We start from the raw sequence: 144179 nt of genomic DNA, 5'->3' as shown, positions 1-144179 counted from the left end.
CCGCTATCTGTATGAACATGGAAATAGCTACACCGCTATCTGTATGAACATGGAAATATCTACACCAGTACCTGTATGAACATGGAAATATCTACACCGCTATCTGTATGAACATGGATATATCTACACAGCCATCTGGATGAACATGGAAATATCTACACCGCTATCTGTATGAACATGGAAATATCTACACCGCTATCAGTGTAAATATGCATACATCTTCACCGCAATCTGTATAAACATGGAAATATCTTCACCGCTATCTGAATGAACATGGAAATGTCTACACCGCTATCTGTTTGAACATGGAAATATCTACACCGCTATCTGCATGAAAATGGAAATATCTACAGAGCTATCTGCATATACATGGAAATATCTACACAGCTATCTCCTTACACATGGAAATAACTACACTGCTATCTGTATGAACATGGAAATATCTACACCGCCATCTGTATGAACATGGAAATATCTGCACCGCCATCTGTATGAACATATAAATATCTACACTGCCATCTGTATTAAGATGGAGATATCTACACCGCTATCAGTATAAACATGGAAATATCTACACCGCTATCTGTATAAACATGGAAATATCAGCACCGCTATCTGTATGAACATGGAAATATCAGCCCCTCTATCTGTATGAACATGGAAATACCTACACCGCTATCTGTATGAACATGGAAATATCTACACCGCTAGATGTATAAACATGGAATTATCTTCACTGCCATCTGTATGAACATGGATATGTCTACACAGCCATCTGGATGAACATGGAAATATCTACACCGCTATCTGTATGAACATGGAAATAGCTACACCGCTATCTGTATGAATATGGAAATATCTGCACCGCCATCTGTATGAACATATAAATATCTACACCGCCATCTGTATTAACATGGAGATATGTACACCGCTATCTGTATAAACATGGAAATATCTACACCGCTATTTGTATAAACATGGAAATATCTACACCGCTATCTGTATAAACATGGAAATATCTACACCGCTACCTGTATAAACATGGAAATAACAGCACCGCTATCTGAATGAACATGGAAATATCTACACCGCTTTCTGTATGAACATGGAAATATCTACACCGCTATCTGTATGAACATGGAAATATCTACACCACTATATGTATGAACATGGAAAAATCTACACCGCTATCTGTTTGAACATAGAAATATCTACACCGCTGTCTGCATGAAAATGGAAATATCTACACAGCTATCTGCATATACATGGAAATATCTACACAGCTATCTCTCTACACATGGAAATAACTACACCGCTATCTCTAAAAACATGGAAATATCTACATCGCCATCTGTATGAACATGGAAATATCTTCAATGACATCTGTATGAACATATAAATATCTACACCGCCATCTGTATTAAGGAGATATCTACACCGCTATCTGTATAAACATGGAAATATCTACACCGCTATCTGTATAAACATGGAAATATCTACACCGCTATCTGTATAAAAATGGAAATATCAGCACCGCTATCAGTATGAACATGGAAATATCTGCACCGCCATCTGTATGAACATGGAAATATCTACACCGCTATCTGTGTGAACATGGAGATATCTACACGGCTATCTGTATGAACATGGAAATATCTACACCGCCATCTGTATGAACATGGAAATATCTGCCCCGCCATGTGTATGAACATATAAATATCTGCACCGCCATCGGTATTAAGAAGGAGATATCTACACCGCTATCTGTATAAACATCGAAATATCTACACCGCTATCTGTATAAACATGGAAATATCTACACCGCTACCTGTATAAACATGGAAATATCAGCACAGCTATCTGTATGAACATGGAAATATCTACACCGCTATTTGTACAAACATGGAAATATCTACACCGCTATCTGTATGAACATGGAAATAGCTACACCGCTATCTGTATGAACATGGAAATATCTACACCACTATCTGTATGAATATGGAAATAACTACACCGCTATCTGTATGAACATGGATATATCTACACAGCCATCTGGATGAACATGGAAATACTTACACCGCTATCTGTATGAACATGGATATATCTACACCGCTATCTGTGTAAACATGCATACATCTTCAGCGCTACCTGTATAAACATGGAAATATCTAAACCGCTATCTGTATGAACATGGAAATATCTACACCGATATCTGTTTGAACATGGAAATATGTAAACCGCTATCCGCATGAAAATGGAAATATCTACACAGCTATCTGCATATACATGGAAATATCTACACAGCTATCTCTTTACACATGGAAATAACTACACCGCTATCTGTATGAACATGGAAATATCTGCACCGCCATCTGCATGTACATAGAAATATCTACTCCGCCATCTGTATTAAGATGGAGATATCTACACCGCTATCTGTATAAACATGGAAATATCTACACCGCTATTTGTATAAACATGGAAATATCTACACCGCTACCTGTATAAACTTGGAAATATCAGCACCGCTATCTGTATGAACATGGAAATATCTACACCGCAATCTGTATGAACATGGAAATATCTACACCGCTATCTGTATGAACATGGTTATATATACACCGCTATCTGTATGAACATGGAAATATCTACACCGCTATCTGTTTGAACATGGAAATATCTACACCGCTGTCTGCATGAAAATGGAAATATCTACACAGCTATCTGCATATACATGGAAATATCTACAAAGCTATCTCTTTACACATGGAAATAACTACACCGCTATCTCTATAAACATGGAAATATCTACACCGCCATCTGTATGAACATGGAAATATCTTCACAGCCATCTGTATGAACATATAAATATGTACACCGCCATCTGTGTTAAGAAGGAGATATCTACACCGCTATCTGTATAAACATGGAAATATCTACAACGCTATCTGTATAAACATGGAAATATCAGCACCGCTATCTGTATGAACATGGAAATATCTGCACCGCTATCTGTATGAACATGGAAATATCTACACCGCTATCTGTATGAACATGGAAATATATTCACCGCCATCTGTATGAACATGGATATATCTACACAGCCAACTGTATGAACATGGAAATATCTACACCGCTATCTGTATGAACATGGAAATATCTACACCGCTATCTGTATTAACATGGAAATATCTTCACTGCCATCTTTATGAACATGGATATGTCTACACAGCCATCTGGATGAACATGGAAATATCTACACCGCTATCTGTATGAATATGGAAATATCTACACCGCTATCTGTGTAATCTTGCATACGTTTCACCGCTATCTGTATAAACATGGAAATATCTACACCGCTATCTGTATGAACATGGAAATATCTACACCGCTATCTGTTTGAACATGGAAATATCTAAACCGCTATCTGCATGAAAATAGAAATATCTACACAGCTATCTGCATATACATGGAAATATCTACAAACCTATCTCTTTACACATGGAAATAACTAAACCGCTATCTCTATAAACATGGAAATATCTACACCTCCATCTGTATGAACAAGGAAATATCTGCACTGCCATCTGTATGAACATATAAATATCTACACCGCCATCTGTATTAAGATGGAGATATCTTCACCGTTATCTGTATAAACTTGGAAATATCTACACCGCTATCTTTGTAAACCTGGAAATATCTACACCGCTATCTGTATAAACATGGAAATATCTACACCGCTACCTGTATAAACATGGAAATATCAGCACCGCTATCTGTATGAACATGGAAATATCTACACCGCTATCTCTATGAACATGGAAGTATCTACACCGCTATCTGCATGAACATGGAAATAGCTACACCGCTATCTGTACGAACATGGAAATATCTACACTTCTATCTGTATGAACATGGAAATATCTACACCGCTATCTGTATGAACATGGATATATCTACACAGCCATCTGGATGAACATGGAAATATCTACACCGCTATCTGCATGAACATGGAAATATCTACACCGCTATCTGTGTAAACATGCATATATCTTCACTGCAATCTGTATAAGCATGGAAATATCTACAACGCTATCTGTATGAACATGGAAATATCTACACCGCTATCTGTTTGACGATGGAAATATCTAAACCGCTATCAGCATGAAAATAGAAATATCTACACAGCTATCTGCATATACATGGAAATATCTACACAGCTATCTCTTTACACATGGAAATAACTACACCGTTATCTGTATGAACATGGAAATATCTACACCGCCATCTGTATGAACATGGAAATATCTGCACCGCCATCTGAATAAACATATAAAAATCTACCACGCCATCTGTATTAAGATGGAGATATCTACACCGCTATCTGTATAAACATGGAAATATCCACACCGCTATCTGTATAAACATGGAAATATCTACCATGCTACCAGTATAAACATGGAAATATATACACCACTACCTGTATAAACATGGAAATATCAGCGCCGCTATCTGTATGAACATGGAAATATCAGCCCCTCTATCTGTATGAACATGGAAATATCTACACCGCTATCTCTATGAACATGGAAATATCTACACCGCCATCTATATGAACATGGATATATCTACACAGCCATCTGGATGAACATGGAAATATCTACACCGCTATCTGTATGAACATGGAAATATCTACACCGCTATCTGTATGAACATGGAAATACATACACCGCTATGTGTATGAACATGGAAATAGCTACACCGCTATCTGTATGCACATGGAAATTTCTTCACCGCCATCTGTATGAACATGGATATATCTACACAGCCATCTGGATGAACATGGAAATATCTACACCGCTATCTGTATGAACATTGAAATATCTACACCGCTATCTGTATGAACATGGAAATATCTACACCGCTATCTGTATGGACATGGAAATATCTACACCGCTATCTGTATGAACATGGAAATAACTTCACCGCCATCAGTATGAACATGGATATATCTACACAGCCATCTGTATGATCATGGAAATATCTACACCGCTATCTGTTTGAACATGGAAATATCTACACCGCTGTCTGCATGAAAATGGAAATATCTACACAGCTATCTGCATATACATGGAAATATCAACACAGCTATCTCTTTACACATGGAAATAACTACACCCCTATATAAACATGGAAATATCTACACCGCCATCTGTATGAACATGGAAATATCTGCACCGCCATCTGTATGAACATATAAACATCTACATCACCATCTGTATTAAGAAGGAGATATCTACAATGCTATCTGTATAAACATGGAAATATCTACACCGCTATCTGTATAAACATGGGAACATCTACACCGCTATCTGTATAAACATGGAAATATCTACACCGCTACCTGTATAAACATGGAATTATCAGCACCGCTATCAGTATGAACATGGAAATATCTACACCGCTATCTGTATGAACTTGGAAATATCTACACCGCTATCTGTGTAAACATGGAAATATCTTCACCGCCATCTGTTTGAACATGGATATGTCTACACAGCCATCTGGATGAACATGGAAATATCTACACCGCGATCTGTATGAACATGGAAATATCTACACCGCTATCTGTGTAAACATGCATACATCTTCACCGCTATCTGTATAAACATGGAAATATCTACACCGCTATCTGTATGAACATGGAAATATCTACACCACTATCTGTTTGAACATCTAAATATCTAAACCGCTATCTGCATGAAAATAGAAATGTCTACACAGCTATCTGCATATACATGGAAATATCCACAAAGCTATCTCTCTACACATGGAAAAAACTACACCGCTATCTCTATAAACATGGAAATATCTACAGTGCCATCTGTATGAACATGGAAATATCTGCACCGCCATCTGTATGAAGATATAAATATCTACACCCCCATCTATATTAAGATGGAGATATCTACACCGCTATCTGTATAAACTTGGAAATATCTACACCGCTATATGTATAAACATGGAAATATCTACACCGCTATCTGTATAAACATGGAAATATCTACACCGCTATCTGTATGAACATGGATATATCTACACAGCCATCTGGATGAACATGGAAATATCTACACCGCAATCTGTATGAACATGGAAATATCTACACCGCTATCTGTGTAAATATGCATACATCTTCACCGCAATCTGTATAAACATGGAAATATCTACACCGCTATCTGTGTGAACATGGAAATATCTACACCGCTATCTGTTTGAACATGGAAATATCTACACCGGTATCTGCATGAAAATGGAAATATCTACAGAGCTATCTGCATATACATAGAAATATCTACACAGCTATCTCTTTACACATGGAAATATCTACACCGCTATCTGTATGAACATGGAAATATCTACACCGCCATCTGTATGAACATGGAAATATCTGCACCGCCATCTGTATGAACATATACATATCTACACGGCCATCTGTATTAAGATGGAGATATCTACACCGCTATTTGTATAAACATGGAAATATCTACACCGCTATCTGTATAAACATGGAAATATCTACCCCGCTACCTGTATAAACATGGAAATATCAGCACCGCTATCTGTATGAACATGGAAATATCTACACCACTATCTGAATGAACATGGAAATATCTACACCGCTATCTGTATGAACATGGAATTATCTTCACCGCCATCTGTATGAACATGGATATATCTACACAGCCATCTGGATGAACATGGAAATATCTACACCGCTATCTGTATGAACATGGAAATAGCTACACAGCTATCTGGATGAACATGGAAATATCTACACCGCTATCTGTATGAACGTGGAAATATCTACACCGCTATCTGTTTGAACATGGAAATATCTAAACCGCTATCTGCATGAAAATGGAAATATCTACACAGCTATCTGCATATACCTGGAAATATCTGCACAGCTATCTCTTTACACATGGAAATAACTACACCGCTATCTGTATGAACATGGAAATATCTGCACAGCCATCTGTATGAACATATAAACATCTACACCGCCATCTGTATTAAGATGGAGATATCTACACCGCTATCTGTATAAACATGGAAATGTCTACAACGCTATCTGTATAAACATGGAAATATCAGCACCGCTATCTGTATGAACATGGAAATATCAGCCCCTCTATCTGTATGAACATGGAAATATCTACACCGCTATCTGTTTGAACATGGAAATATCTACACCGCTGTCTGCATGAAAATGTAAATATCTACAGAGAAATCTGTATATACATGGAAATATCTACACAGCTATCTCTTTACACATCGAAATAACTACACCGCTATCTCTAAAAACATGGAAATATCTACACTGCCATCTGTATGAACATGGAAATATCTGCACCGCCATCTGTATGAACATATAAATATCTACACCGCAATCTGTATTAAGAAGGAGATATCTGCACCGCTATCTGTATAAACCTGGAAATATCTACACCGCTATCTGTATAAACATGGAAATATCTACCCCGCTATCTGTATAAACATGGAAATATCTACACCGCTACCTGAATAAACATGGAAACAGCACAGCTATCTGTATGAACATGGAAATATCTACACCACTATCTGTACGAACATGGAAATATATACACCGCTGTCTGTATGAACATGGAAATAGCTACACCGCTATCTGAACATGGAAATATCTACACCACTATCTGTATGAACATGGAAATAACTACACAGCTATCTGTATGAACATGGATATATCTACACAGCCATCTGGATGGACATGGAAATATCTACACCGCTATCTGTATGAACATGGAAATATCTACACCGCTATCTGTGTAAACATGCATACATCTTCACCGCTATCTGTATAAACATGGAAATATCTACAACGCTATCTGTATGAACATGGAAATATCTACACCTCTGTTTGAAATTGGAAATATCTAAACCGCTATCTGCATGAAAATGGAAATATCTACAGAGCTATCTGCATATACATGGAAATATCTACACAGCTATCTCTTTACCAATGGCAATAACTACACCGCTATCTGTATGAACATGGAAATATCTGCACCGCCATCTGTATGAACATATAAATATCTACACCGCCATCTGTATTAAGATGGAGATATCTACACCGCTATCTGTATGAACATGGATATGTCTACACAGCCATCTGGATGAACATGGAAATATCTACACCGCTATCTGTATGAACATGGAAATATATACACCGCTATCTGTATGAACATGGAAATATCTACACCGCTATCTGTATGAACATGGAAACATCTACACCGCTATCTGTATGAACATGGAAATATATACACCGCTATCTGTATGAACATGGAAATATCTACACTGCTATCTGTTTGAACATGGAAATATCTACACCGCTGTCTGCATGAAAATGGAAATATCTACACAGCTATCTGCATATACATGGAAATATCTACACAGCTATCTCTCTACACATGGGAATAACTACACCGCTATCTCTAAAAACATGGAAATATCTACACCGCCATCTGTATGAACATGGAAATATCTTCACTGCCATCTGTATGAACATATAAATATCAACACTGCCATCTGTATTAAGGAGATATATACACCGCTATCTGTATAAACATGGAAATATCTACACCGCTATCTGTATAAACATGGAAATATCTACACCGCTATCTGTATAAAAATGGAAATATCAGCACCGCTATCAGTATGAACATGGAAATATCTGCACCGCCATCTGTATGAACATGGAAATATCTACACCGCTATCTGTGTGAACATGGAGATATCTACACAGCTATCTGTATGAACATGGAAATATCTACACCGCCATCTGTATGAACATGGAAATATCTGCCCCGCCATGTGTATGAACATATAAATATCTGCACCGCCATCTGTATTAAGAAGGAGATATCTACACCGCTATCTGTATAAACATCGAAATATCTACACTGCTATCTGTATAAACATGGATATATCTACACCGCTATCTGTATAAACATGGAAATATCTACAACGCTATCTGTTTGAACATGGAAATATCTAAACCGCTATCTGCATGAAAATAGAAATATCTACACAGCTATCTGCATATACATGGAAATATCTACAAACCTATCTCTTTACACATGGAAATAACTAAACCGCTATCTCTATAAACATGGAAATATCTACACCGCCATCTGTATGAACAAGGAAATATCTGCACTGCCATCTGTATGAACATATAAATATCTACACCGCCATCTGTATTAAGATGGAGATATCTTCACCGTTATCTGTATAAACTTGGAAATATCTACACCGCTATCTTTGTAAACCTGGAAATATCTACACCGCTATCTGTATAAACATGGAAATATCTACACCGCTACCTGTATAAACATGGAAATATCAGCACCGCTATCTGTATGAACATGGAAATATCTACACCGCTATCTCTATGAACATGGAAGTATCTACACCGCTATCTGCATGAACATGGAAATAGCTACACCGCTATCTGTACGAACATGGAAATATCTACACTTCTATCTGTATGAACATGGAAATATCTACACCGCTATCTGTATGAACATGGATATATCTACACAGCCATCTGGATGAACATGGAAATATCTACACCGCTATCTGCATGAACATGGAAATATCTACACCGCTATCTGTGTAAACATGCATACATCTTCACTGCAATCTGTATAAGCATGGAAATATCTACAACGCTATCTGTATGAACATGGAAATATCTACACCGCTATCTGTTTGAAGATGGAAATATCTAAACCGCTATCAGCATGAAAATAGAAATATCTACACAGCTATCTGCATATACATGGAAATATCTACACAGCTATCTCTTTACACATGGAAATAACTACACCGTTATCTGTATGAACATGGAAATATCTACACCGCCATCTGTATGAACATGGAAATATCTGCACCGCCATCTGAATAAACATATAAAAATCTACCACGCCATCTGTATTAAGATGGAGATATCTACACCGCTATCTGTATAAACATGGAAATATCCACACCGCTATCTGTATAAACATGGAAATATCTACCATGCTACCAGTATAAACATGGAAATATCTACACCACTACCTGTATAAACATGGAAATATCAGCGCCGCTATCTGTATGAACATGGAAATATCAGCCCCTCTATCTGTATGAACATGGAAATATCTACACCGCTATCTCTATGAACATGGAAATATCTACACCGCCATCTGTATGAACATGGATATATCTACACAGCCATCTGGATGAACATGGAAATATCTACAACGCTATCTGTATGAACATGGAAATATCTACACCGCTATCTGTATGAACATGGAAATACATACACCGCTATGTGTATGAACATGGAAATAGCTACACCGCTATCTGTATGCACATGGAAATTTCTTCACCGCCATCTGTATGAACATGGATATATCTACACAGCCATCTGGATGAACATGGAAATATCTACACCGCTATCTGTATGAACATTGAAATATCTACACCGCTATCTGTATGAACATGGAAATATCTACACCGCTATCTGTATGGACATGGAAATATCTACACCGCTATCTGTACGAACATGGAAATAACTTCACCGCCATCAGTATGAACATGGATATATCTACACAGCCATCAGTATGATCATGGAAATATCTACACCGCTATCTGTTTGAACATGGAAATATCTACACCGCTGTCTGCATGAAAATGGAAATATCTACACAGCTATCTGCATATACATGGAAATATCAACACAGCTATCTCTTTACACATGGAAATAACTACACCCCTATATAAACATGGAAATATCTACACCGCCATCTGTATGAACATGGAAATATCTGCACCGCCATCTGTATGAACATATAAACATCTACATCACCATCTGTATTAAGAAGGAGATATCTACAATGCTATCTGTATAAACATGGAAATATCTACACCGCTATCTGTATAAACATGGGAACATCTACACCGCTATCTGTATAAACATGGAAATATCTACACCGCTACCTGTATAAACATGGAATTATCAGCACTGCTATCGGTATGAACATGGAAATATCTACACCGCTATCTGTATGAACTTGGAAATATCTACACCGCTATCTGTGTAAACATGGAAATATCTTCACCGCCATCTGTTTGAACATGGATATGTCTACACAGCCATCTGGATGAACATGGAAATATCTACACCGCGATCTGTATGAACATGGAAATATCTACACCGCTATCTGTGTAAACATGCATACATCTTCACCGCTATCTGTATAAACATGGAAATATCTACACCGCTATCTGTATGAACATGGAAATATCTACACCACTATCTGTTTGAACATCTAAATATCTAAACCGCTATCTGCATGAAAATAGAAATGTCTACACAGCTATCTGCATATACATGGAAATATCCACAAAGCTATCTCTCTACACATGGAAAAAACTACACCGCTATCTCTATAAACATGGAAATATTTACAGTGCCATCTGTATGAACATGGAAATATCTGCACCGCCATCTGAATGAAGATATAAATATCTACACCCCCATCTACATTAAGATGGAGATATCTACACCGCTATCTGTATAAACTTGGAAATATCTACACCGCTATATGTATAAACATGGAAATATCTACACCGCTATCTGTATAAACATGGAAATATCTACACCGCTATCTGTATGAACATGGATATATCTACACAGCCATCTGGATGAACATGGAAATATCTACACCGCAATCTGTATGAACATGGAAATATCTACACCGCTATCTGTGTAAATATGCATACATCTTCACCGCAATCTGTATAAACATGGAAATATCTACACCGCTATCTGTGTGAACATGGAAATATCTACACCGCTATCTGTTTGAACATGGAAATATCTACACCGGTATCTGCATGAAAATGGAAGTATCTACAGAGCTATCTGCATATACATAGAAATATCTACACAGCTATCTCTTTACACATGGAAATAACTACACCGCTATCTGTATGAACATGGAAATATCTACACCGCCATCTGTATGAACATGGAAATATCTGCACCGCCATCTGTATGAACATATAAATATCTACACGGCCATCTGTATTAAGATGGAGATATCTACACCGCTATTTGTATAAACATGGAAATATCTACACCGCTATCTGTATAAACATGGAAATATCTACCCTGCTACCTGTATAAACATGGAAATATCAGCACCGCTATCTGTATGAACATGGAAATATCTACACCACTATCTGAATGAACATGGAAATATCTACACCGCTATCTGTATGAACATGGAATTATCTTCACCGCCATCTGTATGAACATGGATATATCTACACAGCCATCTGGATGAACATGGAAATATCTACACCGCTATCTGTATGAACATGGAAATAGCTACACAGCTATCTGGATGAACATGGAAATATCTACACCGCTATCTGTATGAACGTGGAAATAGCTACACCGCTATCTGTTTGAACATGGAAATATCTAAACCGCTATCTGCATGAAAATGGAAATATCTACACAGCTATCTGCATATACCTGGAAATATCTGCACAGCTATCTCTTTACACATGGAAATAACTACACCGCTATCTGTATGAACATGGAAATATCTGCACAGCCATCTGTATGAACATATAAACATCTACACCGCCATCTGTATTAAGATGGAGATATCTACACCGCTATCTGTATAAACATGGAAATGTCTACAATGCTATCTGTATAAACATGGAAATATCAGCACCGCTATCTGTATGAACATGGAAATATCAGCCCCTCTATCTGTATGAACATGGAAATATCTACACCGCTATCTGTTTGAACATGGAAATATCTACACCACTGTCTGCATGAAAATGTAAATATCTACAGAGAAATCTGTATATACATGGAAATATCTACACAGCTATCTCTTTACACATGGAAATAACTACACCGCTATCTCTAAAAACATGGAAATATCTACACTGCCATCTGTATGAACATGGAAATATCTGCACCGCCATCTGTATGAACATATAAATATCTACACCGCAATCTGTATTAAGAAGGAGATATCTGCACCGCTATCTGTATAAACCTGGAAATATCTACACCGCTATCTGTATAAACATGGAAATATCTACCCCGCTATCTGTATAAACATGGAAATATCTACACCGCTACCTGAATAAACATGGAAACAGCACAGCTATCTGTATGAACATGGAAATATCTACACCACTATCTGTACGAACATGGAAATATATACACCGCTGTCTGTATGAACATGGAAATAACTACACAGCTATCTGTATGAACATGGATATATCTACACAGCCATCTGGATGGACATGGAAATATCTACACCGCTATCTGTATGAACATGGAAATATCTACACCGCTATCTGTGTAAACATGCATACATCTTCACCGCTATCTGTATAAACATGGAAATATCTACAACGCTATCTGTATGAACATGGAAATATCTACACCTCTGTTTGAAATTGGAAATATCTAAACCGCTATCTGCATGAAAATGGAAATATCTACAGAGCTATCTGCATATACATGGAAATATCTACACAGCTATCTCTTTACCAATGGCAATAACTACACCGCTATCTGTATGAACATGGAAATATCTGCACCGCCATCTGTATGAACATATAAATATCTACAACGCCATCTGTATTAAGATGGAGATATCTACACCGCTATCTGTATGAACATGGATATGTCTACACAGCCATCTGGATGAACATGGAAATATATACACCGCTATCTGTGTGAACATGGAAATATCTACACCGCTATCTGTATGAACATGGAAACATCTACACCGCTATCTGTATGAACATGGAAATATCTACACCGCTATCTGTATGAACATGGAAATATCTACACTGCTATCTGTTTGAACATGGAAATATCTACACCGCTGTCTGCATGAAAATGGAAATATCTACACAGCTATCTGCATATACATGGAAATATCTACACAGCTATCTCTCTACACATGGGAATAACTACACCGCTATCTCTAAAAACATGGAAATATCTACACCGCCATCTGTATGAACATGGAAATATCTTCACTGCCATCTGTATGAACATATAAATATCAACACTGCCATCTGTATTAAGGAGATATATACACCGCTATCTGTATAAACATGGAAATATCTACACCGCTATCTGTATAAACATGGAAATATCTACACCGCTATCTGTATAAAAATGGAAATATCAGCACCGCTATCAGTATGAACATGGAAATTTCTGCACCGCCATCTGTATGAACATGGAAATATCTACACCGCTATCTGTGTGAACATGGAGATATCTACACCGCTATCTGTATGAACATGGAAATATCAACACCGCCATCTGTATGAACATGGAAATATCTGCACCACCATGTGTATGAACATATAAATATCTGCACCGCCATCTGTATTAAGAAGGAGATATCTACACCGCTATCTGTATAAACAAGGAAATATCTACACTGCTATCTGTATAAACATGGAAATATCTACACCGGTACCTGTATAAACATGGAAATATCAGCACCGTTATCAGTATGAACATGGAAATATCTACACCGCTATCTGTATGAACATGGAAATATCTACACCGCTATCTGTATGAACATGGAAATATCTTCACCGCCATCTGAATGAACATGGATATGTCTACACAGCCATCTGGATGAACATGGAAATATCTACACCGCGATCTGTATGAACATGGAAATAGCTACACCGCTATCTGTGTAAACTTGCATACGTTTCACCGCTATCTGTATAAACATGGAAATATCTACACCGCTATCTGTATGAACATGGAAATATCTACACCGCTATCTGTTTGAAAATGTTAATATCTAAACCGCTATCTGCATGAAAATAGAAATATCTACACAGCTATCTGCATATACATGGAAATATCTACAAACCTAAATCTTTACACATGGAAATAACTAAACCGCTATCTCTATAAACACGGAAATATCTACACCGCCATCTGTATGAACATGGAAATATCTGCACTGCCATCTGTATGAACATATAAATATCTACACCGCCATCTGTATTAAGATGGAGATACATTCACCGCTATCTGTATAAACTTGGAAATATCTACACCGCTATCTTTATAAACCTGGAAATATCTACACCGCTATCTGTATAAACATGGAAATATCTACACCGCTACCTGTATAAATATGGAAATACCAGCACCGCTATCTGTATGAACATGGAAATATCTACACCGCTATCTCTATGAACATGGAAGTATCTACACCGCTATCTGCATGAACATGGAAATAGCTACACCAGTATCTGTACGAACATGGAAATATCTACACTTCTATCTGTATGAACATGGAAATATCTACACCGCTATCTGTATGAACATGGATATATCTACACAGCCATCTGGATGAACATGGAAATATCTACAACGCTATCTGTATGAACATGGATATATCTACACAGCCCTCTGTATGAACATGGAAATCTCCACACCGCTATCTGTGTAAACATGCATACATCTTCACCGCTGTCTGTAAAAACTTGGAAATATCTACACCGCTATCTGTATGAACATGGAAATATGTACACCGCTATCTGTTTGAACATGGAAATATATACACCACTATCTGCATGAAAATGGAACTATCTACACAGCTATCTGCATATACATGGAAATATCTACACATCTATCTCTTTACACATGGAAATAACTGCACCGCTATCTGTATGAACATGGAAATATCTACACTGCCATCTGTATGAACATGGAAATATCTGCACCGCCATCTGTATGAACATATAAATATCTACACCGCCATCTGTATTAAGATGGAGATATCTACACTGCTATCTGAATAAACATGGAAATATCTACACTGCTACCTGTATAAACATGGAAACATCAGCACCGCTATCTGCATAAACATGGAAATATCAGCACCGCTATCTGTATGAACATGGAAATATCTACACCGCTATATGTATGAACATGGAAATATCTACACCGCTATCTGTATGAACATGGAAATATCTACACCGCTATCTGTATGAACATGGAAATACCTACACCGCTATCTGTTTGAACATGTAAATATCTACACCGCTATCTGTATGAAAATGGAAATATCTACAAAGCTATCTGCATATACATGGAAATATCTACACAGCTATCTCTTTACACATGGAAATAACTACACCGCTATATCTATAAAGATGGAAATATCTACACCGCCATCTGTATGAACATAGAAATATCTTCACTGCCATCTGTATGAACATATAAATATCAACACTGCCATCTGTATTAAGGAGATATATACACCGCTATCTGTATAAACATGGAAATATCTACACCGCTATCTGTATAAACATGGAAATATCTACACCGCTATCTGTATAAAAATGGAAATATCAGCACCGCTATCAGTATGAACATGGAAATTTCTGCACCGCCATCTGTATGAACATGGAAATATCTACACCGCTATCTGTGTGAACATGGAGATATCTACACCGCTATCTGTATGAACATGGAAATATCAACACCGCCATTTGTATGAACATGGAAATATCTGCACCGCCATGTGTATGAACATATAAATATCTGCACCGCCATCTGTATTAAGAAGGAGATATCTACACCGCTATCTGTATAAACAAGGAAATATCTACACTGCTATCTGTATAAACATGGAAATATCTACACCGCTACCTGTATAAACATGGAAATATCAGCACCGTTATCAGTATGAACATGGAAATATCTACACCGCTATCTGTATGAACATGGAAATATCTACACCGCTATCTGTATGAACATGGAAATATCTTCACCGCCATCTGTATGAACATGGATATGTCTACAAAGCCATCTGGATGAACATGGAAATATCTACACCGCCATCTGTATGAACATGGAAATATCTGCACTGCCGTCTGTATGAACATATAAATATCTACACCGCCATCTGTATTAAGATGGAGATATCTTCACCGCTATCTGTATAAACTTGGAAATATCTACACCGCTATCTGTATAAACATGGAAATATCTACACTGCAATCTCAATGAACATGGAAATATCTACACCGCTATCTGTATGAACATGGATATATCTACACAGCCATCTGGATGAACATGGAAATATCTACACCGCTATCTGTATGAACATGGAAATATCTTCACCGCCATCTGTATGAACATGGATATGATTACACAGCCATCTGGATGAACATGGAAATATCAGCACCGCTATCTGTATGAACATGGAAATATCAGCCCCTCTACCTGTATGAATATGGAAATATCTACACCGCTATCTCTATGAACATGGAAATATCTACACCGCCATCTGTATGAACATGGATATATCTACACAGCCATCTGGATGAACATGGAAATATCTACACCGCTATCTGTATGAACAAGGAAATATCTACACCGCTATCTGTATGAACATGGAAATACATACACCGCTATCTGTATGAACATGGAAATAGCTACACCGCTATCTGTATGGACATGGAAATTTCTTCACCGCCATCTGTATGAACATGGATATATCTACACAGCCATCTGGATGAACATGGAAATATCTACACCGCTATCTGTATGAACATGGAAATATCTACACCGCTATCTGCATGAACATGGAAATATCTACACCGCTATCTGTATGAACATGGAAATATCCACACCGCTATCTGTATGAACATGGAAATATCTACACCGCTATCTGTTTGAACATGGAAATATCTACACCGCTGTCAGCATGAAAATGGAAATATCTACACAGCTATCTGCATATATATGGAAATATCTACACAGCTATCTCTTTACACATGGAAATAACTACACCGCTATCTCTATAAAGATGGAAATATCTACTCCGCCATCTGTATGAACATGGAAATATCTGCACCGGCATGTGTATGAGCATATAAATATCTGCACCGCCATCTGTATTAAGAAGGAGATATCTACACCGCTATCTGTATAAACATGGAAATATCTACACCGCTATCTGTATAAACATGGAAATATCTACTCCGCTATCTGTATAAACATGGAAATATCAGCACCGCTATCAGTATGAACATGGAAATATCTACACCGCTATCTGTATGAACATGGAAATATCTACACCGCTGTCTGTATGAACATGGAAATATCTTCACCGCAATCTGTATGAACATGGATACTTCTACACAGCCCTCTGTATGAACATGGAAATATCTACACCGCGATCTGTATGAACATGGAAATATCTACACCGCTTTCTTTGTAAACATGCATACATCTTCACCGCTATCTATATAAACATGGAAATATCTACACCGCTATCTGTATGAACATGGAAATATCTACACCGCAATGTGTTTGAACATGGAAATATCTAAACTGCTATCTGCATGAAAATAGAAATATATACACAGCTATCTGCATATACATGGAAATATCTACAAAGCTATCTCTTTACACATGGAAATAACTACACCACTATCTCTATAAACATGGAAATATCTACACCGCCATCTGAATGAACATGGAAATATCTGCACCGCCATCTGTATGAACATATAAATATCTACAATGCCATCTGTATTAAGATGGAGATATCTTCATCGCTATCTGTAGAAACTTGGAAATATCTACACAGCTATCTGTATAAACATGGACATATCTTCACCGCTATCTGTATAAACATGGAAATATCTACACCGCTACCTGTATAAACATGGAAATATCAGCACCGCTATCTGTATGAACATGGAAATATCTACCCAGCTATCTCTATGAACATGGAAATATCTACACCGCTATCTGTATGAACATGGAAATAGCTACACCGCTATCTGTATGAACATGGAAATATCTACACCACTATCTGAATGAACATGGAAATATCTACACCGCTATCTGTGTGAACATGGATATTTCTACACCGCTATCTGTTTGAACATGGAAATATGTACACCGCTATCTGCATGAAAATGGAAATATCTACACAGCTATCTGCATAAACATGGAAATATTTACACAGCAATCTCTTTACACATGGAAATATCTACACCGCTATCTGTATGAACATAGAAATATTTACACCGCCATCTGTATGAACATGGAAATATCTGCACTGACGTCTGTATGAACATATACATATCTACACGGCCATCTGTATTAAGATGGAGATATCTACACCGCTATCTCTATAAACATGGAAATATCTACACCGCTATCTGTATAAACATGGAAATATCTACACCGCTATCTGTATATACATGGAAATATCTACAACGCTACCTGTATAAACATGGAAATATCAGCACCGCTATCTGCATGAACATGGAAATAGCCCCTCTATCTGTATGAACATGGAGATATCTACACCGTTATCTGTATGAACGTGGAAATATCTACACCGCTATCTGTATGAACATGGAAATATCTTCACCGCCATCTGTATGAACATGGATACATCTACAAAGCCATCTGGATGAACATGGAAATATCTGCACCGCTATCTGTATGAACATGGAAATATCTACACCGCTATCTGTTTGAACATGGAAATATCTAAACCGCTATCAGCATGAAAATAGAAATATCTACACACCTATCTGCATATACATGGAAATATCTACACAGCTATCTCTTTACGCATGGAAATAACTACACCGCTATCTGTATGAACATGGAAATATCTACACCGCCATCTGTATGAACATGGAAATATCTGCACCGCCATCTGAATGAACATATAAATATCTACAGCGCCATCTGAATTAAGATGGAAATATCTACACCGCTATCTGTACAAACGTGGAAATATCCACATCGCTATCTGTATAAACATGGAAATATCTACACTGCTACCTGTATAAACATGGAAATATCTACACCACTACCTGTATAAACATGGAAATATCAGCACCGCTATCTGTATGAACATGGAAATATCAGCCCCTCTACCTGTATGAATATGGAAATATCTACACCGCTATCTCTATGAACATGGAAATATCTACACCGCCATCTGTATGAACATGGATATATCTACACAGCCATCTGGATGAACATGGAAATATCTACACCGCTATCTGTATGAACAAGGAAATATCTACACCGCTATCTGTATGAACATGGAAATACATACACCGCTATCTGTATGAACATGGAAATAGCTACACCGCTATCTGTATGGACATGGAAATTTCTTCACCACCATCTGTATGAACATGGATATATCTACACAGCCATCTGGATGAACATGGAAATATCTACACCGCTATCCGTATGAACATGGAAATATCTACACCGCTATCTGTATGAACATGGAAATATCTTCACCGCCATCTGTATGATCATCGATATGTCTACACAGCCATCTGGATGAACATGGAAATATCTACACCTCGATCTGTATGAACATGGAAATATCTACAGCACTATCTGCGTAAACATGCATACATTTCACCGCTATCTGTATAAACATGGAAATATCTACACCGCTATCTGTATGAACATGGAAATATCTATACCGCTATCTGTATAAACATGGAAATATCTACTCCGCTATCTGTATAAACCTGGAAATATCTACACCGCTATCTGTATAAACATGGAAATACCTACACCGCTATCTGTATAAACATGGAAATATCTTCACCGCTACCTGTATAAACATGGAAATATCAGCACCACTATCTGCATGAACATGGCAGTAACAGCCCCTCTATCTGTATGAACATGGAGATATCTACACCGCTATCTGTAAGAACATGGAAATATCTACACCGCTATCTCTATGAACATGGAAATATCTACACCACTATCTGTTTGAACATATAAATATCTAAACCGCTATCTGCATGAAAATGGAAATATCTACACAGCTATCTGCATATACATGGAAATATCTACACAGCTATCTCTTTACACATGGAAATAACTACACCGCTATCTGTATGAACATGGAAATATCTTCACCGCCATCTGTATGAACATGGATATATCTACACAGCCATCTGGATGAACATGGAAATATCTACACCGCTATCTGTATGAACATGGAAATATCTACTCCGCTATCTGTGTAAACATGCATACATCTTCACCGCCATCTGTATAAACATGGAAATATCTACACAGCTATCTGCATATACATGGAAATATCTACACAGCTATCTCTCTACACATGGGAATAACTACACCGATATCTCTAAAAACATGGAAATATCTACACCGCCATCTGTATGAACATGGAAATATCTTCACTGCCATCTGTATGAACATATAAATATCAACACTGCCATCTGTATTAAGGAGATATATACACCGCTATCTGTATAAACATGGAAATATCTACACCGCTATCTGTATAAACATGGAAATATCTACACCGCTATCTGTATAAAAATGGAAATATCAGCACCGCTATCAGTATGAACATGGAAATTTCTGCACCGCCATCTGTATGAACATGGAAATATCTACACCGCTATCTGTGTGAACATGGAGATATCTACACCGCTATCTGTATGAACATGGAAATATCAACACCGCCATCTGTATGAACATGGAAATATCTGCACCGCCATGTGTATGAACATATAAATATCTGCACCGCCATCTGTATTAAGAAGGAGATATCTACACCGCTATCTGTATAAACAAGGAAATATCTACACTGCTATCTGTATAAACATGGAAATATCTACACCGGTACCTGTATAAACATGGAAATATCAGCACCGTTATCAGTATGAACATGGAAATATCTACACCGCTATCTGTATGAACATGGAAATATCTACACCGCTATCTGTATGAACATGGAAATATCTTCACCGCCATCTGAATGAACATGGATATGTCTACACAGCCATCTGGATGAACATGGAAATATCTACACCGCGATCTGTATGAACATGGAAATAGCTACACCGCTATCTGTGTAAACTTGCATACGTTTCACCGCTATCTGTATAAACATGGAAATATCTACACCGCTATCTGTATGAACATGGAAATATCTACACCGCTATCTGTTTGAAAATGTTAATATCTAAACCGCTATCTGCATGAAAATAGAAATATCTACACAGCTATCTGCATATACATGGAAATATCTACAAACCTAAATCTTTACACATGGAAATAACTAAACCGCTATCTCTATAAACACGGAAATATCTACACCGCCATCTGTATGAACATGGAAATATCTGCACTGCCATCTGTATGAACATATAAATATCTACACCGCCATCTGTATTAAGATGGAGATACATTCACCGCTATCTGTATAAACTTGGAAATATCTACACCGCTATCTTTATAAACCTGGAAATATCTACACCGCTATCTGTATAAACATGGAAATATCTACACCGCTACCTGTATAAATATGGAAATACCAGCACCGCTATCTGTATGAACATGGAAATATCTACACCGCTATCTCTATGAACATGGAAGTATCTACACCGCTATCTGCATGAACATGGAAATAGCTACACCAGTATCTGTACGAACATGGAAATATCTACACTTCTATCTGTATGAACATGGAAATATCTACACCGCTATCTGTATGAACATGGATATATCTACACAGCCATCTGGATGAACATGGAAATATCTACAACGCTATCTGTATGAACATGGATATATCTACACAGCCCTCTGTATGAACATGGAAATCTCCACACCGCTATCTGTGTAAACATGCATACATCTTCACCGCTGTCTGTAAAAACTTGGAAATATCTACACCGCTATCTGTATGAACATGGAAATATGTACACCGCTATCTGTTTGAACATGGAAATATATACACCACTATCTGCATGAAAATGGAACTATCTACACAGCTATCTGCATATACATGGAAATATCTACACATCTATCTCTTTACACATGGAAATAACTGCACCGCTATCTGTATGAACATGGAAATATCTACACTGCCATCTGTATGAACATGGAAATATCTGCACCGCCATCTGTATGAACATATAAATATCTACACCGCCATCTGTATTAAGATGGAGATATCTACACTGCTATCTGAATAAACATGGAAATATCTACACTGCTACCTGTATAAACATGGAAACATCAGCACCGCTATCTGCATAAACATGGAAATATCAGCACCGCTATCTGTATGAACATGGAAATATCTACACCGCTATATGTATGAACATGGAAATATCTACACCGCTATCTGTATGAACATGGAAATATCTACACCGCTATCTGTATGAACATGGAAATACCTACACCGCTATCTGTTTGAACATGTAAATATCTACACCGCTATCTGTATGAAAATGGAAATATCTACAAAGCTATCTGCATATACATGGAAATATCTACACAGCTATCTCTTTACACATGGAAATAACTACACCGCTATATCTATAAAGATGGAAATATCTACACCGCCATCTGTATGAACATAGAAATATCTTCACTGCCATCTGTATGAACATATAAATATCAACACTGCCATCTGTATTAAGGAGATATATACACCGCTATCTGTATAAACATGGAAATATCTACACCGCTATCTGTATAAACATGGAAATATCTACACCGCTATCTGTATAAAAATGGAAATATCAGCACCGCTATCAGTATGAACATGGAAATTTCTGCACCGCCATCTGTATGAACATGGAAATATCTACACCGCTATCTGTGTGAACATGGAGATATCTACACCGCTATCTGTATGAACATGGAAATATCAACACCGCCATCTGTATGAACATGGAAATATCTGCACCGCCATGTGTATGAACATATAAATATCTGCACCGCCATCTGTATTAAGAAGGAGATATCTACACCGCTATCTGTATAAACAAGGAAATATCTACACTGCTATCTGTATAAACATGGAAATATCTACACCGCTACCTGTATAAACATGGAAATATCAGCACCGTTATCAGTATGAACATGGAAATATCTACACCGCTATCTGTATGAACATGGAAATATCTACACCGCTATCTGTATGAACATGGAAATATCTTCACCGCCATCTGTATGAACATGGATATGTCTACAAAGCCATCTGGATGAACATGGAAATATCTACACCGCCATCTGTATGAACATGGAAATATCTGCACTGCCGTCTGTATGAACATATAAATATCTACACCGCCATCTGTATTAAGATGGAGATATCTTCACCGCTATCTGTATAAACTTGGAAATATCTACACCGCTATCTGTATAAACATGGAAATATCTACACTGCAATCTCAATGAACATGGAAATATCTACACCGCTATCTGTATGAACATGGATATATCTACACAGCCATCTGGATGAACATGGAAATATCTACACCGCTATCTGTATGAACATGGAAATATCTTCACCGCCATCTGTATGAACATGGATATGATTACACAGCCATCTGGATGAACATGGAAATATCAGCACCGCTATCTGTATGAACATGGAAATATCAGCCCCTCTACCTGTATGAATATGGAAATATCTACACCGCTATCTCTATGAACATGGAAATATCTACACCGCCATCTGTATGAACATGGATATATCTACACAGCCATCTGGATGAACATGGAAATATCTACACCGCTATCTGTATGAACAAGGAAATATCTACACCGCTATCTGTATGAACATGGAAATACATACACCGCTATCTGTATGAACATGGAAATAGCTACACCGCTATCTGTATGGACATGGAAATTTCTTCACCGCCATCTGTATGAACATGGATATATCTACACAGCCATCTGGATGAACATGGAAATATCTACACCGCTATCTGTATGAACATGGAAATATCTACACCGCTATCTGCATGAACATGGAAATATCTACACCGCTATCTGTATGAACATGGAAATATCCACACCGCTATCTGTATGAACATGGAAATATCTACACCGCTATCTGTTTGAACATGGAAATATCTACACCGCTGTCAGCATGAAAATGGAAATATCTACACAGCTATCTGCATATATATGGAAATATCTACACAGCTATCTCTTTACACATGGAAATAACTACACCGCTATCTCTATAAAGATGGAAATATCTACTCCGCCATCTGTATGAACATGGAAATATCTGCACCGGCATGTGTATGAGCATATAAATATCTGCACCGCCATCTGTATTAAGAAGGAGATATCTACACCGCTATCTGTATAAACATGGAAATATCTACACCGCTATCTGTATAAACATGGAAATATCTACTCCGCTATCTGTATAAACATGGAAATATCTTCACCGCTATCAGTATGAACATGGAAATATCTACACCGCTATCTGTATGAACATGGAAATATCTACACCGCTGTCTGTATGAACATGGAAATATCTTCACCGCAATCTGTATGAACATGGATACTTCTACACAGCCCTCTGTATGAACATGGAAATATCTACACCGCGATCTGTATGAACATGGAAATATCTACACCGCTTTCTTTGTAAACATGCATACATCTTCACCGCTATCTATATAAACATGGAAATATCTACACCGCTATCTGTATGAACATGGAAATATCTACACCGCAATGTGTTTGAACATGGAAATATCTAAACTGCTATCTGCATGAAAATAGAAATATATACACAGCTATCTGCATATACATGGAAATATCTACAAAGCTATCTCTTTACACATGGAAATAACTACACCACTATCTCTATAAACATGGAAATATCTACACCGCCATCTGAATGAACATGGAAATATCTGCACCGCCATCTGTATGAACATATAAATATCTACAATGCCATCTGTATTAAGATGGAGATATCTTCATCGCTATCTGTAGAAACTTGGAAATATCTACACAGCTATCTGTATAAACATGGACATATCTTCACCGCTATCTGTATAAACATGGAAATATCTACACCGCTACCTGTATAAACATGGAAATATCAGCACCGCTATCTGTATGAACATGGAAATATCTACCCCGCTATCTCTATGAACATGGAAATATCTACACCGCTATCTGTATGAACATGGAAATAGCTACACCGCTATCTGTATGAACATGGAAATATCTACACCACTATCTGAATGAACATGGAAATATCTACACCGCTATCTGTGTGAACATGGATATTTCTACACCGCTATCTGTTTGAACATGGAAATATGTACACCGCTATCTGCATGAAAATGGAAATATCTACACAGCTATCTGCATAAACATGGAAATATTTACACAGCAATCTCTTTACACATGGAAATATCTACACCGCTATCTGTATGAACATAGAAATATTTACACCGCCATCTGTATGAACATGGAAATATCTGCACTGACGTCTGTATGAACATATACATATCTACACGGCCATCTGTATTAAGATGGAGATATCTACACCGCTATCTCTATAAACATGGAAATATCTACACCGCTATCTGTATAAACATGGAAATATCTACACCGCTATCTGTATATACATGGAAATATCTACAACGCTACCTGTATAAACATGGAAATATCAGCACCGCTATCTGCATGAACATGGAAATAGCCCCTCTATCTGTATGAACATGGAGATATCTACACCGTTATCTGTATGAACGTGGAAATATCTACACCGCTATCTGTATGAACATGGAAATATCTTCACCGCCATCTGTATGAACATGGATACATCTACAAAGCCATCTGGATGAACATGGAAATATCTGCACCGCTATCTGTATGAACATGGAAATATCTACACCGCTATCTGTTTGAACATGGAAATATCTAAACCGCTATCAGCATGAAAATAGAAATATCTACACACCTATCTGCATATACATGGAAATATCTACACAGCTATCTCTTTACGCATGGAAATAACTACACCGCTATCTGTATGAACATGGAAATATCTACACCGCCATCTGTATGAACATGGAAATATCTGCACCGCCATCTGAATGAACATATAAATATCTACAGCGCCATCTGAATTAAGATGGAAATATCTACACCGCTATCTGTACAAACGTGGAAATATCCACATCGCTATCTGTATAAACATGGAAATATCTACACTGCTACCTGTATAAACATGGAAATATCTACACCACTACCTGTATAAACATGGAAATATCAGCACCGCTATCTGTATGAACATGGAAATATCAGCCCCTCTACCTGTATGAATATGGAAATATCTACACCGCTATCTCTATGAACATGGAAATATCTACACCGCCATCTGTATGAACATGGATATATCTACACAGCCATCTGGATGAACATGGAAATATCTACACCGCTATCTGTATGAACAAGGAAATATCTACACCGCTATCTGTATGAACATGGAAATACATACACCGCTATCTGTATGAACATGGAAATAGCTACACCGCTATCTGTATGGACATGGAAATTTCTTCACCACCATCTGTATGAACATGGATATATCTACACAGCCATCTGGATGAACATGGAAATATCTACACCGCTATCCGTATGAACATGGAAATATCTACACCGCTATCTGTATGAACATGGAAATATCTTCACCGCCATCTGTATGATCATCGATATGTCTACACAGCCATCTGGATGAACATGGAAATATCTACACCTCGATCTGTATGAACATGGAAATATCTACAGCACTATCTGCGTAAACATGCATACATTTCACCGCTATCTGTATAAACATGGAAATATCTACACCGCTATCTGTATGAACATGGAAATATCTATACCGCTATCTGTATAAACATGGAAATATCTACTCCGCTATCTGTATAAACCTGGAAATATCTACACCGCTATCTGTATAAACATGGAAATACCTACACCGCTATCTGTATAAACATGGAAATATCTTCACCGCTACCTGTATAAACATGGAAATATCAGCACCACTATCTGCATGAACATGGCAGTAACAGCCCCTCTATCTGTATGAACATGGAGATATCTACACCGCTATCTGTAAGAACATGGAAATATCTACACCGCTATCTCTATGAACATGGAAATATCTACACCACTATCTGTTTGAACATATAAATATCTAAACCGCTATCTGCATGAAAATGGAAATATCTACACAGCTATCTGCATATACATGGAAATATCTACACAGCTATCTCTTTACACATGGAAATAACTACACCGCTATCTGTATGAACATGGAAATATCTTCACCGCCATCTGTATGAACATGGATATATCTACACAGCCATCTGGATGAACATGGAAATATCTACACCGCTATCTGTATGAACATGGAAATATCTACTCCGCTATCTGTGTAAACATGCATACATCTTCACCGCCATCTGTATAAACATGGAAATATCTACACTGCTATTAGCATGAACATGGAAATATCTACACCGCTATCTGTTTGAACATGGAAATATCTTCACCGCTATCTGCATGAAAATGGAAATATCTACACAGCTATCTGCATATACGTGGAAATATCTACAAAGCTATCTCTTTACACATGGAAATAACTACAGCTCTATCTCTATAAACATGCAAATATCTACACCGCCATCTGTATGAACATGGAAATATCTGCACCGCCATCAGTATGAAGATATAAATATCTACACCGCCATCTATATTAAGATGGAGATATCTACACCGCTATCTGTAAAAACATGGAAATATCTACACGGCTACCTGTATAAACATGGAAATATCAGCACCGCTATCTGTATGAACATGGAAATATCTACACCGCTATCTCTATGAACATGGAAATATCTACACCGCTATCTGTATGAAAATGGAAATAGCTACACCGCTATCTGTATGAACATGGAAATATCTACACCACTACCTGTATGAAAATGGAAATATCTACACCGCTATTTGTATGAACATGGATATATCTACACAGCCATCTGGATGAACATGGAAATATCTACACCGCTATCTGTATGAACATGGAAATATCTACACCGCTATCTGTGTAAATATGCATACATCTTCACCGCAATCTGTATAAACATGGAAATATCTACACTGCTATCTGTATGAACATGGAAATATCTACACCGCTGTTTGAACATGGAAACATCTACACCGCTATCTGTGTAAACATGCATACATCTTCACCGCTATCTGTATAAACATGGAAATATCTACACTGCTATCTGTATGTACATGGAAATATCAACACCGCTATCTGTATGAACATGGAAATATCTACACCGCTATTTGTTTGAACATGGAAATATCTACACCGCTCTCTGCATGAAAATGGAAATATCTACACTGCTACCTGCATATTCATGGAAATATCTACACAGCTATCTCTTTACACATGGAAATAACTACACCGCTATCTGTATCAACATGGAAATATCTACACCGCCATCTGTATGAACATGGAAATATCTGCACCGCCAACTGTATGAACATATAAATATCTACACCGCCATCTGTATTAAGTTGGAGATATCTACACCGATATCTGTATAAACATGGAATTATCAGCACCGCTATATGTATGAACATGGAAATATCTACACCACTATCTGTATGAACATGGAAATATCTACACCGCTATCTGTATGAACATGGAATTATCTTCACGCCATCTGTATGAACATGGATATATCTACACAGACATCTGGATGAACATGGAAATATCTACGCCACTATCTGTATGAACATGGAAATAGCTACACAGCTATCTGTATGAACACGGAAATATCTACACCGCTATCTGTATGAACATGGAAATATCTACACTGCTATCTGTATGAACATGGAAATATCTTCACCGCCATCTGTATGAACATGGATATATCTACACAGCCATCTGGATGAACACGGAAATATCTACACAGCTATCTGTATGAACATGGAAATATATACACCGCTATCTGTGTAAACATGCATACATCTTCACCGCTATCTGTATAAACATGGAAATATCTACACCGCTATCTGTATGAACATGGAAATTTCTACACCGCTATCTGTATGAACATGGAAATATCTACACCGCTATCTGTATGAACATGGATATATCTACACAACCATCTGTATGAACATGGAAATATCTACACCACTACCTGCAAAAATGGAAATATCTACACCGCTATCTGTATGAACATGGATATATCTACACAGCCATCTGGATGAACATGGAAATATCTACACCGATATCTGTATGAACATGGAAATATCTACTCCGCTATCTGTATGAACATGGAAATAGCTACACCGCTATCTGTTTGAACATGGAAATATCTACACCGCTATCTCTATGAACATGGAAATATCTTCACCGCCATCTGTATGAACATGGATATGTCTACACAGCCATCTAGATGAACATGGAAATATCTACACCCCGATCTGTATGAACATGGAAATATCTACACCGCTATCTGTGTAAACATGCATACATCTTCACCGCTATCTGTATAAACATGGAAATATCTACACCGTTATCTGTATGAACATGGAAATACCTACACCGCTATCTGCTTGAACATGGAAATATCTAAACTGCTATCTGCATAAAAATAGAAATATCTACACAGCTATCTGCAAATAGATGAAAATATCTACAAAGCTATCTCTTTACACATGGAAATAACTACACCGCTATCTCTATAAACATGGAAATATCTACACCGCCATCTGAATGAACATGGAAATATCTACACCGCAATCTGTATTAACATGGAAATATCTACACCGCTATCTGTATGAACATGGAAATATCTACACCGCTATCTGTTTGAACATGGAAATATCTACACCGCTATCTGTATAAACATGGAAATATCTACACCGCTACCTGTATAAACATGGAAATAACAGCACCGCTATCTGTATAAACATGGAAATATCTACACCGCTATCTGTATGAACATGGAAATATCTACACCGCTATCTGTATGAACATGGAAATATCTACACCTCTATATGTATGAACATGGAAATATCTACACCGCTATCTGTTTGAACATGGAAATATCTACACCGCTGTCTGCATGAAAATGGAAATATCTACACAGCTATCTGCATATACATGGAAATATATACACAGCTATCTCTTTACACATGGATATAACTACACCGCTATCTCTATAAACATGGAAATATCTACACCGCTATCTGTATGAACATGGAAATATCTGCACCGCCATCTGTATGAACATATAAATATCTACACCGCCATCTGTATTAAGAAGCAGATATCTACACCTCTATCTGTATAAACCTGGAAATATCTACACCGCTACCTGTATAAACATGGAAATATCAGCACCGCTATCTGTATGAACATGGAAATATCAGCCCCTCTACCTGTATGAATATGGAAATATCTACACCGCTATCTCTATGAACATGGAAATATCTACACCGCCATCTGTATGAACATGGATATATCTACACAGCCATCTGGATGAACATGGAAATATCTACACCGCTATCTGTATGAACAAGGAAATATCTACACCGCTATCTGTATGAACATGGAAATACATACACCGCTATCTGTATGAACATGGAAATAGCTACACCGCTATCTGTATGGACATGGAAATTTCTTCACCGCCATCTGTATGAACATGGATATATCTACACAGCCATCTGGATGAACATGGAAATATCTACACTGCTATCTGTATGAACATGGAAATATCTACACCGCTATCTGCATGAACATGGAAATATCTACACCGCTATCTGTATGAACATGGAAATATCCACACCGCTATCTGTATGAACATGGAAATATCTACACCGCTATCTGTTTGAACATGGAAATATCTACACCGCTGTCAGCATGAAAATGGAAATATCTACACAGCTATCTGCATATACATGGAAATATCTACACAGCTATCTCTTTACACATGGAAATAACTACACCGCTATCTCTATAAACATGGAAATATCTACTCCGCCATCTGTATGAACATGGAAATATCTGCACCGGCATGTGTATGAGCATATAAATATCTGCACCGCCATCTGTATTAAGAAGGAGATATCTACACCGCTATCTGTATAAACATGGAAATATCTACACCGCTATCTGTATAAACATGGAAATATCTACTCCGCTATCTGTATAAACATGGAAATATCAGCACCGCTATCAGTATGAACATGGAAATATCTACACCGCTATCTGTATGAACATGGAATTATCTACACCGATGTCTGTATGAACATGGAAATATCTTCACCGCCATCTCTATGAACATGGATACTTCTACACAGCCATCTGTATGAACATGGAATTATCTACACCGCGATCTGTATGAACATGGAAATATCTACACCGCTATCTTTGTAAACATGCATACATCTTCACCGCTATCTATATAAACATGGAAATATCTACACCGCTATCTGTATGAACATGGAAATATCTACACCGCAATCTGTTTGAACATGGAAATATCTAAACTGCTATCTGCCTGAAAATAGAAATATATACACAGCTATCTGCATATACATGGAAATATCTACAAAGCTATCCCTTTACACATGGAAATAACTACACCACTATCTCTATAAACATGGAAATATCTACACCGCGATCTGAATGAACGTGGAAATATCTGCACCGCCATCTGTATGAACATATAAATATCTACACCGCCATCTGTATTAAGATGGAGATATCTTCACCGCTATCTGTAGAAACTTGGAAATATCTACACAGCTATCTGTATAAACATGGACATATCTTAACCGCTATCTGTATAAACATGGAAATATCTACACCGCTACCTGTATAAACATGGAAATAACAGCACCGCTATCTGTATAAACATGGAAATATCTACACCGCTATCTGTATGAACATGGAAATATCTACACCGCTATCTGTATGAACATGGAAATATCTACACCTCTATATGTATGAACATGGAAATATCTACACCGCTATCTGTTTGAACATGGAAATATCTACACCGCTGTCTGCATGAAAATGGAAATATCTACACAGCTATCTGCATATACATGGAAATATATACACAGCTATCTCTTTACACATGGATATAACTACACCGCTATCTCTATAAACATGGAAATATCTACACCGCTATCTGTATGAACATGGAAATATCTGCACCGCCATCTGTATGAACATATAAATATCTACACCGCCATCTGTATTAAGAAGCAGATATCTACACCTCTATCTGTATAAACCTGGAAATATCTACACCGCTACCTGTATAAACATGGAAATATCAGCACCGCTATCTGTATGAACATGGAAATATCAGCCCCTCTACCTGTATGAATATGGAAATATCTACACCGCTATCTCTATGAACATGGAAATATCTACACCGCCATCTGTATGAACATGGATATATCTACACAGCCATCTGGATGAACATGGAAATATCTACACCGCTATCTGTATGAACAAGGAAATATCTACACCGCTATCTGTATGAACATGGAAATACATACACCGCTATCTGTATGAACATGGAAATAGCTACACCGCTATCTGTATGGACATGGAAATTTCTTCACCGCCATCTGTATGAACATGGATATATCTACACAGCCATCTGGATGAACATGGAAATATCTACACTGCTATCTGTATGAACATGGAAATATCTACACCGCTATCTGCATGAACATGGAAATATCTACACCGCTATCTGTATGAACATGGAAATATCCACACCGCTATCTGTATGAACATGGAAATATCTACACCGCTATCTGTTTGAACATGGAAATATCTACACCGCTGTCAGCATGAAAATGGAAATATCTACACAGCTATCTGCATATACATGGAAATATCTACACAGCTATCTCTTTACACATGGAAATAACTACACCGCTATCTCTATAAACATGGAAATATCTACTCCGCCATCTGTATGAACATGGAAATATCTGCACCGGCATGTGTATGAGCATATAAATATCTGCACCGCCATCTGTATTAAGAAGGAGATATCTACACCGCTATCTGTATAAACATGGAAATATCTACACCGCTATCTGTATAAACATGGAAATATCTACTCCGCTATCTGTATAAACATGGAAATATCAGCACCGCTATCAGTATGAACATGGAAATATCTACACCGCTATCTGTATGAACATGGAATTATCTACACCGATGTCTGTATGAACATGGAAATATCTTCACCGCCATCTCTATGAACATGGATACTTCTACACAGCCATCTGTATGAACATGGAATTATCTACACCGCGATCTGTATGAACATGGAAATATCTACACCGCTATCTTTGTAAACATGCATACATCTTCACCGCTATCTATATAAACATGGAAATATCTACACCGCTATCTGTATGAACATGGAAATATCTACACCGCAATCTGTTTGAACATGGAAATATCTAAACTGCTATCTGCCTGAAAATAGAAATATATACACAGCTATCTGCATATACATGGAAATATCTACAAAGCTATCCCTTTACACATGGAAATAACTACACCACTATCTCTATAAACATGGAAATATCTACACCGCGATCTGAATGAACGTGGAAATATCTGCACCGCCATCTGTATGAACATATAAATATCTACACCGCCATCTGTATTAAGATGGAGATATCTTCACCGCTATCTGTAGAAACTTGGAAATATCTACACAGCTATCTGTATAAACATGGACATATCTTAACCGCTATCTGTATAAACATGGAAATATCTACACCGCTACCTGTATAAACATGGAAATATCAGCACCGCTATCTGTATGAACATGGAAATATCTACCCCGCTATCTCTATGAACATGGAAATATCTACACCGCTATCTGTATGAACATGGAAATAGCTACACCGCTATCTGTATGAACATGGAAATATCTACACCACTATCTGAATGAACATGGAAATATCTACACCGCTATCTGTGTGAACATGGATATTTCTACACCGCTATCTGTTTGAACATGGAAATATCTACACCGCTATCTGCATGAAAATGGAAATATCTACACAGCTATCTGCATAAACATGGAAATATTTACACAGCAATCTCTTTACACATGGAAATATCTACACCGCTATCTGTATGAACATGGAAATATTTACACCGCCATCTGTATGAACATGAAAATATCTGCACTGACATCTGTATGAACATATACATATCTACACGGCCATCTGTATTAAGATGGAGATATCTACACCGCTATCTCTATAAACATGGAAATATCTACACCGTTATCTGTATAAACATGGAAATATCTACACCGCTATCTGTATATACATGGAAATATCTACAACGCTACCTGTATAAACATGGAAATATCAGCACCGCTATCTGCATGAACATGGAAATAGCCCCTCTATCTGTATGAACATGGAGATAACTACACCGTTATCTGTATGAACGTGGAAATATCTACACCGCTATCTGTATGAACATGGAAATATCTTCACCGCCATCTGTATGAACATGGATACATCTACAAAGCCATCTGGATGAACATGGAAATATCTGCACCGCTATCTGCATGAACATGGAAATAGCTACACCGCTATCTGTATGAACATGGAAATATCTACACCGCTATCTGTATGAACATGGAAATATCTACACCGCTATCTGTATGAACATGGAAATATCTTCACCGCCATCTGAATGAACATGGATATATCTACAGAGCCATCTGGATGAACATGGAAATATATACACCGCTATCTGTATGAACATGGAAATATATACACCGCTATCTGTGTAAACATGCATACATCTTCACCGCTATCTGTATGAACATGGAAATATCTCCACCGCTATCTGTATGAACATGGAAATATCTACACTGCTATCCGCATGAAAATGGAAATAAATACACAGCTATCTGCATATACATGGAAATATCTACAAAGCTATCTCTTTACACATGGAAATAACTACACCGCTATCTCTATAAACATGGAAATATCTACACCGCAATCTGTATGAACATGGAAATATCTGCACCGCCATCTGTATGAAGATAAAAATATCTACACCGCCATCTGCATTAAGATGGAGATATGTAAACCGCTATCTGTATAAACCTGGAAATATCTAGACCGCTATCTGTATAAACATGGAAATATCTACACCGCTATCTGTATAAATATGGAAATATCTACACCGCTACCTGTATAAACATGGAAATATCAGCACCACTATCTGTATGAATATGGAAGTATCTACACCGCTATCTGCATGAACATGGAAATATCTACACCGCTATCTGTATGAACATGGAAATATCCACACCGCTAACTGTATAAACATGGAAATATCTACACCGCTATCTGTTTGAACATGGAAATATCTACACAGCTGTAAGCATGAAAATAGAAATATCTACACAGCTATTTGCATATACATGGAAATATCTACACAGCTATCTCTTAACACATGGAAATAACTACACCGCTATCTCTATAAACATGGAAATATCAACTCCGCCATCTGTATAAACATGGAAATATCTGCACCGGCATGTGTATGAAAATATAAATATCTGCACCGCCATCTGTATTAAGAAGGAGATATCTACACCGCTATCTGTAAGAACATGGATATATCTACACAGCCATCTGTATGAACATGGAAATATCTACACCGCTACCCGTATGAACATGGAAATATCTACACCGCTATCTGTATGAACATGGAAATATCTTCACCGCCATCTGTATGATCATCGATATGTCTACACAGCCATCTGGATGAACATGGAAATATCTACACCTCGATCTGTATGAACATGGAAATATCTACAGCACTATCTGCGTAAACATGCATACATTTCACCGCTATCTGTATAAACATGGAAATATCTACACCGCTATCTGTATGAACATGGAAATATCTATACCGCTATCTGTATAAACATGGAAATATCTACACCGCTATCTGTATAAACCTGGAAATATCTACACCGCTATCTGTATAAACATGGAAATACCTACACCGCTATCTGTATAAACATGGAAATATCTTCACCGCTACCTGTATAAACATGGAAATATCAGCACCACTATCTGCATGAACATGGCAGTAACAGCCCCTCTATCTGTATGAACATGGAGATATCTACACCGCTATCTGTAAGAACATGGAAATATCTACACCGCTATCTCTATGAACATGGAAATATCTACACCGCTATCTGTTTGAACATATAAATATCTAAACCGCTATCTGCATGAAAATGGAAATATCTACACAGCTATCTGCATATACATGGAAATATCTACACAGCTATCTCTTTACACATGGAAATAACTACACCGCTATCTGTATGAACATGGAAATATCTTCACCGCCATCTGTATGAACATGGATATATCTACACAGCCATCTGGATGAACATGGAAATATCTACACCGCTATCTGTATGAACAAGGAAATATCTACTCCGCTATCTGTGTAAACATGCATACATCTTCACCGCCATCTGTATAAACATGGAAATATCTACACTGCTATTAGCATGAACATGGAAATATCTACACCGCTATCTGTTTGAACATGGAAATATCTTCACCGCTATCTGCATGAAAATGGAAATATCTACACAGCTATCTGCATATACGTGGAAATATCTACAAAGCTATCTCTTTACACATGGAAATAACTACAGCTCTATCTCTATAAACATGCAAATATCTACACCGCCGTCTGTATGAACATGGAAATATCTGCACCGCCATCAGTATGAAGATATAAATATCTACACCGCCATCTATATTAAGATGGAGATATCTACACCGCTATCTGTAAAAACATGGAAATATCTACACGGCTACCTGTATAAACATGGAAATATCAGCACCGCTATCTGTATGAACATGGAAATATCTACACCGCTATCTCTATGAACATGGAAATATCTACACCGCTATCTGTATGAAAATGGAAATAGCTACACCGCTATCTGAATGAACATGGAAATATCTACACCACTACCTGTATGAAAATGGAAATATCTACACCGCTATTTGTATGAACATGGATATATCTACACAGCCATCTGGATGAACATGGAAATATCTACACCGCTATCTGTATGAACATGGAAATATCTACACCGATATCTGTGTAAATATGCATACATCTTCACCGCAATCTGTATAAACATGGAAATATCTACACCGCTATCTGTATGAACATGGAAATACCTACACCGCTGTTTGAACATGGAAACATCTACACCGCTATCTGTGTAAACATGCATACATCTTCACCGCTATCTGTATAAACATGGAAATATCTACACTGCTATCTGTATGAACATGGAAATATCAACACCGCTATCTGTATGAACATGGAAATATCTACACCGCTATTTGTTTGAACATGGAAATATCTACACCGCTCTCTGCATGAAAATGGAAATATCTACACTGCTACCTGCATATTCATGGAAATATCTACACAGCTATCTCTTTACACATGGAAATAACTACACCGCTATCTGTATGAACATGGAAATATCTACACCGCCATCTGTATTATGTTGGAGATATCTACACCGCTATCTGTATAAACATGGAATTATCAGCACCACTATATGTATGAACATGGAAATATCTACACCACTATCTGTATGAACATGGAAATATCTACACCGCTATCTGTATGAACATGGAATTATCTTCACGCCATCTGTATGAACATGGATATATCTACACAGACATCTGGATGAACATGGAAATATCTACGCCACTATCTGTATGAACATGGAAATAGCTACACAGCTATCTGTATGAACACGGAAATATCTACACCGCTATCTGTATGAACATGGAAATATCTACACTGCTATCTGTATGAACATGGAAATATCTTCACCGCCATCTGTATGAACATGGATATATCTACACAGCCATCTGGATGAACACGGAAATATCTACACAGCTATCTGTATGAACATGGAAATATATACACCGCTATCTGTGTAAACATGCATACATCTTCACCGCTATCTGTATAAACATGGAAATATCTACACCGCTATCTGTATGAACATGGAAATTTCTACACCGCTATCTGTATGAACATGGAAATATCTACACCGCTATCTGTATGAACATGGATATATCTACACAACCATCTGTATGAACATGGAAATATCTACACCGCTATCTCTATGAACATGGAAATATCTTCACCGCCATCTGTATGAACATGGATATGTCTACACAGCCATCTAGATGAACATGGAAATATCTACACCCCGATCTGTATGAACATGGAAATATCTACACCGCTATCTGTGTAAACATGCATACATCTTCACCGCTATCTGTATAAACATGGAAATATCTACACCGCTATCTGTATGAACATGGAAATACCTACACCGCTATCTGCTTGAACATGGAAATATCTAAACTGCTATCTGCATAAAAATAGAAATATCTACACAGCTATCTGCAAACAGATGAAAATATCTACAAAGCTATCTCTTTACACATGGAAATAACTACACCGCTATCTCTATAAACATGGAAATACCTACACCGCCATCTGAATGAACATGGAAATATCTACACCGACATCTGTATGAACATATAAATATCTACACCGCCATCTGTATTTAGATGGAGATATCTTCACCGCTATCTGTATAAACTTGGAAATATCTACACCGCTATCTGTATGAACATGGAAATATCTACACCGCTATCTGTATAAACATGGAAATATCTACACCGCAACCTGTATAAACACGGAAATATCAGCACCGCTATCTGTATGAACATGGAAACATCTACACCGCTATCTCTATTAACATGGAAATATCTTCACCGCTATCTGTATGAACATGGAAATAGCTACAACGCTATCTGTATGAACATTGAAATATCTACACCACTATCTGTATGAACATGGAAATATCTACACCGCCCTCTGTATGAACATAGAAATATCTACACAGCCATCTGGATGAACACGGAAATATCTACACTGCTATCTGCATGAACATGGAAATATCTACACAGCTATCTGTGTAAACATGCATATATCTTCACCGCTATCTGTATAAGCATGGAAATATCTACACCGCTATCTGTATGAACATGGAAATATCTACACCGCTATCTGTTTGAACATTTAAATATCTATACCGCTATCAGCATGAAAATGGAAATATCTACACAGCTATCTGCATATACATGGAAATATCTACAGAGCTATCTCTTTACACATGGAAATAACTACACTGCTATCTGTATGAACATGGAAATATCTACACCGCCATCTGTATGAACATGGAAATATCTGCACCGCCATCTGTATGAACATATAAATATCTACACCACCATCTGTATTAAGAAGGAGATATCTAAACCGCTATCTGTATAAACATGGAAATACCTACACTGCTGCCTGTATAAACACGGAAATATCAGCACTGCTATCTGTATGAACATGGAAATATCTACACCGCAACCTGTATGAACATGGAAATATCTACACCGCTATCTGTATGAACATGGAAATATCTACACTGCTATCTGTATGAACATGGAAATATCTACACCGCTATCTGTATGAACATGGAAATATCTACACCGCTATCTGTATGAACATGGAAATATCTACACCGCCATCTGTATGAACATGGAAATATCTGCACCGCCATCTGTATGAACATATAAATATCTACACCGCCATCTGTATTAAGGTGGAGATATCTACACCGCTATCTGAATAAACATGGAAATATCTACACCGCTATCTGTATAAACATGGAAATATCTACACCGCTATCTCTATAAACATGGAAATATCTACACCGCTACCTGTAGAAACATGGAAATATCAGCACCACTATCTGTATGAACATGGAAATATCTACACCGCTATCTGTATGAACATGGAAATATCTACACCGCTATATGTATGAACATGGAAATATCTACAAAGCTATCTGAATGAACAAGGAAATATCTACACCGCTATCTGTTTGAACATGTAAATATCTACACCGCTATCTGCATGAAAATGGAAATATCTACAAAGCTATCTGCATATACATGGAAATATCTACACAGCTATCCCTTTACACATGGAAATAACTACACCGCTATATCTATAAACATGGAAATATCTACACCGCCGTCTGTATGAACATGGAAATATCTACACCGCTATCTGGATGAACATGGAAATACCTACACCGCTATCTGTATGAACATGGAAATATCTACACCGCTATCTGTATGAACATGGATATATCTACACATCCATCTGGATGAACATTGAAATATCTACACCGCTATCTGTATGAACATGGTAATATCTTCACCGCCATCTGTATGAACATGGATATGTCTACACAGCCATCTGGATGAACATGGAAATATCTACACCGCTATCTGTATGAACATGGAAATATCTACACCGCTATCTGTGTAAACATGCAAACATCTTCACCACTATCTGTATAAACATGGAAATATCTACACCGCTATCTGTATGAACATGGAAATATCTACACCGCTCTCTCTATGAACATGGAAATATCTACACCGCTATCTGTTTGAACATGGAAATATCTAAACCGCTATCTACATGAAAATGGAAATATCTACACAGCTATCTTCATATGCATGGAAATATCTACACAGCTATCTCTTAACACACGGAAAAAACTACACCGCTATATGTATGAAGATGGAAATATCTTCACCGCCATCTGTATGAACATGGAAATATCAACACAGCCATCTGGATGAACATGGAAATATCTACACCGCTATCTGTATAAACATGCATACATCTTCACCGCTATCTGTATAAACATGGAAATATCTACACTGCTATCTGCATGAACCTGGAAATATCTACACCGCTATCTGTGTAAATATGCATACATCTTCACTGCAATCTGTATAAACATGGAAATATCTTCACCGCTATCTGTATGAACATGGAAATGTCTACACCGCTATCTGTTTAAACATGGAAATATCTACACAGCTATCTGCATGAAAATGGAAATATCTACAGAGCTATCTGCATATACATGGAAATATCTACACAGCTATCTCTTTACACATGGAAATAACTACACCGCTATCTGTATGAACATGGAAATATCTACACCGCCATCTGTATGAACATGGAAATATCTTCACCGCCATCTGTATGAACATACAAATATCTTCACGGCAATCTGTATTAAAATGGAGATATCTACACCGATAACAGTATAAACATGGAAATATCTACACCGCTATCTGTATAAACATGGAAATAACTACACCGCTATCTGTATAAACATGGAAATATCTACACCGCTACCTGTATAAACATGGAAATATCAGCACCGCTATCTGTATGAACATGGAAATATCAGCCCCTTTATCTGTATGAACGTGGAAATACCTACTCAGCTATCTGTATGAACATGGAAATATCTACACCGCTATCTGTATGAACATGGAAATATCTACAACGACATCTGTTTGAACATGGATATATCTACACAGCCATCTGGATGAACATGGAAATATCTACACCGCTATCTGTATGAACATGGAAATATCTACACCGCTATTTGTTTGAACATGGAAATATCTACACCGCTATCTGCATGAAAATGGAAATATCTACACTGCTACCTGCATATTCATGGAAATATCTACACAGCTATCTCTTTACACATGGAAATAACTACACCGCTATCTCTATGAACATGGAAATATCTACACCGCCATCTGTATGAACATGGATATGTCTACACCGCCATCTGTATGAACATGGAAATATCTGCACCGCCATCTGTATGAACATATAAATACACCGCCATCTGTATTAAGATGGAGATACCTACACCGCTATCTGTATAAACCTGGAAATATCTACACCGCTATCTGTATAAACATGGAAATATCTACACCGCTATCTGTATAAACATGGAAATATCTAAACTGCTACCTGTATAAACATGGAAATATCAGAACCGCTATCTGTATGAACATGGAAATAGCTACACCGCTATCTGTATGAACATGGAAATATCTACACCGCTATCTGTATGAACATGGAAATAGCTACACCGCTATCTGTATGAACAAGGAAATATCTACACCACTACCTGTATGAACATGGAAATATCTACACCGCTATCTGTATGAACATGGATATATCTACACAGCCATCTGGATGAACATGGAAATATCTACACCGCTATCTGTATGAACGTGGAAATATGTACACTGCTATCTGTGTAAACATGCATACATCTTCAGCGCTATCTGTATAAACACAGAAATATCTACACCGCTATCTGTATGAACATGGAAATATCTACACCGCTATCTCTTTGAACATGGAAATATCTAAACTGCTATCTGCATGAAAATGGAAATATCTGCACAGCAATCTGCATATACATGGAAATATCTGCACAGCTATCTCTTTACACATGGAGATAACTACACCGCTATCTGTATGAACATGGAAATATCTACAACGCCATCTGTATGAACATGGAAATATCTGCACCGCCAACTGTATGAACATATAAATATCTACACTGCCATCTTTATTAAGATGGAGATATCTACACCGCTATCTGTATAAACATGGAAATATCTACACCGCTATCTGTATAAACATGGAAATATCTACACCGCTACCTGTATAAACATGGAAATATCAGCACCGCTATCTGTATGAACATGGAAATATCTACACCGCTATCTGTATGAACATGGAAATATCTACACCGCTATCTGTATGAACATGGAAATATCTACACCGCTATCTGTATGAACATGGAAATATCTACACCGCTATCTGTTTGAACATGGAAATATCTACACCGCTGTCTGCATGAAAATGGAAATATCTACATAGCTATCTGCATATACATGGAAATATCTACACAGCTAACTCTTTACACATGCAAATAACTACACCGCTATCTCTATAAACTTGGAAATATCTACACCGCCATCTGTATGAACATGGAAATATCTGCACCGCCATCTGTATGAACATATAAACATCTACACCGCCATCTGTATTAAGGAGATATCTACACCGCTACCTGTATGAACATGGAAATATCAGAACCGCTATCGGTATGAACATGGAAACATCTACACCGCTATCTGTATGAACATGGAAATATCTACAACGCTATCTGTATGAACATGGAAATATCTTCACCGTCATCTGTATGAACATGGATATATCTACACAGACATCTGTATGAAGATGGAAATATCTACACCGCTATCTGTATGAACATGGAAATATCTACACCGCTGTCTGTATGAACATGGAAATATCTTCACCGCCATCTGTATGAACATGGATATGTCTACACAGCCATCTGGATGAACATGGAAATATCTACACCGCGATCTCTATGAACAAGGAAATATCTACACCGCTATCTGTGTAAACATGCATACATCTTCACCGCTATCTGTATAAACATGGAAATATCTACACCGCTATCTGTATGAACATGGAAATATCTACACCGCTATCTGTTTGATCATGGAAAAATCTAAACCCCTATCTGCATGAAAATAGAAATATCTAAACAGCTATCTGCATATACATGGAAATATCTACAAAGCTATCTCTATACACATGGAAATAACGACACCGCTATATCTATAAACATGCCAATATCTACAGCGCCATCTGTATGAACATGGAAATATCTGCACCGCCATCTGTATGAACATATAAATATCTACACCGCCAACTGCTTTAAGATGGAGATATCTTCACCACTCTCTGTATAAACTTGGAAATATCTACACCGCTATATGTATAAACATGGAAATATGTACACCGCTACCTGTATAAACATGGAAATATCTGCACCGCTACCTGTATAAACCTGGAAATATAAGCACCGCTATCTGTATGAACATGGAAATATCTACACCGCTATCTCTATGAACATGGAAATATCTACACCGCTATCTCTTTGAACATGGAAATATCTAAACCGCTATCTGCATGAAAATGGAAATATCTACACAGCTAACTGCATATTCATGGAAATAACTACACAGCTATCTCTTTACACATGGAAATAACTACACCGCTATCTGTATGAACATGGAAATATCTTCACCGCCATCTGTATGAACATGGATATACCTACACAGCCACCTGGATTAACATGGAAATATCTACACCGCTATCTGTATGAACATGGAAATATCTACACCGCTATCTTTGTAAACATGCATACACCTTCACCGCCATCTGTATAAACATGGACATATCTACACTGCTATCTGTATAAACATGGAAATATCTACACCGCTACCGGTATAAACATGGAAATATCAGCACCGCTATCTGTATGAACATGGAAATATCTACACCGCTATCTCTATGAACATGGAAATATCTACACCGCTATCTGTATGAACATGGAAATAGCTACACCGCTATCTGTATAAAGATGGAAATATCTACACCACTACCTTTATGAAAATGGAAGTATCTACACCGCTATCTGTATGAACATGGATATATCTACACAGCCATCTGTAAGAACATGGAAATATCTACACCGCTATCTGTGTAAATATGCATACATCTTCACCGCAATCTGTATAAACATGGAAATATCTACACCGCTATCTGTATGAACATGGAAATATCTACACCGCTATCTGTTTGAACATGGAAATATCTACACCGCTATATGTGTAAACATGCATACATCTTCAGAGCTATCTGTATAAACATGGAAATATCTACACTGCTATCTGTATGCAAATGGAAATATCTACACCGCTATCTGTATGAACATGGAAATATCTACACCGCTATCTTTGTAAACATGCATACATCTTCACCGCCATCTGTATAAACATGGAAATATCTACACTGCTATCTGCATGAACATGGAAATAACTACACCGCTATCTGTTTGAATATGGAAATATCTACACTGATATCTGCATGAAAATGGAAAAATCTACACAGCGATCTGCATATACATGGAAATATCTACAAAGCTATCTCTTTACACATGGAAATAACTACAGTGCTATCTCTATAAACATGCAAATATCTACACCGCCATCTGTATGAACTTGGAAATATCTGCACCGCCATCTTTATGAAGATATAAATATCTACACCCCCATCTATATTAAGATGGAGATATCTACACCGCTATCTGTATAAACTTGGAAATATCTACACTGCTATATGTAAAAACATGGAAATATCTACACCGCTATCTGTATAAACATGGAAATATCTACACCGCTACCACTATAAACATGGAAATATCAGCACCGCTATCTGTATGAACATGGAAATATCTACACCGCTATCTCTATGAACATGGAAATATCTACACCGCTATCTGTATGAACATGGAAATAGCTACACCGCTATCTGTATGAACAAGGAAATATCTACACCACTACCTGTATGAACATGGAAATATCTACACCGCTATCTGTATGAACATGGATATATCTACACAGCCATCTGGATGAACATGGAAATATCTACACCGCTATCTGTATGAACGTGGAAATATGTACACTGCTATCTGTGTAAACATGCATACATCTTCAGCGCTATCTGTATAAACACAGAAATATCTACACCGCTATCTGTATGAACATGGAAATATCTACACCGCTATCTCTTTGAACATGGAAATATCTAAACCGCTATCTGCATGAAAATGGAAATATCTGCACAGCAATCTGCATATACATGGAAATATCTGCACAGCTATCTCTTTACACATGGAAATAACTACACCGCTATCTGTATGAACATGGAAATATCTACACCGCCATCTGTATGAACATGGAAATATCTGCACCGCCAACTGTATGAACATATAAATATCTACACTGCCATCTTTATTAAGATGGAGATATCTACACCGCTATCTGTATAAACATGGAAATATCTACACCGCTATCTGTATAAACATGGAAATATCTACACCGCTACCTGTATAAACATGGAAATATCAGCACCGCTATCTGTATGAACATGGAAATATCTACACCGCTATCTGTATGAACATGGAAATATCTACACCGCTATCTGTATGAACATGGAAATATCTACACCGCTATCTGTATGAACATGGAAATATCTACACCGCTATCTGTTTGAACATGGAAATATCTACACCGCTGTCTGCATGAAAATGGAAATATCTACATAGCTATCTGCATATACATGGAAATATCTACACAGCTAACTCTTTACACATGCAAATAACTACACCGCTATCTCTATAAACTTGGAAATATCTACACCGCCATCTGTATGAACATGGAAATATCTGCACCGCCATCTGTATGAACATATAAACATCTACACCGCCATCTGTATTAAGGAGATATCTACACCGCTACCTGTATGAACATGGAAATATCAGAACCGCTATCGGTATGAACATGGAAACATCTACACCGCTATCTGTATGAACATGGAAATATCTACAACGCTATCTGTATGAACATGGAAATATCTTCACCGTCATCTGTATGAACATGGATATATCTACACAGACATCTGTATGAACATGGAAATATCTACACCGCTATCTGTATGAACATGGAAATATCTACACCGCTGTCTGTATGAACATGGAAATATCTTCACCGCCATCTGTATGAACATGGATATGTCTACACAGCCATCTGGATAAACATGGAAATATCTACACCGCGATCTCTATGAACAAGGAAATATCTACACCGCTATCTGTGTAAACATGCATACATCTTCACCGCTATCTGTATAAACATGGAAATATCTACACCGCTATCTGTATGAACATGGAAATATCTACACCGCTATCTGTTTGATCATGGAAAAATCTAAACCCCTATCTGCATGAAAATAGAAATATCTAAACAGCTATCTGCATATACATGGAAATATCTACAAAGCTATCTGTATACACATGGAAATAACGACACCGCTATATCTATAAACATGCCAATATCTACAGCGCCATCTGTATGAACATGGAAATATCTGCACCGCCATCTGTATGAACATATAAATATCTACACCGCCAACTGCTTTAAGATGGAGATATCTTCACCACTCTCTGAATAAACTTGGAAATATCTACACCGCTATATGTATAAACATGGAAATATCTACACCGCTACCTGTATAAACATGGAAATATCTACACCGCTACCTGTATAAACATGGAAATATAAGCACCGCTATCTGTATGAACATGGAAATATCTACACCGCTATCTCTATGAACATGGAAATATCTACACCGCTATCTCTTTGAACATGGAAATATCTAAACCGCTATCTGCATGAAAATGGAAATATCTACACAGCTAACTGCATATTCATGGAAATAACTACACAGCTATCTCTTTACACATGGAAATAACTACACCGCTATCTGTATGAACATGGAAATATCTTCACCGCCATCTGTATGAACATGGATATACCTACACAGCCACCTGGATGAACATGGAAATATCTACACCGCTATCTGTATGAACATGGAAATATCTACACCGCTATCTTTGTAAACATGCATACACCTTCACCGCCATCTGTATAAACATGGACATATCTACACTGCTATCTGTATAAACATGGAAATATCTACACCGCTACCGGTATAAACATGGAAATATCAGCACCGCTATCTGTATGAACATGGAAATATCTACACCGCTACCTCTATGAACATGGAAATATCTACACCGCTATCTGTATGAACATGGAAATAGCTACACCGCTATCTGTATAAAGATGGAAATATCTACACCACTACCTGTATGAAAATGGAAGTATCTACACCGCTATCTGTATGAACATGGATATATCTACACAGCCATCTGTAAGAACATGGAAATATCTACACCGCTATCTGTGTAAATATGCATACATCTTCACCGCAATCTGTATAAACATGGAAATATCTACACCGCTATCTGTATGAACATGGAAATATCTACACCGCTATCTGTTTGAACATGGAAATATCTACACCGCTATATGTGTAAACATGCATACATCTTCACAGCTATCTGTATAAACATGGAAATATCTACACTGCTATCTGTATGCAAATGGAAATATCTACACCGCTATCTGTATGAACATGGAAATATCTACACCGCTATCTTTGTAAACATGCATACATCTTCACCGCCATCTGTATAAACATGGAAATATCTACACTGCTATCTGCATGAACATGGAAATAACTACACCGCTATCTGTTTGAATATGGAAATATCTACACTGATATCTGCATGAAAATGGAAAAATCTACACAGCGATCTGCATATACATGGAAATATCTACAAAGCTATCTCTTTACACATGGAAATAACTACAGTGCTATCTCTATAAACATGCAAATATCTACACCGCCATCTGTATGAACTTGGAAATATCTGCACCGCAATCTTTATGAAGATATAAATATCTACACCCCCATCTATATTAAGATGGAGATATCTACACCGCTATCTGTATAAACTTGGAAATATCTACACTGCTATATGTAAAAACATGGAAATATCTACACCGCTATCTGTATAAACATGGAAATATCTACACCGCTACCACTATAAACATGGAAATATCAGCACCGCTATCTGTATGAACATGGAAATATCTACACCGCTATCTCTATGAACATGGAAATATCTACACCGCTATCTGTATGAACATGGAAATAGCTACACCGCTATCTGTATGAACATGGAAATATCTACACCACTACCTGTATGAAAATGGAAGTATGTACACCGCTATCTGTATGAACATGGATATATCTACACAGCCATCCGTATGAACATGGAAATATCTACACCGCTATCTGTGTAAATATGCATACATCTTCACCGCAATCTGTATAAACATGGAAATATCTACACTGCTATCTGTATGAACATGGAAATATCTACAGCGCTATCTGTTTGAACATGGAAATATCTACACCGCTATCTGTGTAAACATGCATACACCTTCACCGCTATCTGTATAAACATGGAAATATCTACACTGCTATCTGTATGCAAATGGAAATATCTACACCGCTATCTGTATGAACATGGAAATATGTACACGGCTATCTGTATGAACACGGAATTATCTACACCGCTATCTGTATGAACATGGATATATCTACACAGCCATCTGGATGAACATGGAAATATCTTCACCGCTATCTGTATGAACATGGAAATATCTACACCGCTATCTGTATGAACATGGAAATATCTACAGCGCTATCTGTATGAACATGGAATTATCTACACCGCTATCTGTGTAAATATGCATACATCTTCACCGCAATCTGTATAAACATGGAAATACCTACACCGCTACCTGTATGAAGATGGAAATATCTACACCGCTATCTGTTTGAACATGGAAATATCTACACCGCTATCTGTGTAAACATGCATGCATCTTCACCGCTATCTGTATAAACATGGAAATATCTACACTGCTATCTGTATGAAAATGGAAATATCTACACCGCTATCTGTATGAACATGGAAATATGTACACGGCTATCTGTATGAACATGGAAATACCTACACCGCTATCTGTATGAACATGGATATATCTACACAGCCATCTGGATGAACATGGAAATATCTACACTGCTAAATGTATGAACATGGAAATATCTACACCGTTATCTGTAAGAACATGGATATATCTACACAGCCATCTGGATGAACATGGAAATATCTACACCGCTATCTGTGTAAACTTGCATACATCTTCACCGCTATCTGTAAAACATGGAAATATCTACACCGCTATCTGAACATGGAAATATCTACACCGCTATCTGTATGAACATGGAAATATCTACACTGCTATCTGTTTGAACATGGAAATATCTACACCGCTATCTGCATGAAAATGGAAATATCTATACTGCTATCTGCATATACATGGAAATATCTACTCAGCTATCTCTTTACACTTGGAAATAACTACACCGCTATCTGTATGAACATGGAAATATCTACACCGCCATCTGTATGAACATGGAAATATCTGCACCGCCATCTGTATGAACATATAAATATCTACACGGCCATCTGTATTAAGATGGAGATATCTACACCGCTATTTGTATAAACATGGAAATATCTACACCGCTATCTGTATAAACATGGAAATACCTACCCCGCTACCTGTATAAACATGGAAATATCAGCACCGCTATCTGTATGAACATGGAAATATCTACACCACTATCTGTATGAACATGGAAATATCTACACCGCTATCTGTATGAACATGGAAATATCTACACCGCTGTCTGCATGAAAATGGAAATATCTACACAGCTATCTGCATATACATGGAAATATCTACACAGCTATCTCTTTACACATGGAAATAACTACACCGCTATATAAACATGGAAATATCTACACCGCCATCTGTATGAACATGGAAATATCCGCACCGCCATCTGTATTAAGAAGGAGATATCTACACCGCTATCTGTATAAACTTGGAAATATCTACACCGCTATCTGTATAAACATGGAAATATCTACACCGCTACCTGTATAAACATGGAAATATCTACACCGCTACCTATATAAACATGGAAATATCAGCAAGGCTATCTGTATGAACATGGAAATATCTACACCGCTATCTCTATGAACATGGAAATATCTACACCGCTATCTGTTTGAACATGGAAATATCTAAACCGCTATCTGCATGAAAATGAAATATGTACACAGCTATCTGCATATATATGGAAATATCTACACAGCTATCTCTTTACACATGGAAATAACTACACCACTATCTGTATGAAAATGGAAATATCTACACCGCCATCTGTATGAACATGGATATATCTACACAGCCATCTGGATGAACATGGAAATATCTACTCCGCTATCTGTGTAAACATGCATATATCTTCACCGCCATCTGTATAACCATGGAAATATCTACACTGCTATCTGCATGAACATGGAAATATCTACACCGCTATCTGTTTGAACATGGAAATATCTACACCGCTATCTGCATGAAAATGGAAATATCTACACAGCGATCTGCATATACATGGAAATATCTACACAGCTATCTCTTTACACATGGAAATAACTACAGCGCTATCTCTATAAACATGCAAATATCTACACCACCACCTGTATGAACATGTAAATATCTGCACCGCCATCTGTATGAAGATATAAATATCTACACCCCCATCTATATTAAGATGGAGATATCTACACCGCTATCTGTATAAACTTGGAAATATCTACAAAGCTATATGTATAAACATGGAAATATCTACACCGCTATCTGTATAAACATGGAAATACCTACACCGCTACCTGTATAAACATGGAAATATCAGCACCGCTATCTGTATGAACATGGAAATATCTACACCACTACCTGTATGAAAATGGAAATATCTACACCGCTATCTGTATGAACATGGATATATCTACACAGCCATCTGGATAAACATGGAAATACCTACACCACTATCTGTATGAACATGGAAATATCTACACCGCTATCTGTGTAAATATGCATACATCTTCACCGCAATCTGTATAAACATGGAAATATCTACACCTCTGTCTGTATGAACATGGAAATATCTACACCGCTATCTGTTTGAACATGGAAATATCTACACCGCTATCTGTGTAAACATGCATACATCTTCACCGCTATCTGTATAAACATGGAAATATCTACACTGATATCTGTATGAAAATGGAAATATCTACACTGCTATCTGCATATTCATGGAAATATCTACACAGCTATCTCTTTACAAATGGAAATAACTACACCGCTATCTGTATGAACATGGAAATATCTACACCGCCATCTGTATGTACATGGAAATATATGCACCGCCAACTGTATGAACATATAAATAACTATACCGCCATCTGAATTAAGATGGAGATATCTACACCACTATCTGAATAAACAAGGAAATATCTACACCGCTATCTGTATAAACATGGAAATATCTACACCGCTATCTGTATAAACATGGAAATATCTACACCGCTACCTGTATAAACAAGGAAATATCAGCACCGCTATATGTATGAACATGGAAATATCTACACCGCTATCTGTATGAACATGGAAATATCTACACCGCTATCTGTATGAACATGGAAATATCTACACCGCTATGTGTATGAACATGGAAATATCTACACCGCTATCTGTTTGAACATGGAAATATCTACACCGCTGTCTGCATGAAAATGGAAATATCTACACAGCTATCTGCATATACACGGAAATATCTACACAGCTACCTCTTTACACATGGAAATAACTACACCGCTATCCCTATAAACTTGGAAATATCTACACCGCCATCTGTATGCACATGGAAATATCTGCACCGCCATCTGTATGAACATATAAACATCTACACCGCCATCTGTATTAAGAAGGAGATATCTACACCGCTATCTGTATAAACATGGAAATGTCTACACCGCTACCTGTATAAACATGGAAATATCAGCACCGCTATCGGTATGAACATGGAAATATCTACACCGCTATCTGTATAAACATGGAAATATCTACACCGCTATCTGTATATACATGGAAATATCTACACCACTATCTGTATAAACATGGAAATATCTACACCGCTACCTGTATAAACATGGAAATATCAGCACCGCTATCTGTATGAACATGGAAATATCTACACCGCTATCTGTATGAACATTGAAATATCTACACCGCTATCTGTATGAACATGGAAATATCTACACCGCTATCTGTATGAACATGGAAATATCTACAACGCTATCTGTTTGAACATGGAAATATCTACACAGCTATCTCTTTACACATGGAAATAACTACACCGCTATCTCTAAAAACATGGAAATATCTACGCCGCCATCTGTATTAACATGGAAATATCTGCACCGCCACCTGTATGAACATATAAATATCTACACCGCCATCTGTATTAAGAAGGAGATATCTGCACCGCTATCTGTATAAACCTGGAAATATCTACATCGCTATCTGTATAAACATGGAAATATCTACCCCACTATCTGTATAAACATGGAAATATCTACACCGCTACCTGTATAAACATGGAAATAGCACAGCTATCTGTATGAACATGGAAATATCTACACCGCTATCCGTATGAACATGGAAATATATACACCGCTGTCTTTATGAACATGGAAATAGCTACACCGCTATCTGAACATGGAAATATCTACACCACTATCTGTATGAATATGGAAAAAACTACACCGCTATCTGTATGAACATGGATATATCTACACAGCCATCTGGATGTACATGGAAATATCTACACTGCTACCTGTATGAACATGGAAATATCTACACCGCTATCTGTGTAAACATGCATACATATTCACCGCTATCTGTATAAACATGGAAATATCTACACCGCTATCTGTATGAACATGGAAATATCTACACCGCTGTTCGAACTTGGAAATATCTAAACCGCTATCTGCATGAAAATGGAAATATCTACAGAGCTATCTGCATATACATGGAAATATCTACACAGCTATCTCTTTACCAATGGCAATAACTACACCGCTATCTGTATGAACATGGAAATATCTGCACGGCCATCTGTATGAACATATAAATATCTACACCACCATCTGTATTAAGATGGAGATATCTACACCGCTATCTGTATGAACATGGATATGTCTACACAGCCATCTGGATGAACATGGAAATATCTGCACCGCTATATATATAAACATGGAAATATCTACACCGCTACCTGTATAAACATGGAAATATCAGCACCGCTATCTGTATGAACATGGAAATATCTACAACGCTGTCTTTATGAACATGGAAATAGCTACACCGCTATCTGAACATGGAAATATCTACACCACTATCTGTATGAATATGGAAATAACTACACCGCTATCTGTATGAACATGGATATATCTACACATCCATCTGGATGTACATGGAAATATCTACACTGCTACCTGTATGAACATGGAAATATCTACACCGCTATCTGTGTAAACATGCATACATATTCACCGCTATCTGTATAAACATGGAAATATCTACACCGCTATCTGTATGAACATGGAAATATCTACACCGCTGTTCGAACTTGGAAATATCTAAACCGCTATCTGCATGAAAATGGAAATATCTACAGAGCTATCTGCATATACATGGAAATATCTACACAGCTATCTCTTTACCAATGGCAATAACTACACCGCTATCTGTATGAACATGGAAATATCTGCACGGCCATCTGTATGAACATATAAATATCTACACCGCCATCTGTATTAAGAAGGAGATATCTGCACCGCTATCTGTATAAACCTGGAAATATCTACACCGCTCTCTGTATAAACATGGAAATATCTACACCGCTATATATATAAACATGGAAATATCTACACCGCTACCTGTATAAACATGGAAATATCAGCACCGCTATCTGTATGAACATGGAAATATCTACACCGCTATCTGTATGAACATGGAAATATCTACACCGCTATCTGTATGAACATGGAAATATCTACACCGCTATCTGTATGAAAGTGGAAATATGTACACCGCTATCTTTTTGAACATGGAAATATCTACACCGATGTCTGCATTAAATTGGAAATATCTTCACAGCTGTCTGCATATACATGGAAATATCTACACAGCTACCTCTTTACACCTGCAAATAACTACACCGCTATCTCTATAAACTTGGAAATATCTACACTGCCATCTGTATGCACATGGAAATATCTGCACCGTCATCTGTATGAACATATAAACATCTACACCGCCATGTGTATTAAGAAGGAGATATCTACACCGCTATCTGTATAAACATGGAAATATCTACACCGCTATCTGTATAAACATGGAAATACCTACACCGCTATCTGTATGAACATGGAAATATCTACACCGCTATCTGAATGAACACGGAAATATATTCACCGTCATCTGTATGAACATGGATACATCTACACAGCCATCTGTATGAACATGGAAATATCTACACCGCTATCTGTATGAACATGGAAATATCTACACCGCTGTCTGTATGAACATGGAAATATCTTCACCGCCATCTGTATGAACATGGATATGTCTACACAGCCATCTGGATGAACATGGAAATATCTACACCGCGATCTGTATGAACATGGAAATATCTACACCGCTATCTGTGTAAACATGCATACATCTTCACCACTATCTGTATAAACATGGAAATATCTACACCGCTATCTGTATGAACATGGAAATATCTACACCGCTATCTCTTTGAACATGGAAATATCTAAACCCCTATCTGCATGAAAATAGAAATATCTACACAGCTATCTGCATATACATGGAAATATCTACAAAGCTATCTCTATACACATGGAAATAACTACACCGCTATCTCTATAAACATGGAAATATCTACAGCGCCATCTGTGTGAACATGGAAATATCTGCACCGCCATCTGTATGAACATATAAATATCTACACCGCCGTCTGCTTTAAGATGGAGATATCTTCACCGCTCTCCTTATAAACTTGGAAATATCTACACCGCTATCTGTATAAACATGAAATATCTACACCGCTACCTGTATAAACATGGAAATATCTACACCGCTACCTGTATAAACATGGAAATATCAGCACCGCTATCTGTATGAACATGGAAATATCTACACTGCTATCTCTATGAACATGGAAATATCTACACCGCTATCTCTTTGAACATGGAAATATCTAAACCGCTATCTGCATGAAAATGGAAATATGTACACAGCTATCTGCATATATATGGAAATATCTACACAGCTATCTCTTTACACATGGAAATAACTACACCGCTATCTGTATGAACATGGAAATATTTCACCGCCATCTGTATGAACATGGATATATCTTCACAGCCATCTGGATGAACATGGAAATATCTACACCGCTATCTGTATGAACATGGAAATATCTACTCCGCTATCTGTGTAAACATGCATACATCTTCACCGCCATCTGTATAAACATGGAAATATCTACACTGCTATCTGCATGAACGTGGAAATATCTACACCACTATCTGTTTGCACATGGAAATATCTACACCGCTATCTGCATGAAAATGGAAATATCTACACAGCGATCTGCATATACATGGAAATATCTACACAGCTATCTCTTTACACATGGAAATAACTACAGCGCTATCTCTATAAACATGCAAATATCTACACCACCACCTGTATGAACATGTAAATATCTGCACCGCCATCTGTATTAAGAAGGAGATATCTGCACCGCTATCTGTATAAACCTGGAAATATCTACACCGCTATCTGTATAAACATGGAAATATCTACCCCGCTATCTGTATAAACATGGAAATATCTACACCGCTACCTGGATAAACATGGAAATAGCACAGCTATCTGTATGAACATGGAAATAACTACACCGCTATCTGTACGAACATGGAAATATATACACCGCTGTCTGTATGAACATGGAAATAGCTACACCGCTATCTGAACATGGAAATATCTACACCACTATCTGTATGAACATGGAAATAACTACACCGCTATCTGTATGAACATGGATATATCTACACAGCCATCTGGATGGACATGGAAATATCTACACCGCTATCTGTATGAACATGGAAATATCTACACCGCTATCTGTGTAAACATGCATACATCTTCACCGCTATCTGTATAAACATGGAAATATCTACACCGCTATCTGTATGAACATGGAAATATGTACACCTCTGTTTGAACTTGGAAATATCTAAACCGCTATCTGCATGAAAATGGAAATATCTATAGAGCTATCTGCATATACATGGAAATATCTACACAGCTATCTCTTTACCAATGGCAATAACTACACCGCTATCTGTATGAACATGGAAATACATACACCGCTATCTGTATGAACATGGAAATATCTACACCGCTATCTGTTTGAACATGGAAATACCTACACCGCTGTCTGCATGAAAATGGAAATATCTACACAGCTATCTGCATATACATGGAAATATCTACATAGCTATCTCTTTACACATGGAAATAACTACACCGCTATCTCTAAAAACATGGAAATATCTACACCGCCATCTGTATGAACATGGAAATATCTTCACTGCCATCTGCGTGAACATATAAATATCTACACCGCCATCTGTATTAAGGAGATATCTACACCGCTATCTGTATAAACATGGAAATATCTACACCGCTATCTGTATAAACATGGAAATATCTACACCGCTATCTGTATAAAAATGGAAATATCAGCACCGCTATCAGTATGAACATGGAAATATCTGCACCGCTATCTGTATGAACATGGAAATATCTACACCGTTATCTGTGTGAACATGGAGATATCTACACCGCTATCTGTATGAACATGGAAATATCTACACCGCCATCTCTATGAACTTGGAAATATCTGCACCGCCATGTGTATGAACATATAAATATCTGCACCGCCATCTGTATTAAGAAGGAGATATCTACACCGCTATCTGTATAAACATCGAAATATCTACACTGCTATCTGTATAAACATGGAAATATCTACACCGCTATCTGTATAAACATGGAAATATCTACAACGCTACGTGTATAAACATGGAAATATCAGCACCGCTATCAGTATGAACATGGAAATATCTACACCGCTATCTGTATGAACATGGAAATATCTACACAGCTATCTGTATGAACATGGAAATAACTTCACCGCCATCGGTATGAACATGGATATATCTACACAGCCATCTGTATGATCATGGAAATATCTACACCGCTATATGTATGAACATGGAAATATCTCCACCGCTATCTGTATGAACATGGAAATATCTTCACCGCGATCTGTATGAACATGGATATGTCTACACAGCCATCTGGATGAACATGGAAATATCTACACCGCGATCTGTATGAACATGGAAATATCTGCACTGCCATCTGTATGAACATATAAATATCTGCACCGCCATCAGTATTAAGATGGAGATATCTTCACCGCTATCTGTATAAACTTGGAAATATCTACACCGCTATCTGTATAAACATGGAAATACCTACACCGCTACCTGTATAAACATGGAAATATCAGCACTGCTATCTGTATGAACCTGGAAATATCTACACCGCTATATCAATGAACATGGAAATATCTACACCGCTATCTGTGTGAACATGGATATATCTACACAGCCATCTGGATGAACATGGAAATATCTACACCGCTATCTGCATGAACATGGAAATATCTACACCGCTATTTGTGTAAACATGCATACATCTTCACCGCAATCTGCAAAAGCATGGAAATAGCTACACCGCTATCTGAATGAACATGGAAATATCTACAACGCTATCTGTTTGATCATGGAAATATCTAAACCGCTATCAGCATGAAAATGGAAATATCTACACCGCTATCTGCATATACATGGAAATATCTACACAGCTATCTCTTTACACATGGAAATAACTACACCGGTATCTGTATGAACATGGAAATATCTATACAGCCATCTGTATGAACACGGAAATATCTGCACCGCCATCTGAATGAACATATAAATATCTACACCGCCATCTGTATTAAGAAGGAGATATCTACACCGCTATCTGTATAAACATGGATATATCTACACCGCTCTCTGTATAAACATGGAAATATCTACACTGCTACCTGTATAAACATGGAAATATCTAATCCGCTACCTGTATAAACATGGAAATATCAGCACCGCTATCTGTATGAACATGGAAATATCAGCCCCTCTATATGTATGAACATGGAAATATCTACACCGCTATCTCTATGAACATGGAAATATCTACACCGCTATCTGTTTGAACATGAAAATCTCTAAACCGCTATCTGCATGAAAATGGAAATATCCACACAGCTATCTGCATATACATGGAAATATCTACACAGCTACCTCTTTACACATGGAAATAACTACACCGCTATCTTTATGAACATGGAAATATATTCACCACCATCTGTATGAACATGGATATATCTACACAGCCATCTGTATGAACATATAAATATCTACACCGCCATCTGTATTAACATGGAGATATGTACACCGCTATCTGTATAAACATGGAAATATCTACACCGCTATCTGTATAAACATGGAAATATCTACACCGCTATTTGTATGAACATGGAAATATCTACACCGCCATCTGAATGAACATGGAAATATCTGCACTGCCATCTGTGTGAACATATAAATATCTACACCGCCATCTGTATTAAGATGGAGATATCTTCACTGCTATCTGTATAAACTTGGAAATCTCTACACCGCTATCTCTATAAACCTGGAAATATCTACACCGCTATCTGTATAAACATGGAAATATCTACACCGCTACCTGTATAAACATGGAAATATCAGCACCGCTATCTGTATGAACATGGAAATATCTACACCGCTATCTCTATGAACATGGAAATATCTACACCGCTATCTGCATGAGCATGGAAATAGCTAAACCGCTATCTGTACGAACATGGAAATATCTACACCTCTATCTGTATGAACATGGAAATATCTACACCGCTATCTGTATGAACATGGATATGTCTACACAGCCATCTGGATGAACATGGAAATATCTACACCGCTATCTGCATGAACATGGAAATATCTACACCGCTATGTGTGTAAACATGCATACATCTTCACTGCAATCTGTATAATCATGGAAATATCTACAACGCTGTCTGTATGAACATGGAAATATCTAAACCGCTATCTGTTTGAACATGGAAATATCTAAACGGCTATCAGCATGAAAATAGAAATATCTACACAGCTATCTGCATATACATGGAAATATCTACACAGCTATCTCTTTACACATGGAAACAACTACACCGCTATCTGTATGAACATGGAAATATCTACACCGCCATCTGTATGAACATGGAAATATCTGCACCGACATCTGAATGAACATATAAATATCTACACCGCCATCTGTATTAAGATGGAGATATCTACACCGCTATCAGTATAAACATGGAAATATCCACACCGCTATCTGTATAAACATGGAAATATCTACACTGCTACCTGTATCAACATGGAAATAGCTACACCACTACCTGTACAAACATGGAAATATCAGCACCGCTATCTGTATGAAAATGGAAATATCAGCCCCTCTATCTGTATGAACATGGAAATATCTACTCCGCTATCTCTATGAACATGGAAATATCTACACCGCCCTCTGTATGAACATGGATATATCTACACAGCCATCTGGATGAACATGGAAATATCTACACCGCTATCTGTATGAACATGGAAATATCTACACCGCTATCTGTATGAACATGGATATATCTACACAGCCCTCTGGATGAACTTGGAAATATCCACACCGCTATCTGTGTAAACATGCATACATCTTCACCGCGATCTGTATAAACATGGAAATATCTACACCGCTATCTGTATGAACATGGAAATATCTACACCGCTATCTGTTTGAATATGGAAATATATACACCGCTATCTGCAGGAAAATGGAAATATCTACACAGCTATCTGCATATACATGGAAATATCTACACAGCTATCTCTTTACTCATGGAAATAACTACACCGCTAACTGTATGAACATGGAAATATCTACACCGCCATCTGTATGAACATGGAAATATCTGCACCGCCATAGGTATGAACATGTAAATATCTTCATTCCATCTGTATTAAGATGGAGATATCTACACCGCTATCTGAAAAAACATGGAAATATCTACACCACTATCTTTATAAACATGGAAATATCTACACCGCTATCTGTATAAACATGGAAATATCTCCACCGCTACCTGTATAAACTTGGAAATATCAGCACCGCTATCTGTGTGAACATGGAAATATCTACACCGCTATCTGTATGAACATGGAAATATCTACACCGCTATCTGTATGAACATGGAAATATCTACAAAGCTATCTGAATGAACATGGAAATTTCTACACCGCTATCTGTTTGAACATGTAAATATCTACACCGCTATCTGCATGAAAATGGAAATATCTAAAAAGCTATCTGCATATACATGGAAATATCTACACAGCCATCTCTTTATACATGGAAATAACTACACCGCTATATCTATAAACATGGAAATATCTACACTGCCATCTGTATGAACATAGAAATATCCGCAACGCCATCTGTATGAACATATAAATATCTACACCGCCATCTGTATTAAGATGGAGATATCTACACTGCTATCTGTATAAACATGGAAATATCTACACCGCTGCCTGTATAAACATGGAAATATCAGCACCGCTATCTGTATGAACATGGAAATATCTACACCGCTACCTGTATGAACATGGAAATATCTACACCGCTATCTGTATGAACATGGAAATATCTACACCGCTATCTGTATGAACATGGATATATCTACACAGCCATCTGGATGAACATGAAATATCTACACCGCTATCTGTATGAACATGGAAATATCTACACAGCAATCTGTATGAACATGGACATATCTACACAGCCAACTGGATGGACATGGAAATATCTACACCGCTATCTGTGTAAACATGCATACATCTTCACCGCAGTCTGTATAAACATGGAAATATCTACACCGCTACCTGTATAAACATGGAAATATCAGCACCGCTATCTGTATGAACATGGAAATATCTACACCGCTATCTGTATGAACATGGAAATATCTACACCGCTATCTGTATGAACATGGAAATATCTACAAAGCTATCTGAATGAACATGGAAATACCTACACCGCTATCTGTTTGAACATGTAAATATCTACACCGCTAACTGCATGAAAATGGAAATATCTACAAAGCTATCTGCATATACATGGAAATATATACACAGCTATCTCTTTACACATGGAAATAACTACACCACTATCTCTATAAACATGGAAATATCTACACCACCATCTGTATGAACACGGAAATATCTGCACCGCCATCTGTATGAACATATAAATATCTACACCGCCATCTGTATTAAGAAGGAGATATCTACACCGCTATCTGTATAAACATGGAAATATCTACATTACCATCTGTATCAACATGGAAATATCTGCACCGTTATCTGTAAAAACTTGGAATTATCTACACCGCTACCTGTATCAACATGGAAATATCTACACAGCTAACTGTATGAACATGGAAATATCTACACCGCTATCTGTATGAACATGGAAATATCTACACCGCTATCTGTATGAACATGGAAATATCTACACCGCTATCTGTATGAACATGGAAATATCTACACCGCTATCTGTATGAACATGGAAATATCTACACCGCTATCTGTATGAACATGGAAATATCTACACCGCTATCTGTATGAACATGGAAATATCTTCACCGCCATCTGTATGAACATGGATATGTCTACACAGCCATCTGGATGAACATGGAATTATCTACACCACTATCTGTGTAAACATGCATACATCTTCACCACTATCTGTATAAACATGGAAATATCTACACCGCTATCTGTATGAACATGGAAATATCTACACCGCTCTCTCTATGAACATGGAAATATCTACACCGCTATCTGTTTGAACATGGAAATATCTAAACCGCTATCTGCATGAAAATGGAAATATCTACACAGCTATCTGCATATACATGGAAATATCTACACAGCTATCTCTTTACACACGGAAATAACTACACCGCTATCTGTATGAACATGGAAATATCTTCACCGCCATCTGTATGAACATGGATATATCAACACAGGCATCTGGATGAACATGGAATTATCTACACCGCTATCTGTATAAACATGCATACATCTTCACCGCTATCTGTATAAACATGGAAATATCTACACTGCTATCTGCATGAACATGGAAATATCTACACCGCTATCTGAACATGGAAATATCTACACCGCTATCTGCATGAAAATGGAAATATCTACACAGCGATCTACATATACATGGAAATATCTACAAAGCTATCTCTTTACACATGGAAATAACTACAGCGCTATCTCTATATACATGCAAATATCTACACTGCCATCTGTATGAACATGGAAATATCTGCACCGACATCTGTATGAAGATATAAATATCTACACCCCAATCTATATTAAGATGGAGATATCTACACCGTTTTATGTATCAACATGGAAATATCTACACCGCTATCTGTATAAATATGGAAATATCTACACCGCTATCTGTATAAACATGGAAATATCTACACCGCTACCTGTATAAACATGGAAATATCAGCACCGCTATCTGTATGAACACGGAAATATCTGCACCGCTATCTCTATGAACATGGAAATATCTACACCGCTATCTGTATGAACATGGAAATAGCTACACCGCTATCTGTATGAACATGGAAATATCTACACCACTACCTGTATGAACATGGAAATAACTACACCGCTATCTGTATGAACTTGGATATATCTACACAGCCATCTGGATGAACATGGAAATATCTACACCGCTATCTGCATGAACATGGAAATATCTACACCGCTATCTGTGTATATATGCATACATCTTCACCGCAATCTGTATAAACATGGAAATATCTTCACCGCTATCTGAATGAACATCGAAATGTCTACACCGCTATCTGTTTGAACATGGAAATATCTACACCGCTTTCTGCATGAAAATGGAAATATCTACAGAGCTATCTGCATATACATGGAAATATCTACACAGCTATCTCTTTACACGTGGAAATAACTACACCGCTATCTGTATGAACATGGAAATATCTAAACCGCCATCTGTATGAACATGGAAATATCTGCACCGCCATCTGTATGAACATATACATATCTACACGACCATCTCTATTAAGATGGAGATATCTACACCGCTATCAGTATAAACATGGAAATATCTACACCGCTATCTGTATAAACATGGAAATAACTACACCGCTATCTGTATAAACATGGAAATATCTACACCGCTACCTGTATGAACATGGAAATATCAGCACCGCTATCTGTATGAACATGGAAATATCATCCCCTCTATCTGTATGAACATGGAAATACCTACACCGCTATCTGTATGAACATGGAAATATCTACACCGCTAGATGTATAAACATGGAATTATCTTCACTGCCATCTGTATGAACACGGATATGTCTACACAGCCATCTGGATGAACATGGAAATATCTACACCGCTATCTGTATGAACATGGAAATAGCTACACCGCTATCTGTATGAATATGGAAATATCTGCACCGCCATCTGTATGAACATATAAATATCTACACCGCCATCTGTATTAACATGGAGATATCTACACCGCTATCTGTATAAACATGGAAATATCTACACCGCTATCTGTATAAACATGGAAATATCTACACCGCTATCTGTATAAACATGGAAATATCTACACCTCTACCTGTATAAACATGGAAATAACAGCACCGCTATCTGTATGAACATGGAAATATCTACACCGCTATCTGTATGAACATGGAAATATCTACACCGCTAGCTGTATGAACATGGAAATATCTACACCGCTATATGTATGAACATGGAAATATCTACACCGCTATCTCTTTGAACATGGAAATATCTACACCGCTGTCTGCATGAAAATGGAAATATCTACACAGCTATCTGCATATACATGGAAATATCTACACAGCTATCTCTTTACACATGGATATAACTACACCGCTATCTCTATAAACATGGAAATATCTACACCGCTATCTGTATGAACATGGAAATATCTGCACAGCCATCTGTATGAACATATAAATATCTACACTGCCATCTGTATTAAGGAGCAGACATCTACACCTCTATCTGTATAAACCTGGAAATATCTACACCGCTATCTGTATAAACATGGAAATATCTACACCGCTATCTGTATAAACATGGAAATATCTACACCGCTACCTGTATAAACATGGAAATATCAGCACAGCTTTCTGTATGAACATGGAAATATCTACACCGCTATCTGTACGAACATGGAAATATCTACACCGCTATCTGTATGAACATGGAAATAGCTACACCGCTATCTGTATGAACATGGAAATATCTACACCACTATCTGTATGAATATGGAAATAACTACACCGCTATCTGTATGAACATGGATATATCTACACAGCCATCTGGATGAAAATGGAAATATCTACACCGCTATCTGTATGAACAAGGATATATCTACACCGCTAACTGTGTAAACATGCATACATCTTCAGCGCTACCTGTATAAACATGGAAATATCTACACCGCTATCTGTATGAACATGGAAATATCTACACCGATATCTGTTTGAACATGGAAATATCTAAACCGCTATCTGCATGAAAATGGAAATATCTACACAGCTATCTGCATATACATGGAAATATCTACACAGCTATCTCTTTACACATGGAAATAACTACACCGCTATCTGTATGAACATGGAAATATCTGCACCGCCATCTGCATGTACATAGAAATATCTACTCCGCCATCTGTATTAAGATGGAGATATCTACACCGCTATCTGTATAAACATGGAAATATCTACACCGCTATCTGTATAAACATGGAAATAACTACACGGCTATCTGTATAAACATGAAAATATCTACACAGCTATCACTTTGCACATGGAAATAAATACACCGCTATCTGTATGAACACGGAAACAGCTACACCGCTATCTGTATGAACATGGATATATCTACACAGCCCTCTGGATGAACATGGAAATCTCCACAATGCTATCTGTTGAAATATTCATACATCTTCACCGCTGTCTGTATAAACTTGGAAATATCTACACCGCTATCTGTATGAACATGGAAATATATACACCACTATCTGTTTGAAGATGGAAATATATACACCACTATCTGCATGAAAATGGAAATATCTACAAAGCTATCTGAATGAACATGGAAATTTCTACACCGCTATCTGTTTGAACATGTAAATTTCTACACCGCTATCTGCATGAAAATGGAAATATCTACAAAGCTATCTGCATATACATGGAAATATCTACACAGCCATCTCTTTACACATGGAAATATCTACACCGCTATATCTATAAACATGGAAATATCTACACTGCCATATGTATGAACATGGAAATATCCGCAACGCCATCTGTATGAACATATAAATATCTACACCGCCATCTGTATTAAGATGGAGATATCTACACCGCTATCTGTATAAACATGGAAATATCTACACCGCTGCCTGTATAAACATGGAAATATCAGCACCGCTATCTGTATGAACATGGAAATATCTACACCGCTACCTGTATGAACATGGAAATATCTACACCGCTATCTGTATGAACATGGAAATATCTACACCGCTATCTGTGGGAACATGGAAATATCTACACCGCTATCTGTATGAACATGGCAATATCTACACCGCTATCTGAATGAACATGGAAATATCTACACCGCTATCTGTATGAACATGGATATATCTACACAGCTATCTGGATGAACATGGAAATATCTACACCGCTATCTGTATGAACATGGAAATATCTACACAGCTATCTGTATGAACATGGACATATCTACACAGCCAACTGGATGAACGTGGAAATATCTACACCGCTATCTGTGTAAACATGCATACATCTTCACCGCAGTCTGTATAAACATGGAAATATCTACACCGCTATCAGGATGAACATGGAAATATCTACACCGCTATCTGTATGAACATGGAAATACCTACACCGCTATCTGTTTGAACATGGAAATATCTACACCGCTATCTGCTTGAAAATGGAAATATCTACACTGCTATCTGCATATACATGGAAATATCTACACAGCTATCTCTTTACACATGGAAATAACTACACCGCTATCTGTATGAACATGGAAATATCTACACCGCCATCTGTATGAACATGGAAATATCTGCACCGCCATCTGTATGAACATATAAATATCTACACCGCCATCTGTATTAAGATGGAGATATCTACACCGCTATCTCTATGAACATGGAAATATCAACACCGCTATCTGTGTAAACATGCATACATCTTCACCGCTATCTGTATAAACATGGAAATATCTACACTGCTATCTGCATGAACATGGAAATATCTACACCGCTATCTGAACATGGAAATATCTACACCGCTATGTGCATGAAAATGGAAATATCTACACAGCGATCTGCATATACATGGAAATATCTACGAAGCTATCTCTTTACACATGGAAATAACTACAGCGCTATCTCTATAAACATGCAAATATCTACACCGCCATCTGTATGAACATGGAAATATCTGCACCGCCATCTGTATGAAGATATAAATATCTACACCCCCATCTATATTAATATGGAGATATCTACACCGCTATCTGCATAAACTTGGAAATATCTACACCGCTATATGTATAAACATGGAAATATCTACACCGCTATCTGTATAAACAGGGAAATATCTAAACCGCTACCTGTATAAACATGGAAATATCAGCACCGTTATCTATATGAACATGGAAACATCTACACCGCCATCTCTATGAAGATGGAAATATCTACACCGCTATCTGTATGAACATGGAAATAGCTACACGGCTATCTGTATGAACATGGAAATATTTACACCACTACCTGTATGAACATGGAAATATCTACACCGCTATCTGTATGAACATGGATATATACACACAGCCATCTGGATGAACATGGAAATATCTACAACGCTATCTGTATGAACATGGAAATATCTACACCGCTATCTGTGTAAATATGCATACATCTTCACCGCAATCTGTATAAACATGGAAATATCTACACCGCTATCTGTATGAACATGGAAATATCTACACCGCTATCTGTGTAAATATGCATACATCTTCACCGCAATCTGTATAAGCATGGAAATATCTACACCGCTATCTGTATGAACATGGAAATATCTACACCGCTATCTGTTTGAACCTTTAAATATCTAAACCGCTATCAGCATGAAAATGGAAATCTCTACACAGCTATCTGCATATAGATGGAAATATCTACACAGCTATCTCTTTACACATGGAAATAACTACACCGCTATCTGTATGAACATGGAAATATCTACACCGCCATCTGTATGAACATGGAAATATCTGCACCGCCATCTGTATGAACATATAAATATCTACTCCGCCATCTGTATTAAGATGGAGATATCTTCACCGCTATCTGTAAAAACATGGAAATATCTACACCGCTATCTGTATAAACATGGAAATATCTACACTGCTATCTGTATAAACATGGAAATATCTACACCGCTACCTGTATAAACATGGAAATATCAGCACCGCTATCTGTAAGAACATTGAAATAACCCCTCTATCTGTATGAACATGGAAATATCTACACCGGTATCTCTATGAACATGGAAATATCTACACCGCTATCTGTTTGAACATGGAAATATCTAAACCGCTATCTGCATGAAAATGGAAATATCTACACAGCTATCTGCATATACATGGAAATATCTACACAGTTATCTCTTTACAAATGGAAATAACTACACCGCTATCTGTATGAACATGGAAATATCTTCACCGCCATCTGTATGAACATGGATATATCTACACAGCCATCTGGATGAACATGGGAATATCTACACCGCTATCTGTGTAAACGTGCATACATTTTCACCGCTATCTGTATAAACATGGAAATATCTACACTGCTATCTGCATGAACATGGAAATATCTACACCGCTATCTGTTTGAACATGGAAATATCTACACCGCTGTCTGCATGAAAATGGAAATACCTACACAGCGATCTGCATATACATGGAAATATCTACAAAGCTATATCTTTACACATGGAAATAACTACAGCGCTATCTCTATAAACATGGAAATATATACTACACCATCTGTATGAACATGGAAATATCTGCACCGCCATCTGTATGAACATATAAATATCTACACCGCCATCTATATTAAGATGGAGATATCTACACCGCTATCTGTATAAACTTGGAAATATCTACACCGCTATCTGTATAAACATGGAAATAACTACACGGCTATCTGTATAAACATGGAAATATCTACACCGCTACCTGTATAAACATTTAAATATCTACACCACTATCTGCATGAAAATGGAAATACCTACACAGCGATCTGCATATACATGGAAATATCTACAAAGCTATATCTTTACACATGGAAATAACTACAGCGCTATCTCTATAAACGTGGAAATATATACTCCACCATCTGTATGAACATGGAAATATCTGCACCGCCATCTGTATGAACATATAAATATCTACACCGCCATCTATATTAAGATGGAGATATCTACACCGCTATCTGTATAAACTTGGAAATATCTACACGGCTATCTGTATAAACATGGAAATATCTACACAGCTATCTGTATAAACATGGAAATATCTACACCACTACCTGTATGAACATGGAAATATCTACACCTCTATCTCTATGAACATGGATATATCTACACAGCCATCTGGATGAACATGGAAATATCTACACCGCTATCTGTTTGAACATGTAAATATCTACACCGCTATCTGCATGAAAGTGGAAATATCTACACAGCTATCTGCATATACATGGAAATATCTACACAGCTATCTGTATAAACATGGAAATATCAGCACTGCTATCTGTATGAACATGAAAATATCTACACCGCTATCTGTATGAACATGGAAATATCTACACCGCTATCTGTATGAACATGGAAATATCTACAACTCTATCTGTATGAACATGGAAATATCTACACCGCTATCGGTTTGAACATGGAAATATCTACACCGCTATCTGTATGAACATGGAAATACCTTCACCGCCATCTGTATGAACATGGATATGTCTACTCAGCCATCTAGATGAACATGGAAATATCTACACCGCAATCTGTATGAACATGGAAATATCTACACTGCTATCTGTGTAAACATGCATACATCATCACCGCTATCTGTATAAACATGGAAATATCTACACCGCTATCTGTATGAACTTGGAAATATCTACACCGCTATCTGTTTGAACATGGAAATATCTAAACCGCTATCTGCATGAAAATAGAAATATCTACAGAGCTATCTGCATATACATGGAAATACCTACACATCTATCTCTTTACACATGGAAATAACTACACCGCTATCTGTATGAACATGGAAATATCTACACCGCCATCTGTATGAACATGGAAATATCTGCACCGCCATCTGTATGAACATATAAATAACTACACGGCAATCTGTATTAAGATAGAAATATCTACACCGCTGTCTGTATAAACATGGAAATATCTACACCGCTATCTGTATGAACATAGAAATATCTACACCGCTATCTCTATGAACATGGAAATATCTACACCGCTATCTGTATGAACATGGAAATAGCTACAAGGCTATCTGTATGAACATGGAAATATCTACACCACTATCTGTATGAACATGGAAATATCTACACCGCCATCTGTACGAACATGGATATATCTACACAGCCATCTGGATGAACATGGAAATATCTACACCGCTATCTGCATGAACATGGAAATATCTACACCGCTATTTGTGTAAATATGCATTCATCTTCGCAATCTGTATAAGCATGGAGATATCTACACCGCTATCTGTATGAACATGGAAATAGCTACACAGCTATCTGTATGAACATGGAAATATCTACACCGCTATCTGTATGAAGATGGAAATATCTACACTGCTATCTGTATGAACATGGAAATATCTACACCGCTATCTGTATGAACATGGATATATCTACAAAACCATCTGGATGAACATGGAAATATCTACACCGCTATCTGTATGAACGTGGAAATAGCTACACCGCTATCTGTTTGAACATGGAAATATCTAAACCGCTATCTGCATGAAAATGGAAATATCTACACAGCTATCTGCATATACATGGAAATATCTGCACAGCTATCTCTTTACACATGGAAATAACTACACCGCTATCTGTATGAACATGGAAATATCTGCACAGCCATCTGTATGAACATATAAATATCTACACCGCCATCTGTATTAAGATGGAGATATCTACACCGCTATCTGTATGAACATGGATATGTCTACACAGCCATCTGGATGAACATGGAAATATCTACACCGCTATCTGTATGAACATGGAAACATATACACCGCTATCTGTATGAACATGGAAATATCTACACCGCTATCTGTATGAACATGGAAATATCTACACCGCTATCTGTATGAACATGGAAATATATACACCGCTATCTGTATGAACATGGAAATATCTACACCGCTATCTGTTTGAACATGGAAATATCTACACCGCTGTCTGCATGAAAATGGAAATATCTACACAGCTATCTGCATATACATGGAAATATCTACATAGCTATCTCTTTACACATGGAAATAACTACACCGCTATCTCTAAAAACATGGAAATATCTACACCGCCATCTGTATGAACATGGAAATATCTTCACTGCCATCTGTATGAACATATAAATATCTACACCGCCATCTGTATTAAGGAGATATCTACACCGCTATCTGTATAAACATGGAAATATCTACACCGCTATCTGTATAAACATGGAAATATCTACACCGCTATCTGTATAAAAATGGAAATATCAGCACGGCTATCTGTATGAACATGGAAATATCTGCACCGCCATCTGTATGAACATGGAAATATCTACACCGCTATCTGTGTGAACATGGAGATATCTACACCGCTATCTGTATGAACATGGAAATATCTAAACCGCCATCTGTATGAACATGGAAATATCTGCACCGCCATGGGTATGAACATATAAATATCTGCACCGCCATCTGTATTAAGAAGGAGATATATACACCGCTATCTGTATAAACATCGAAATATCTACACTGCTATCTGTATAAACATGGAAATATCTACACCGCTATCTGTATAAACATGGAAACATCTACACCGCTATCTGCATAAACATGAAAATATCGACACCGCTACCTGTATAAACATGGAAATATCAGCACCGCTGTCGGTATGAACATGGAAATATCTACACCGCTATCTGTATGAACATGGAAATATCTACACCGCTATCTGTGTAAACATGGAAATATCTTCACCGCCATCTGTTTGAACATGGATATGTCTACACAGCCATCTGGATGAACATGGAAATATCTACACCGCGATCTGTATGAACATGGAAATATCTACACCGCTATCTGGGTAAACATGCATACATCTTCACCGCTATCTGTATAAACATGGAAATATCTACACCGCTATCTGTATGAACATGGAAATATCTACACCGCTATCTGTTTGAACATCTAAATATCTAAACCGCTATCTGCATGAAAATAGAAATATCTACACAGCTATCTGCATATACATGGAAATATCTACAAAGCTATCTCTATACATATGGAAATAACTACACCGCTATCTCTATAAACATGGAAATATCTACAGTGCCATCTGTGTGAACGTGGAAATATCTGCACTGCCATCTGTATGAAGATATAAATATCTACACCCCCATCTATATTAAGATGGAGATATCTACACCGCTATCTGTATAAACTTGGAAATATCTACACCGCTATATGTATAAACATGGAAATATCTACACCGCTATCTGTATAAACATGGAAATATCTACACGGCTATCTGTATGAACATGGATATATCTACACAGCCATCTGGATGAACATGGAAATATCTACACCGCTATCTGTATGAACATGGAAATATCTACACAGCTATCTGTGTAAATATGCATACATCTTCACCGCAATCTGTATAAACATGGAAATATCTACACCGCTATCTGTGTGAACATGGAAATATCTACACCGCTATCTGTTTGAACATGGAAATATCTACACCGGTATCTGCATGAAAATGGAAATATCTACAGAGCTATCTGCATATACATAGAAATATCTACACAGCTTTCTCTTTACACATGGAAATAACTACACCGCTATCTGTATGAACATGGAAATATCTACACCGCCATCTGTATGAACATGGAAATATCTGCACCGCCATCTGTATGAACATATAAATATCTACACGGCCATCTGTATTAAGATGGAGATATCTACACCGCTATTTGTATAAACATGGAAATATCTACACCGCTATCTGTAGAAACATGGAAATATCTACCCCGCTACCTGTATAAACATGGAAATATCAGCACCGCTATCTGTATGAACATGGAAATATCTACACCACTATCTGTATGAACATGGAAATATCTACACCGCTATCTGTATGAACATGGAATTATCTTCACCGCCATCTGTATGAACATGGATATATCTACACAGACATCTGGATGAACATGGAAATATCTACACCGCTATCTGTATGAACATGGAAATAGCTACACAGCTATCTGTATGAACATGGAAATATCTACACCGCTATCTGTATGAACAGGGAAATATCTACACTGCTATCTGTATGAACATGGAAATATCTACACCGCTATCTGTATGAACATAGATATATCTACACAACCATCTGGATGAACATGGAAATATCTACACCGCTATCTGTATGAACGTGGAAATAGCTACACCGCTATCTTTTTGAACATGGAAATATCTAAACCGCTATCTGCATGAAAATGGAAATATCTACACAGCTATCTGCATATACCTGGAAATATCTGCACAGCTATCTCTTTACACATGGAAATAACTGCACCGCTATCTGTATGAACATGGAAATATCTGCACAGCCATCTGTATGAACATATAAACGGCTACACCGCCATCTGTATTAAGATGGAGATATCTACACCGCTATCTGTATAAACATGGAAATGTCTACACCGCTATCTGTATAAACATGGAAATATCAGCACCGCTATCTGCATGAACATGGAAATATCAGCCCCTCTATCTGTATGAACATGGAAATATCTACACCGCTATCTGTATGAACATGGAAATATCTACACCGCTAGATGTATGAACATGGAATTATCTTCACCGCCATCTGTGTGAACATGGATATGTCTACACAGCCATCTGGAGGAACATGGAAATATCTACACCGCTATCTGTATGAACATGGAAATAGCTACTCCGCTATCTGTATGAACATGGAAATATCTGCACCGCCATCTGTATGAACATATAAATATCTACACCGCCATCTGTATTAAGATGGAGATATCTATACCGCTATCTGTATAAACATGGAAATATCTACACCGCTATCTGTATAAACATGGAAATATCTACACCACTATCTGTATAAACATGGAAATATCTACACCGCTACCTGTATAAACATGGAAATATCAGCACCGCTATCTGTATGAACATGGAAATATCTACACCGCTATCTGTATGAACATTGAAATATCTACACCGCTATCTGTATGAACATGGAAATATCTAAACTGCTATATGTATGAACATGGAAATATCTACACCGCTATCTGTTTGAACATGGAAATATCTACACCACTGTCTGCATGAAAATGTAAATATCTACACAGAAATCTGTATATACATGGAAATATCTACACAGCTATCTCTTTACACATGGAAATAACTACACCGCTATCTCTAAAAATATGGAAATATCTACACCGCCATCTGTATGAACATGGAAATATCTGCACCGCCATCTGTATGAACATATAAATATCTACACCGCCATCTGTATTAAGAAGGAGATATCTGCACCGCTATCTGTATAAACCTGGAAATATCTACACCGCTATCTGTATAAACATGGAAATATCTACACCGCTACCTGTATAAACATGGAAATAGCACAGTTATCTGTATGAATATGGAATTATCTACACCGCTATCTGTACGAACATGGAAATATATACACCGCTGTCTGTATGAACATGGAAATAGCTACACCGCTATCTGAACATGGAAATATCTACACCACTATCTGTATGAACATGGAAATAACTACACCGCTATCTGTATGAACATGGATATATCTACACAGCCATCTGGATGGACATGGAAATATCTAAACCGCTATCTGTATGAACATGGAAATATCTACACCGCTATCTGTGTAAATATGCATACATCTTCACCGCTATCTGTATAAACATGGAAATATCTACACCGCTATCTGTATGAACATGGAAATATCTACACCTCTGTTTGAACTTGGAAATATCTAAACCGCTATCTGCATGAAAATGGAAATATCTACAGAGCTATCTGCATATACATGGAAATATCTACACAGCTATCTCTTTACCAAAGGCAATAACTACACCGCTATCTGTATGAACATGGAAATATCTGCACCGCCATCTGTATGAACATATAAATATCTACACCGCCATCTGTATTAAGATGGAGATATCTACACCGCTATCTGTATGAACATGGATATGACTACAAAGCCATCTGGATGAACATGGAAATATCTACACCGCTGTCTGTATGAACATGGAAATATCTACACCGCTATCTGTTTGAACATGGAAATATCTACACCGCTGTCTGCATGAAAATGGAAATATCTACACAGCTATCTGCATATACATGGAAATATCTACACAGCTATCTCTTTACACATGGAAATAACTACACCGCTATCTCTAAAAACATGGAAATATCTACACCGCCATCTGTATGAACATGGAAATATCTTCACTGCCATCTGTATGAACATATAAATATCTACACCGCCATCTGTATTAAGGAGATATCTACACCGCTATCTGTATAAACATGGAAATATCTACACCGCTATGTGTATATACATGGAAATATCTACACCTCTATCAGTATAAAAATGGAAATATCAGCACCGCTATCAGTATGAACATGGAAATATCTGCACCGCCATCTGTATGAACATGGAAATATCTACACCGCTATCTGTGTGAACATGGAGATATCTACACCGCTATCTGTATGAACATGGAAATATCTACACCGCCATCTGTATGAACATGGAAATATCTGCACCGCCATGTGTATGAACATATAAATATCTGCACCGCCATCTTTATTAAGAAGGAAATATCTACACCGCTATCTGTATAAACATCGAAATATCTACACTGCTATCTGTATAAACATGGAAATATCTACACCGCTATCTGTATAAACATGGAAATATCTACACCGCTACGTGTATAAACATGGAAATATCTGCACCGCTATCAGTATGAACATGGAAATATCTACACCGCTATCTGTATGAACATGGAAATATCTACACCGCTATCTGTATGAACATGGAAATAACTTAACCGCCAAAAGTATGAACATGGATATATCTACACAGCCATCTGTATGATCATGGAAATATCTACACCGCTATATGTATGAACATGGAAATATCTACACCGCTATCTGTATGAACATGGAAATATCTTCACCGCCATCTGTATGAACATGGATATGTCTACACAGCCATCTGGATGAACATGGAAATATCTACACCGCGATCTGTATGAACATGGAAATATCTGCACTGCCATCTGTATGAACATATAAATATCTACACCGCCATCTGTATTAAGATGGAGATATCTTCACCGCTATCTGTATAAACTTGGAAATATCTACACCGCTATCTGTATAAACATGGGAATACCTACACTGCTACCTGTATAAACATGGAAATATCAGCACTGCTATCTGTATGAACCTGGAAATATCTACACCGCTATATCAATGAACATGGAAATATCTACACCGCTATCTGTATGAACATGGATATATCTACACAGCCATCTGGATGAACATGGAAATATCTACACCGCTATCTGCATGAACATGGAAATATCTACACCGCTATTTGTGTAAACATGCATACATCTTCACCGCAATCTGCAAAAGCATGGAAATAGCTACACCGCTATCTGAATGAACATGGAAATATCTACAACGCTATCTGTTTGATCATGGAAATATCTAAACCGCTATCAGCATGAAAATGGAAATGTCTACACAGCTATCTGCATATACATGGAAATATCTACACAGCTATCTCTTTACACATGGAAATAACTACACCGCTATCTGTATGAACATGGAAATATCTAAACAGCCATCTGTATGAACACGGAAATATCTGCACCGCAATCTGTATGAACATATAAATATCTACACCGCCATCTGTATTAAGAAGGAGATATCTACAACGCTATCTGTATAAACATGGATATATCTACACCGCTCTCTGTATAAACATGGAAATATCTACACTGCTACCAGTATAAACATGGAAATATCTAATCCGCTACCTGTACAAACATGGAAATATCAGCACAGCTATCTGTATGAACATGGAAATATCAGCCCCTCTATCTGTATGAACATGGAAATATCTACACCGCTATCTCTATGAACATGGAAATATCTACACCGCTATCTGTTTGAACATGAAAATCTCTAAACCGCTATCTGCATGAAAATGGAAATATCCACACAGCTATCTGCATATACATGGAAATATCTACACAGCTATCTCTTTACACATGGAAATAACTACACCGGTATCTGTATGAACATGGAAATATCTTCACCGCCATCTGTATGAACATGGATATATCTTCACAGCCTCCTGGATGAACATGGAAATATCTACACTGCTATCTGTATGAACATGGAAATATTTGCACTGCTATCTGTATGAACATGGAAATATATACACCGGTATCAGTATGAACATGGAAATAGCTACACCGCTATCTGTATGAACATGGAGATATCTACACCGCTATCTGTATGGACATGGAAATATCTTCACCGCCATCGGTATGAACATGGATATATCTACGCAGCCATCTGGATGAACATGGAAATATCTACACCGCTATCTGTATGAACATGGAAATATCTACACCGCTATCTGTATGAACATGGATATATCTACACAGCACTCTGTATGAACATGGAAATCTCCACACTGCTATCTGTGTAAACATGCATACATCTTCACCGCTGTCTGTAAAAACTTGGAAATATCTACACCGCTATCTGTATGAACATGGAAATATCTACACCGCTATCTGTTTGAACATGAAAATCTCTAAACCGCTATCTGCATGAAAATGGAAATATCCACACAGGTATCTGCATATACATGGAAATATCTACACAGCTATCTCTTTACACATGGAAATAACTACACCGCTATCTGTATGAACATGGAAATATCTTCACCGCCATCTGTATGAACATGGATATATCTTCACAGCCTCCTGGATGAACATGGAAATATCTGCACCGCCATCTGTATGAACATATAAATATCTACACCGCCATCTGTATTAAGATGGAGATATCTACTGCTATCTGAATAAACATGGAAATATCTACACTGCTACCTGTATAAACATGGAAACATCAGCACCGCTATCTGCATAAACATGGAAATATCAGCACCGCTATCTGTATGAACATGGAAATATCTACACCGCTATCTGTATGAACATGGAAATATCTACACCGCTATCTGTATGAACATGGAAATATCTACACCGCTATCTGTATGAAAATGGAAATAACTACACCGCTATCTGTTTGAACATGTAAATATCTACACCGCTATCTGTATGAAAATGGAAATATCTACAAAGCTATCTGCATATACATGGAAATATCTACACAGCTATCTCTTTACACATGGAAATAACTACACCGCTATATCTATAAACATGGAAATATCTACACCGCCATCTGTATGAACATGGAAATATCTTCACTGCCATCTGTATGAACATATAAATATCTACACTGCCATCTGTATTAAGGAGATATCTACACCGCTATCTGTATAAACATGGAAATATCTACACCGCTATCTGTATAAACATGGAAATATCTACACCGCTATCTGTATAAAAATGGAAATATCAGCACCGCTATCAGTATGAACATGGAAATTTCTGCACCGCCATCTGTATGAACATGGAAATATCTACACCGCTATCTGTGTGAACATGGAGATATCTACACCGCTATCTGTATGAACATGGAAATATCTACACCGCCATCTGTATGAACATGGAAATATCTGCACTGCCATCTGTATGAACATATGAATATCTACACCGCCATCTGTATTAAGATGGAGATATCTTCACCGCTATCTGTATAAACTTGGAAATATCTACACCGCTACCTGTATAAACATGGAAATATCTACACTGCAATCTCAATGAACATGGAAATATCTACACCGCTATCTGTATGAACATGGATATATCTACACAGCCATCTGCATGAACTTGGAAATATCTACACCGCTATTTGTTTAAACATGCATACATTTTCACCGCAATCTGCAAAAGCATGGAAATAGCTACCCCGCTATCTGAATGAACATGGAAATATCTGCACCGCTATCTGTTTGATCATGGAAATATGTAAACCGCTATCAGCATGAAAATGGAAATATCTACACCGCTATCTGCATATACATGGAAATATCTACACAGCTATCTCTTTACACATGGAAATAATTACACCGCTATCTGTATGAACATGGAAATATCTACACAGCTATCTGTATGAACATGGAAATATCTGCACCGCCATCTGTATGAACATATAAATATCTACACCGCCATCTGTATTAAGAAGGAGATATCTACACACCTATCTGTATAAACATGGATATATCTACACCGCTCTCTGTATAAACATGGAAATATCTACACTGCTACCTGTATAAACATGGAAATATCTAAACCGCTACCTGTATAAACATGGAAATAGCACCGCAATCTGTATGAACATGGAAATATCAGCCCCTCTATCTGTATGAACTTGGAAATATCTACACCGCTATCTCTATAAACATGGAAATATCTACACCGCTATCTGTTTGAACATGGAAATATCTAAACCGCTATCTGCATGAAAATGGAAATATCCACACAGCTATCTGCATAGACATGGAAATATCTACACAGCTATCTCTTTACACATGGAAATAACTACACCGCTATCTGTATGAACATGGAAATATCTACACCGCTATCTGTATGAACATAGAAAAATCTACACCGCTACCTGTATGAACATGGAAATATCTATACCGCTATCTGTATGAACACGGAAATATCTACACCGCTGTCTGTATGAACATGGAAATATCTACACCGCTATCTGAACATGGAAATATCTACACCGACATCTGTATGAACATGGAAATATCTGCACCGCCATCTGTATGAACATATAAATATCTACACCAACATCTGTATTAAGATGGAGATATCTATACCGCTATCTGTATTAACATGGAAATATCTGCACCGCTATCTGTATGAACATGGAAATATCTACACCGCTATCTGTGTAAACATGCATACATCTTCACCACTATCTGTATAAACATGGAAATATCTACACCGCTATCTGTATGAACATGGAAATATCTACACCGCTCTCTCTATGAACATGGAAATATCTACACCGCTATCTGTTTGAACATGGAAATATCTAAAACGCTATCTGCATGAAAATGGAAATGTCTACATAGCTATCTGCATATACATGGAAATATCTACACAGCTATCTCTTTACACACGGAAATAACTACACCGCTATCTGTATGAACATGGAAATATCTTCACTGCCATCTGTATGAACATGGATATATCAACAGAGCCATCTGGATGAACATGGAAATATCTACACCGCTATCTGTATAAACATGCATACATCTTCACCGCTATCTGTATAAACATGGAAATATCTACACTGCTATCTGCATGAACATGGAAATATCTACACCGCTATCTGAACATGGAAATATCTACACCGCTATCTGCATGAAAATGGAAATATCTACACAGCGATCTGCATATACATGGAAATATCTACAAAGCTATCTCTTTACACATGGAAATAACTACAGCGCTATCTCTATATACATGCAAATATCTACACTGCCATCTGTATGAACATGGAAATATCTGCACCGACATCTGTATGAAGATATAAATATCTACACCCCAATGTATATTAAGATGGAGATATCTACACCGCTATATGTATAAACATGGAAATATCTACACGGCTATCTGTATAAACATAGAAATATCTACACCGCTATCTGTATAAACATGGAAATATTTACACCGCTACCTGTATAAACATGGAAATATCAGCACCGCTATCTGTATGAACACGGAAATATCTGCACCGCTATCTCTATGAACATGGAAATATCTACACCGCTATCTGTATGAACATGGAAATAGCTACACCGCTATCTGTATGAACATGGAAATATCTACACCACTACCTGTATGAACATGGAAATATCTACACCGCTATCTGTATGAACATGGATATATCTACACAGCAATCTGGATGAACATGGAAATATCTTCACCGCTATCTGTATGAACATGAAAATATCTACACCGCTATCTGTGTAAATATGCATACATCTTCACCGCAATCTGTATAAACATGGAAATATCTTCACCGCTATCTGAATGAATATGGAAATGTCTACACCGCTATCTGTTTGATCATGGAAATATCTACACCGCTATCTGCATGAAAATGGAAATATCTACAGAGCTATCTGCATATACATGGAAATATCTACACAGGTATCTCTTTACACATGGAAATAACTACACCGCTATCTGTATGAACATGGAAATATCTACACCGCCATCTGTATGAACATGGAAATATCTGCACCGCCATCTGTATGAACATATAAATATCTACACGGCCATCTGTATTAAGATGGAGATATCTACACCGCTATCAGTATAAACATGGAAATATCTACACCGCTATCTGTATAAACATGGAAATATCAGCACCGCTATCTGTATGAACCTAGAAATATCAGCCCCTCTATCTGTATGAACATGGAAATACCTACACCGCTATCTGTATGAACATGGAAATATCTACACCGCTAGATGTATAAACATGGAATTATCTTCACTGCCATCTGTATGAACATGGATATGTCTACACAGCCATCTGGATGAACATGGAAATATCTACACCGCTATCTGTATGAACATGGAAATATCTGCACCGCCATCTGCATGTACATAGAAATATCTACTCCGCCATCTGTATTAAGATGGAGATATCTGCACCGCTACCTGTATAAACATGGAAATATCTACACCGCTATCTGTATAAACATGAAAATATCTACACCGCTATTTGTATAAACATGGAAATATCTACACTGCTACCTGTATAAACTTGGAAATATCAGCACCGCTATCTGTATGAACATGGAAATATCTACACCGCAATCTGTATTAACATGGAAATATCTACACCGCTAACTGTATGAACATGGAAATATATACACCGCTATCTGTATGAACATGGAAATATCTACACCGCTATCTGTTTGAACATGGAAATATCTACACCGCTGTCTGCATGAAAATGGAAATATCTACACAGCTATCTGAATATACATGGAAATATCTACACAGCTATCTCTTTACACATGGAAATAACTACACCGCTATCTCTATAAACATGGAAATATCTTCACCGCCATCTGTATGAACATGGAAATATCTTCACAGCCATCTGTATGAACATATATATATGTACACCGCCATCTGTATTAAGAAGGAGATATCTACACCGCTATCTGTATAAACATGGAAATATCTACACCGCTATCTGTATAAACATGGAAATATCAGCACCGCTATCTGTATGAACATGGAAATATCTGCACCGCTATCTGTATGAACATGGAAATATCTACACCGCTATCTGTATGAACATGGAAATATATTCACCGCCATCTGTATGAACATGGATATATCTACACAGCCAACTGTACGAACATGGAAATATCTACACCGCTATCTGTATGAACATGGAAATATCTACACCGCTATCTGTATGAACATGGAAATATCTTCACCGCCATCTGTATGAACATGGATGTGTCTACACAGCCATCTGGATGAACATGGAAATATCTACACCGCGATCTGTATGAACATGGAAATATCTACACCGCTATCTGTGTAAACTTGCATACGTTTCACCGCTATCTGTATAAACATGGAAATATCTACACCGCTATCTGTATGAACATGGAAATATCTACACCGCTATCTGTTTGAACATGGAAATATCTAAACCGCTATCTGCATGAAAATAGAAATATATACACAGCTATCTGCTTATACATGGAAATATCTACAAACCTATCTCTTTACAAATGGAAATAACTAAACCGCTATCTCTATAAACATGGAAATATCTACACCGCCATCTGTATGAACATGGAAATATCTGCACTGCCATCTGTATGAACATATAAATATCTACACCGCCATCTGTATTAAGATGGAGATATCTTCACCGTTATCTGTATAAACTTGGAAATATCTACACCGCTGTCTTTATAAACCTGGAAATATCTACACCGCTATCTGTATAAACATGGAAATATATACATCGCTACCTGTAAACATGGAAATATCAGCACCGCTATCTGTATGAACATGGAAATATCTACACCGCTATCTCTAAGAACATGGAAGTATCTACACCGCTATCTGCATGAACATGGAAATAGCTACACCGCTATCTGTACGAACATGGAAATATATACACTTCTATCTGTAGGAACATGAAAATATCTACACCGCTATCTGTATGAACATGGATATATCTACACAGCCATCTGGATGAACATGGAAATATCTACACCGCTATCTGTATGAACATGGAAATATCTACACCACTATCTGTGTAAATATGCATACATCTTCACCGCAATCTGTATAAACATGGAAATATCTACACATCTATCTGTATGAACATGGAAATATCTACACCGCTATCTGTTTGAACATGGAAATATCTACACCGCTATCTGTGTAAACATGCATACATCTTCACCGCTATCTGTATAAACATGGAAATATCTACACTGCTATCTGTATGAACATGGAAATATCTACAACGCTATCTGTATGAACATGGAAATATCTACACCGCTATCTGTTTTAACATGGAAATATCTAAACCGCTATCTGCATGAAAATGGAAATATCAACACTGCTATCTGTATATACATGGAAATATCTACACAGCTATCACTTTACACATGGAAATAACTACACCGCTATCTGTATGAACATGGAAATAAGTACACCGCCATCTGCATGAAGATGGAAATATCTGCACCGCCATCTTTATGAAGATATAAATATCTACAACCCCATCTATATTAAGATGGAGATATCTACACCGCTATCTGTATAAACTTGGAAATATCTACACCGCTATATGTATAAACATGGAAATATCTACACCGCTATCTGTATAAACATGGAAATATCTACACCGCTACCAGTATAAACATGGAAATATCAGCACCGCTATCTGTATGAACATGGAAATATCTACACCGCTATCTCTATGAACATGGAAATATCTACACCGCTATCTGTATGTACATGGAAATAGCTACACCGCTATCTGTATGAACATGGAAATATCTACACCACTACCTGTATGAAAATGGAAGTATCTACACCGCTATCTGTATGAACATGGATATATCTACACAGCCATCTGTATGAACATGGAAATATCTACACCGCTATCTGTGTAAATATGCATACATCTTCACTGCAATCTGTATAAAGATGGAAATATCTACACCGCTATCTGTATGAACATGGAAATATCTACACCGCTATCTGTTTGAACATGGAAATACCTACACCGCTATCTGTGTAAACATGCATACAACTTCACCGCTATCTGTATAAACATGGAAATATCTACACTGCTATCTGTATGCAAATGGAAATATCTACACCGCTATCTGTATGAACATGGAAATATGTACACGGCTACCTGTATGAACATGGAAATATCTACACCGCTATCTGTGTGAACATGGATATATCTACACAGCCATGTGGATGAACATGGAAATATCTACACCGCTATCTGTATGAACATGGAAATATCTACACCGTTATCTGTATGAACATGGACATAACTACACAGCCATCTGGATGAACATGGAAATATCTACACCGCTATCTGTATAAACATGGAAATATCTACACCGCTATCTGTATAAACATGGAAATATCTACACCGCTACCTGTATAAACATGGAAATATCAGCACCGCTATCTGTATGAACATAGAAATATCTACACCGCTATCTGTATGAACATGGAAATATCTACACCGCTATCTGTATGAACATGGAAATATCTACACCGCTATCTGTGTAAATATGCATACATCTTCACCGCAATCTGTATAAACATGGAAATACCTACGCCGCTACCTGTATGAACATGGAAATATCTACACCGCTATCTGTATGAACATGGAAATATCTACACTGCTATCTGTATGAACATGGAAATATCTACACCGCTATCTCTATGAACATGGAAATATCTACACCGCTATCTGTATGAACATGGAAATATCTACACCGCTATCAGTTTGAACATGGAAATATCTACACCGCTGTCTGCATGAAAATGGAAATATCTACACAGCTATCTGCATATACATGGAAATATCTACACAGCTATCTCTTTACACATGGAAATAACTACACCGCTATATAAACATGGAAATATCTACACCGCTATCTGTTTGAACATGGAAATATCTAAACTGCTATCTGCATGAAAATGGAAATATGTACACAGCTATCTGCATATATATGGAAATATCTACACAGCTATCTCTTTACACATGGAAATAACTACACCGCTATCTGTACGAACATGGAAATATCTTCACCGCCATTTGTATGAACATGGATATATCTACACAGCTATCTGGATGATCATGGAAATATCTACACCGCTATCTGTATGAACATGGAAATATCTTCACCGCCATCTGTATGAACATGGATATGTCTACACAGCCATCTGGATGAACATGGAAATATCTACACCACTACCTGTATGAACATGGAAAAATCTACACCGCTATCTGTATGAACATGGATATATCTACACAGCAATCTGGATGAACATGGAAATATCTTCACCGCTATCTGTATGAACATGAAAATATCTACACAGCTATCTGTGTAAATATGCATACATCTTCACCGCAATCTGTATAAACATGGAAATATCTTCACCGCTATCTGAATGAATATGGAAATGTCTACACCGCTATCTGTTTGATCATGGAAATATCTACACCGCTATCTGCATGAAAATGGAAATATCTACAGAGCTATCTGCATATACATGGAAATATCTACACAGGTATCTCTTTACACATGGAAATAACTACACCGCTATCTGTATGAACATGGAAATATCTACACCGCCATCTGTATGAACATGGAAATATCTGCACCGCCATCTGTATGAACATATAAATATCTACACGGCCATCTGTATTAAGATGGAGATATCTACACCGCTATCAGTATAAACATGGAAATATCTACACCGCTATCTGTATAAACATGGAAATATCAGCACCGCTATCTGTATGAACCTAGAAATATCAGCCCCTCTATCTGTATGAACATGGAAATACCTACACCGCTATCTGTATGAACATGGAAATATCTACACCGCTAGATGTATAAACATGGAATTATCTTCACTGCCATCTGTATGAACATGGATATGTCTACACAGCCATCTGGATGAACATGGAAATATCTACACCGCTATCTGTATGAACATGGAAATATCTGCACCGCCATCTGCATGTACATAGAAATATCTACTCCGCCATCTGTATTAAGATGGAGATATCTGCACCGCTACCTGTATAAACATGGAAATATCTACACCGCTATCTGTATAAACATGAAAATATCTACACCGCTATTTGTATAAACATGGAAATATCTACACTGCTACCTGTATAAACTTGGAAATATCAGCACCGCTATCTGTATGAACATGGAAATATCTACACCGCAATCTGTATTAACATGGAAATATCTACACCGCTAACTGTATGAACATGGATATATATACACCGCTATCTGTATGAACATGGAAATATCTACACCGCTATCTGTTTGAACATGGAAATATCTACACCGCTGTCTGCATGAAAATGGAAATATCTACACAGCTATCTGAATATACATGGAAATATCTACACAGCTATCTCTTTACACATGGAAATAACTACACCGCTATCTCTATAAACATGGAAATATCTTCACCGCCATCTGTATGAACATGGAAATATCTTCACAGCCATCTGTATGAACATATATATATGTACACCGCCATCTGTATTAAGAAGGAGATATCTACACCGCTATCTGTATAAACATGGAAATATCTACACCGCTATCTGTATAAACATGGAAATATCAGCACCGCTATCTGTATGAACATGGAAATATCTGCACCGCTATCTGTATGAACATGGAAATATCTACACCGCTATCTGTATGAACATGGAAATATATTCACCGCCATCTGTATGAACATGGATATATCTACACAGCCAACTGTATGAACATGGAAATATCTACACCGCTATCTGTATGAACATGGAAATATCTACACCGCTATCTGTATGAACATGGAAATATCTTCACCGCCATCTGTATGAACATGGATGTGTCTACACAGCCATCTGGATGAACATGGAAATATCTACACCGTGATCTGTATGAACATGGAAATATCTACACCGCTATCTGTGTAAACTTGCATACGTTTCACCGCTATCTGTATAAACATGGAAATATCTACACCGCTATCTGTATGAACATGGAAATATCTACACCGCTATCTGTTTGAACATGGAAATATCTAAACCGCTATCTGCATGAAAATAGAAATATATACACAGCTATCTGCTTATACATGGAAATATCTACAAACCTATCTCTTTACAAATGGAAATAACTAAACCGCTATCTCTATAAACATGGAAATATCTACACCGCCATCTGTATGAACATGGAAATATCTTCACCGCCATCTGTATGAACATGGATATGTCTACACAGCCATCTGGATGAACATGGAAATATCTACACTGCTATCTGCATGAACATGGAAATATCTACACCGCTATTTGTTTGAACATGGAAATATCTACACCGCTATCTGCATGAAAATGGAAATATCTACACTGCTACCTGCATATTCATGGAAATATCTACACAGCTATCTCTTTACACATGGAAATAACTACACCGCTATCTCTATGAACATGGAAATATCTACACCGCCATCTGTATGAACATGGAAATATCTGCACCGCCAACTGTATGAACATATAAATATCTACACCGCCATCTGTATTAAGTTGGAGATATCTACACCGCTATCTGTATAAACATGGAAATATCAGCACCGCTATATGTATGAACATGGAAATATCTACACCACTATCTGTATGAACATGGAATTATCTTCACCGCCATCTGTATGAACATGGATATATCTACACAGCCATCTGGATGAACATGGAAATATCTACACCGCTATCTGTATGAACATGGAAATAGCTACACAGCTATCTGTATGAACATGGAAATATCTACACCGCCATCTGTATGAACATGGATATTTCTACACCGCCATCTGTATGAACATGGAAATATCTGCACCGCCATCTGTATGAACATATAAATACACCGCCATCTGTATTAAGATGGAGATACCTACACCGCTATCTGTATAAACCTGGAAATATCTACACCGCTATCTGTATAAACATGGAAATATCTACACCGCTATCTGTATAAACATGGAAATATCTAAACTGCTACCTGTATAAACATGGAAATATCAGAACCGCTATCTGTATGAACATGGAAATATCTACACCGCTATCTGTATGAACATGGAAATATCTACACCGCTATCTGTATGAACATGGAAATAGCTACACAGCTATCTGTATGAACAAGGAAATATCTACACCACTACCTGTATGAACATGGAAATATCTACACCGCTATCTGTATGAACATGGATATATCTACACAGCCATCTGGATGAACATGGAAATATCTACACCGCTATCTGTATGAACGTTGAAATATGTACACTGCTATCTGTGTAAACATGCATACATCTTCAGCGCTATCTGTATAAACACAGAAATATCTACACCGCTATCTGTATGAACATGGAAATATCTACACCGCTATCTCTTTGAACATGGAAATATCTAAACCGCTATCTGCATGAAAATGGAAATATCTGCACAGCAATTTGCATATACATGGAAATATCTGCACAGCTATCTCTTTACACATGGAAATAACTACACCGCTATCTGTATGAACATGGAATTATCTACACCGCCATCTGTATGAACATGGAAATATCTGCACCGCCAACTGTATGAACATATAAATATCTACACTGCCATCTTTATTAAGATGGAGATATCTACACCGCTATCTGTATAAACATGGAAATATCTACACCGCTATCTGTATAAACATGGAAATATCTACACCGCTACCTGTATAAACATGGAAATATCAGCACCGCTATCTGTATGAACATGGAAATATCTACACCGCTATCTGTATGAACATGGAAATATCTACACCGCTATCTGTATGAACATGGAAATATCTACACTGCTATCTGTATGAACATGGAAATATCTACACCGCTATCTGTTTGAACATGGAAATATCTACACCGCTGTCTGCATGAAAATGGAAATACCTACACAGCGATCTGCATATACATGGAAATATCTACAAAGCTATATCTTTACACATGGAAATAACTACAGCGCTATCTCTATAAACATGGAAATATATACTACACCATCTGTATGAACATGGAAATATCTGCACCGCCATCTGTATGAACATATAAATATCTACACCGCCATCTATATTAAGATGGAGATATCTACACCGCTATCTGTATATACTTGGAAATATCTACACCGCTATCTGTATAAACATGGAAATAACTACACGGCTATCTGTATAAACATGGAAATATCTACACCGCTACCTGTATAAACATTTAAATATCTACACCACTATCTGCATGAAAATGGAAATACCTACACAGCGATCTGCATATACATGGAAATATCTACAAAGCTATATCTTTACACATGGAAATAACTACAGCGCTATCTCTATAAACGTGGAAATATATACTCCACCATCTGTATGAACATGGAAATATCTGCACCGCCATCTGTATGAACATATAAATATCTACACCGCCATCTATATTAAGATGGAGATATCTACACCGCTATCTGTATAAACTTGGAAATATCTACACGGCTATCTGTATAAACATGGAAATATCTACACAGCTATCTGTATAAACATGGAAATATCTACACCGCTACCTGTATAAACATTTAAATATCAGCACCGCTATCTGTATGAACATGGAAATACCTACACCGCTATCTCTATGAACATGGAAATATCTACACCACTATCTGTATGAACATGGAAATAGCTACACCGCTATCTGAATGAACATGGAAATATCTACACCACTACCTGTATGAACATGGAAATATCTACACCTCTATCTCTATGAACATGGATATATCTACACAGCCATCTGGATGAACATGGAAATATCTACACCGCTATCTGTTTGAACATGTAAATATCTACACCGCTATCTGCATGAAAGTGGAAATATCTACACAGCTATCTGCATATACATGGAAATATCTACACAGCTATCTGTATAAACATGGAAATATCAGCACCGCTATCTGTATGAATATGAAAATATCTACACCGCTATCTGTATGAACATGGAAATATCTACACCGCTATCTGTATGAACATGGAAATATCTACACCTCTATCTGTATGAACATGGAAATATCTACACCGCTATCGGTTTGAACATGGAAATATCTACACCGCTATCTGTATGAACATGGAAATACCTTCACCGCCATCTGTATGAACATGGATATGTCTACTCAGCCATCTAGATGAACATGGAAATATCTACACCGCAATCTGTATGAACATGGAAATATCTACACTGCTATCTGTGTAAACATGCATACATCATCACCGCTATCTGTATAAACATGGAAATATCTACACCGCTATCTGTATGAACTTGGAAATATCTACACCGCTATCTGTTTGAACATGGAAATATCTAAACCGCTATCTGCATGAAAATAGAAATATCTACAGAGCTATCTGCATATACATGGAAATACCTACACATCTATCTCTTTACACATGGAAATAACTACACCGCTATCTGTATGAACATGGAAATATCTACACCGCCATCTGTATGAACATGGAAATATCTGCACCGCCATCTGTATGAACATATAAATAACTACACGGCAATCTGTATTAAGATAGAAATATCTACACCGCTGTCTGTATAAACATGGAAATATCTACACCGCTATCTGTATGAACATAGAAATATCTACACCGCTATCTCTATGAACATGGAAATATCTACACCGCTATCTGTATGAACATGGAAATAGCTACAAGGCTATCTGTATGAACATGGAAATATCTACACCACTATCTGTATGAACATGGAAATATCTACACCGCCATCTGTACGAACATGGATATATCTACACAGCCATCTGGATGAACATGGAAATATCTACACCGCTATCTGCATGAACATGGAAATATCTACACCGCTATCTGTGTAAATATGCATACATCTTCGCAATCTGTATAAGCATGGAGATATCTACACCGCTATCTGTATGAACATGGAAATAGCTACACAGCTATCTGTATGAACATGGAAATATCTACACCGCTATCTGTATGAAGATGGAAATATCTACACTGCTATCTGTATGAACATGGAAATATCTACACCGCTATCTGTATGAACATGGATATATCTACAAAACCATCTGGATGAACATGGAAATATCTACACCGCTATCTGTATGAACGTGGAAATAGCTACACCGCTATCTGTTTGAACATGGAAATATCTAAACCGCTATCTGCATGAAAATGGAAATATCTACACAGCTATCTGCATATACATGGAAATATCTGCACAGCTATCTCTTTACACATGGAAATAACTACACCGCTATCTGTATGAACATGGAAATATCTGCACAGCCATCTGTATGAACATATAAATATCTACACCGCCATCTGTATTAAGATGGAGATATCTACACCGCTATCTGTATGAACATGGATATGTCTACACAGCCATCTGGATGAACATGGAAATATCTACACCGCTATCTGTATGAACATGGAAACATATACACCGCTATCTGTATGAACATGGAAATATCTACACCGCTATCTGTATGAACATGGAAATATCTACACCGCTATCTGTATGAACATGGAAATATATACACCGCTATCTGTATGAACATGGAAATATCTACACCGCTATCTGTTTGAACATGGAAATATCTACACCGCTGTCTGCATGAAAATGGAAATATCTACACAGCTATCTGCATATACATGGAAATATCTACATAGCTATCTCTTTACACATGGAAATAACTACACCGCTATCTCTAAAAACATGGAAATATCTACACCGCCATCTGTATGAACATGGAAATATCTTCACTGCCATCTGTATGAACATATAAATATCTACACCGCCATCTGTATTAAGGAGATATCTACACCGCTACCTGTATAAACATGGAAATATCTACACCGCTATCTGTATAAACATGGAAATATCTACACCGCTATCTGTATAAAAATGGAAATATCAGCACGGCTATCTGTATGAACATGGAAATATCTGCACCGCCATCTGTATGAACATGGAAATATCTACACCGCTATCTGTGTGAACATGGAGATATCTACACGGCTATCTGTATGAACATGGAAATATCTACACCGCCATCTGTATGAACATGGAAATATCTGCACCGCCATGGGTATGAACATATAAATATCTGCACCGCCATCTGTATTAAGAAGGAGATATATACAACGCTATCTGTATAAACATCGAAATATCTACACTGCTATCTGTATAAACATGGAAATATCTACACCGCTATCTGTATAAACATGGAAATATCTACACCGCTACGTGTATAAACATGGAAATAACAGCACCGCTATCAGAATGAACATGGAAATATCTACACAGCCATCTGTATGAACATGGAAATAACTTCACAGCCATCAGTATGAACATGGATATATCTACACAGCCATCTGTATGATCATGGAAATATCTACACCGCTATCTGTATGAACATGGAAATATCTTCACCGCCATCTGTATGAACATGGATATGTCTAAACAGCCATCTGGATGAACATGGAAATATCTACACCGCGATCTGTATGAACTTGGAAATATCTGCACTGCCATCTGTATGAAAATATAAATATCTACACCGCCATCTGTATTAAGATGGAGATATCTTCACCGCTATCTGTATAAACTTGGAAATATCTACACCGCTATCTGTATAAACATGGAAATACCTACACCGCTACCTGTATAAACATGGAAATATCAGCACTGCTATCTGTATGAACCTGGAAATATCTACACCGCTATATCAATGAACATGGAAATATCTACACCGCTATCTGTATGAACATGGATATATCTACACAGCCATCTGGATGAACATGGAAATATCTACACCGCTATCTGCATGAACATGGAAATATCTACACAGCTATTTGTGTAAACATGCATACATCTTCACCGCAATCTGCAAAAGCATGGAAATAGCTACACCGCTATCTGAATGAACATGGAAATATCTACAACGCTATCTGTTTGATCATGGAAATATCTAAAACGCTATCAGCATGAAAATGGAAATATCTACACCGCTATCTGCATATACATGGAAATATCTACAAAGCTATCTCTTTACACATGGAAATAACTACACCGCTATCTGTATGAACATGGAAATAACTAAACAGCCACCTCTATGAACACGGAAATATCTGCACCGCCATCTGTATGAACATATAAATATCTACACCGCCATCTGTATTAAGAAGGAGATATCTACAATGCTATCTGTATAAACATGGATATATCTACACCGCTCTCTGTATAAACATGGAAATATCTACACTGCTACCTGTATAAACATGGAAATATCTAAACCGCTACCTGTATAAACATGGAAATATCAGCACCGCTATCTGTATGAACATGGAAATATCAGCCCCTCTATCTGTATGAACATGGAAATATCTACACCGCTATCTCTATGAACATGGAAATATCTACACCGCTATCTGTTTGAACATGAAAATCTCTAAACCGCTATCTGCATGAAAATGGAAATATCCACACAGCTATCTGCATATACATGGAAATATCTACACAGCTATCTCTTTACACATGGAAATAACTACACCGCTATCTGTATGAACATGGAAATATCTTCACCGCCATCTGTATGAACATGGATATATCTTCACAGCCTCCTGGATGAACATGGAAATATCTACACTGCTATCTGTATGAACATGGAAATATCTGCACTGCTATCTGTATGAACATGGAAATACATACACCGCTATCTGTATGAACATGGAAATAGCTACACCGCTTTCTGTATGAACATGGAAATATCTGCACCGCCATCTGTATGAACATATAAACATCTACACCGCCATCTGTATTAAGAAGGACATATCTACAACGCTATCTGTATAAACATGGAAATATCTACACCGCTATCTGTATAAACATGGAAACATCTACACCGCTATCTGCATAAACATGAAAATATTGACACCGCTACCTGTATAAACATGGAAATATCAGCACCGCTGTCGGTATGAACATGGAAATATCTACACCGCTATCTGTATGAACATGGAAATATCTACACCGCTATCTGTGTAAACATGGAAATATCTTCACCGCCATCTGTTTGAACATGGATATGTCTACACAGCCATCTGGATGAACATGGAAATATCTACACCGCGATCTGTATGAACATGGAAATATCTACACCGCTATCTGGGTAAACATGCATACATCTTCACCGCTATCTGTATAAACATGGAAATATCTACACCGCTATCTGTATGAATATGGAAATATCTACACCGCTATCTGTTTGAACATCTAAATATCTAAACCGCTATCTGCATGAAAATAGAAATATCTACACAGCTATCTGCATATACATGGAAATATCTACAAAGCTATCTCTATACACATGGAAATAACTACACCGCTATCTCTATAAACATGGAAATATCTACAGTGCCATCTGTATGAACGTGGAAATATCTGCACTGCCATCTGTATGAAGATATAAATATCTACACCCCAATCTATATTAAGATGGAGATATCCACACCGCTATATGTATAAACATGGAAATATCTACACCGCTATATGTATAAACATGGAAATATCTACACCGCTATCTGTATAAACATGGAAATATCTACACCGCTATCTGTATGAACATGGATATATCTACACAGCCATCTGGATGAACATGGAAATATCTACACCGCTATCTGTATGAATATGGAAATATCTACACCGCTATCTGTGTAAATATGCATACATCTTCACCGCAATCTGTATAAACATGGAAATATCTACACCGCTATCTGTGTGAACATGGAAATATCTACACCGCTATCTGTTTGAACATGGAAATATCTACACCGGTATCTGCATGAAAATGGAAATATCTACAGAGCTATCTGCATATACATAGAAATATCTACACAGCTTTCTCTTTACACATGGAAATAACTACACCGCTATCTGTATGAACATGGAAATATCTACACCGCCATCTGTATGAACATGGAAATATCTGCACCGCCATCTGTATGAACATATAAATATCTACACGGCCATCTGTATTAAGATGGAGATATCTACACCGCTATTTGTATAAACATGGAAATATCTACACCGCTATCTGTATAAACATGGAAATATCTACCCCGCTACCTGTATAAACATGGAAATATCAGCACCGCTATCTGTATGAACATGGAAATATCTACACCACTATCTGTATGAACTTGGAAATATCTACACCGCTATCTGTATGAACATGGAATTATCTTCACCGCCATCTGTATGAACATGGATATATCTACACAGACATCTGGATGAACATGGAAATATCTACACCGCTATCTGTATGAACATGGAAATAGCTACACAGCTATCTGTATGAACATGGAAATATCTACACCGCTATCTGTATGAACAGGGAAATATCTACACTGCTATCTGTATGAACATGGAAATATCTACACCGCTATCTGTATGAACATGGATATATCTACACAACCATCTGGATGAACATGGAAATATCTACACCGCTATCTGTATGAACGTGGAAATATCTACACTGCTATCTGTATGAACATGGAAATATCTGCACTGCTATCTGTATGAACATGGAAATACATACACCGCTATCTGTATGAACATGGAAATAGCTACACCGCTTTCTGTATGAGCATGGAAATATCTACACCGCTATCTGTATGGACATGGAAATATCTACACCGCTATCTGTATGAACATGGAAATAACTTCACCGCCATCAGTATGAACATGGATATATCTACACAGCCATCTGTAGGATCATGGAAATATCTACACCGCTATCTGTTTGAACATGGAAATATCTACACCGCTGTCTGCATGAAAATGGAAATATCTACACAGCTATCTGCATATACATGGAAATATCAACACAGCTATCTCTTTACACATGGAAATAACTACACCCCTATATAAACATGGATATATCTACACCGCCATCTGTAAGAACATGGAAATATCTGCACCGCCATCTGTATGAACATATAAACATCTACACCGCCATCTGTATTAAGAAGGAGATATCTACAACGCTATCTGTATAAACATGGAAATATCTACACCGCTATCTGTATAAACATGGAAACATCTACACCGCTATCTGCATAAACATGAAAATATCGACACCGCTACCTGTATAAACATGGAAATATCAGCACCGCTGTCGGTATGAACATGGAAATATCTACACCGCTATCTGTATGAACATGGAAATATCTACACCGCTATCTGTGTAAACATGGAAATATCTTCACCGCCATCTGTTTGAACATGGATATGTCTACACAGCCATCTGGATGAACATGGAAATATCTACACCGCGATCTGTATGAACATGGAAATATCTACACCGCTATCTGGGTAAACATGCATACATCTTCACCGCTATCTGTATAAACATGGAAATATCTACACCGCTATCTGTATGAACATGGAAATATCTACACCGCTATCTGTTTGAACATCTAAATATCTAAACCGCTATCTGCATGAAAATAGAAATATCTACACAGCTATCTGCATATACATGGAAATATCTACAAAGCTATCTCTATACACATGGAAATAACTACACCGCTATCTCTATAAACATGGAAATATCTACAGTGCCATCTGTATGAACGTGGAAATATCTGCACTGCCATCTGTATGAAGATATAAATATCTACACCCCCATCTATATTAAGATGGAGATATCTACACCGCTATCTGTATAAACTTGGAAATATCTACACCGCTATATGTATAAACATGGAAATATCTACACCGCTATCTGTATAAACATGGAAATATCTACACCGCTATCTGTATGAACATGGATATATCTACACAGCCATCTGGATGAACATGGAAATATCTACACCGCTATCTGTATGAACATGGAAATATCTACACTGCTATCTGTGTAAATATGCATACATCTTCACCGCAATCTGTATAAACATGGAAATATCTACACCGCTATCTGTGTGAACATGGAAATATCTACACCGCTATCTGTTTGAACATGGAAATATCTACACCGGTATCTGCATGAAAATGGAAATATCTACAGAGCTATCTGCATATACATAGAAATATCTACACAGCTTTCTCTTTACACATGGAAATAACTACACCGCTATCTGTATGAACATGGAAATATCTACACCGCCATCTGTATGAACATGGAAATATCTGCACCGCCATCTGTATGAACATATAAATATCTACACGGCCATCTGTATTAAGATGGAGATATCTACACCGCTATTTGTATAAACATGGAAATATCTACACCGCTATCTGTATAAACATGGAAATATCTACCCCGCTACCTGTATAAACATGGAAATATCAGCACCGCTATCTGTATGAACATGGAAATATCTACACCACTATCTGTATGAACATGGAAATATCTACACCGCTATCTGTATGAACATGGAATTATCTTCACCGCCATCTGTATGAACATGGATATATCTACACAGACATCTGGATGAACATGGAAATATGTACACCGCTATCTGTATGAACATGGAAATAGCTACACAGCTATCTGTATGAACATGGAAATATCTACACCGCTATCTGTATGAACAGGGAAATATCTACACTGCTATCTGTATGAACATGGAAATATCTACACCGCTATCTGTATGAACATGGATATATCTACACAACCATCTGGATGAACATGGAAATATCTACACCGCTATCTGTATGAACGTGGAAATAGCTACACCGCTATCTTTTTGAACATGGAAATATCTAAACCGCTATCTGCATGAAAATGGAAATATCTACACAGCTATCTGCATATACCTGGAAATATCTGCACAGCTATCTCTTTACACATGGAAATAACTGCACCTCTATCTGTATGAACATGGAAATATCTGCACAGCCATCTGTATGAACATATAAACGTCTACACCGCCATCTGTACTAAGATGGAGATATCTACACCGCTATCTGTATAAACATGGAAATGTCTACACCGCTATCTGTATAAACATGGAAATATCAGCACCGCTATCTGTATGAACATGGAAATATCAGCCCCTCTATCTGTATGAACATGGAAATATCAACACCGCTATCTGTATGAACATGGAAATATCTACACCGCTAGATGTATGAACATGGAATTATCTTCACCGCCATCTGTGTGAACATGGATATGTCTACACAGCCATCTGGAGGAACATGGAAATATCTACACCGCTATCTGTATGAACATGGAAATAGCTACTCCGCTATCTGTATGAACATGGAAATATCTGCACCGCCATCTGTATGAACATATAAATATCTACACCGCCATCTGTATTAAGATGGAGATATCTATACCGCTATCTGTATAAACATGGAAATATCTACACTGCTATCTGTATAAACATGGAAATATCTACACCACTATCTGTATAAACATGGAAATATCTACACCGCTACCTGTATAAACATGGAAATATCAGCACCGCTATCTGTATGAACATGGAAATATCTACACCGCTATCTGTATGAACATTGAAATATCTACACCGCTATCTGTATGAACATGGAAATATCTAAACTGCTATATGTATGAACATGGAAATATCTACACCACTATCTGTTTGAACATGGAAATATCTACACCACTGTCTGCATGAAAATGTAAATATCTACACAGAAATCTGTATATACATGGAAATATCTACACAGCTATCTCTTTACACATGGAAATATCTACACCGCTATCTTTAAAAATATGGAAATATCTACACCGCCATCTGTATGAACATGGAAATATCCGCACCGCCATCTGTATGAACATATAAATATCTACACCGCCATCTGTATTAAGAAGGAGATATCTGCACCGATATCTGTATAAACCTGGAAATATCTACACCGCTATCTGTATAAACATGGAAATATCTACCCCGCTATCTGTGTAAACATGGAAATATCTACACCGCTACCTGTATAAACATGGAAATAGCACAGTTATCTGTATGAATATGGAATTATCTACACCGCTATCTGTACGAACATGGAAATATATACACCGCTGTCTGTATGAACATGGAAATAGCTACACCGCTATCTGAACATGGAAATGTCTACACCACTATCTGTATGAACGTGGAAATAACTACACCGCTATCTGTATGAACATGGATATATCTACACAGCCATCTGGATGGACATGGAAATATCTAAACCGCTATCTGTATGAACATGGAAATATCTACACCGCTATCTGTGTAAATATGCATACATCTTCACCGCTATCTGTATAAACATGGAAATATCTACACCGCTATCTGTATGAACATGGAAATATCTACACCTCTGTTTGAACTTGGAAATATCTAAACCGCTATCTGCATGAAAATGGAAATATCTACAGAGCTATCTGCATATACATGGAAATATCTACACAGCTGTCTCTTTACCAACGGCAATAACTACACCGCTATCTGTATGAACATGGAAATATCTGCACCGCCATCTGTATGAACATATAAATATCTACACCGCCATCTGTATTAAGATGGAGATATCTACACCGCTATCTGTATGAACATGGATATGACTACAAAGCCATCTGGATGAACATGGAAATATCTACACCGCTGTCTGTATGAACATGGAAATATCTACACCGCTATCTGTTTGAACATGGAAATATCTACACCGCTGTCTGCATGAAAATGGAAATATCTACACAGATATCTGCATATACATGGAAATATCTACACAGCTATCTCTTTACACATGGAAATAACTACACCGCTATCTCTAAAAACATGGAAATATCTACACCGCCATCTGTATGAACATGGAAATATCTTCACTGCCATCTGTATGAACATATAAATATCTACACCGCCATCTGTATTAAGGAGATATCTACACAGTTATCTGTATAAACATGGAAATATCTACACCGCTATGTGTATAAACATGGAAATATCTACACCTCTATCAGTATAAAAATGGAAATATCAGCACCGCTATCAGTATGAACATGGAAATATCTGCACCGCCATCTGTATGAACATGGAAATATCTACACCGCTATCTGTGTGAACATGGAGATATCTACACCGCTATCTGTATGAACATGGAAATATCTACACCGCCATCTGTATGAACATGGAAATATCTGCACCGCCATGTGTATGAACATATAAATATCTGCACCGCCATCTTTATTAAGAAGGAAATATCTACACCGCTATCTGTATAAACATCGAAATATCTACACTGCTATCTGTATAAACATGGAAATATCTACACCGCTATCTGTATAAACATGGAAATATCTACACCGCTACGTGTATAAACATGGAAATATCAGCACCGCTATCAGTATGAACATGGAAATATCTACACCGCTATCTGTATGAACATGGAAATATCTACACCGCTATCTGTATGAACATGGAAATAACTTCACCGCCAAAAGTATGAACATGGATATATCTACACAGCCATCTGTATGATCACGGAAATATCTACACCGCTATATGTATGAACATGGAAATATCTACACCGCTATCTGTATGAACATGGAAATATCTTCACCGCCATCTGTATGAACATGGATATGTCTACACAGCCATCTGGATGAACATGGAAATATCTACACCGCGATCTGTATGAACATGGAAATATCTGCACTGCCATCTGTATGAACATATAAATATCTACACCGCCATCTGTATTAAGATGGAGATATCTTCACCGCTATCTGTATAAACTTGGAAATATCTACACCGCTATCTGTATAAACATGGGAATACCTACACTGCTACCTGTATAAACATGGAAATATCAGCACTGCTATCTGTATGAACCTGGAAATATCTACACCGCTATATCAATGAACATGGAAATATCTACACCGCTATCTGTATGAACATGGATATATCTACACAGCCATCTGGATGAACATGGAAATATGTACACCGCTATCTGCATGAACATGGAAATATCTACACCGCTATTTGTGTAAACATGCATACATCTTCACCGCAATCTGCAAAAGCATGGAAATAGCTACACCGCTATCTGAATGAACATGGAAATATCTACAACGCTATCTGTTTGATCATGGAAATATCTAAACCGCTATCAGCATGAAAATGGAAATATCTACACAGCTATCTGCATATACATGGAAATATCTACACAGCTATCTCTTTACACATGGAAATAACTACACCGCTATCTGTATGAACATGGAAATATCTAAACAGCCATCTGTATGAACACGGAAATATCTGCACCGCAATCTGTATGAACATATAAATATCTACACCGCCATCTGTATTAAGAAGGAGATATCTACAACGCTATCTGTATAAACATGGATATATCTACACTGCTCTCTGTATAAACATGGAAATATCTACACTGCTACCAGTACAAACATGGAAATATCTAATCCGCTACCTGTATAAACATGGAAATATCAGCACAGCTATCTGTATGAACATGGAAATATCAGCCCCTCTATCTGTATGAACATGGAAATATCTACACCGCTATCTCTATGAACATGGAAATATCTACACCGCTATCTGTTTGAACATGAAAATCTCTAAACCGCTATCTGCATGAAAATGGAAATATCCACACAGCTATCTGCATATACATGGAAATATCTACACAGCTATCTCTTTACACATGGAAATAACTACACCGCTATCTGTATGAACATGGAAATATCTTCACCGCCATCTGTATGAACATGGATATATCTTCACAGCCTCCTGGATGAACATGGAAATATCTACACTGCTATCTGTATGAACATGGAAATATTTGCACTGCTATCTGTATGAACATGGAAATATATACACCGGTATCTGTATGAACATGGAAATAGCTACACCGCTATCTGTATGAACATGGAAATATCTACACCGCTATCTGTATGGACATGGAAATATCTTCACCGCCATCGGTATGAACATGGATATATCTACGCAGCCATCTGGATGAACATGGAAATATCTACACCGCTATCTGTATGAACATGGAAATATCTACACCGCTATCTGTATGAACATGGATATATCTACACAGCACTCTGTATGAACATGGAAATCTCCACACCGCTATCTGTGTAAACATGCATACATCTTCACCGCTGTCTGTAAAAACTTGGAAATATCTACACCGCTATCTGTATGAACATGGAAATATCTACACCGCTATCTGTTTGAACATGAAAATCTCTAAACCGCTATCTGCATGAAAATGGAAATATCCACACAGCTATCTGCATATACATGGAAATATCTACACAGCTATCTCTTTACACATGGAAATAACTACACCGCTATCTGTATGAACATGGAAATATCTTCACCGCCATCTGTATGAACATGGATATATCTTCACAGCCTCCTGGATGAACATGGAAATATCTGCACCGCCATCTGTATGAACATATAAATATCTACACCGCCATCTGTATTAAGATGGAGATATCTACTGCTATCTGAATAAACATGGAAATATCTACACTGCTACCTGTATAAACATGGAAACATCAGCACCGCTATCTGCATAAACATGGAAATATCAGCACCGCTATCTGTATGAACATGGAAATATCTACACCGCTATCTGTATGAACATGGAAATATCTACACCGCTATCTGTATGAACATGGAAATATCTACACCGCTATCTGTATGAAAATGGAAATAACTACACCGCTATCTGTTTGAACATGTAAATATCTACACCGCTATCTGTATGAAAATGGAAATATCTACAAAGCTATCGGCATATACATGGAAATATCTGCACAGCTATCTCTTTACACATGGAAATAACTACACTGCTATATCTATAAACATGGAAATATCTACACCGCCATCTGTATGAACATGGAAATATCTTCACTGCCATCTGTATGAACATATAAATATCTACACTTCCATCTGTATTATGGAGATATCTACACCGCTATCTGTATAAACATGGAAATATCTACACCGCTATCTGTATAAACATGGAAATATCTACACCGCTATCTGTATAAAAATGGAAATATCAGCACCGCTATCAGTATGAACATGGAAATTTCTGCACCGCCATCTGTATGAACATGGAAATATCTACACCGCTATCTGTGTGAACATGGAGATATCTACACCGCTATCTGTATGAACATGGAAATATCTACACCGCCATCTGTATGAACATGGAAATATCTGCACTGCCATCTGTATGAACATATGAATATCTACACCGCCATCTGTATTAAGATGGAGATATCTTCACCGCTATCTGTATAAACTTGGAAATATCTACACCGCTACCTGTATAAACATGGAAATATCTACACTGCAATCTCAATGAACATGGAAATATCTACACCGCTATCTGTATGAACATGGATATATCTACACAGCCATCTGCATGAACATGGAAATATCTACACCGCTATTTGTGTAAACATGCATACATTTTCACCGCAATCTGCAAAAGCATGGAAATAGCTACACCGCTATCTGAATGAACATGGAAATATCTGCACCGCTATCTGTTTGATCATGGAAATATGTAAACCGCTATCAGCATGAAAATGGAAATATCTACACCGCTATCTGCATATACATGGAAATATCTACACAGCTATCTCTTTACACATGGAAATAACTACACCGCTATCTGTATGAACATGGAAATATCTACACAGCCATCTGTATGAACATGGAAATATCTGCACCGCCATCTGTATGAACATATAAATATCTACACCGCCATCTGTATTAAGAAGGAGATATCTACACACCTATCTGTATAAACATGGATATATCTACACCGCTCTCTGTATAAACATGGAAATATCTACACTGCTACCTGTATAAACATGGAAATATCTAAACCGCTACCTGTATAAACATGGAAATAGCACCGCAATCTGTATGAACATGGAAATATCAGCCCCTCTATCTGTATGAACATGGAAATATCTACACCGCTATCTCTATAAACATGGAAATATCTACACCGCTATCTGTTTGAACATGGAAATATCTAAACCGCTATCTGCATGAAAATGGAAATATCCACACAGCTATCTGCATAGACATGGAAATATCTACACAGCTATCTCTTTACACATGGAAATAACTACACCGCTATCTGTATGAACATGGAAATATCTACACCGCTATCTGTGTGAACATAGAAAAATCTACACCGCTACCTGTATGAACATGGAAATATCTATACCGCTATCTGTATGAACACGGAAATATCTACACCGCTGTCTGTATGAACATGGAAATATCTACACCGATATCTGAACATGGAAATATCTACACCGCCATCTGTATGAACATGGAAATATCTGCACCGCCATCTGTATGAACATATAAATATCTACACCAACATCTGTATTAAGATGGAGATATCTATACCGCTATCTGTATTAACATGGAAATATCTGCACCGCTATCTGTATGAACATGGAAATATCTACACCGCTATCTGTGTAAACATGCATACATCTTCACCACTATCTGTATAAACATGGAAATATCTACACCGCTATCTGTATGAACATGGAAATATCTACACCGCTCTCTCTATGAACATGGAAATATCTACACCGCTATCTGTTTGAACATGGAAATATCTAAAACGCTACCTGCATGAAAATGGAAATGTCTACATAGCTATCTGCATATACATGGAAATATCTACACAGCTATCTCTTTACACACGGAAATAACTACACCGCTATCTGTATGAACATGGAAATATCTTCACCGCCATCTGTATGAACATGGATATATCAACAGAGCCATCTGGATGAACATGGAAATATCTACACCGCTATCTGTATAAACATGCATACATCTTCACCGCTATCTGTATAAACATGGAAATATCTACACTGCTATCTGCATGAACATGGAAATATCTACACCGCTATCTGAACATGGAAATATCTACACCGCTATCTGCATGAAAATGGAAATATCTACACAGCGATCTGCATATACATGGAAATATCTACAAAGCTATCTCTTTACACATGGAAATAACTACAGCGCTATCTCTATATGCATGCAAATATCTACACTGCCATCTGTATGAACATGGAAATATCTGCACCGACATCTGTATGAAGATATAAATATCTACACCCCAATGTATATTAAGATGGAGATATCTACACCGCTATATGTATAAACATGGAAATATCTACACGGCTATCTGTATAAACATAGAAATATCTACACCGCTATCTGTATAAACATGGAAATATTTACACCGCTACCTGTATAAACATGGAAATATCAGCACCGCTATCTGTATGAACACGGAAATATCTGCACCGCTATCTCTATGAACATGGAAATATCTACACCGCTATCTGTATGAACATGGAAATAGCTACACCGCTATCTGTATGAACATGGAAATATCTACACCACTACCTGTATGAACATGGAAATATCTACAACGCTATCTGTATGAACATGGATATATCTACACAGCAATCTGGATGAACATGGAAATATCTTCACCGCTATCTGTATGAACATGAAAATATCTACACCGCTATCTGTGTAAATATGCATACATCTTCACCGCAATCTGTATAAACATGGAAATATCTTCACCGCTATCTGAATGAATATGGAAATGTCTACACCGCTATCTGTTTGATCATGGAAATATCTACACCGCTATCTGCATGAAAATGGAAATATCTACAGAGCTATCTGCATATACATGGAAATATCTACACAGGTATCTCTTTACACATGGAAATAACTACACCGCTATCTGTATGAACATGGAAATATCTACACCGCCATCTGTATGAACATGGAAATATCTGCACCGCCATCTGTATGAACATATAAATATCTACACGGCCATCTGTATTAAGATGGAGATATCTACACCGCTATCAGTATAAACATGGAAATATCTACACCGCTATCTGTATAAACATGGAAATATCAGCACCGCTATCTGTATGAACCTAGAAATATCAGCCCCTCTATCTGTATGAACATGGAAATACCTACACCGCTATCTGTATGAACATGGAAATATCTACACCGCTAGATGTATAAACATGGAATTATCTTCACTGCCATCTGTATGAACATGGATATGTCTACACAGCCATCTGGATGAACATGGAAATATCTACACCGCTATCTGTATGAACATGGAAATATCTGCACCGCCATCTGCATGTACATAGAAATATCTACTCCGCCATCTGTATTAAGATGGAGATATCTGCACCGCTACCTGTATAAACATGGAAATATCTACACCGCTATCTGTATAAACATGAAAATATCTACACCGCTATTTGTATAAACATGGAAATATCTACACTGCTACCTGTATAAACTTGGAAATATCAGCACCGCTATCTGTATGAACGTGGAAATATCTACACCGCAATCTGTATTAACATGGAAATATCTACACCGCTAACTGTATGAACATGGATATATATACACCGCTATCTGTATGAACATGGAAATATCTACACCGCTATCTGTTTTAACATGGAAATATCTACACCGCTGTCTGCATGAAAATGGAAATATCTACACAGCTATCTGAATATACATGGAAATATCTACACAGCTATCTCTTTACACATGGAAATAACTACACCGCTATCTCTATAAACATGGAAATATCTTCACCGCCATCTGTATGAACATGGAAATATCTTCACAGCCATCTGTATGAACATATATATATGTACACCGCCATCTGTATTAAGAAGGAGATATCTACACCGCTATCTGTATAAACATGGAAATATCTACACTGCTATCTGTATAAACATGGAAATATCAGCACCGCTATCTGTATGAACATGGAAATATCTGCACCGCTATCTGTATGAACATGGAAATATCTACACCGGTATCTGTATGAACATGGAAATATATTCACCGCCATCTGTATGAACATGGATATATCTACACAGCCAACTGTATGAACATGGAAATATCTACACCGCTATCTGTATGAACATGGAAATATCTACACCGCTATCTGTATGAACATGGAAATATCTTCACCGCCATCTGTATGAACATGGATGTGTCTACACAGCCATCTGGATGAACATGGAAATATCTACACCGCGATCTGTATGAACATGGAAATATCTACACCGCTATCTGTGTAAACTTGCATACGTTTCACCGCTATCTGTATAAACATGGAAATATCTACACCGCTATCTGTATGAACATGGAAATATCTACACCGCTATCTGTTTGAACATGGAAATATCTAAACCGCTATCTGCATGAAAATAGAAATATATACACAGCTATCTGCATATACATGGAAATATCTACAAACCTATCTCTTTACAAATGGAAATAACTAAACCGCTATCTCTATAAACATGGAAATATCTACACCGCCATCTGTATGAACATGGAAATATCTGCACTGCCATCTGTATGAACATATAAATATCTACACCGCCATCTGTATTAAGATGGAGATATCTTCACTGTTATCTGTATAAACTTGGAAATATCTACACCGCTGTCTTTATAAACCTGGAAATATCTACACCGCTATCTGTATAAACATGGAAATATATACATCGCTACCTGTAAACATGGAAATATCAGCACCGCTATCTGTATGAACATGGAAATATCTACACCGCTATCTCTAAGAACATGGAAGTATCTACACCGCTATCTGCATGAACATGGAAATAGCTACACCGCTATCTGTACGAACATGGAAATATATACCCTTCTATCTGTATGAACATGAAAATACCTACACCGCTATCTGTATGAACATGGATATATCTACACAGCCATCTGGATGAACATGGAAATATCTACACCGCTATCTGTATGAACATGGAAATATCTACACCACTATCTGTGTAAATATGCATACATCTTCACCGCAATCTGTATAAACATGGAAATATCTACACATCTATCTGTATGAACATGGAAATATCTACACCGCTATCTGTTTGAACATGGAAATATCTACACCGCTATCTGTGTAAACATGCATACATCTTCACCGCTATCTGTATAAACATGGAAATATCTACACTGCTATCTGTATGAACATGGAAATATCTACAACGCTATCTGTATGAACATGGAAATATCTACACCGCTATCTGTTTTAATATGGAAATATCTAAACCGCTATCTGCATGAAAATGGAAATATCAACACTGCTATCTGTATATACATGGAAATATCTACACAGCTATCACTTTACACATGGAAATAACTACACCGCTATCTGTATGAACATGGAAATAAGTACACTGCCATCTGCATGAACATGGAAATATCTGCACCGCCATCTTTATGAAGATATAAATATCTACAACCCCATCTATATTAAGATGGAGATATCTACACCGCAATCTGTATAAACTTGGAAATATCTACACCGCTATATGTATAAACATGGAAATATCTACACCGCTATCTGTATAAACATGGAAATATCTACACCGCTAACAGTATAAACATGGAAATATCAGCACCGCTATCTGTATGAACATGGAAATATCTACACCGCTATCTCTATGAACATGGAAATATCTACACCGCTATCTGTATGTACATGGAAATAGCTACACCGCTATCTGTATGAACATGGAAATATCTACACCACTACCTGTATGAAAATGGAAGTATCTACACCGCTATCTGTATGAACATGGATATATCTACACAGCCATCTGTATGAACATGGAAATATCTACACCGCTATCTGTGTAAATATGCATACATCTTCACTGCAATCTGTATAAAGATGGAAATATCTACACCGCTATCTGTATGAACATGGAAATATCTACACCGCTATCTGTTTGAACATGGAAATACCTACACCGCTATCTGTGTAAACATGCATACAACTTCACCGCTATCTGTATAAACATGGAAATATCTACACTGCTATCTGTATGCAAATGGAAATATCTACACCGCTATCTGTATGAACATGGAAATATGTACACGGCTACCTGTATGAACATGGAAATATCTACACCGCTATCAGTGTGAACATGGATATATCTACACAGCCATGTGGATGAACATGGAAATATCTACACCGCTATCTGTATGAACATGGAAATATCTACACCGTTATCTGTATGAACATGGACATAACTACACAGCCATCTGGATGAACATGGAAATATCTACACCGCTATCTGTGTAAACATGCATACATCTTCACCGCTATCTGTATAAACATGGAAATATCTACACCGCTATCTGTATGAACATGGAAATATCTACACCGCTATCTGTATGAACATGGAAATATCTACACCGCTATCTGTATGAACATGGAAATATCTACACTGCTATCTGTTTGAACATGGAAATATCTACACCGCTATCTGCATGAAAATGGAAATATCTACACTGCTACCTGCATATACATGGAAATAACTATTCAGCTATCTCTTTACACATGGTAATAACTACACCGCTATCTGTATGAACATGGAAATATCTACACCGCCATCTTTATGAACATGGAAATATCTGCACCGCCAACTGTATGAACATATAAATATCTACACCGCCATCTTTATTAAGATGGAGATATCTACACCGCTATCTGTATAAACATGGAAATATCTACACCGCTATCTGTATAAACATGGAAATATCTACACCGCTATCTGTATAAACATGGAAATATCTACACCGCTACCTGTATAAACATGGAAATATCAGCACCGCTATCTGTATGAACATAGAAATATCTACACCGCTATCTGTATGAACATGGAAATATCTACACCGCTATCTGTATGAACATGGAAATATCTACACCGCTATCTGTGTAAATATGCATACATCTTCACCGCAATCTGTATAAACATGGAAATACCTACGCCGCTACCTGTATGAACATGGAAATATCTACACCGCTATCTGTATGAACATGGAAATATCTACACTGCTATCTGTATGAACATGGAAATATCTACACCGCTATCTCTATGAACATGGAAATATCTACACCGCTATCTGTATGAACATGGAAATATCTACACCGCTATCAGTTTGAACATGGAAATATCTACACCGCTGTCTGCATGAAAATGGAAATATCTACACAGCTATCTGCATATACATGGAAATATCTACACAGCTATCTCTTTACACATGGAAATAACTACACCGCTTTATAAACATGGAAATATCTACACCGCTATCTGTTTGAACATGGAAATATCTAAACTGCTATCTGCATGAAAATGGAAATATGTACACAGCTATCTGCATATATATGGAAATATCTACACAGCTATCTCTTTACACATGGAAATAACTACACCGCTATCTGTACGAACATGGAAATATCTTCACCGCCATTTGTATGAACATGGATATATCTACACAGCTATCTGGATGATCATGGAAATATCTACACCGCTATCTGTATGAACATGGAAATATCTTCACCGCCATCTGTATGAACATGGATATGTCTACACAGCCATCTGGATGAACATGGAAATATCTACACTGCTATCTGCATGAACATGGAAATATCTACACCGCTATTTGCTTGAACATGGAAATATCTACACCGCTATCTGCATGAAAATGGAAATATCTACACTGCTACCTGCATATTCATGGAAATATCTACACAGCTATCTCTTTACACATGGAAATAACTACACCGCTATCTCTATGAACATGGAAATATCTACACCGCCATCTGTATGAACATGGAAATATCTGCACCGCCAACTGTATGAACATATAAATATCTACACCGCCATCTGTATTAAGTTGGAGATATCTACACCGCTATCTGTATAAACATGGAAATATCAGCACCGCTATATGTATGAACATGGAAATATCTACACCACTATCTGTATGAACATGGAAATATCTACACCGCTATCTGTATGAACATGGAATTATCTTCACCGCCATGTGTATGAACATGGATATATCTACACAGCCATCTGGATGAACATGGAAATATCTACACCGCTATCTGTATGAACATGGAAATAGCTACACAGCTATCTGTATGAACATGGAAATATCTACACCGCCATCTGTATGAACATGGATATTTCTACACCGCCATCTGTATGAACATGGAAATATCTGCACCGCCATCTGTATGAACATATAAATACACCGCCATCTGTATTAAGATGGAGATACCTACACCGCTATCTGTATAAACCTGGAAATATCTACACCGCTATCTGTATAAACATGGAAATATCTACACCGCTATCTGTATAAACATGGAAATATCTAAACTGCTACCTGTATAAACATGGAAATATCAGAACCGCTATCTGTATGAACATGGAAATATCTACACCGCTATCTGTATGAACATGGAAATATCTACACCGCTATCTGTATGAACATGGAAATAGCTACACAGCTATCTGTATGAACAAGGAAATATCTACACCACTACCTGTATGAACATGGAAATATCTACACCGCTATCTGTATGAACATGGATATATCTACACAGCCATCTGGATGAACATGGAAATATCTACACCGCTATCTGTATGAACGTTGAAATATGTACACTGCTATCTGTGTAAACATGCATACATCTTCAGCGCTATCTGTATAAACACAGAAATATCTACACCGCTATCTGTATGAACATGGAAATATCTACACCGCTATCTCTTTGAACATGGAAATATCTAAACCGCTATCTGCATGAAAATGGAAATATCTGCACAGCAATTTGCATATACATGGAAATATCTGCACAGCTATCTCTTTACACATGGAAATAACTACACCGCTATCTGTATGAACATGGAAATATCTACACCGCCATCTGTATGAACATGGAAATATCTGCACCGCCAACTGTATGAACATATAAATATCTACACTGCCATCTTTATTAAGATGGAGATATCTACACCGCTATCTGTATAAACATGGAAATATCTACACCGCTATCTGTATAAACATGGAAATATCTACACCGCTACCTGTATAAACATGGAAATATCAGCACCGCTATCTGTATGAACATGGAAATATCTACACCGCTATCTGTATGAACATGGAAATATCTACACCGCTATCTGTATGAACATGGAAATATCTACACCGCTATCTGTATGAACATGGAAATATCTACACCGCTATCTGTTTGAACATGGAAATATCTACACCGCTGTCTGCATGAAAATGGAAATATCTACATAGCTATCTGCATATACATGGAAATATCTACACAGCTAACTCTTTACACATGCAAATAACTACACCGCTATCTCTATAAACTTGGAAATATCTACACCGCCATCTGTATGAACATGGAAATATCTGCACCGCCATCTGTATGAACATATAAACATCTACACCGCCATCTGTATTAAGGAGATATCTACACCGCTACCTGTATGAACATGGAAATATCAGAACCGCTATCGGTATGAACATGGAAACATCTACACCGCTATCTGTATGAACATGGAAATATCTACAACGCTATCTGTATGAACATGGAAATATCTTCACCGTCATCTGTATGAACATGGATATATCTACACAGACATCTGTATGAACATGGAAATATCTACACCGCTATCTGTATGAACGTGGAAATATCTACACCGCTGTCTGTATGAACATGGAAATATCTTCACCGCCATCTGTATGAACATGGATATGTCTACACAGCCATCTGGATGAACATGGAAATATCTACACCGCGATCTCTATGAACAAGGAAATATCTACACCGCTATCTGTGTAAACATGCATACATCTTCACCGCTATCTGTATAAACATGGAAATATCTACACCGCTATCTGTATGAACATGGAAATATCTACACCGCTATCTGTTTGATCATGGAAAAATCTAAACCCCTATCTGCATGAAAATTAAAATATCTAAACAGCTATCTGCATATATATGGAAATATCTACAAAGCTATCTCTATACACATGGAAATAACGACACCGCTATATCTATAAACATGCCAATATCTACAGCGCCATCTGTATGAACATGGAAATATCTGCACCGCCATCTGTATGAACATATAAATATCTACACCGCCAACTGCTTTAAGATGGAGATATCTTCACCACTCTCTGTATAAACTTGGAAATATCTACACCGCTATATGTATAAACATGGAAATATCTACACAGCTACCTGTATAAACATGGAAATATCTACACCGCAACCTGTATAAACATGGAAATATAAGCACCGCTATCTGTATGAACATGGAAATATCTACACCGCTATCTCTATGAACATGGAAATATCTACACCGCTATCTCTTTGAACATGGAAATATCTAAACCGCTATCTGCATGAAAATGGAAATATCTACACAGCTAACTGCATATTCATGGAAATAACTACACAGCTATCTCTTTACACATGGAAATAACTACACCGCTATCTGTATGAACATGGAAATATCTTCACCGCCATCTGTATGAACATGGATATACCTACACAGCCACCTGGATAAACATGGAAATATCTACACCGCTATCTGTATGAACATGGAAATATCTACACCGCTATCTTTGTAAACATGCATACACCTTCACCGCCATCTGTATAAACATGGACATATCTACACTGCTATCTGTATAAACATGGAAATATCTACACCGCTACCGGTATAAACATGGAAATATCAGCACCGCTATCTGTATGAACATGGAAATATCTACACCGCTATCTCTATGAACATGGAAATATCTACACCGCTATCTGTATGAACATGGAAATAGCTACACCGCTATCTGTATAAAGATGGAAATATCTACACCACTACCTGTATGAAAATGGAAGTATCTACACCGCTATCTGTATGAACATGGATATATCTACACAGCCATCTGTAAGAACATGGAAATATCTACACCGCTATCTGTGTTAATATGCATACGTCTTCACCGCAATCTGTATATACATGGAAATATCTACACCGCTATCTGTATGAACATGGAAATATCTACACCGCTATCTGTTTGAACATGGAAATATCTACACCGCTATATGTGTAAACATGCATACATCTTCACAGCTATCTGTATAAACATGGAAATATCTACACTGCTATCTGTATGCAAATGGAAATATCTACACCGCTATCTGTATGAACATGGAAATATCTACACCGCTATCTTTGTAAACATGCATACATCTTCACCGCCATCTGTATAAACATGGAAATATCTACACTGCTATCTGCATGAACATGGAAATAACTACACCGCTATCTGTTTGAATATGGAAATATCTACACTGATATCTGCAGGAAAATGGAAAAATCTACACAGCGATCTGCATATACATGGAAATATCTACAAAGCTATCTCTTTACACATGGAAATAACTACAGTGCTATCTCTATAAACATGCAAATATCTACACCGCCATCTGTATGAACTTGGAAATATCTGCACCGCCATCTTTATGAAGATATAAATATCTACACCCCCATCTATATTAAGATGGAGATATCTACACCGCTATCTGTATAAACTTGGAAATATCTACACTGCTATATGTAAAAACATGGAAATATCTACACCGCTATCTGTATAAACATGGAAATATCTACACCGCTACCACTATAAACATGGAAATATCAGCACCGCTATCTGTATGAACATGGAAATATCTACACCGCTATCTCTATGAACATGGAAATATCTACACCGCTATCTGTATGAACATGGAAATTGCTAAACCGCTATCTGTATGAACATGGAAATATCTACACCACTACCTGTATGAAAATGGAAGTATCTACACCGCTATCTGTATGAACATGGATATATCTACACAGCCATCCGTATGAACATGGAAATATCTACACCGCTATCTGTGTAAATATGCATACATCTTCACCGCAATCTGTATAAACATGGAAATATCTACACTGTTATCTGTATGAACATGGAAATATCTACACCGCTATCTGTTTGAACATGGAAATATCTACACCGCTATCTGTGTAAACATGCATACATCTTCACCGCTATCTGTATAAACATGGAAATATCTACACTGCTATCTGTATGCAAATGGAAATATCTACACCGCTATCTGTATGAACATGGAAATATGTACACGGCTATCTGTATGAACACGGAATTATCTACACCGCTATCTGTATGAACATGGATATATCTACACAGCCATCTGGATGAACATGGAAATATCTTCACCGCTATCTGTATGAACATGGAAATATCTACACCGCTATCTGTATGAACATGGAAATATCTACAGCGCTATCTGTATGAACATGGAATTATCTACACCGCTATCTGTGTAAATATGCATACATCTTCACCGCAATCTGTATAAACATGGAAATACCTACACCGCTACCTGTAGGAAGATGGAAATATCTACACCGCTATCTGTTTGAACATGGAAATATCTACACTGCTATCTGTGTAAACATGCATACATCTTCACCGCTATCTGTATAAACATGGAAATATCTACACTGCTATCTGTATGAAAATGGAAATATCTACACCGCTATCTGTATGAACATGGAAATATGTACACGGCTATCTGTATGAACATGGAAATACCTACACCGCTATCTGTATGAACATGGATATATCTACACAGCCATCTGGATGAACATGGAAATATCTACACTGCTAAATGTATGAACATGGAAATATCTACACCGTTATCTGTAAGAACATGTATATATCTACACAGCCATCTGGATGAACATGGAAATATCTACACCGCTATCTGTGTAAACATGCATACATCTTCACCGCTATCTGTAAAACATGGAAATATCTACACCGCTATCTGAACATGGAAATATCTACACCGCTATCTGTATGAACATGGAAATATCTACACTGCTATCTGTTTGAACATGGAAATATCTACACCGCTATCTGCATGAAAATGGAAATATCTATACTGCTATCTGCATATACATGGAAATATCTACTCAGCTATCTCTTTACAGATGGAAATAACTACACCGCTATCTGTATGAACATGGAAATATGTACACCGCCATCTGTATGAACATGGAAATATCTGCACCGCCATCTGTATGAACATATAAATATCTACACGGCCATCTGTATTAAGATGGAGATATCTACACCGCTATTTGTATAAACATGGAAATATCTACACCGCTATCTGTATAAACATGGAAATACCTACCCCGCTACCTGTATAAACATGGAAATATCAGCACCGCTATCTGTATGAACATGGAAATATCTACACCACTATCTGTATGAACATGGAAATATCTACACCGCTATCTGTATGAACATGGAATTATCTTCACCGCCATCTGTATGAACATGGATATATTTACACAGCCATCTGGATGAACATGGCAATATCTACACCGCTATCAGTATGAACATGGAAATTGCTACACAGCTATCTGTATGAACATGGAAATATCTACACAGCTATCTGTATGAACATGGAAATATCTACACTGCTATCTGTATGAACATGGAAATATCTACACCGCTATCTGTATGAACATGGATATATCTACACAACCATCTGGATGAACATGGAAATATCTACACCGCTATCTGTATGAACATGGAAATATCTACACCGTTATCTGCAAGAACATGGATATATCTACACAGCCATCTGGATGAACATGGAAATATCTACACCGCTATCTGTGTAAACATGCATACATCTTCACTGCTATCTGTATAAACATGGAAATATCTACACCGCTATCTGAACATGGAAATATCTTCACTGCTATCTGTTTGAACATGGAAATATCTACACCGCTATCTGCATGAAAATGGAAATATCTATACTGCTATCTGCATATACATGGAAATATCTACTCAGCTATCTCTTTACACATGGAAATAACTACACCGCTATCTGTATGAACATGGAAATATCTACACCGCCATCTGTATGAACATGGAAATATCTGCACTGCCAACTTTATGAACTTATAAATATCTACACCGCCATCTTTATTAACATGGAGATATCTACACCGCTATCTGTATAAACATTTAAATATCTACACCGCTATCTGTATAACCATGGAAATATCTACACCGCTATCTGTATAAACATGGAAATATCTACACCGCTACCTGTATAAACATGGAAATATCAGCACCGCTATCTGTATGAACATGGAAATATCTACACCGCTATCTGTATAAACATGGAAATATCTTCACCGCTACCTGTATAAACATGGAAATATCAGCACCGCTATCTGTATAAACATGGAAATACCTACACCGCTATCTGTATAAACATGGAAATATCTACACCGCTACCTGTATAAACATGGAAATATCAGCACCGCTATCTGTTTGAACATGGAAATATATTCACCGTCATCTGTATGAACATGGATATATCTACACAGCCATCTGTATGAACATGGAAATATCTACACCGCTATCTGTATGAACATGGAAATATCTACACCGCTGTCTGGATGAACATGGAAATATCTTCACCGCCATCTGTATGAACATGGATATGTCTACACAGCCATCTGGATGAACATGGAAATATCTACACCGCGATCTGTATGAACATGGAAATATCTACACCGCTATCTGTGTAAACATGCATTCATCTTCACCGCTATCTGTATAAACATGGAAATATCTACACCGCTATCCGTATGAACATGGAAATATCTACACCGCTATCTGTTTGAACATGGAAATATCTAAACCCCTATCTGCATGAAAATAGAAATATCTACACAGCTATCTGCATATACATGGAAATATCTACAAAGCTATCTCTATACACATGGAAATAACTACACCGCTATCTCTATAAACATGGAAATATCTACAGCGCCAGCTGTATGAACCTGGAAATATCTGCACCGCCATCTGTATGAACATATAAATATCTACACCGCTATCTGCTTTAAGATGGAGATATCTTCTCCGCTCTCTGTATAAACTTGGAAATATCTACACCGCTATCTGTATAAACATGGAAATATCTACACCGCTACCTGTATAAACATGGAAATATCTACACCGCTACCTGTATAAACATGGAAATATCAGCAAGGCTATCTGTATGAACATGGAAATATCTACACCGCTATCTCTATGAACATGGAAATATCTACACCGCTATCTGTTTGAACATGGAAATATCTAAACCGCTATCTGCATGAAAATGGAAATATGTACACAGCAATCTGCATATATATGGAAATATCTACACAGCTATCTCTTTACACATGGAAATAACTACACCGCTATCTGTATGAACATGGAAATATCTTCACCGCCATCTGTATGAACATGGATATATCTACACAGCTATCTGGATGAACATGGAAATATCTACACCGCTATCTGTATGAACATGGAAATATCTTCACCGCCATCTGTATGAACATGGATATGTCTACACAGCCATCTGGATGAACATGGAAATATCTACACTGCTATCTGCATGAACATGGAAATATCTACACCGCTATCGGTTTGAACATGGATATATCTACACCGCTATGTGCATGAAAATGGAAATATCTTCACAGCGATCTGCACATACATGGAAATATCTACACAGCAATCTCTTTACACATGGAAATAACTACAGCGCTATCTCTATAAACATGCAAATATCTACACCACCACCTGTATGAACATGTAAATATCTGCACCGCCATCTGTATGAAGATATAAATATCTACACCCCCATCTATATTAAGATGGAGATATCTACACCGCTATCTGTATAAACTTGGAAATATCTACACCGCTATATGTATAAACATGGAAATATCTACACCGCTATCTGTATAAACATGGAAATATCTACACCGCTACCTGTATAAACATGGAAATATCAGCACCGCTATCTGTTTGAACATGGGAGTATCTACACCGCTATCTCTATGAACATGGAAATATCTACACCGCTATCTGTATGAACATGGAAATAGCTACACCGCTATCTGTATGAACATGGAAATATCTACACCACTACCTGTATGAAAATGGAAATATCTACACCGCTATCTGTATGAACATGGATATATCTACACAGCCATCTGGATGAACATGGAAATATCTACACCGCTATCTGTATGAACATGGAAATAACTACACCACTATCTGTGTAAATATGCATACATCTTCACCGCAATCTGTATAAACATGGAAATATATACACCTCTATCTGTATGAACATGGAAATATCTACACCGCTATCTGTTTGAACATGGAAATATCTACACCGCTATCTCTGTAAACATGCATACATCTTCACCGCTATCTGTATAAACATGGAAATATCTACACTGCTATCTGTATGAACATGGAAATATCTACAACGCTATCTGTATGAACATGGAAATATCTACACCGCTATCTGTTTGAACATGGAAATATCTAAACCGCTATCTGCATGAAAATGGAGATATCAACACTGCTATCTGTATATACATGGAAATATCTACACAGCTATCACTTTACACATGGAAATAACTACACCGCTATCTGTATGAACATGGAAATATGTATACCGAAATCTGCATGAACATGGAAATATCTGCACCGCCATCTTTATGAAGATATAAATATCTACACCCCCATCTATATTAAGATCGAGATATCTACACCGCTATCTGTATAAACTTGGAAATATCTACACCGCTATATGTATAAACATGGAAATATCTACACCGCTATCTGTATAAACATGGAAATATCTACACCGCTACCAGTATAAACATGGAAATATCAGCACCGCTATCTGTATGAACATGGAAATATCTACACCGCTATCTCTATGAACATGGAAATATCTACACCGCTATCTGTACATGGAAATAGCTACACCGCTATCTGTATGAACATGGAAATATCTACACCACTACCTGTATGAACATGGAAGTATCTACACCGCTATCTGTATGAACATGGATATATCTACACAGCCATCTGTATGAACATGGAAATATCCACACCGCTATCTGTGTAAATATGCATACATCTTCACCGCAATCTGTATAAACATGGAAATATCTACACCGCTATCTGTATGAACATGGAAATATCTACACCGCTATCTGTTTGAACATGGAAATATCTACACCGCTATCTGTGTAAACATGCATACAACTTCACCGCTATCTGTATAAACATGGAAATATCTACACTGCTATCTGTATGCAAATGGAAATATCTACACCGCTATCTGTATGAACATGGAAATATGTACACGGCTACCTGTATGAACATGGAAATATCTACACCGCTATCTGTGTGAACATGGATATATCTACACAGCCATGTGGATGAACATGGAAATATCTACACCGCTATCTGTATGAACATGGAAATATCTACACCGTTATCTGTATGAACATGGACATATCTACACAGCCATCTGGATGAACATGGAAATATCTACACCGCTATCTGTGTAAACATGCATACATCTTCACCGCTATCTGTATAAACATGGAAATATCTACACCGCTATCTGTATGAACATGGAAATATCTACACCGCTATCTGTATGAACATGGAAATATCTACACTGCTATCTGTTTGAACATGGAAATATCTACACCGATATCTGCATGAAAATGGAAATAACTACACTGCTACCTGCATATACATGGAAATAACTATTCGGCTATCTCTTTACACATGGAAATAACTACACCGCTATCTGTATGAACATGGAAATATCTACACCGCCATCTGTATGAACATGGAAATATCTGCACCGCCAACTGTATGAACATATAAATATCTACACCGCCATCTTTATTAAGATGGAGATATCTACACTGCTATCTGTATAAACATGGAAATATCTACACCGCTATCTGTATAAACATGGAAATATCTACACCGCTATCTGTATAAACATGGAAATATCTACACCGCTACCTGTATAAACATGGAAATATCAGCACCTCTATCTGTATGAACATAGAAATATCTACACCGCTATCTGTATGAACATGGAAATATCTACACCGCTATCTGTATGAACATGGAAATATCTACACCGCTATCTGTGTAAATATGCATACACCTTCACCGCAATCTGTATAAACATGGAAATACCTACACCGCTACCTGTATGAACATGGAAATATCTACACCGCTATCTGTATGAACATGGAAATATCTACACCGCTACCTGTATAAACATGGAAATATCTACACCGCTACCTGTATAAACATGGAAATATCAGCACCGCTATCTGTATGAACATGGAAATATCTACACTGCTATCTCTATGAACATGGAAATATCTACACCGCTATCTGCATGAAAATGGAAATATCTACACAGCGATCTGCATATACATGGAAATATCTACACAGCTATCTCTTTACACATGGAAATAACTACAGCGCTATCTCTATAAACATGCAAATATCTACACCACCACCTGTATGAACATGTAAATATCTGCACCGCCATCTGTATTAAGAAGGAGATATCTGCACCGCTATCTGTATAAACCTGGAAATATCTACACCGCTATCTGTATAAACATGGAAATATCTACCCCGCTATCTGTATAAACATGGAAATATCTACACCGCTACCTGGATAAACATGGAAATAGCACAGCTATCTGTATGAACATGGAAATATATACACCGCTGTCTGTATGAACATGGAAATAGCTACACCGCTATCTGAACATGGAAATATCTACACCACTATCTGTATGAACATGGAAATAACTACACCGCTATCTGTATGAACATGGATATATCTACACAGCCATCTGGATGGACATGGAAATATCTACACCGCTATCTGTATGAACATGGAAATATCTACACCGCTATCTGTGTAAACATGCATACATCTTCACCGCTATCTGTATAAACATGGAAATATCTACACCGCTATCTGTATGAACATGGAAATATGTACACCTCTGTTTGAACTTGGAAATATCTAAACCGCTATCTGCATGAAAATGGAAATATCTATAGAGCTATCTGCATATACATGGAAATATCTACACAGCTATCTCTTTACCAATGGCAATAACTACACCGCTATCTGTATGAACATGGAAATATCTGCACCGCCATCTGTATGAACATATAAATATCTACACCGCCATCTGTATTAAGATGGAGTTATCTACACCGCTATCTGTATGAACATGGATATGTCTACACAGCCATCTGGATGAACATGGAAATATCTACACCACTATCTGTATGAACATGGAAATATATACACCGCTATCTGTATGAACATGGAAATATCTACACCGCTATCTGAACATGGAAATGTCTACACCGCTATCTGTATGAACATGGAAATATATACACCGCTATCTGTATGAACTTGGAAATATCTACACCGCTATCTGTTTGAACATGGAAATACCTACACCGCTGTCTGCATGAAAATGGAAATATCTACACAGCTATCTGCATATACATGGAAATATCTACATAGCTATCTCTTTACACATGGAAATAACTACACCGCTATCTCTAAAAACATGGAAATATCTACACCGCCATCTGTATGAACATGGAAATATCTTCACTGCCATCTGCGTGAACATATAAATATCTACACCGCCATCTGTATTAAGGAGATATCTACACCGCTATCTGTATAAACATGGAAATATCTACACCGCTATCTGTATAAACATGGAAATATCTACACCGCTATCTGTATAAAAATGGAAATATCAGCACCGCTATCAGTATGAACATGGAAATATCTGCACCGCTATCTGTATGAACATGGAAATATCTACACCGTTATCTGTGTGAACATGGAGATATCTACACCGCTATCTGTATGAACATGGAAATATCTACACCGCCATCTCTATGAACTTGGAAATATCTGCACCGCCATGTGTATGAACATATAAATATCTGCACCGCCATCTGTATTAAGAAGGAGATATCTACACCGCTATCTGTATAAACATCGAAATATCTACACTGCTATCTGTATAAACATGGAAATATCTACACCGCTATCTGTATAAACATGGAAATATCTACAACGCTACGTGTATAAACATGGAAATATCAGCACCGCTATCAGTATGAACATGGAAATATCTACACCGCTATCTGTATGAACATGGAAATATCTACACAGCTATCTGTATGAACATGGAAATAACTTCACCGCCATCGGTATGAACATCGATATATCTACACAGCCATCTGTATGATCATGGAAATATCTACACCGCTATATGTATGAACATGGAAATATCTCCACCGCTATCTGTATGAACATGGAAATATCTTCACCGCGATCTGTATGAACATGGATATGTCTACACAGCCATCTGGATGAACATGGAAATATCTACACCGCGATCTGTATGAACATGGAAATATCTGCACTGCCATCTGTATGAACATATAAATATCTACACCGCCATCAGTATTAAGATGGAGATATCTTCACCGCTATCTGTATAAACTTGGAAATATCTACACCGCTATCTGTATAAACATGGAAATACCTACACCGCTACCTGTATAAACATGGAAATATCAGCACTGCTATCTGTATGAACCTGGAAATATCTACACCGCTATATCAATGAACATGGAAATATCTACACCGCTATCTGTGTGAACATGGATATATCTACACAGCCATCTGGATGAACATGGAAATATCTACACCGCTATCTGCATGAACATGGAAATATCTACACCGCTATTTGTGTAAACATGCATACATCTTCACCGCAATCTGCAAAAGCATGGAAATAGCTACACCGCTATCTGAATGAACATGGAAATATCTACAACGCTATCTGTTTGATCATGGAAATATCTAAACCGCTATCAGCATGAAAATGGAAATATCTACACCGCTATCTGCATATACATGGAAATATCTACAGAGCTATCTCTTTACACATGGAAATAACTACACCGGTATCTGTATGAACATGGAAATATCTAAACAGCCATCTGTATGAACACGGAAATATCTGCACCGCCATCTGTATGAACATATAAATATCTACACCGCCATCTGTATTAAGAAGGAGATATCTACACCGCTATCTGTATAAACATGGATATATCTACACCGCTCTCTGTATAAACATGGAAATATCTACACTGCTCCCTGTATAAACATGGAAATATCTAATCCGCTACCTGTATAAACATGGAAATATCAGCACCGCTATCTGTATGAACATGGAAATATCAGCCCCTCTATATGTATGAACATGGAAATATCTACACCGCTATCTCTATGAACATGGAAATATCTACACCGCTATCTGTTTGAACATGAAAATCTCTAAACCGCTATCTGCATGAAAATGGAAATATCCACACAGCTATCTGCATATACATGGAAATATCTACACAGCTACCTCTTTACACATGGAAATAACTACACCGCTATCTGTATGAACATGGAAATATCTACACCGCCATCTGTATGAACATGGAAATATCTGCACTGCCATCTGTATGAACATATAAATATCTACACGGCCATCTGTATTAAGATGGAGATATCTACACCGCTATCAGTATAAACATGGAAATATCTACACCGCTATCTGTATAAACATGGAAATCTCAGCACCGCTATCTGTATGAACAAGGAAATATCAGCCCCTCTATCTGTATGAACATGGAAATACCTACACCGCTATCTGTATGAACATGGAAATATCTACACCGCTAGATGTATAAACATGGAATTATCTTCACTGCCATCTGTAAGAACATGGATATGTCTACACAGCCATCTGGATGAACATGGAAATATCTACACCGCTATCTGTATGAACATGGAAATAGCTACACCGCTATCTGTATGAATATGGAAATATCTGCACCGCCATCTGTATGAACATATAAATATCTACACCGCCATCTGTATTATCATGGAGATATGTACACCGCTATCTGTATAAACATGGAAATATCTACACCGCTATCTGTATAAACATGGAAATATCTACACCGCTATCTGTATAAACATGGAAATATCTACACGGCTACCTGTATAAACATGGAAATAACAGCACCGCTATCTGTATGAACATGGAAATATGTACACCGCTATCTGTATGAACATGGAAATATCTACACCGCTATCTGTATGAACATGGAAATATCTACACCGCTATATGTATGAACATGGAAATATCTTCACCGCTATCTGTTTGAACATGGAAATATCTACACTGCTGTCTGCATGAAAATGGAAATATCTACAGAGCTATCTGCATATACATGGAAATATCTACACAGCTATCTCTTTACACATGGAAATAACTACACCGCTATCTGTATGAACATGGAAATATCTGCACCGCCATCTGCATGTACATAGAAATATCTACTCCGCCATCTGTATTAAGATGGAGATATCTACACCGCTATCTGTATAAACATGGAAATATCTACACCGCTATCTGTATAAACATGGAAATATCTACACCGCTATTTGTATAAACATGGAAATATCTACACCGCTACCTGTATAAACTTGGAAATATCAGCACCGCTATCTGCATGAACATGGAAATATCTACACCGCAATCTGTATTACCATGGAAATGCCTACACCGCTAACTGTATGAACATGGATATATATACACCGCTATCTGTATGAACATGGAAATATCTACACCGCTATCTGTTTGAACATGGAAATATCTACACCGCTGTCTGCATGAAAATGGAAATATCTACACAGCTATCTGCATATACATGGAAATATCTACAAAGCTATCTCTTTACACATGGAAATAACTACACCGCTATCTCTATAAACGTGGAAATATCTACACCGCCATCTGTATGAACATGGAAATACCTTCACAGCCATCAGTATGAACATATATATATGTACACCGCCATCTGTATTAAAAAGGAGATATCTACACCGCTATCTGTATAAACATGGAAATATCAGCACCGCTATCTGGATGAACATGGAAATATCTGCACCGCTATCTGTATGAAGATGGAAATATCTACACCGCTATCTGTATGAACATGGAAATATATTCACCGCCATCTGTATGAACATGGATATATCTACACAGCCAACTGTATGAACATGGATATATGTACACCGCTATCTGTATGAACATGGAAATATCTACACCGCTATCTGTATGAACATGGAAATATCTTCACCGCCATCTGTATGAACATGGATATGTCTACACAGCCATCTGGATGAACATGGAAATATCTACACAGCTATCTGTATGAACATGGAAATATCAACACCGCTATCTGTGTAAACTTGCATACGTTTCACCGCTATCTGTATAAACATGGAAATATCTACACCGCTATCTGTATGAACATGGAAATATCTACACCGCTATCTGTTTCAACATGGAAATATCTAAACCTCTATCTGCATGAAAATAGAAATATCTACACAGCTATCTGCATATACATGGAAATATCTACAAACCTATCTCTTTACACATGGAAATAACTAAACCGCTATCTCTATAAACATGGAAATATCTACACCGCCATCTGTATGAACATGGAAATATCTGCACTGCCATCTGTATGAACATATAAATATCTACACCGCCATCTGTATTAAGATGGAGATATCTTCACCGTTATCTGTATAAACTTGGAAATATCTACACCGCTGTCTCTATAAACCTCGAAATATCTTCACCGCTATCTGTATAAACATGGAAATATATACACCGCTACCTGTAAACATGGAAATATCAGCACCGCTATCTGTATGAACATGGAAATATCTACACCGCTATCTCTATGAACATGGAAGTATCTACACCGCTATCGGCATGAACATGGAAATAACTACACCGCTATCTGTACGAACATGGAAATATCTACACTTCTATCTGTATGAACATGGAAATATCTACACCGCTATCTGTATGAACATGGATATATCTACACAGCCATCTGGATGAACATGGAAATATCTACACCGCTATCTGCATGAACATGGAAATATCTACACCGCTATCTGTGTAAACATGCATACATCTTCACTGCAATCTGTATAAGCATGGAAATATCTACAACGCTATCTGTATGAACATGGAAATATCTACACCGCTATCTGTTTGAACATGGAAATATCTAAACCGCTATCAGCATGAAAATAGAAATATCTACACAGCTATCTGCATATACATGGAAATATCTACACCGCTATCTCTTTACACATGGAAATAACTACACCGCTATCTGCATGAACATGGAAATATCTACACCGCCATCTGTATGAACATGGAAATATCTGCACCGCCATCTGAATGAACATATAAATATCTACCCCGCTGTCTGTATTAAGATGGAGACATCTACACCGCTATCTGTATAAACATGGAAATATCCACACCGCTATCTGTATAAACATGGAAATATCTAAACTGCTACCTGTATAAACATGGAAATATCTACACCACTACCTGTATAAACATGGAAATATCAGCGCCGCTATCTGTATGAATATGGAAATATCAGCCCCTCTATCTGTATGAACATGGAAATATCTACACCGCTATCTGTATGAACATGGAAATATCTACACCGCTATCTGTATGAACATGGAAATACATACACCACTATCTGTATGAACATGGAAATAGCTACACCGCTATCTGTATGCACATGGAAATTTCTTCACAGCCATCTGTATGAACATGGATATATCTACACAGCCATCTGGATGAACATGGAAATATCTACACCGCTATCTGTATGAACATGGAAATATCTACACCGCTATCTGTATGAACATGGAAATACCTTCACCGCCATCTGTTTGAACATGGATATGTCTACACAGCCATCTGGATGAACATGGAAATATCTACACCGCGATCTGTATGAACAAGGAAATATCTACACCGCTATCTGTGTAAACATGCATACGTTTCACCGCTATCTGTATAAACATGGAAATATCTACACCGCTGTCTGTATGAACATGGAAATATCTACACCGCTATCTGTTTGAACATGGAAACATCTAAACCGCTATCTGCATGAAAATAGAAATATCTACACAGCTATCTGCATATACATGGAAATATCTACAAACCTATCTCTTTACACATGGAAATAACTACACCGCTATCTCTATAAACATGGAAATATCTACACCGCCATCTGAATGAACATGGAAATATCTGCACTGCCATCTGTGTGAACATATAAATATCTACACCGCCATCTGTATTAAGATGGAGATATCTTCACTGCTATCTGTATAAACTAGGAATTCTCTACACCGCTATCTCTATAAACCTGGAAATATCTACACCGCTATCTGTATAAACATGGAAATATCTACACCGCTACCTGTATAAACATGGAAATATCAGCACCGCTATCTGTATGAACATGGAAATATCTACACCGCTATCTCTATGAACATGGAAATATCTACACCACTATCTGCATGAGCATGGAAATAGCTACACCGCTATCTGTACGAACATGGAAATATCTACACCTCTATCTGTATGAACATGGAAATATCTACACCGCTATCTGTATGAACATGGATATGTCTACACAGCCATCTGGATGAACATGGAAATATCTACACCGCTATCTGCATGAACATGGAAATATCTACACCGCTATGTGTGTAAACATGCATACATCTTCACTGCAATCTGTATAATCATGGAAATATCTACAACGCTGTCTGTATGAACATGGAAATATCTAAACCGTTATCTGTTTGAACATGGAAATATCTAAACGGCTATCAGCATGAAAATAGAAATATCTACACAGCTATCTGCATATACATGGAAATATCTACACAGCTATCTCCTTACACATGGAAACAACTACACCGCTATCTGTATGAACATGGAAATATCTACACCGCCATCTGTATGAACATGGAAATATCTGCACCGACATCTGAATGAACATATAAATATCTACACCGCCATCTGTATTAAGATGGAGATATCTACACCGCTATCAGTATAAACATGGAAATATCCACACCGCTATCTGTATAAACATGGAAATATCTACACTGCTACCTGTATCAACACGGAAATAGCTACACCACTACCTGTACAAACATGGAAATATCAGCACCGCTATCTGTATGAAAATGGAAATATCAGCCCCTCAATCTGTATGAACATGGAAATATCTACACCGCTATCTCTATGAACATGGAAATATCTACACCGCCCTCTGTATGAACATGGATATATCTACAGAGCCCTCTGGATGAACTTGGAAATATCCACACCGCTATCTGTGTAAACATGCATACATCTTCACCGCGATCTGTATAAACATGGAAATATCTACACCGCTATCTGTATGAACATGGAAATATCTACACCGCTATCTGTTTGAATATGGAAATATATACACCGCTATCTGCATGAAAATGGAAATATCTACACAGCTATCTGCATATACATGGAAATATCTACACAGCTATCTCTTTACTCATGGAAATAACTACACCGCTAACTGTATGAACATGGAAATATCTACACCGCCATCTGTATGAACATGGAAATATCGGCACCGCCATCGGTATGAACATGTAAATATCTTCAACGCCATCTGTATTAAGATGGAGATATCTACACCGCTATCTGTAAAAACATGGAAATATCTACACCACTATCTTTATAAACATGGAAATATCTACACCGCTATCTGTATAAACATGGAAATATCTCCACCGCTACCTGTATAAACTTGGAAATATCAGTACCGCTATCTGTGTGAACATGGAAATATCTACACCGCTATCTGTATGAACATGGAAATATCTACACCGCTATCTGTATGAACATGGAAATATCTACAAAGCTATCTGAATGAACATGGAAATTTCTACACCGCTATCTGTTTGTACATGTAAATATCTACACCGCTATCTACATGAAAATGGAAATATCTAAAATCTATCTGCATATACATGGAAATATCTACACAGCCATCTCTTTATACATGGAAATAACTACACCGCTATATCTATAAACATGGAAATATCTACACTGCCATCTGTATGAACATGGAAATATCCGCAACGCCATCTGTATGAACATATAAATACCTACACCGCCATCTGTATTAAGATGGAGAAATCTACACTGCTATCTGTATAAACATGGAAATATCTACACCGCTGCCTGTATAAAGATGGAAATATCAGCACCGCTATCTGTATGAACATGGAAATATCTACACCGCTACCTGTATGAACATGGAAATATCTACACCGCTATCTGTATGAACATGGAAATATCTACACCGCTATCTGTATGAACATGGATATATCTACACAGCCATCTGGATGAACATGAAATATCTACACCGCTATCTGTATGAACATGGAAATATCTACACAGCAATCAGTATGAACATGGACATATCTACACAGCCAACTGGATGAACATGGAAATATCTACACCGCTATCTGTGTAAACATGCATACATCTTCACCGCAGTCTGTATAAACATGAAAATATCTACACCGCTACCTGTATAAACATGGAAATATCAGCACCGCTATCTGTATGAACATGGAAATATCTACACCGCTATCTGTATGAACATGGAAATATCTACACCGCTATCTGTATGAACATGGAAACATCTACAAAGCTATCTGAATGAACATGGAAATACCTACACCGCTATCTGTTTGAACATGTAAATATCTACACCGCTAACTGCATGAAAATGGAAATATCTACAAAGCTATCTGCATATACATGGAAATATATACACAGCTATCTCTTTACACATGGAAATAACTACACCGCTATATCTATAAACATGGAAATATCTACACCACCATCTGTATGAACACGGAAATATCTGCACCGCCATCTGTATGAACATATAAATATCTACACCGCCATCTGTATTAAGAAGGAGATATCTACACCGCTATCTGTATAAACATGGAAATATCTACATTACCATCTGTATGAACATGGAAATATCTGCACCGCTATCTGTAAAAACTTGGAATTATCTACACCGCTACCTGTATCAACATGGAAATATCTACACAGCTAACTGTATGAACATGGAAATATCTACACCGCTATCTGTATGAACATGGAAATATCTACACCGCTATCTGTATGAACATGGAAATATCTACACCGCTATCTGTATGAACATGGAAATATCTACACCGCTATCTGTATGAACATGGAAATATCTACACCGCTATCTGTATGAACATGGAAATATCTACACCGCTATCTGTATGAACATGGAAATATCTTCACCACCATCTGTATGAACATGGATATGTCTACACAGCCATCTGGATGAACATGGAAATATCTACACCGCTATCTGAATGAACATGGAATTATCTACACCGCTATCTGTGTAAACATGCATACATCTTCACCACTATCTGTATAAACATGGAAATATCTACACCGCTATCTGTATGAACATGGAAATATCTACACCGCTCTCTCTATGAACATGGAAATATCTACACCGCTATCTGTTTGAACATGGAAATATCTAAAACGCTATCTGCATGAAAATGGAAATATCTACACAGCTATCTGCATATACATGGAAATATCTACACAGCTATCTCTTTACACATGGAAATAACTACACCGCTATCTGTATGAACATGGAAATATCTACACCGCCATCTGTATGAACATGGAAATATCTGCACCGCCATCTGTATGAACATATACATATCTACACGGCCATCTCTATTAAGATGGAGATATCTACACCGCTATCAGTATAAACATGGAAATATGTACACCGCTATCTGTATAAACATGGAAATAACTACACCGCTATCTGTATAAACATGGAAATATCTACACCGCTACCTGTATGAACATGGAAATATCAGCACCGCTATCTGTATGAACATGGAAATATCAGCCCCTCTATCTGTATGAACATGGAAATACCTACACCGCTATCTGTATGAACATGGAAATATCTACACCGCTAGATGTATAAACATGGAATTATCTTCACTGCCATCTGTATGAACACGGATATGTCTACACAGCCATCTGGATGAACATGGAAATATCTACACCGCTATCTGTATGAACATGGAAATAGCTACACCGCTATCTGTATGAATATGGAAATATCTGCACCGCCATCTGTATGAACATATAAATATCTACACCGCCATCTGTATTAACATGGAGATATCTACACCGCTATCTGTATAAACATGGAAATATCTACACCGCTATCTGTATAAACATGGAAATATCTACACCGCTATCTGTTTGAACATGGAAATATCTACACCGCTGTCTGCATGAAAATGGAAATATCTACACAGCTATCTGCATATACATGGAAATATCTACACAGCTATCTGTATGAACATGGATATAACTACACCGCTATCTCTATAAACATGGAAATATCTACACCGCTATCTGTATGAACATGGAAATATCTACACCGCTATCTGTTTGAACATGGAAATATCTACACCGCTGTCCGCATGAAAATGGAAATATCTACACAGCTATCTGCATATACATGGAAATATCTACACAGCTATCTCTTTACACATGGATATAACTACACCGCTATCTCTATAAACATGGAAATATCTACACCGCTATCTGTATGAACATGGAAATATCTGCACCGCCATCTGTATGAACATATAAATATCTACACTGCCATCTGTATTAAGGAGCAGACATCTACACCTCTATCTGTATAAACCTGGAAATATCTACACCGCTATCTGTATAAACATGGAAATATCTACACCGCTATCTGTATAAACATGGAAATATCTACACCGCTACCTGTATAAACATGGAAATATCAGCACAGCTTTCTGTATGAACATGGAAATATCTACACCGCTATCTGTACGAACATGGAAATATCTACACCGCTATCTGTATGAACATGGAAATAGCTACACCGCTATCTGTATGAACATGGAAATATCTACACCACTATCTGTATGAATATGGAAATAACTACACCGCTATCTGTATGAACATGGATATATCTACACAGCCATCTGGATGAACATGGAAATATCTACACCGCTATCTGTATGAACATGGATATATCTACACCGCTAACTGTGTAAACATGCATACATCTTCAGCGCTACCTGTATAAACATGGAAATATCTACACCGCTATCTGTATGAACATGGAAATATCTACACCGAAATCTGTTTGAACATGGAAATATCTAAACCGCTATCTGCATGAAAATGGAAATATCTACACAGCTATCTGCATATACATGGAAATATCTACATAGCTATCTCTTTACACATGGAAATAACTACACCGCTATCTGTATGAACATGGAAATATCTGCACCGACATCTGCATGTACATAGAAATATCTACTCCGCCATCTGTATTAAGATGGAGATATCTACACCGCTATCTGTATAAACATGGAAATATCTACACCGCTATCTGTATAAACATGGAAATATCTACACCGCTATTTGTATAAACATGGAAATATATACACCGCTACCTGTATAAACTTGGAAATATCAGCACCGCTCTCTGTATGAACATGGAAATATCTACACCGCAATCTGTATTAACATGGAAATATCTACACCGCTATCTGTATGAACATGGATATATATACACCGCAATCTGTATGAACATGGAAATATCTACACCGCTATCTGTTTGAACATGGAAATATCTACACCGCTGTCTGCATGAAAATGGAAATATCTACACAGCTATCTGCATATACATGGAAATATCTACACAGCTATCTCTTTACACATGGAAATAACTACACCGCTATCTCTATAAACATGGAAATATCTACACCGCTGTCTGTATGAACATGGAAATATCTACACCGCTATCTGTATGAACATGGAAATACCTTCACCGCCATCTGTATGAACATGGATATGTCTACACAGCCATCTGGATGAACATGGAAATATCTACACCGCGATCTGTATGAACATGGAAATATCTACACCGCTATCTGTGTAAATATGCATACATCTTCACCGCAATCTGTATAAACATGGAAATATCTACACCGCTATCTGTATGAACATGGAAATATCTACACCGCTATCTGTTTGAACATGGAAATATCTAAACCGCTATCTGTATGAAAATAGAAATATCTGCAGAGCTATCTGCATATACATGGAAATATCTACAAACCTATCTCTTTACACATGGAAATAACTACACCGCTATCTCTATAAACATGGAAATATCTACACCGCCATCTGAATGAACATGGAAATATCTGCACTGCCATCTGTATGAACATATAAATATCTACACCGCCATCTGTATTAAGATGGAGATATCTTCACCGCTATCTGTATAAACTTGGAAATATCTACACCGCTATCTCTATAAACCTGGAAATATCTACACCGCTATCTGTATAAGCATGGAAATATCTACACCGCTACCTGTATAAACATGGAAATATCAGCACCGCTATCTGTATGAACATGGAAATATCTACACCGCTATCTCTATGAACATGGAAATATCTACACAGCTATCTGCATGAACATGGAAATAGCTACATCGCTTTCTGTACGAACATGGAAATATCTACACCTCTATCTGTATGAACATGGAAATATCTACACCGCTATCTGTATGAACTTGGATATGTCTACACTGCCATCTGGATGAACATGGAAATATCTACACCGCTATCTGCATGAACATGGAAATATCTACACCTCTATCTGTGTAAACATGCATACATCTTCACTGCAATCTGTATAAGCATGGAAATATCTACAACGCTATCTGTATGAACATGGAAATATCTACACCGCTATCTGTTTGAACATGGAAATATCTAAACCACTATCAGCATGAAAATAGAAATATCTACACGGCTATCTGCATATACATGGAAATATGTACACAGCTATCTCTTTACACATGGAAATAACTACACTGCTATCTGTATGAACATGGAAATATCTACACCGCCATCTGTATGAACATGGAAATATCTGCACCGCCATCTGAATGAACATATAAATATCTACACCGCAATCTGTATTAAGATGGAGATATCTACACGGCTATCAGTATAAACATGGAAATATCCACACCGCTATCTGTATAAACATGGAAATATCTACACTGCTACCTGTATAAACATGGAAATATCTACACCACTACCTGTACAAACATGGAAATATCAGCACCGCTATCTGTATGAAAATGGAAATATCAGCCCCTCTATCCGTATGAACATGGAAATATCTACACCGCTATCTCTATGAACATGGAAATATCTACACCGCCCTCTGTATGAACATGGATATATCTACACAGCCATCTGGATGAACATTGAAATATCTACAAAGCTATCTGTATGAACATGGAAATATCTACACCGCTATCTGTATGAACATGGAAATACATAAACCGCTATCTGTATGAACATGGAAATAGCTACACCGCTATCTGTATGAACATGGAAATTTCTTCACCGCCATCTGTATGAACATGGATATATCTACACAGCCACCTGGGTGAACATGGAAATATCTACACCGCTATCTGTATGAACATGGAAATATCTACACCGCTATCTGTATGAACATGGATATATCTACACAGCCCTCTGGATGAACTTGGAAATATCCACACCGCTATCTGTGTAAACATGCATACATCTTCACCGCGATCTGTATAAACATGGAAATATCTAAACCGCTATCTGCATGAACATGGAAATATCTGCACCGCTATCTGTTTGAACATGGAAATATATACACCGCTATCTGCATGAAAATGGAAATATCTACACAGCTATCTGCATATACATGGAAATATCTACACAGCTATCTCTTTACTCATGGAAATAACTACAACGCTAACTGTATGAACATGGAAATATCTACACCGCCATCTCTATGAACATGGAAATATCTGCACCGCCATCTGTACGAACATGGAAATATCTACACCGCCATCTGTATTAAGATGGAGATATCTACACCGCTATCTGAAAAAACATGGAAATATCTACACCACTATCTGCATAAACATGGAAATATCTACACCGCTATCTGTACAAACATGGAAATATCTACACCGCTACCTGTATAAACGTGGAAATATCAGCACCGCTATCTGTATGAACATGGAAATATCTACATCGCTATCTGTATGAACATGGAAATATCTACACCGCTATCTGTATGAACATGGAAATATCCACAAAGCTATCTGAATGAACATGGAAATTTCTACACCGCTATCTGTTTGAACATGTAAATATCTACACCGCTATCTGCATGAAAATGGAAATATCTACAAAGCTATCTGCATATACATGGAAATATCTACACAGCCATCTCTTTACACATGGAAATAACTACACCGCTATATCTATAAACATGGAAATATCTACACTGCTATCTGTATGAACATGGAAATATCCGCAACGCCATCTGTATGAACATATAAATATCTACACCGCCATCTGTATTAAGATGGAGATATCTACACCGCTATCTGTATAAACATGGAAATATCTACACCGCTGCCTGTATAAACATGGAAATATCAGCACCGCTATCTGTATGAACATGGAAATATCTACACCGCTACCTGTATCAACATGGAAATATCTACACCGCTATGTGTATGAACATGGAAATATCTACACCGCTATCTGTATGAACATGGATATATCTACACAGCCATCTGTATGAACATGGAAATATCTACACCGCTATCTGTATGAACATGGAAATATCTACACAGCTATCTGTATGAACATGGACATATCTACACAGCCAACTGGATGAACATGGAAATATCTACACCGCTATCTGTGTAAACATGCATACATCTTCACCGCAGTCTGTATAAACATGGAAATATCTACACCGCTATCTGTATGGACATGGAAATATCTACACCGCTATCTGTATGAACATGGAAATATCTACAGCGCTATCTGTTTGAACATGGAAATATCTACACCGCTATCTGGATGAAAATGGAAATATCTACACTGCAATCTGCATATACATGGAAATATCTACACAGCTATCTCTTTACACATGGAAATAACTACACCGCTATCTGTTTGATCATGGAAATATCTACATCGCCATCTGTATGAACATGGAAATATCTGCACCGCCATCTGTATGATCATATAAATATCTACACCGCCATCTGTATTAAGATGGAGATATCTACACCGCTATCTGCATAAACATGGAAATATCTACACCGCTGTCTGTATAAACATGGAAATATCTACACCGCTATCTGTATAAACATGGAAATATCTAAACAGCTATCTGCATGAAAATGGAAATACCTACACAGCTATCTGCATATACATGTAAATATCTACACAGCTATCTCTTTGCACATGGAAATAACTACACCGCTATCTGTATGAACACGGAAACATCTACACCGCTATCTGTATGAACATGGATATATCTACACAGCCCTCTGGATGAACATGGAAATCTCCACAACGCTATCTGTTGAAATATTCATACATCTTCACCGCTGTCTGTATAAACTTGGAAATATCTACACCGCTATCTGTATGAACATGGAAATATATACACCGCTATCTGTTTGAAGATGGAAATATATACACCACTATCTGCATGAAAATGGAAATATCTACAAAGCTATCTGAATGAACATGGAAATTTCTACACCGCTATCTGTTTGAACATGTAAATTTCTACACCGCTATCTGCATGAAAATGGAAACATCTACAAAGCTATCTGCATATACATGGAAATATCTACACAGCCATCTCTTTACACTTGGAAATAACTACACCGCTATATCTAAAACATGGAAATATCTACACTGCCATATGTATGAACATGGAAATATCCGCAACGCCATCTGTATGAACATATAAATATCTACACCGCCATCTGTATTAAGATGGAGATATCTACACCGCTGCCTGTATAAACATGGAAATATCAGCACCGCTATCTGTATGAACATGGAAATATCTACACCGCTACCTGTATGAACATGGAAATATCTACACCGCTATCTGTATGAACATGGAAATATCTACACCGCTATCTGTGGGAACATGGAAATATCTACACCGCTATCTGTATGAACATGGCAATATCTACACCGCTATCTGAATGAACATGGAAATATCTACACCGCTATCTGTATGAACATGGATATATCTACACAGCTATCTGGATGAACATGGAAATATCTAAACCGCTATCTGTATGAACATGGAAATATCTACACAGCTATCTGTATGAACATGGACATATCTACACAGCCAACTGGATGAACGTGGAAATATCTACACCGCTATCTGTGTAAACATGCATACATCTTCACCGCAGTCTGTATAAACATGGAAATATCTACACCGCTATCAGTATGAACATGGAAATATCTACACCGCTATCTGTATGAACATGGAAATACCTACACCGCTATCTGTTTGAACATGGAAATATCTACACCGCTATCTGCTTGAAAATGGAAATATCTACACTGCTATCTGCATATACATGGAAATACCTACACAGCTATCTCTTTACACATGGAAATAACTACACCGCTATCTGTATGAACATGGAAATATCTACACCGCCATCTGTATGAACATGGAAATATCTGCACCGCCATCTGTATGAACATATAAATATCTACACCGCCATCTGTATTAAGATGGAGATACCTACACCGCTATCTCTATGAACATGGAAATATCAACACCGCTATCTGTGTAAACATGCATACATCTTCACAGCTATCTGTATAAACATGGAAATATCTACACTGCTATCTGCATGAACATGGAAATATCTACACCGCTATCTGAACATGGAAATATCTACACCGCTATGTGCATGAAAATGGAAATATCTACACAGCGATCTGCATATACATGGAAATATCTACAAAGCTATCTCTTTACACATGGAAATAACTACAGCGCTATCTCTATAAACATGCAAATATCTACACCGCCATCTGTATGAACATGGAAATATCTGCACCGCCATCTGTATGAAGATATAAATATCTACACTCCCATCTATATTAATATGGAGATATCTACACCGCTATCTGCATAAACTTGGAAATATCTACACCGCTATATGTATAAACATGGAAATATCTACACCGCTATCTGTATAAACAGGGAAATATCTACACCGCTACCTGTATAAACATGGAAATATCAGCACCGTTATCTATATGAACATGGAAACATCTACACCGCCATCTCTATGAAGATGGAAATATCTACACCGCTATCTGTATGAACATGGAAATAGCTACGCGGCTATCTGTATGAACATGGAAATATTTACACCACTACCTGTATGAACATGGAAATATCTACACCGCTATCTGTATGAACATGGATATATCCACACAGCCATCTGGATGAACATGGAAATATCTACAACGCTATCTGTATGAACATGGAAATATCTACACCACTATCTGTGTAAATATGCATACATCTTCACCGCAATCTGTATAAACATGGAAATATCTACACCGCTATCTGTATGAACATGGAAATATCTACACCGCTATCTGTGTAAATATGCATACATCTTCACCGCAATCTGTATAAGCATGGAAATATCTACACCGCTATCTGTATGAACATGGAAATATCTACACCGCTATCTGTTTGAACCTTTAAATATCTAAACCGCTATCAGCATGAAAATGGAAATCTCTACACAGCTATCTGCATATAGATGGAAATACCTACACAGCTATCTCTTTACACATGGAAATAACTACACCGCTATCTGTATGAACATGGAAATATCTACACCGCCATCTGTATGAACATGGAAATATCTGCACCGCCATCTGTATGAACATGTAAATATCTACTCCGACATCTGTATTAAGATGGAGATATCTGCACCGCTATCTGTAAAAACATGGAAAAATCTACACTGCTATCTGTATAAACATGGAAATATCTACACTGCTATCTGTATAAACAGGGAAATATCTTCACCGCTACCTGTATAAACATGGAAATATCAGAACCGCTATTTGTAAGAACATGGAAATAACCCCTCTATCTGTATGTACATGGAAATATCTACACCGGTATCTCTATGAACATGGAAATATCTACACCGCTATCTGTTAGAACATGGAAATATCTAACCCGCTATCTGCATGAAAATGGAAATATCTACACAGCTATCTGCATATACATGGAAATATCTACACAGCTATCTCTTTACAAATGGAAATAACTACACCGCTATGTGTATGAACATGGAAATATCTTCACCGCCATTTTAATGAACATGGATATGTCTACACAGCCATCTGGATGAACATGGGAATATCTACACCGCTATCTGCATGAACTTGGAAATATCTACTCCGCTATCTGTGTAAACATGCATACATCTTCACCGCTATCTGTATAAACATGGAAATATCTGCACTGCTATCTGCATGAATATGGAAATATCTACACCGCTATCTGTTTGAACATGGAAATATCTACACCGCTATCTGCATGAAAATGGAAATATCTACACAGCGATCTGCATATACATGGAAATATCTACACAGCTATACCTTTACACATGGATATAACTACAGCGCTATCTCTATAAACATGGAAATATCTACTCCACCCTCTGTATGAACATGGAAATATCTGCACCGCCATCTGTATGAGCATATAAATATGTACACCGCCATCTGTATTAAGATGGAGATATCTACACCGCTATCTGTATAAACTTGGAAATATCTACACCGCTATATGTATAAACATGGAAATATCTACACCGCTATCTGTATAAACATGGAAATATCTACACCGCTACCTGTATAAACATGGAAATATCTACACCGCTACCTGTATAAACATGGAAATCTCAGCACCGCTATCTGTATGAACATGGAAATATCAGCCACTCTATCTGTATGAACATGGAAATATCTTCAACGCCATCTGTATGAACATGGATATATCTACACAGCCATCTGGATGAACATGGAAATATCTACACCGCTTTCTGCATGAACATGGAAATATCTACACCGCTACCTGTATAAACCTGGAAATAACAGCACCGCTATCTGTATGAACATGGAAATATCTACACCGCTATCTCTATGAACATGGAAATATCTTCACCGCTATCTGTATGAACATGGAAATAGCTACAACGCTATCTGTATGAACATGGAAATATCTACACCACTATCTGTATGAACATGGAAATATCTACACCGCCATCTGTATGAACATGGATATATCTACACAGCCATCTGGATGAACATGGAAATATCTACACCGCTATCTGCATGAACATGGAAATATCTACACCGCTATCTGTGTAAATATGCATACATCTTCGCAATCTGTATAAGCATGGAAATATCTACACCGCTATCTGTATGAACATGGAAATATCAACACCGCTATCTGTTTGAACATTTAAATATCTAAACCGCTATCAGCATGAAAATGGAAATCTCTACACAGCTATCTGCAAATACATGGAAATATCTACACAGTTATCTCTTTACACATGGAAATAACTACACCGCTATCTGTATGAACATGGAAATATCTACACCGCCATCTGTATGAACATGGAAATATCTGCACCGCCATCTGTATGAACATATTAATATCTACTCCGCCATCTGTATTAAGATGGAGATATCTACACCGCTATCTGTAAAAACATGGAAATATCTACACCGCTATCTGTATAAACATGGAAATATCTACACTGCTATCTGTATAAACATGGAAATATCTACACCGCTACCTGTATAAACATGGAAATATCAGCACCGCTATCTGTAAGAACATGGAAATAACCCCTCTATCTGTATGAACATGGAAATATCTACACCGGTATCTCTATGAACATGGAA

This window comes from Gorilla gorilla, chromosome 21, assembly GCF_029281585.2.
Source record: "Gorilla gorilla gorilla isolate KB3781 chromosome 21, NHGRI_mGorGor1-v2.1_pri, whole genome shotgun sequence".
Taxonomy (NCBI): Eukaryota; Metazoa; Chordata; class Mammalia; order Primates; family Hominidae; genus Gorilla; species Gorilla gorilla.
Note: the sequence above shows the minus strand (reverse complement) of the source record.